Source organism: Salmo trutta, chromosome 23, assembly GCF_901001165.1.
Source record: "Salmo trutta chromosome 23, fSalTru1.1, whole genome shotgun sequence".
Lineage (NCBI taxonomy): Eukaryota > Metazoa > Chordata > Actinopteri > Salmoniformes > Salmonidae > Salmo > Salmo trutta.
The window spans coordinates 18558912-18703090 of NC_042979.1; the positions used below are offsets into that span (position 1 = coordinate 18558912).

At 43.0% G+C, this 144179-nt stretch overlaps 4 protein-coding genes across 9 annotated transcripts in view; 1 reads left to right on the plus strand and 3 right to left on the minus strand.

Moving 5' to 3' along the window:
• nup214 (nucleoporin 214) overlaps positions 1-23548 on the minus strand; it is a 78583-nt gene extending 55035 nt beyond the window's left edge. For both annotated transcript variants that reach the window (XM_029709342.1, XM_029709343.1), the window contains exons 1-15: positions 23374-23548; positions 18607-18802; positions 18326-18480; positions 17936-18134; positions 17762-17832; positions 17413-17476; positions 17178-17281; positions 16873-16979; positions 16617-16683; positions 16214-16340; positions 12892-13050; positions 12223-12715; positions 9221-9360; positions 4435-4514; positions 3317-3400 (exon numbers count right to left, since the gene is read on the minus strand). In XM_029709342.1, the coding sequence (XP_029565202.1) occupies positions 3317-3400; positions 4435-4514; positions 9221-9360; positions 12223-12715; positions 12892-13050; positions 16214-16340; positions 16617-16683; positions 16873-16979; positions 17178-17281; positions 17413-17476; positions 17762-17832; positions 17936-18134; positions 18326-18480; positions 18607-18802; positions 23374-23415 (2088 nt within the window). In that variant the 5' untranslated portion in view covers positions 23416-23548. The remainder of the gene's footprint in view (positions 1-3316; positions 3401-4434; positions 4515-9220; positions 9361-12222; positions 12716-12891; positions 13051-16213; positions 16341-16616; positions 16684-16872; positions 16980-17177; positions 17282-17412; positions 17477-17761; positions 17833-17935; positions 18135-18325; positions 18481-18606; positions 18803-23373) is intronic.
• Positions 23549-36208: 12660 nt separating this feature from the next.
• On the minus strand, positions 36209-77850 carry LOC115159534 (nucleus accumbens-associated protein 2). 4 transcript variants are annotated; one of them, XM_029709345.1, is made up of 8 exons: positions 77659-77850; positions 77247-77496; positions 59482-59531; positions 52271-53189; positions 48574-48750; positions 47730-47835; positions 47298-47395; positions 36209-45272 (listed from the first exon to the last, which is right to left on the minus strand). In XM_029709345.1, the coding sequence occupies exons 4-8, from the start codon at positions 53127-53129 to the stop codon at positions 44749-44751; spliced, it is 1764 nt and encodes a 587-aa protein (XP_029565205.1). In that variant the 5' UTR covers positions 53130-53189; positions 59482-59531; positions 77247-77496; positions 77659-77850; the 3' UTR covers positions 36209-44748. The 4 variants fall into 4 exon arrangements, with proteins under 4 accessions (XP_029565205.1, XP_029565204.1, XP_029565207.1 ...); XM_029709344.1 differs by lacking the exon at positions 59482-59531; XM_029709347.1 differs by lacking the exons at positions 59482-59531; positions 77247-77496; positions 77659-77850 and adding an exon at positions 54327-55790.
• Positions 77851-79086: 1236 nt separating this feature from the next.
• Positions 79087-84520, minus strand: LOC115159536 (transmembrane protein 250). 2 transcript variants are annotated; one of them, XR_003868901.1, is made up of 3 exons: positions 84172-84520; positions 83200-83957; positions 79087-79765 (listed from the first exon to the last, which is right to left on the minus strand). XR_003868901.1 is itself a non-coding variant. In XM_029709348.1 (2 exons), the coding sequence occupies exon 2, from the start codon at positions 83760-83762 to the stop codon at positions 83343-83345; it is 420 nt and encodes a 139-aa protein (XP_029565208.1). In that variant the 5' UTR covers positions 83763-83957; positions 84172-84520; the 3' UTR covers positions 83067-83342. The 2 variants fall into 2 exon arrangements, 1 of the variants encoding a protein (XP_029565208.1); XM_029709348.1 differs by lacking the exon at positions 79087-79765 and having other exon boundaries at positions 83067-83957.
• Positions 84521-123185: 38665 nt separating this feature from the next.
• LOC115160274 (piggyBac transposable element-derived protein 4-like) lies at positions 123186-124667 on the plus strand. The gene has a single exon (XM_029710640.1). The coding sequence runs from the start codon at positions 123186-123188 to the stop codon at positions 124665-124667; it is 1482 nt and encodes a 493-aa protein (XP_029566500.1).
• Positions 124668-144179: the final 19512 nt, after the last annotated feature.

Consider the following 144179-nt stretch of genomic DNA (forward strand, 5'->3'; position numbering starts at 1 on the left):
TGAAAATGTGCTGTTGTGTCACAACACAATGCCACAGATGTCTTAAGTTGAGGGAGCGTGCAATTGGCATGCTGACTGTAGGAATGTCCACCAGAGCTGTTGCCAGAGAATTTAATGTTCATTTCCCTACCATAAATCGCCTCCAACGTCATTTTAGGCAATTTGGCAGTACGTCCAACCGGCCTCACAACCACCGACCACGTTTAACCACACCAGACCAGGACCTCCACATCCGTCTAAGACCAGCCACCCAGACAACTGATGATACTGTGGGTTTGCATAACCAAGAATTTTTGCACAAACTGTCAGAAACAGTGTAAGGGAAGCTCATCTGCGTCCTCACCAAGGTCTTGACCTGACTGCAGTTCAGCGTCGTAACCGACTTCAGTGGGCAAATACTCACCTTCGATGGCCACTGTCACACTGAAGAAGTGCGCTCTTCACGGAGGAATCCCGGTTTCACTGGGCAGATGGCGTTGTGTGGGCGAGCGGTTTGCTGATGTCAACATTGTGAATAGAGTGCCACATGGTGGTGGTGGGGTTATGGTATGGGCTGGCATAAGCCACAGACAACGAACACAACTGCATTTTATCGATGGCAATTTGAATGCACAAAGATACTGAGATGAGATCCTGAGGCCCATTGTCGTGCCATTCATCTGCCGCCATCACCTCATGTTTCAGCATGATAATGCACGGCCCCATGTCGCAAAGATCTGTACACAATTCCTGGATACTGAAAATGTCCCAGTTCTTCCATGGCCTGCATACTCACCAGACATGTCACCCATTGAGCTCGTTTGGGATGCTCTGGATTGATGTGTATGACATTGTGTTCTAGTTCCCACCAATATCAAGCAACTTAGTACAGCCATTGAAGAGGAGTTGGACAACATTACACAGGGCACAATCAACTGCCTAATAAAGTATATTTGAAGAAGGGGTGTCGTGCTGCATGAGGCAAATGGTAGTCACACCTGATATTGACTGGTTTTCTGATCCACACCCATATGTTTATATTTAACGTTTTTATTTTTTAAAGGTTTCTGTGACCAACAGATTGATATCTACAGTGCATTTCCTTAGAGTATTCAGACCCCTTCCCATTTTCCACATTTTGTTACATTACAGCCTTATTCTAAAATGGATTAAATAAAAAGATGTCCTCAATCTACATATAATAGCCCATAATGAGAAAGCTAAAACCGTTTTTTAGAAATGTTTGCACATTTATGAAAAATAATAGAAATACCTTATATAAATAAGTATTCAGAACCTTTGCTATGAGATGTGAAATTGATCTCAGGTGCATCCTGTTTCCATTGATCATTCTTGAGATGTTTTCACAACTTTATTAGAGTCCACCTGTGGTAAATTCAATTGACTGGATATGATTTGGAAAGACACACACATCTATATAAGGACCCACAGTTGACAGTGCACGTCAGAGCAAAAACCAAGCCATGAGGTCAAAGGACTTGTCCGTAGAGCTCCAAGACAGAATTGTACCGAGGCAAAGATCTGGGGAAGGGTATCAAAACCTTTCTGCAGCATTGAAGATACCCAAGAACACAGTGGCCTCCATCATTGTTAAATGGAAGAAGTTTGGAATCACCAAGACTCTTCCTAGAGTTGGCCACCCAGCCAAACTGAGCAATCAGGGGAGAAGGGCCTTGGTCAGGGAGGTGACAAAGAACGTGATGGTCACTAACAGAGCTCCAGAGTTCCTCTGTGGAGATGGGAGAACCTTCCAGAAGGACAACCATCTCTGAGCACTCCACCAATCAGGCTTTTATAGTAGAGTGGCCAAACGGAGGCACAGCCTGACAGCCTGCTTGGAACTTGCCAAAAGGCACCTAAAGGACTCTGACCATGAGAAACAAGATTATCTGGTCTGATGAAACCAAAATTGAACTCTTTGGCCTGAATGCCAAGCATCACGTTTCCACGTCTAGAGGAAACCTGGCACCATCCATACTGTGAAGCATGGTGGTGACAGCATCATGCTGTGGGAAAGTTTTTTAGTGGCAGAGGCTGGGAGACAAGTCAGGATCGAGGGAAAAACAAATGGAGCAAAGTACAGAAAGATCCTTGCGCTCAGGACCTCAGACAGGAGGTCAGGACAATGACCCTAAACAGACAAGATAACGCAGTAGTGGCTTTGGGACAAGTCTCTGAATGTCCTTGAGTGGCCCAGCTAGAGCCTGGACTTGAACATGATTGAACATCTCTGGAGACCTGAAAATAGCTGTGCAGCGACACTCCCCATCCAACCTGACAGAGCTTGAGGGGATCTGCAGAAAAGAATGAGAGAAACTCCCCAAATACAGGTGTGCCAAGCGTGTATTGTCATACCCAAGAAGACTCAAGGCTGTAATCGCTGCCAATGGTGCTTCAACAAAGTACTGAGTAAAAGGTCTGAATACTTATGTAAATGTCATAAATTTGCTAATATATATATATATATTTTTTTTTTAAACTGTTTTTGCTTTATGGGGTGTTGTGTGTAAATTGATGAAAAAAAATATTTAATACATTTTATAATAAGGCTGTAATGTAACAAATGTGGAAAAAGTCAATGGTCTGAATACTTTCCAAATGCACTGTATATTCCCAGTCCATAGATTAGGGCCTAATTTATTTATTTCAATTTACTGATTTCCTTATATGAACTGTAACTCAGTAAAATCTAAGAAATTGTTGCATGTTGCTTTTATATATTTTCTTTCAGTGTATTTAGTGAAGTAGACATTATTTTCACATATTTTGTAATGTAATAATAATTTGAATATCAACACATTGGTAAGGCCTACTTTTTGCATGCCTTTTTTGGGGGGGGCGCATTCTACATTAGGCCCTATATGTACAATTATATACATTATACAATTGTATAACATTGAGGTCCTTGAAAATATAAATTAAGAGCTTGAAACAAAATCACTAAAAGTCCTTGTCTGTATGAACCCTGCTTAAAGGATGTGTAGTCCTAGGCCCATCTTATTGTAAAGGTGGAATTATGGGCCAACTTGCAAATATATTCCCCCAAGTACACAACTGTAACTGCATAAAAAAGTTTTTTTTTTTGTTATTTCAAAGCATTTTGAAATGTTTATACCAACGTCACACATTAGCCCCATTATTTATAGCAAGACCCATATAGTGTAAATTGGTTGGAGCATGGTGCTGGGTTCGATTCCTTTGTGGGTTAACTCCACTGAATGTGTGTGGTTATGATACTAAATAGGATTCATAATAAAATAAAAAAGTAATTAAGTAGCAGTAGTTTGAGAGAAAGACTATTGGATTAATCTGTTACCTCATCCAGTATTCCAGCCATGACTGGGTCTGAGTCCTTCCTCGGCTGCAGCTGCTTTTCCAGGGCATTCACACTTAGCGCAGCCTAGAGGACCACAAACAGACAGATGTCTCTAAACCAGTGGTTCTTAACCTTGTTGGAGGTACTGACCCCCACCAGTTTCATATGCGCATTCACCGAACCCTTCTTAATTGGAAAAATAAAATTCAAAACATAGGTATATATTTTACTGGTGCACAAAATGAACCGTGCATCAACATCAGTGTTCAAAGAACAAAACCATTAAAACATGATTTTCACACAAAAACAAAAACATAATAATGAATATTTACTGCAAATCAGTGTGACTTCTGCTGTTGCCTTTCAGAGACCAGTTCAGAAATGCGCGGCTTCACCTTGGCAAGTGCCACTCTCATGTCATTTTCGCAACAAAGTCTGTTCCTTTTCTTCGTTTTTATGTCCAGCATCCTCGAAAAGGATTGCTCGCAAAGATATGTTGTAACAAACGGTATGAAAATCTCCAGAGCTTTCTTAGCAATAACAGGGTACGTTACCATTTGTTGACACCAAAACGTTGAGAGCGTTGTTGTTCTGAAGAGTTGCTGTTGAACCTGGCTCTGCTGAATTTCAATGATTTCATCGAGGTATTCATCATTGACATCTGTTGTCTCAACACTAAACGTGAACGGCTGTCTCACCCATGCTGGATATGACTCTCTTGTAGGGAAGTATCCGTCGAGAGACTTTGCAAGCTCATCTAAGTGCGTGGCAATTGCTTGCTTCAGTTCCGCGGGTACAGAAATGTCTCCGATTCCAGATACATCTTCGATCTTACTTACACAGTCGTCCAGCAGGGGAAAGTTTGCGAAGTTATCGTTCTCTGTTCGTCGTGGCCAAGCGGGGCGTGTCATCACGAATCATATGAGTCGGGTGTGTGTCTTGACCTCCGCCGAACCCCTGAGACTGACTCACCGAACCCCTGGGGTTCGATCGAACCCAGGTTAAGAACCACTGCTCTAAACACTGCATTTGTCTCTACTATTATGACCTGTCCTACAACAAATTGATTGTTGGTCTAATATCTTATTTATTTGAATAGGCAGATGATGTTTTAGTACCTGTGGAGTAGGTGCACTTGTCTGGGTGGCTAGGGCAGATTTCTGTACAACCGTGGGGGGTGTACTGGTTTGGACTGGGCCTGAAACAGAAAGACAGAATGGATATCAACAATATGACAAACCAAAACAATAAAGATGCTAATGTTGAAAAAATAAGTACAGTGCCTTCAGAAATTGTTCATACCCCTTGACCCTTCACCACATTATGTTATGTTACAGCCTGAATTCAAAATAGATCAAAATGTATTTATTTAATCTCACCCACCACACACACACACTACCCCATAATGTCAAAGTGAAAACATGTCAATTTTTTGGGGTGCAAATGTACAGTTGAAGTTGGAAGTTTAAATACACCTTACCCAAATACATTTACACTCAGGTTCACAATTCCTGACATTTAATGTAAGTAAAAATTCCCTGTCTTAGGTCAGTTAGGATCACCACTGTATTTTACTAATGTGAAATGTCAGAATAATAGTAGAGAGAATTATTTCTTTCAGCTTTTATTTCTTTCATCACATTCCCAGTGGGTCAGAAGTTTACATAAACTCAATTAGTATTTGGTAGCATTGCTTTTAAATTGTAGCCTTCTACAAGCTTCCCACAGTAAGCTGGGTACATTTTGGCCCATTCCTCCTGACAAAGCTGGTGTAACTGAGTCAGATTTGTAGGCCCCCTTGCTCACACACGCTTTTTCAGTTCTGCCTACACATTTTCTATAGGATTGAGGTCAGGGCTTTGTGATGGCCCCTCCAATACCTTGACTTTGTTGTCCTTAAGCCATTTTGGCACAACTTTGGAAGTATGCTTGGGGTCATTGTCCATTTGGAAGACCCATTTGTGACCAAGCTTTAACTTCCTGACTGATGTCTTGAGATGCTGCTTCAATATATCCACATAAGTTTCCTGCCTCATGATGCCATCTATTTTGTGAAGTACACCAGTCCCTCCTGCAGCAAAGCACCCCCACAATATGATGCCGCCACCCCTGTGCTTCATGGTTGGGTGTTCTTCAGCTTGCAAGCCTCCCCCTTTTTCCTCCAAACATAATGATGGTCATTATGGCCAAACAGTTCTATTTTTGTTTCATCAGACCAGAGGACATTTCTCCAAAAAGTACGATCTTTGTCCCCATGTGCAGTTGCAAACTGTAGTCTGGCTTTTTTATGGCAGTTTTGGAGCAGTGGCTTCTTCCTTGCTTAGCGGCCTTTCAGGTTATGTCGATATGGGACTAATTTTACTGTGGATATAATTTTGTACCCATTTTCTCCATCGTCTTCACAAGGTCCTTTGCTGTTGTTCTGGGATTGATTTTCTCTTTTCGCACCAAAGTACGTTCATCTCTAGGAGACAGAACACGTCTCCTTCCTGAGCAGTATGACGGCTGCGTGGTCCCATGGTGTTTATACTTGCGTACTATTGTTTGTACAGATGAAAGTGGTACCTTCAGGAGTTTGGACATTGCTACCAAGGATGAACTTGGAGGTCTATAATTCTTGGCTGATTTCTTTTGATTTTCCCATGATGTCAAGCAACGAGGCACTGAGTTTGAAGGTAGGCCTTGAAATACATCCACAGGTAAACCTCCAATTGACTCAAATGATGTCAATTAGCCCATCAGAAGCTTCTGAAGCCATGACATTTTCTGGAATTTTCCAAGCTGTTTAACCTCTAGGGTAGGGGGCAGTATTTTCACGGCCGGATGAAAAACGTACCCAAATTAAAAACGGCCTACTTCTCGGGCCCAGGAACTAGAATATGCATATTATTAGTAGATTTGGATAGAAAACACTCTGAAGTTTCTAAAACTGTTTGAATGATGTCTGTGAGTATAACAGAACTCATATGGCAGGCAAAAACCTGAGAAAAATCTAACCAGGAAGTGAGAGTTCTGGTGCTTGTAGTCCTTTCAAGTCATTGCCAATCGAACACACAGTGACTTAGGGTTCATTTTTGCACTTTCTAAGGCTTCCACTAGATGTCAACAGTCTTTAGAAAGTTGTTTGAGGTGTCTATGATGAACAGAGAGCGAACAGAGGAAGTTGGAAGTTGTTGACTCAGGAAGGTACTGGCGTTCATTGGCGCGCGTTCACATGAGAGTTAGCTGTGTTCCAAAACGTTTTTCAAGACACTGGAATCGTCCGGTTGGAATATTATTGAAGTTCTAAGTGATAAAGGCCCTAAAGATTGATGCTATACAACGTTTGACATGTTTGAACGAACGTAAATCAAACTTTTTTTACTTTTCGTCGTGACATTTTCCACGTGCTTCCTACACTTGGGAGTAGCTAACTGAACGCGCTAACAACAAGGAGCTATTTGGACATAAATTATGGACTTTATCGAACAAAGCAACATTTATTGTGGACCTGGTATTCCTGGAAATGCCTTCTGATGAAGATTATCAAAGGTAAGTGAATATTTCTAATGCTATTATGATTTTAGATGACTCCAAAATGGAGGGTATCTGTATTGCCTAGTGTATTTTTCTGAGCACAGTACTCAGATTATTGCAAAGTGTGCTTTCCTCGTGAAGCTTTTTTGAAATCTGTCACAGCGTTTGCATAAAGGAGATGTTCATCTATAATTCTTTGAATAACAGTTTAATATTTTATCAACGTTTATGGTGAGTATTTTTGTAAATTGTTGTGCTGATTCACCGACAGTATTGGCGGCGAAATATTTTCTGAACATCACGCTCCAATGTAAAATGGGGTTTATGGATATAAATATGAACTTTATCGAACAAAAAATGCATGTATTGTGTAACATGATGTTCTATGAGTGTCATCTGATGAAGATCGTCAAAGGTTAGTGCATCATTTTAGCTGGTTTTCTGGTTTTTGTGACGCCTGTCCTTGCTAAGAAAATGGCTGTGTGCTTTTTCTTGTGTTGGAACTGTCCTAACCTAATCTAACTTTATGCTTTCGCCATAAAGCCTTTTTGAAATTGGACAATGTGGTTACATTAAGGAGACGTGTACCTTTAAAATGGTGTAAAAATAGTCCTTTGTTTGAGAACTTTGAATTATGACATTTTGTGGTTTTAAATTTGGCGCTCTGATTTTTCACTGGCTGTTGAATAGTGTGAACCGTGGGTGGGACGCTAGGTTAAAGGCACAGTAACTTAGTGTATGTAAACTTCTGACCCACTGGAATTGTGATACAGTGAATTATAAGTGAAATAATCTGTCTAAAAAATTGTTGGAAAAATTACTTGTATCATGCACAAAGTAGATGTCCTAACCAACTTGCCAAAACTATAGTTTGTTAACAAGAAATATGTGGAGTGGTTGAAAAACGAGTTAATGACTCCAACCTAAGCGTATGTAAAATTCTGACTTCAACCGTATCACACTCCAAATTGAGCACAGGTGCATGCAATTTCATTTGATCAGCCTTGAGATGTTTCTACAACTTGATTGGAGTCCACCTGTGGCCAATTCAATTAACTGGACATGATTTGGAAAGGTACACACCAGTCTATATAAGGTCCCACAGTTGACAGTGCATGTCAGAGCAAAAACCAAGCCATGAGGTCGGGGGAATTATGCATAGATCATCAAGGTAGAATTGCAATGAGGCATATCTGGGGAAGGATATGAAACAATTTCTTGAGTGTTGAAAGTTTCCAAGAGCACAGTGTTCTTTAGCATTGGGAAATTGAAAATATGGAACTACCCAGACTCTGCCTAGAGATGGCCATCCGACCAAACTGAGCAACCAGGCAAGAACGACCTTGGTCAGGGAGGTGACCAAAAACCCAAGACCACTCGGACAGAACTACAGCTATCCTTGGCAGAGATGGGAGAACCTGCCAGAAGGACAAGTCTCTACAGCACTTCACCCTTTTGGGCTTTATGGGAGAGTGGCCGGACAGAAGCCACTCCTGAGAAAAAGCCACATGACAGCATGCCTGGAGTTTGCAAAAAGGCATGTGAAAGACAGAGCATAAGGCCAAAGATTCTGTGGTCTGATGAGATTTTATCTTAACTCTTCGGTCTGAATGCAAAGCACTATTTCTGGAGAAAACCTGTCACAGCTCATCACCTGTCTAACACCATCCCTATCGTGAATCATGGCGGTGGCAGCATCGTGCTATGGGATGCTTTTCAGCGGCATGCACTGGGAGACTGGTAAGGATAGAGGGAACAATGACTGGAGCCAAATCCTTGATGAGAACCTGCTTCAGAGTGCAAATGACCGGGGGCGTAGATCTACGTTCCAACTGGACAATGACCTCAAGCATACAGCCGAAGCAAAACTGGAATGGCTTCAGAACAAGAATGTGAAAGTTCTTGAGTGACCCAGACAAAGCCCGGACTTGAATCCCATTGAAAATCTACGGAAAGAATTGAAGATTGCTGTTCACTGCCGCTCCCTATTGAACTTGAACTTAACAGAGCTTGAGGAAATCTGCAAGGGAAAAAAATGGGAGAAATTCCCCAAATCCTGATGTGCAAAGCTGATAGACATACCCAAGACAACTCAAAGTTGCAATCACAGCCAAAAGGTGCTCATACAAAGTATTGACTCAGGGGTGTGAATACTTATGTAAATTACATTTATTCTCAATAAATTTGCTAACATTTCTAAAAACATGTTTTCACTTTGTCATTATGGGGTATCGTGTGTTTTTGGGTGAAAACATGTTTATATTTAATCCATTTTGAATTCAGGCTGTAACAAAATGTGGAATAAGTCAAGGGGTATGAATACTTTCTGAAGGCACTGTACATCTGTATAAATTATGCTGTATAAACAAAGCTTATTATTCTCCTTACCTGGCATGGCTGCAGACTTGGTAACTATGGGCAGAGGAGCGGGATGGCTGCTAGGCTCAGAGAAGGCAGCTTTGGGTGTAGAGTTGAAGGAGAAGGGCTGGGAGGCTGGAGCTGCAGCAGGGGTTTCTACTGCCAGGAATCTGAGGGACAGAAACATAAGCATATCTAGCTAAGCCAGCCAACAAACATCTAAGTCAGGGATGGGCAACTTTGATGGGGGTAGGGGCCATAAAACACAGAACTCATCATGAGGGGCTGGCAGTGGATCATGGGTCTGCGTACCCACATCCAGACACTGCACTTGATGAATTTATGAAATTGCTTCTTCCAATTATTGATAAACATGCACCTGTTAAGAAACTGACTGTTAGAACGCTTAAGGCTCCATGGATTGATCAGGAATTGAAAGAGATGGGGCAAAAGGAGCAGATAATAAGTCTGGCTGCACATATGACTGGGTGACTTACTGCAAATTGAGAAATTACGTGACTAAACTCAACAAAAAGAAGAAGAAACTGTATTATGAAGCCAAGATCAATGATATAAAGCTTGAGTACTTAAAATGAAATGATGGGCAGAAAGACAAATTTAACTCCATCTTTCATCGAATCAGGCCCGTACAAAAAAACATTTGATGTTGCCAATTAATTTAATGATTATTTCACTGGCAAAGTGGGCAAACGAACAGTGAGCTATCGTATGCATAAAAAAAAACAAGCATTGCAAGTTTGAATTTTGTAAAGTTAGTGTGGGAAGTGCGAAAATTATTGATATCGATCAATAATGACAAACCTAATGGCATTGACAACTTAGATGGAAAGCTACTGAGGATGGTGGCCAACTCTATATCCACTCCTATCTGTCATATCTTTAATCTGAGCCTAGAGGAAAGTCTTCGGCCTCAGGCCTGGAGGGAAGCCAAAGTAATTCCGCTAAACAAAAGTGGTAAAGGGGCCTTTACTGGTTCTAACAGCAGCCCTATACGTTTGCTGCCAGCTCTTAGCAAACTCTTGGAAAAAATGGTGTTTGACCAAATACAATGCTATTTCTCTGTAAACAAATGAAGAACAGATGTTCAGCATGCTTATAAAGAAGGGCACTCAACATGTACACTGACACAAATGGCAGATGATTTGTTGAAAGAAATTGATAATAAGATTGTGGGAGCTGTACTGTTAGATTTCAGTGCAGCCTTTGATATTATTGACCATTACTTGTTGTTGAAAAAAACTTGTGTTATGGCTTTTCAACCTCAGCTCTGAATCCAGGATATGGAAATCTACAAAATATAACTCATAAGGGTTTTCTTTAATGGAACCTTCTCTAATGTCATACATGTAAAGTGTGGCGTACCGCAGGGCAGCTTTCTAGGCCCTCTACTCTTTTCTATTTTTACCAATGACCTGCCACTGGCATTAAAACAACATGTGTGTCCATGTATGCTGATGTTCAACCATATACACATCAGAAATCACAGCTAATGAAGTCATTGAAACCCTTAAAGTGCTGCAGTCTGTTTTGGAATGGGTGGCCAGTAATGAACATCTCTAAAACTAAGAGCATTGTATTTGGTACAAATCATTCCCTAAGTTCTAGACCTGGTAATGAATGGCATGGCTGTTGAACAAGTTGAGACTAAATGACTTGCCATTACCTTAGATTGTAAACTGTCATGGTCAAAACATATAGATTCAATGGTTGTAAAAATGGGGAGAGGTCTGTCCGTAATAAAAAGAGATGCTCTGCTTTGTTGACACCATACTTCAAAAAGCAAGTTCTGCAGACTCTAGTTTTGTCTTTTCTTGATTATTGTCCAGTCATGTCGTCAAATGCTGCAAGGAAAGGCGTAGTTAAGCTCCAGCTGGCCCAGAACAGAGTGGCACGTCTTGCTCTTCATTGTAATCAGAGGGCTGATATAAATACTATGCATGCCAGTCTATCTTGGCTAAGAGTTGAGGAAAGACTGACTGCAACACTTCTTTTAATAAGAAACATTAAATGTGTTGAAAATCCCAAATTGTTTGTATAGTCTACTTACAAACAGCTCTGACACACACACTTACCCCACCAGACATGCCACCAGGGGTCTTTTCACAGTCCCCAAATCCAGAACAAATTCAAGAAAACGTACATATTATAGAGAGTCATTATTGCACGGAACACCATTCCATCTCATACTGCTCAAATAAACAGCAAACCTTGTTTCAAAAACAGATAAAGCAACACCTCACAACGCCTATCCCCTATTTGACCTAGATAGTTTGTGTATGTAGTGATATGTAGGCTGTGTGTGCCTTTATACTTTTTTTATGTAGTTCTGTCCTTGAGCTGCACTTGTGTACTAATGTATTGTATTATGTCATGTTTCATGTTTTGTATGGACCCCAGGAAGAGTAGCTGCTCCTTTTGCAACAGCTAATGTGGATCCTAAAAAAATATCAAATACAGCCCCCCCACCACCTAGCGAACAAAACATTTCAGTGACACTCCTCATGACATCAAAGAGGAAAAAAATGTATATTTTTAAGATTTTTTGCGATGGGGCGGAGAGAAGGTTTAGCAATTTGATAACTAATTTCATGCAATTCTACACATTTTGCCATAGGGTGGAGGCAAATGTTTGCACTTTTTAAAATGATAACTGATGATCAATGGGCCCTACCCCAGTCGGTAATTCATCCATGCTTACTACAAGTTTTAGATAGTGGGCCGCTAGACTAACTTAACAATATATATATATTTTTTTTTTTTAAATATGTAATTTAATTTTTTTTGCTGACATGGGCTAATTAAGTCACTGCTGATGCACAAACGAATTTCAAAACTGCACCTTGTGTATTCTATTACTCGAACTCTCAACAGTAAGTTGAGACCCTAACGGAGTCGTTTTTAATTGAAATTGGTCCGCAGGCCTACAAAAGGGGGGCCGTGAGTTGCCCATAACTGATCTAAGTGAAATGTAAACAGTCAAAGTTATTCAGGTATGTATATCAACCTCTCACCTGTCATTGAGGTTCATCTTCACAGCAGGAGTGGTTGGCTCGGGGGTGCCTCGGAGCACCGTGATGGGGGAGACGGTGGCCAGGCGCTGGGGGGTGGGCTTTGGAGTGGGGGCCGGAACTGGAGCCATTTCCATCACTGGAAGTTTGGGGGCACTGACGGAGAAGGCCGAAGCTGCGGCTGGGGTCTCTGTCAGGGGCTTGGAGGAGAAGGAGAAGCTACCAGAGGTGGCCAAGGCTGGGCTCGCGCTGAAGGCAGTAGAGCCCCCCAGAAAGAAGGCGGGGGGAGCAGTGGAAGAGGAGGGGGGCATGGAGAACGAGAAGCCGGATGAGGAGGCTGGAGCTGGGGCTGCGGTGAACAGTGAAACAGAGGCAGGGGAGGAGGCAGGGGGAGGAGGGTTTGGTGTGGTGGCCAAGGGGAGGCGGAGCGGAGGGAATGCCGCCGGGGCTGATGGGAGAGAGGAGGTTGGATAAGGGGGCAGGGGAGCTGCAGATCCTGCAATGCAGAGAGGAGAGCTGCTTTTAGTGGATCCTATCACAACACTATTATAAATACTTTACAGTATGATAGTAGTATAGGTATTGCAAGTATCATAAGACAAATGTATTCAGTGAGATAGAAAAAAAATACACGATTTGTAAATATGAAAAAGCTGAAGAGGTCCTCCAGACCTGCAGGGGGCAGTCTCTCTCCGTCCAGGGCCAGGCTGGTGGGGGCAGCGACCAGTTGCTTGACCCCAGGGTTGAAGTTGAGCAGTGAAAAGGGGCACAGAACTCCGTCTGTAGACAGCAGCAGCAGAGTGGGCGCCGGGGGCAAAGTCTTCTCATCGGCTGTAGTGACATAGCGGGGAAAAGTGACATCAAGTACAGTATAACTAACTAGGTCTAACTATTGGTAGCCAGAGAGACACACACACAGGCATACACACACTTTAACTGAAACAACAACGCAAACACCCAGCCAGACAGATACACACACACACTTAAGCTCATGGAAGATGCACGCCCACACACAGCTCCCCAGGACATTAACAAAAGCCGAGACAAGTACAGAGCATAAGAATTGCTATATTGCTGTGTGACGTAAGAGACCTTGAGTTCTTAGTAAGAAATAAAGCCCCGAGCACTTGGAGGAAAAACCAGCACTAAAGCCAGTGTGATGAGACAAATAATGAGTCTGCTTGCCTGAGACTGCTCTCCAGAGAGAGAACAACAGTTTGGAAAGCTCAGGGTAAACCTCATCAGCATTCTCAGACATGCTTGTCTGGTTCTGTTGATGTTCTCTCATTCGTCCGAGTCATTGTAATGAACGTGGGCCTCCCCCTCTCTCTTTCTATCCAATACAGCCTAGGTCTCTCGAGACAGGATTTGATCAGAATACAATCATTTAAAAATGCTGCTCAAATTGATAGTTTGGTTTGCTAGTGGAGTCTTTTAAGCGGGGAGCCCAGACAGGAACATCAGCGGTACTACGTGACTGTTTGACTGACTGTAGATACCAGTAGATACTGAGACAGTAGCATATCACTATTCATCTGACAGTTGCCAAAAAGAACGTGCCAACCAGTGTCGCATACCAAATGCTACTGACTGACACTGAGGAGCGGAACATTGCAGTGCATTAAAAAAACTTTACAGACGAGAGTAGTGTTTTCTTTCGACCAATCGATTGGTAGAAATGTTTAAATGTGTATTTTTCCATATATAGACAAACCCTATGTGTTTTAATAAAATCAAGTGCATTCAGAAAGCATTCAGACACCTTGACTTTTTCCACATTTTGTTACGTTACGGCCTTATTCTAAAATTGATTTAAAAAAAAGATTCTCAATCTACACACAATACCCCATAATGACAAAGCGTAAACAGGTTTTTAGAAATGAAATTTATAAAAAATAAAAACAGAAATAACTTATTTTCATAAGTATTCAGACCCTTTGCTATGAGACTCGAAATTGAGCTCAGGTGCGTCCTGTTTCCTTTGATCATCCTTGAGATGTTAACTTGATTGGAGTCCACCTGTGGTAAATTCAATTGACTGGACATGATTTGGAAAGGCACACACCTGTCTATAAGGTCCCCCTTTTTGCACGTCAGAGCAAAAACCAAGCCATGAGGTCGAGGGAATTGTCCGTAGAGCTCCGAGACAGGATTGTGTCGAGGTACAGATCTGGGGAAGGGTACCAAAAAATGTCTCCAACATTGAAGGTCCCCAAGAACACAGTGGCCTCCATTATTCTTAAAATGGAAGACTCTTCCTAGAGCTAGCCACCCGGCCAAACTGAACAATCGGGGGAGAAGGGCCTTGGTCAGGGAAGTGACCAAGAACCCGATGGTCACTGACAGAGCTCCAAAGTTCCTCTGTGGAGATGGGAGAACCGTCCAGAAGGACAACCATCACTGCAGCATTGCACCAATCAGGCCTTTATGGTAGAGTGGCCAGACGGAAGCCACTCCTCAATAAAAGGCACATGACACGGTAGTGTATACGGATGCCGGTGTGTGAACGGTAGTGCATACGGATGCCGGTGTGTGAACGGTAGTGCATACGGATGCCGGTGTGTGAACGGTAGTGCATACGGATGACGGTGTGTGAACGGTAGTGCATACGGATGACGGTGTGTGAACGGTAGTGCATACGGATGACGGTGTGTGAACGGTAGTGCATACGGATGACGGTGTGTGAACGGTAGTGCATACGGATGACGGTGTGTGAACGGTAGTGTATACGGATGACGGTGTGTGAACGGTAGTGTATACGGATGACGGTGTGTGAACGGTAGTGTATACGGATGACGGTGTGTGAACGGTAGTGTATACGGATGACGGTGTGTGAACGGTAGTGTATACGGATGACGGTGTGTGAACGGTAGTGTATACGGATGACGGTGTGTGAACGGTAGTGTATACGGATGACGATGTGTGAACGGTAGTGTATACGGATAACGATGTGTGAACGGTAGTGTATACGGATGACGATGTGTGAACGGTAGTGTATACGGATGACGATGTGTGAACGGTAGTGTATATGGATGATGATATATGACCGGTAGTGTATATGGATGATGATATATGACCGGTAGTGTATATGGATGATGATATATGAACGGTAGTGTATATGGATGATGATATATGAACGGTAGTGTATATGGATGATGATATATGAACGGTAGTGTATATGGATGATGATATATGAACGGTAGTGAATATGGATGACGATGATATAAATCCAGGCACATTTAACAGTTAAGGCGATTCATTATAGACCTAATTAAAAGTTGGTGTTTCCTCTCTCCTCACTTTTCTTACGACAATTAAGACAAGGGCTGTTTTCTCATCTCCTAACTCTGCTGTTGCCTCCGCCGCATTGTTCTCAACACCAATATGCTGGTTAAATGTGCTATTATGCACACTGCAACATGGTCTAGGAAAAGGTGCCAATTCAACAGCACACCTGTGTTTCAGAACCGCAGACAGCGACCACTATCCAACGCAGGAGAAAGCACATCTGTTCTTAAATAATATTATTTGTATTTGTGTTGCACCATTGTTCTTACATAATATAACAATATACAATTTCAGTAGCACGTCTTAGACTGATGGACTGGGCCATCCCCAAGACCTCCACATTGGATCAGTCCACTCAGACAGGTGTCTTGCACATCATGTTATTTTTTGTTGCTACTGCTCGAGTAAAAAAATCTTGGTCGACCATCAGCCTATCGACCAAACAATCGACCAGTTGACGAAATGGGGTCAGCTCTACATTGTTGACAAACATATCAGCTGATTCCAAATGGTTCACCAGCTTCTTTTGCTTGACCCTTCCTGCCTACTTCACACTCGTAGATCTGAATGAACTGGTAACGACATGGCAAAGTCCTTTCATTCAGCAAGGGGAGAATTACAAATCCATCAAGGAGAAAGTGACCAGTTTGGAATGGGGTCAGAAGAATCTGGAAAGCTGGAAGGGGAGAGAGCAGCAACCACTCACTGATGTGGATCTCCTGCTGGCTGGTGTAGTCGATGGCCAGCCCCAGAGGCAGCGTGTCGTCGTTATTCTGAGAGACAGGCAGCTCTCCCCTGCTGGCGTCCTCCAGCAGCCACAGCTCCCAGTTGGTCTGAACAACACAAAAACGCACATTGCACAAAGAGGTTACATGACAACATAGACACTCAGGGGCTCAATTGATCAATATCAGTTGGCCTTTGATTAGGGCTTTACTACTCCATAATCATTTATCAGAAGATGCTGAGGTGATGTCTTTTTGTCCAATGGATGAGACTATGTTCTGCACAAAGATATCTGAAGTTGAGCAATCCAGATCAACCTTGAACTGCTAAAGTTTCTAAGGCCCAGAGTGAGAATCAAGCCAATGCTGATTGACAAATATTACCTTATCTTCTTGCTTGGCGATGACACTGACTTCAATGGAGGCTGCTGATGCGGCAAGAACAACATCCCTGAAAGAAGAAAAAATAACAATGAGCATAAGTGATTCACCAACCTCACAGCTGTTCCTCGAACATTGAAGTTGAGAGCCAGAGGGAAACGGAACTGAGTTTGCATACAAAAGCCACTTTCTACAAACAAGAAAAGAAAAAAATATCTGCAGACAGGCAGGGCAGAATACAGAGTGAGGAGCGTCTCACCAGTCCTCTATGTGGCTGAGGAAGTAGTGATGCTGTCTCTCTGTGCAGGTGCCGTACACCGGGTCGTTGAAGTTCAGGTACCTCTCCTCCCTCTTCTCTGTCTTTGTCTGACATATCAACATGTTAATTGTCAAAATGGTTTCAGTAATAATGAAAAAGGCAAACCCATAAACTATCATTTAGGAGAGAAAACATTTCAGTCACGGAGTGAAATAACCCTATTAGTATTAGAACAATGAAAAATGAACACTGCAAAATGATCTCATCATCATTCAGATGCATGACAGACCATTGGTACTACTCACAGGGAGGGAGATCACCACCAGTTCAGGAGGTGTTTCCGGACAGCCGTCGGCTGCTGCATATGCCACAGCAAACACAAACGTACTCAGCCACTGGACATCCAGCACTGACAGAGAAAGGACAACACAAAGAAAACATATAATTGAGATTAACGTTATCAGGCAGGAAAATTAAGGCACTAAAATGTTCAATTTCAGGTTTATTGCTTCAGGCCAGCCTGATCTGTGTCTAGTTTACCTTTGACAGGGTTGTCAGAGCTGTAGAAGCTTGGGCAGGGGATCACTTTCTTCTCCTGAAGCCCCTGTTCAGGAGAGCAGAGTCAGAGTCAGACCAGGGCATAATCATTAGAAATCGCCGGGACGGAGCAAATGGAATGGCATCAAACACCTGGAAACCATGCGTTTGATGTATTTAATACCATTCCACTAATTCAGCTCCAGTCATTGCCCTGAGCCTGTCCTCCCCAATTAAGGTGCCACCAACCTCCTGTGAGCAAAATACATCATACACACCACACTTCACAGGAATAATAAGTGTGTCTAACGTTGTTAATGTATTATACTGAGAGTTGTTGGTACAGACTTACTGGGGTATACTGACTGACTGTTGCATTCATTTTTCCTGCGGCTACTTGCTTTCCTTTGGGACTCCAGCATACTGTATTAAGGGAGAAGATGACAGAAAGCGAAAACAAATTGTATAAAATTCCAATTACATGAAAAATGTATTCCTCAAAGTGATTACACACTGTCACACTTACCACAGGTGATGCCCTCTGTGGCAGGTAGCTGGGCCTGCACTGCGACGCTGTCTGTGACCTCCAGCACCATCATGCTGCCGTCAGACAGACAGGTGGCCAGCATGGACACCTGCACCGGGTTCCATTTGAGGTCCTGCACAATAATGCCCAGGCCGGCTCTCGGTTGCAGAGTCGCAAATGGCAACTTCTGCGGTCGGGCCTGGAGAGAGGGGGCAGCCATGGAAGTGAGGGGATTAGGTGTGTGGGAAAAATATGGAACTGAAGAAGTTGGGGTGACTAGTCTTGGTGTGCTTTCAATTGATATCAAAGCATGGGCTCTGAACTCTGTTTCACCATGACGAAACCGTACCACTCCATTAGCAGTGGGGGGTTGTTATGAGAGTTAATCACCTTGTTGATGAAGGTGCGGACGTCGTAGAAGGCCAGTGACAGGCCTGATGCTTCGGACATGCCACTGACTGACAGGGTGAGCTCATCACTGCTGAGTCCCAGGTTGTGCACAGGCAACTCCACATGAACATCAGCTAAGGCTGCTATCCCCTCAACTGAGAAAGAGGAGTAAGATTGAGAGAAAAAGGTAAAGTCAAGTTACATTGGCCAAGGCACACCATAACTGTCATTGCTTAGGAAAACCGTACCAGACAGAATGACCAATGTACAGAAAATCTTACCTATTTCATTGGAGTTTCCATCAACTTTGTCTGAAGCTAGGATGTCCCCCGTGAGGTACACCTTGATCTTTCGGTCTAGTCCGACAAATGTCAGTCCAAATTTGTTGGAGATGGCGAGCAGACTTGATCTATCCTTCGGCAGGTCATCAGGTGAATCAAAGACACGGGTTTTCTTCATTTGCCGGAACTGAAAATCCTGCATAAAATAATAGAATACGTCATGACTGTGATGGCACTGAATTTAGTCTCATGTAGGCTACTCGTTTAACCCTTGTGTAATCTAAACATTCTGTATACTCCCCTTGTCCTAAGGGTAAAAAAATTACCCGCCTTCACTAAACCCCTAAAATAAAAGCAGCTTAACTGAATTTTAAACCCCAAATCTATTTTGCATGAAGAAACAACCTGTCATTCATCACAAACTTTGTGAATATCTGGGTTCTCTCTCTTCACAATGCAGAAAGACTGCATTTAAATCAGTGGACACCACTCGATTTTATTACAATACACCTGTCATAATTTTTTCTTTACTAAAGTAGAATATTATTATTATTGCTAAAGGTACTGCATAGGTGTAAACCTACATTTAAGCAAGAAATAGCACTACTATGGCCTAAGAAAGTAGCAGAAATGTGCAGAAAGTAGTTTTGAATGGATTTTATTGAAGGGAAACAATAACAGTCTTGGGCAAAACAGTAATATATTCTTATATACTGTACAATGAAGACTTCAACTACAAAATAATAGTCTTCTCCCATTTTTTAACCATTGCCCCCAGCCAAAGTGCATAAACAACAACAATAAATAAGATAGACACAAAACAATCAACTAATTAGCACATATAGGACAGTATGCGAGTGTGTATGCATGGACTTTGCTGATGTATTTCTCACATGTGCAGCACATAGTATTTATTTTACAGTCCTTCTTTGGGGGGCAGAATTGGCATCTCATCCTCTTGCCTGCCCCAGCCTCAGGTGGATCAGGACAAGATTCAGTCCCCTGAAGAGCTTTCACAAGTGCTGCAGAGGCTGCTGTGCGGAGGAGGTGCTCCCTTCTTTGAATGTATGGGGTTACAAGTGCCTTTCCCAGCTGCTCCAGGAACACCCTCCTCTTGTTCCGCTTATCAGGCATTCAGGTAGGGTTGATCTTGCTCCATAATACAAAGGCATTGTATGAGGACACATCAATGCTGTTATGGAAGATGACCAGGGGCCAGCGGGCAGTTATTCTGCTGCAGCTGTAAGTTCAATCACCTGTCCATGTTGTCCATTCTCCTTTGTTGTGGTTGTAGTCCAGGATGATGGCTGGCTTCCTGTCTTCACGATCACTGATCTCAGCCATTTTGTGCAGTGTGCTCAGGAGGACCACATTCCTGTTCCTCTTTGGGAGGTAAGAAACTAGAGTGGTGGTGGGGTGAAGGCAAACTTTGATGAGATGGCCTCTCTCCCCCTTGTTGCGAGGAGTGTAGGGGGGAGCTCAGGCTTGTTCTTTCTAACTGTGCCAACCATGGTGATCTTCCTCTTCAGGAGCTGCTGGCTGAGTTCATAAGAGTTGAAGAAATTGTCACACGTGACAATGTGACCCCTCAGTCCATCGGTCACATCAAGCACAACCCGCATCCCCTGGTTCTTCTCCAAGCCTCCACTGGTCAGCTTCCCTGTGTAGACTTGCATCTTCCAAGCGTAGATGGATTGTGCGTCACAGGCCACCCATATCTTGATGTGATACTTTGCTTGCATGCTGTGCATATACTGCCAGAAAGGACAGTGACCTTTTGACAAAAGAGATTACTATCAGTAATTAGTATCAATGTCACAAAAAACAATCACATAAATCAATGATATTACAGCAATACATAATAAAATGAACTGTGAAAATTACTTGCATTACAGATTATGAAAATAAAAATGTACCTCTGAATGGAACCAGTTGCTCATCCACTGTTACTTCAGGCCCAGGGTTGTAGAGGTATGGCAGACGCTCCACCCACTTCTCCCAGACCTCTCTTTTGGCCGCCAGTTTGTCTCACACGTCTTGCAGGTCTTGACTCACGGTTATCAAATCGCAGCACTCTTGAGAAAGTGTGAGACTTTCAGTGGCATTGTGGCACGAAAAATCGCCCTTCCACTCTGCATTCCAGAGACTACATGTAGCCTCGCCTCGGGACGTATACACACCCGCTAAGACTAGCAGCCCTATGTAGGCAAGCAGGTCAATCTCATCCATCCTTTTCCAGTTGTCTCCATATTTACGGAAACCCTCCAAATTTGTAATCTCCAGGATGATTTTTTCGATGGCTTGTGTGATGAACATGTAGAGGTGATGTCCTGGGCATAGGCAACTACATGTCTTGTGGGCCCTGGGGTCATCCTTATGACATTTTGTGCTGCCATCCTGCCCTGGTTGTCATATGGTGACAAGGACCATGTTATTCTGCTTTTCTTTGACAGAAACGTCCCTCTTTCAGCTTGGGGGATTTCTTCATCTGAAGATGATGCATCGTGCTCTGGGTTGTATTCTTCCCCATCTTCTTCTTCAGATACCACCTGCTCTTCTAAATCATTGTTCTCTTGTTCCTCCTGGACATCTGAAAAAATCAGATCTACGACTTGTTGGGCACTGAATTGTGCACTCATTGCTTCAGCAAAGAGAGAACTGGGGGGACCGTCATCAGAAGCACCTTTATAGCCTCTGACAGCATTCCCCATTAGTAAACAATGCTTAAGTAAAAATACTTTCAAGTACTACTTAATTTGTTGATGTTGGTATCTGTACTTTACTACATTCCAAAGAAAATACTGTACCTTTTACTACATACATTTTTACTGACACCTAATAGTACTCGTTACATTTTGAATGCTTAGCAGGACAGGAAAATGGTCCAATTCACACACTTGTCAAGAGAACATCCCTGGTCATCTACTGCCTCTGATCTGGAAGACTCACTAAACACAAATGCTTCATTTATAAATTATGTCTGAGTGCTGAAGTGTGCCCCTGGCTATCCGTAAATAAAAAAAAACAAGACAATGGTGCCAGCCTCCTGGGTGGCGCAGTGGTCTAAGGCTGTGCCACCAGAGATTCTGGGTTCGAGCCCAGGCTCTGTCGCAGCCGGCCGCGACCGGGAGGCCTATAGGGCGACGCACAATTGGCCAGGCGTCATCCGGGTTAGGGAGGGTTTGGCCGGCAGGGATATCCTTGTCTCATCGCGCACTCGCGACTCCTGTGGCGGGCCGGGCGCAGTGCACGCTGACCAGGTCGCCAGGTGTACGTGTGTTTCCTCTGACACATGGGTGCGACTGGCTTCCGGGTTGGATGTGCATTGTGTCAAGAAGCAGTGCAGCTAGGTTGGGTTGTGTTTCGGAGGACGCATGGCTCTCGACCTTCGCCTCTCCCGAGTCCGTACGGGAGTTGCAGCGATGAGACAAGACTGTAACTACAACCAATTGGATACCACGAAATTGTGGAGAAAAAAGGGGGGTGAACATATATATTGCTGAATAAGGAATTTGAAATTATTTAAACTTTTACTTCTGATACTTAAGTACATTTTATCAATTACATTTACTTTTGATACTTAAGTATATTTAAAACCAAATACTTTTCAACTTTTACTCAAGTAGTATTTCACTGGGTGACTTTCACTTTTACTTGAGTAAAAGTAAAGATATGTTAATAGAAAATTACTCAAGTATGACAATTGGGTACTTTTTCCATCACTGCAATAGAGTGCAGGAAATGCAGAAATGCTGAAATTTGTTTTGGTTGAAGTTGAATTGAACAGTATAAAACAATCAGAATGGAGAAAGACTCATTGAAATCACTTAGAATGTATGTGTTGCCACACTAGGATCACTCACTACTCATAAAGCAAATGTACAACTTGTATTATTCAAAAACTAAAAATACCGTCATACCATTCTTTTTTTTTTTTAATACCGTGATATAATATTTTTGGCCATATCGCCCAGCCCTACCCTGGTGGTGTACAGCTTTCATGGAAATATGAACAAAGGCGACGTTTCACTTTTTCTAATGTCGGGGTCACTCTAGGAAAAGTTGAAAAAAATATAATTTAGGGGGTTTTCTCTGCTGTTAAACATAGTGGCGGTCATTTTTTACCCTTAAGACAACAAGGGTTAAGATCTGTAAAGCCCATTTTGACTATGTTAACAACAATATATTGTTGACAGGACGAGGTGGATTTGGAAATAAATGACGTTGGGATAGCTAGCAGCTGAATGAATGCCTACTAGAATAAATGTTACTAATAGCAAAAACAAGATTCATTTACGTAGAGCACAACAGCATTCGTAAATGGATGTAACTAACTAGCTAGCTTGTAGGTAGCTAATTAGATGACATAGCTAGTTACTGTTGAAGAAAGTCAGTGTTAGACACCCAAATGTATACAGCTAGCTAGCTATACACTGTTAATCCATACATAATTTAGTTGTTTGATGTTCATGACTTTGTTGTTAGCTAGTTGAGTCTGGCTTAGCTAGCCATCTTTGACTAAAATATAGGATAGCTACTAGCTAGTAACATTATGGGAATTGGGCAGTAAGAAACAGACAATAACGTACTTCAGTTGGAAGGTTATCCCCAGATCGCTATCTAGCGAACTAACTAACTAACTAACTAGCATAAACACTAGCTGGTTGACAGGCAGACAAACTACCTGCTGCGCAAATACGCTAGCTAGCAAGCTAATGCTACAAGCTAGTTAACTTGCTAGCTACGTAGCTACAATAGTTTGCCTACCTTCATTTCCCTTTCGGGAGGAGAGTCAGGGTCTTCACTCATTTTGAAATTAACAGCAGATATAATTACTTCAGCTACAACAGAACTTTACGAAATATACACGGGCTGGTTCTAGCCTTTCTTTTCCACATGAAACGAAATCATACCGCGCTGAAATTTTGTGAAATACAATAAGGAAGTGACGCACAAACTTCATCTGCAAGGCAGAATAATCCATCCCAGAGCGATTGGCTTGCTAGTTCAATTCAGACGAGAGGAATCGGCCTAAGACTCACATGTGACGTGACGTCAATGATTTCAAATTTGGAAGTGTAAATCAATGATCCAACATTAAATGATTTCAAAAGGCCTTGGCAGTCAGTTACCTGGGGACAGGTGACTAGAAGTGCTACATACACCATGAGCGGGACAGCATAACATTACTGTCGATCATAAACCCTAGAGCCGATGGAAAGATGGCGGAATCGGATGATGAAGTGGATTCTGAATACAATGGCTGTAGAATCAAGGAGAATTGGAGTATTATCCAAAAGAATGGAAAACGAAGCAAAGTAGTGTACAGTGATGAGAATGGTCCTTCTTATCGAGTACGGTTTCTTAATGATGAGCAGCTGAGCAGAGTACCAATCTTAAAGAAACCATTTGAGTTATCCAAACTGGTGGAGAGAGTGCTGGGTAAAGTGAAGGCTGTGAGGATCACAAGAGGTGGGCTTGTTTTGATTTTTTGTGCTTCTGCGGATCAGAAGGAACGTGCATTGTGTCTTAACCGATTTGACAAGTTTGAAGTGTCGTGTGTGTCAGGCTACCCGCCAAGGGGGTTATATCTGACGTCTCGTGGGAAGTCAATTTTGAAGAGATGAAAAATATTCCTGGAGTGATTGAAGCTTGTTGGATGAATTTTGTGGTGAATGGTGAAAAAGTGAAGTATCTATCTGTTCTTTTGTTTTTTGATATGGAGTCTCTCCCGAGTGGCGCAGCGGTCTAAGGCATTGCATCTCAGTACTAAAGGCGTCACTACAGACCCTGGTTTGATTCCAGGCTGTATCACAACCGGCCGTGATTGGGAGTCCCATAGGGCGCCGCACAATTGGCCCAGCGTCGTCTGGGTTAGGGTTTGGCTGGGTTAGACTGTCATTGTAAATAAGAATTTGTTCTTAACTGACTTGCCTAGTTTAATATAGGTTATAAAACGACCACCCCTCATCACTGTCATAAAACGACCAAACGACCACCCCTCATCACTGTCAAACGCTCCCTAAAACACTTCTGTGAGCAGGCCTTTCTAATCGACCTGGCCGGGGTATCCTGGAATGACATTGACCTCATCCCATCAGTAGAGGATGCCTGGTTATTCTTTAAAAGTGCCTTCCTCACCATCTTAAATAAGCATGCCCCATTCCAAAAAAATTCAACTAGGAATAGATATAGTCCTTGATTAACTCCAGACCTGTCTGCCCTTGACCAGCACAAAAACATCCAGTGGCATTATGCATTAGCATCGAATAGCCCCCGTGATATGCAACTTTTCAGGGAAGTTAGGAACAAATATACACAGGCAATTAGGAAAGCTAAGGCTAGCTTTTTCAAACAGAAATTTGCATCCTGCAGTACAAACTCAAAAAAGTTCTGGGACACTGTAAAATCCATGGAGAATAAGAGCACCTCCTCCCAGCTGCCCACTGCTCTGAGGCTACGAAACACTGTTACCACCGATAAATCCACTATAATTGAGAATTTCAATAAGCATTTCTCTACGGCTGGCCATGCTTTCCACCTGGCTACCCCTACCCCGGTCAACTGCCTGGCACCCTCCACAGCAACCCGCCAAAGCCCCCACCATTTCTCCTTCACCCAAATTCAGATAGCTGATGTTCTGAAAGAGCTGCAAAATACAATTCGAATCCCAAATTGGAGGGCCTGTTGTCCGGACCTCTGGCAGTCTCTATGGGGGTGCCACAGGGTTCAATTCTCGGGCCGACTCTTTTCTCTGTATACATCAATGATGTCGCTCTTGCTGCTGGTGATTCTCTGATCCACCTCTACGTAGAGGATACCATTCTGTATACTTCTGGCCCCTCTTTGGACACTGTGTTAACTAACCTCCAGATGAGCTTCAATGCCATACAACTCTCCTTTCGTGGCCTCCAACTGCTCTTAAATGCAAGTAAACTAAATGCATGCTATTCAATCGATCACTGCCCGCACCTGCCTGCCCGTCCAGCATCACTACTCTGGACGGCTCTGACTTAGAATACGTGGACAACTACAAATACCTAGGTGTCTGGTTAGACTGTAAACTCTCCTTCCAGACTCACACTAAGCATCTCCAATCCAAAATTAAATCTAGAATCGGCTTCCTATATTGCAACAAAGCATCCTTCACTCATGCTGCCAAACATACCCTCGTAAAACTGACCATCCTACCGATCCTCGACTTCGGCGACGTCATCTATAAAATAGCCTCCAACACTACTCAACAAATTGGATGCAGTCTATCACAGTGCCATCCGTTTTGTCACCAAAGCCCCATACACTACCCACCACTGCAACTTGTACGCTCTCGTTGGTTTGCCCTCGCTTCATACTCGTCGCCAAACCCATTGGCTACAGGATATCTACAAGTCTTTGCTAGGTAAAGCCCCGCCTTATCTCAGCTCACTGGTCACCATAGCAGCACCCACTCGTAGCACGCGCTCCAGCAGGTATATCTCACTGGTCACCCCCAAAGCCAATTCCTCCTTTTGTCGCCTTTCCTTCCAGTTCTCTGCTGCCAATGACTGGAACGAACTGCAAAAATCACTGAAGCTGGAGACTCATATCTCCCTCACTAGCTTTAAGCACCAGCTGTCAGAGCAGCTCATAGATCACTGCACCTGTACTTAGCCCATCTGTTAACAGCACATCTATCTACCTCATCCCCATACTGTATTTATTTTATTTATCTTGCTCCTTTGCACTCCAGTATCTCTACTTGCACATTCATCTTCTGCACATCTACCATTCCAGTGTTTAATTGCTATATTATAATTCGCCACCATGGCCTATTTATGGCCTTAAGATAAGGGAGTTAACTCATTTGCACTCACTATATATGTACCCTTTGTTTTCTTTTTTCTACTGTATTATTGACTGTATGTTTTGTTTATTCCATGTGTAACTCTGTGTTGTTTTATGTGTCGAATTGCTATGCTTTATCTTGGCCAGATCGCAGTTGCAAATGAGAACTTGTTCTCAACTAGCCTACCTGGTTAAATAAAGGTGAAATAAAATAAAAAATTAAATAAAAATACATTTTAAAGGTTTAAGACAGTGGACTTTGTGGGCTTTATAGCTATGGTAATTAATGGCACTGCCAAGGTGGAGAGAAGGTCCAGGAAGATAGAAATCATAGTGGATGCGGCGGAGCGCTTTCTGGGGCTGAAAGATTTCTCAGCATAGGAGTTACATGGAATATTGGAACAAGCCATACCACCCTCTCAGGTCCTAGAGCCTGAGAAGGGAGATATGGAGAATTAAAAGAAGGAAGAAGTGGGAGTTTTGTTTGTTTTGGTAATGTTGGTGGCGGCAATACACCTTTTTGGGTTGTGGTCCGCCATAAAACTCACAGAAGAAGAAGAAGAAGAAATGATCTCAAGCCAAGATGGCGTCGCTGTGAGAGGGACAGTTTTCTTGTTTGTCCATGCAACTTTGAGGGTTAGGTGGTTAGCAGTCTAATATTGGCTGTCAATGTAGCAAGAAACTAACTATAACTTTTTAGCTACAAAAGAAAATCTAATGGCACTCAAAATTAATGATGTATTATGCAAGGATCCCATTACAATATCAACATTGGCCAATTCCTTTTATGAAGGTTTTACAACTCACAATTTCAGGAAGATGGTTGTGAAAGCTACATTTGCCACATTCAGAATTATGTCCCTGTAATTGAGGATGATTTCCACTCAGGTCGCGATTCACCTGTGTCAATCGAAGAAACCCAAGAATATATTTAATAATTGGCTACAAAGGGATATTTCTATACTTGGGAGAGTGCTTCTGTCCAAGGCAGAGGGACTGTATCGCTTTGTATACCTCTCATGATCTTTATTTGTAAATCCCTCTACCTGTCAAGAGTTCAACAAGACGGTTCTTGACTTCATCTGGAAAAATAAGTCTCACAAACTAAAAAAGTCAGTCCTCTCAAATAAAAGATCTGAAGGAGGTCTGGAAGTGTTGGATTTTGTTCACATAAATAACACTTTCAACATCAATTGGTTGAAAATATGTTTGAATCAATTTGTTATTTCATTCCAAACAATGTGTTTAATAAATTGGGAGGTCTTCAATTTTTACTGATAAGTAATTATATTCCTGAAAGATTACCCGCTAAATTGGCTAGGTTTCACCAACAAGCTTTAATGTCCTGGAAAATGTGTTTCCTGCACAATTTGTCCCCACATTTTGTGTAATAATTCAGACATACCATAACTGTAAGGAATACGTCATTGTTCTACCCTAGCTGGTAAAGACTTATCCAGAGAGAATAGCAAAAATAATAACATATTCCTGAATCATTATAATTCGTTTTTTTCTGAGTGAATACAATTGCACTGGAATTATCATATATATATATATATATATATAAAAAGTTTTAATACACTGCTCAAAAAAATAAAGGGAACACTTAAACAACACAATTTAACTCCAAGTCAATCACACTTCTGTGAAATCAAACTGTCCACTTAGGAAGAAACACTGATTGACAATAAATTTCACATGCTGTTGTGCAAATGGAATAGACAACAGGTGGAAATTATAGGCAATTAGCAAGACACCCCCAATAAAGGAGTGGTTCTGCAGGTGGTGACCACAGACCACTTCTCAGTTCCTATGCTTCCTGGCTGATGTTTTGGTCACTTTTTAATGCTGGCGGTGCTTTCACTCTAGTGGTAACATGAAACGGAGTCTACAACCCACACAAGTGGCTCAGGTAGTGCAGCTCATCCAGGATGGCACATCAATGCGAGCTGTGGCAAGAAGGTTTGCTGTGTCTGTCAGCGTAGTGTCCAGAGCATGGAGGCGCTACCAGGAGACAGGCCAGTACATCAGGAGACGTGGAGGAGGCCGTAGGAGGGCAACAACCCAGCAGCAGGACCGCTACCTCCGCCTTTGTGCAAGGAGGAGCAGGAGGAGCACTGCCAGAGCCCTGCAAAAATTTTCCATTTCAGTCATTTAGCAGACACTCTTATCCAGAGCGACTTACAGTAGTGAATGCATACATTTCTTTCTCCGTACTGGTCCCCCGTGGGAAAATTACCTCCAGCAGGCCACAAATGTGCATGTGTCTGCTCAAACGGTCAGAAACAGACTCCATGAGGGTGGTATGAGGGCCCGACGTCCACAGGTGGGGGTTGTGCTTACAGCCCAACACCGTGCAGGACGTTTGGCATTTGCCAGAGAACACCAAGATTGGCAAATTCGCCACTGGCGCCCTGTGCTCTTCACAGATGAAAGCAGGTTTACACTGAGCACATGTGACAGATGTGACAGAGTCTGGAGACGCCGTGGAGAACGTTCTGCTGCCTGCAACATCCTCCAGCATGACCGGTTTGGCGGTGGGTCAGTCATGGTGTGGGGTGGCATTTCTTTGGGGGGCCGCACAGCCCTCCATGTGCTCGCCAGAGGTAGCCTGACTGCCAATAGGTACCGAGATGAGATCCTCAGACCCCTTGTGAGACCATATGCTGGTGCGGTTGGCCCTGGGGTTCTTCCTAATGCAAGACAATGCTAGACCTCATGTGTCTGGAGTGTGTCAGCAGTTCCTGCAAGAGGAAGGCATTGATGCTATGGACTGGCCCGCCCGTTCCCCAGACCTGAATCCAATTGAGCACATCTGGGACATCATGTCTCGCTCCATCCACCAACGCCACGTTGCACCACAGACTGTCCAAGAGTTGGCGGATGCTTTAGTCCAGGTCTGGGAGGAGATCCCTCAGGAGACCATCCGCCACCTCATCAGGAGCATGCCCAGGCGTTGTAGGGAGGTCATACAGGCACACTACTGAGCCTCATTTTGACTTGTTTTAAGGACATTACATCAAAGTTGGATCAGCCTGTAGTGTGGTTTTCCACTTTAATTTAGAGTGTGACTCCAAATCCAGACCTCCATGGGTTGATAAATTGGATTTCCATTGATTATTTTTGTGTGATTTTGTTGTCAGCACATTCAACTATGTAAAGAAAAAAGTATTTAATACGATTATTTCATTCATTCTGATCTAGGATGTGTTATTTTAGTGTTCCCTTTATTTTTTTGAGCAGTGTATATATTTATATACAGGTATGTATTTAGTATATTGTTTGATGTAGGGATGTAAGTTGTTGATAATTTTGTATAATGAATAAAAAGGAATCTGTGGTCCAAACCAGACAGGAGCTTCTGATGGAGCAAACCAACCTTGAGCCTATAAGAGCAAGAAAAACAATCCACAAATATTGGTAGAATGATGGAAGTTACAGATAAAATGCTGTTAGTGTCACACCCTGATTTGTTTTACCTGTCCTTGTGATTGTCTCCACTCCCTCCAGGTGTCGCTTGTTTTCCCCAGCGTATTTATCCCTGTGTTTCCTGTCTCTCTGTGCCAGTTCGTTTTGTATGTCAACCAGCGTGGTTTTCCTGTGCGCCTGCCTTTTCTATTCTCTTTTTGCTTGTCCTCCCAGTTTTGACCCTTGCCTGTTTCTGGACTCTGTACCCGCCTGCCTGACTATTCTGCCTGCCTTGACCTCGAGCCTGCCTGCCACTCTGTACCTCCTGGACTCTGTACTGCTTTTGACCTTTTGCCTGTCCACGACCATTCTCTTGCCTACCCCTTTTTGGATCAATAAACATCTAAGATTCCAACCATCTGCCTCCTGTCTCTGCATCTGGTTCTGGCCTTGTGCCCTGATAGTTAGACATTTTATTTAACAACAGAATCATCAAAATGTTTGGAAACCCAGTTAGCTACTGTAGCTCAAATCAAATTTATTTATATAGCCCTTCTTACATCAGCTGATATATCAAAGTGCTGTACAGAAACCCAGCCTAAAACCCCAAACAGCAATCAATGCAGGTGTAGAAGCACGGTGGCTAGGAAAAACTCCCTAGAGAAGGCCAAAACATAGAGAGGAACTAGGCTATGAGGGGTGGCCAGTCCGCTTCTGGCTGTGCCGGGTGGAAATTATAACAGAACATGGCCAAGATGTTCAAATGTTCATAAATGATCAGCATGGTCAAATAATAGTAATCACAGTGAAAAGGTCAGGGTTCTATAGCCGCAGACAGAACAGTTGAAACTGGAGCAGCAGCACGGCCAGGTGGACTGGGGACAACAAGGAGTCATCATGCCAGGTAGTCCTGAGGCATGGTCCTAGGGCTCAGGTCCTCAGAAAGAAAGAGAATTAGAGAGAGCATATTTAAATTCACACAGGACACCGGATAAGACAGGAGAAATACTCCAGATATAACAGACTGACCCTAGCCCCCCGACACATAAACTACTGCAGCATAAATACTGGAGGCTGAGACAGGAGGGGTCAGGAAACCGATGATACCCCCGGACAGGGCCAAACAGGCAGGATATAACCCCACCCACTTTGCCAAAGCACAGCCCCCACACCAGTAGAGGGAAATCTTCAACCACCAACTTACCATCCTGAGACAAAGTCGAGTATAGCCCACAAAGATCTCCGCCACGGCACAACCCAAGGGGGGGCACCAACCCAGACAGGAAGACCACGTCAGTGACTCAACCCACTCAAGTGACGCACCCCTCCTAGGGACGGCATGGAAGAGCACCAGTAAGCCAGTGACTCAGCCCTTGTATTAGGGTTAGAGGCAGAGAATCCCAGTGGAAAGAGGGGAACCGGCCAGGCAGAGACAGCAAGGGCGGTTCGTTGCTCCAGTGCCTTTCCGTTCACCTTCACACTCCTGGGCCAGACTACACTCAATCATAGGACCTACTGAAGATATGAGTCTTCAATAAAGACTTATAGGTTGAGACCAAGTCTGCGTCTCTCACATGGGTAGGCAGACCATTCCATAAAAATGGAGCTCTATAGGAGAAAGCCCTGCCTCCAGCTGTTTGCTTAGAAATTCTAGGGACAATTAGGAGGCCTGCGTCTTGTGACCATAATGTACGTGTAGGTATGTACGGCAGGACCAAATCAGAAAGATAGGTAGGAGCAAGCCCATGTAATGCTTTGTAGGTTAGCAGTAAAACCTTGAATACAGCCCTTGCCTTAACAGGAAGCCAGTGTAGGGAGGCTAGCACTGGAGTAATATGATCACATTTGTTTGTAGCTAGCTAAGTCATGCCAGTCTACAGTAATCACACATTGAACTGAATGGAGTAACGCACTCGTGAAGAAGGCACAAAAATGCCTATTTTCAGGAGACTGAAAAGATTTGTCATGGGTCCTCAGATCCTCAAAGTTCTACAGCTGCACTATGGAGGGCATCCTGACTGGTTGCATCACCGCCTTGGATGACAACTGCTCGGCATCTGACCGCAAGGCACTACAGAGGGTAGTGCATACAGCCCAGTACATCACTGGGGCCAAGCTTCCTGCCATCCAGGACCTCAAAGGAAGGCCCTAAAAATTGCCAAAGACTCCAACTACACAGCTCCCTCCACAGATTTTCTATGGGATTAAGGTCTGGAGACTGGCTAGGCCACTCCAGGACCTTAATGTGCTTCTTCTTGAGCCACTCCTTTGTTGCCTTGGCCATGTGTTTTGGGTCATTGTCATGCTGGAATACCCATCCACGACCCATGTTCAATGCCCTGGCTGAGGGAAGGAGGTTCTCACCCAAGATTTGACGGTACATGGCCCCGTCCATCGTCCCTTTGATGCAGTGAAGTTGTCATGTCCCCTTAGCAGAAAACCACCCCCAAAGCATAATGTTTCCACCTCCATGTTTGACGGTGGGGATGGTGTACTTGGGATCATAGGCAGCATTCCTCCTCCTCCAAACACAGCGAGTGGAGTTGTTGTCAAAGAGCTCCATTTTGGTCTCATCTGACCACAACACTTTCCCCAGTTGTTCTCTGTGTCATTCAGATGTTCATTGGCAAACATCAGACGGGCATGTATATGTATTCTTGAGCAGGGGGACCTTGCGGGCGCTGCAGGATTTCAGTCCTTCACGGCGTAGTGTGTTACCAATTGTTTTCTTGGTGACTATGGTCCCAGCTGCCTTGAGATCATTGACAAGATCCTCCCGTGTAGTTCTGGGCTGATTCCTCACCATTCTCATGATCATTGCAACTCCACGAGGTGAGATCTTGCATGGAGCCCCAGGCCGAGGGATATTGACAGTTCTTTTGTGTTTCTTCCATTTGCGAATAATCGCACCAAATATTGTCACCTTCTCACCAAGCTGCTTGGCGATGGTCTTGAGCCCATTCCAGCCTTGTGTAGGTCTACAATCTTGTCCCTGACATCCTTGGAGAGCTCTTTGGTCTTGTCCATGGTGGAGTGTTTGGAATCTGATTGATTGATTGCTTCTGTGGACAGGTGTCTTTTTTACAGGTAACAAGCTGCGGTTAGGAGCACTCCCTTTAAGAGTGTGCTCCTAATCTCAGCTCGTTACCTGTATAAAAGACACCTGGGAGCCAGAAATCTTTTTGATTGAGAGGGGGTCAAATACTTATTTCCCTCATTAAAATGCAATTCAATTTATAACATTTCTGACATGCGTTTTTCTGGATATTTTTGTTGTTATTTTGTCTCTCACTGTTCAAATAAACCTACCATTAAAATTATAGACTGATCCTTTCTTTGTCAGTGGGCAAACGTACAAAATCAGCAGGGGATCAAATACTTTTTTCCCCCACTGTATTACCTTGAATAACCTGTACCCCCGCACATTGACTCGGTACCGGTACCCCCTGTGTATAGCCTCACTATAGTTATTTTATTGCGTAACTTTTTTAAAACTTTAGTTTATTTAGTAAATATAAAACATTTTTTGCATTGTTAGTTAAGGGCTTGCAAGTAAGCATTTCACGGTATTCGGCACATGTGACAAATACCATTTTATTTTATTTGAGGCTGAAAAGATTTGTTATGGGCCCTCAGATCCTCAAAGTTATTCAACTGCACCGCTTGGTATGGCAACTGCTTGGCATCCGACCGCAAGGCGCTACAGAGGGTAATGCGTACGGCCCAGTATATCACTGCTGCTACTGTCTATTATCTATCATGTTGTTTAGTCACTTTACCCCTACCTACTGTATTTGTACAGTTCATAGTTATCTTAATTACCTCGTACCACTGCACATCGACTCGGTACTAGTACTCCCTGTATATAGCCATGTTTTTCCACTCCCTATATACAGTACCTTCAGAAAGTATTCATACCCCATGACTTATTTCACATATTGTTATATTAAGACCTGAAATCAAAATGGATTCAATTTATATTTTTCTCCCCCATCTACACACAATACCGCATACTGAAAAATTTAAAACAACTGTCTTCTTGGTAAGTAGCGTCAGTGTAGATTTGGCCTTGTGTTTTAGGTTATTGTCTTGCTGAAAGGTGAATTCATCTCCCAGTGTCTGGCGGAAAGCAGACTGAATCAAGTGTTCCTCTAGTGTTCTGCCTGTGCTTAGCTCCATTCCGTTACTTTTTTATCCTTAAACTCCCCTAGTCCTTAACGATTACAAGCATACTCATAACATGATGCAGCCACCACTATGCTTGAAAATATGGAGATATGTTTGTGGCAAATCCAATAAAACATAACACTGTCACGCTCGTCGTAAGAAGGAGACCAAGGTGCAGCGTGGTAGGCGAACATTTTTCCTTTATTAAAAATGAACACCATCAAAACAACAAAATACAAAAAAAACGAATGTAAAGTTCTGCAGGCTACACAGTACCTAACAAAAACAAGATCCCACAAAACCCCAGTGGGAAAAGGCTGCCTAAATATGATCCCCAATCAGAGAGAACAAAAGACAGCTACCTCTGATTGGGAACCATATCAGGCCAACATAGAAATACATAATCTAGAATGCCCACCCAAATCACTCCCTGACCTAACCAAATAGAGAAATAAAAAGGCTCTCTACGGTCAGGGCGTGACAAACACTTTGTATTCAGGACAAAAAGTGAATTGCTTTGCCAAGTCTTTTGTAATATTACTTTAGTGCCTTGTTGCAAACAGGATGCATGTTTTGGAATATTTTTATTCTGTACAAGCTTCCTTATTTTCACTCTATCAATTAGGTTAGCATTATGGAGTAATTACAATGTTGTTGATTTACCCTCAGTTTTCTCCTATCACAGCCATTAAACTCTGTAACTGTTTTAACATCACCATTGGCCTCATGGTAAAATCACTGAGCGGTTTCCTTCCTCTCCGGCAACCCTCCCCTAACCCGGACGATGCTGGGTCAATGTGTGCCACCCTATGGGACTCCCGATCACGGCCGGTTGTGACACAGCCTGGGAATGAACCAGTGTCTGTAGTGACGCCTTAAACCGCTGCGCCACTCGGGAGGCCAGGACGCCTGTATCTTTGCAGTGACTGAGTCTATTGATACACCATCAAAAGTGTAATTAATAACGTCACTATGCTCAAAGGGTTATTTGATGTCTGCTTTTATTTTTTTAATACATCTACCAATAGTTGCAGCATTGGAAAACCACCTTGGTCTTTGTGGTTGAACCTGTGTTTGAAATTCACTGCTCGACTAAGGGACCTTCCAGATAATTGTATGTGTGGTACAGAGATGAGGTAGTCATCTCGTGCTTTTACTCCTGAACTTATTTAGGCTTGCCATAATAAAGTGGTTGAATAATTATTGACTCAAGACATTCCAGCTTTTCATTTTTAATTATTTTGTTTAAAAAATGTAAACTATTCCACTTTGACATTGTGGGGTATTGTGTGTAGGCCAGTGACCAACAAATCTCAATTGAATCCATTTTAAATTCAGGCTGTAACACAACAAAATGTGGAGAAAGTCAAGGGTTGTGAATACTTTCTGAAAGCACTGTATAGCCATGTTATTTTTACTTGTTATTTTTATTCACTATTCACTTTGGATTTATTCCTATTTATATATATATATATCTTATCTTTAACTCTGCATTGTTGGAAAAGGACACCTAAGTAAACATTTCACTGTTAGTCTTTACCTGTTGTCTACGAAGCCTGTGACAATGTTCATTTTTTTATTTGATTTATTCCACGTTGTTTCAATGTCATAACAACATTGAATCAACAAGTGTATGCCCAGTGGGGAATTTTGCTGTTTTAGACCACATTGCTTGTAATTTTACCAATATTGCCATGGGGCAATCTTATCTTATTTTTTGGTTTGGGTGATCGAACCTATCATGTCCCCCATTGGCCTTGGTTTTGTCCCAATTGCGTTTTATTTTCCATACTGTTGTGTGACTAAAGGTGATACACCTGAGCAGGGGTATTCCTATCTTACCCTATGATCGAGGTGGGGAGTACTGCTGGTTCTGTTCTACCTGATAATGAATTGCAACTTCCTGGTGTCCCAGGTCTAAATCAGACCTTGATTAGAGGGAAGGAATAAGAATAATAAAAGAAGCAGTGAAACCGCTTCGAAGTCTAGATTATAACTTGAGGGACCTAGAGTAACTACTAATCATTTTGAGAAACCTTTTGTATTTGTTTCCAGAGTTTTCTGAACACTGTATTGGACTACCATGCCAATTGCTCTATTCATGTTGATACCAGTTCAACAAGGACTGGTACATGTTGAAGTGGCCAGTTTAAAGAATAATAATAATGACAAACAGGGAATATAAAACAAGAAGACTGGAATATATGTTGAAGTAAGGAGTTTTATTAGAAGGCAGACTTCAAAGTATTGCATTTGAAAGAAATCAATTTACTCGTGAACTACACAATGTCAACCTCAACTAAAACTGGCGGTGGAAGGAAAAAACATATTTGGAATGGAGATTTGTTTATTCTTTATGCAACATCAAAAGTAGCATCTTGTGTTTCTCTTGTATATATTATTGATGCTTGAGTCAGAAGGCGCATATACATTTTAATCATTATCTTTTCAAATATAAAGCAGTCACAGAGTTCCACCCCCATTAAAACCACCCCCATACTCCTGTCCCATTTTGCCAGGTTCCAGCTTAATGGAACTCAATCTCTCAGACATCGACAAATGTGAAAAGTCACTTCCCACTGGGGACAAGCATCAATTTAACGTCTATTCCACATTGGTTCAATGTAATTTCATTGGCACTGTGGCACTGCCTGTGGCACTGCCACAGGCCTCCGTTCTGGAGTAGGTAGCTCACATGGACCAATAGCAAAGCTGGAAGCAACAAGGCAGGAATTAGCAGGAGCCCAGCTATTGATGACACATCTCCCATAGTGCAGGTGGGTCTTCCCTGTTCTGATTGTCAGTGCTCTACGAACATGGCTTTAAAGGTTGCTCCCAGAGACTTAAGACTGTCCTCCAACCTTCACTCTTACATTTTGAAAGATTTTTTTTCTTTTATTATTTCTAAAGTGCTGGCATTATGTTCAAAGAGAAACAAACAAACTTAGTGCAGTTATTTTCCGAGTCTGTCTATAGGTTCACATGCACATCCATTACAGTAGTCAGTCTTACGATACCTCAAGCCTTACTGTAGTTATTACAATTTCTGTAAACTGGGTGGGTTTATGCAAACGTTCAATAGGAGGTTTTGTATCGGTAGACAAAATGCACTCAAATATGGTCGTCTTCTTTGTCCTAGGCTCAGAGCCGACCATAGCAAAGAGCCTGATATACCTTTGAAATGAATTGCATGGTGTGTCTGTATCATAGACTTCAGTTACGTAGGCCTAATTTAATGGGCGTCTCAATGTTTCAGCATGCATTCTATTACAGTCATTGAATAAAGACCTGTTGTTATTTCGTCACTGATCCTAAGAAGAAACACACAGGGATTTCCTGATGGATTTCGTCATATCGGCAATCCATATGAAAGGACCTGTAGTTAGTGTAGAACCTCTCCTTCCAGGACCGCCACACTAGAGGAATGAGCACTGTATAAGTGGGTACTGTAGGAATTGGGTAACCAAATGGCACACAAAGCAGTTGGTACGGGGAACACTTAACAGCTCAGTGTAGGCTACTGCGTGCAGACCTTCCATAGCGCGTTGTCAAATTGGTGGACCTCAGCACCCACTCGCTACAATCCCACAATCTTTCCTGCTCATTGTGTTCATACAGTTTTGTTGGGCAAGTTGAACTAAAATGCAGTTTCAGATTAGGCCTCTATTTGAAGAAATAGCAAAGTGCTACACTAAGTAAACATTGTAAACTAGAACATTATATTATGTTACATACATATGGGACAGCATTCTTTTCAGCCACCACAAACAGAGCTCACTCTCTTTAGGTTAGCCACAACATTCTCTGAGTATCACTCAGTTTTCTAGCGCAGCATCATTTCATTTCTAACTTCGACCTCACAAAAAGTGGGGTTAAGTTATTTTTTGTTGTGTGGCTTGGAAAGATTTAGGTACAACAGATGCAGTAAGGCAGGCAGGAAGTGAATCAGATATAAACAGGTTGAAGCATTAAACAAAGACAATGTATAAAAACAAGGGTTCCTATGGGTAAAGTTTGTACTACTGTAGCCTACTCCACGGCTCATTCGAAGCCTTTCCAGTCTGTAGTCATTCATGGTGATAACTGTTGAGTGTGTGATATATATTTCAGATTGATCAAGTCTACATGTTATTCAGGTGGTTTTGAAATAACAAAGTGACACCAATAACTAAATATTCTGCTACTCAGGCAGTATAGATCACTACTGACAAGAAGTGGAGTAAACTTGGTTGTTATTTGATCAAGTAGCATGAATCTAACAAAGGTTTCTAATCTACTGTGTATGTGATAATATGCCACTATTCTAGCCTGTCAGAATCGCTAGACCTATCGCATGCCCATGCAAAACGTCACAGTATAGTGTTTCTCGTGTTGACACACATATTGTCCAGAATATGGAGCGATTTCAGTGTCAACAGAAATTGTGTGTGAATTCCATAGTTTTGTATTTGTATTAGGATATTTAATTTAAATGTAATATTTTTGAATGTGTAATGTACAAATTGAATTATTGAATTCATAAATTGAACTTGTATTTCAAGATTTGAAACTGAATTGAATGAATATTGCATTCCGTTTTAAATTCTATTTCAATTGAATTGAATATTTAAATTCAATATTTATACATTCAGTTTCAATATGGTAGATATTGCATTAATTGTATGTGTATCAATTTGACAAAGTAGCATTTCAAGGGTATCAAAGTTTCATACATTCAAATGATCAGATGCATTCAGATTTAGTTTTCAAATTCCGTTGTTTTATTTTATTTTACCTTTATTTAACAAGGCTCTCAGTTAAGAACAAATTCTTATTTTCAATGATGACCGAGGAACAGTGGGTTAACTGCCTTGTTCAGGGGCAGAAGTTCTCTAAATTCAGATTCAAAACCAGAGACAACATGCTGGTACTTTCCCAGCCAGGAAAGGTAGAGGAGAACAGATAGAATCAAACACTATCTGTGGTAAACGGAAGCTTCTAGAGCCAATGTGAATTGAATTGATTTTCTTTCTATGAATTTGGCTCTAGCATTTGAATAATTTTTGGTTATAAGCTATTATGACTCGGTTCTTGAAAGCTAAGATTGTCTGGAACATGGACGTGCCTTCTGTTCACCTCTAAAATGATCACAGGCCGCGCAGGTCACGTAAGGGAGTGTCACAAAAAACACAATTTGGCCCGCATAAGAATATAGTTGAATAGCCCCGGTCATAGCCTTCCACTCTCTATTTAATATTGCTCTTGTGAGTGAAAGGGTTCGAACCAGATCTCCTGCATGTCACAAGACTGTGTTAGCCCATTTAGCTAAAGCCTAGAAATTTGAATAGATTTTGATTTGATTCTAGGTATAAATTCAAGAATTTCATGTAAAGGATGACTCGCTGCTTGCTTAAAGGAAAACTCTACCCAAAATATTTAGGATTTTTTTTATTAGTCCACTGTTCATACAATCCCAAAATGTTTTGCATGTCAGCAGTCAGGTTTACAAGATATAGGATTTTCAAAAAGCAAAGTGTCACTTGCCACGTCTTTTGCGTCATATGATGCATTTGGCATCATCACGATGATGTGGCAATTGACACTTTACTTCTTGAAAGTCCAATATCTTGAAAACTTAACAGCTGACATGCAAAATATTTTGGGACTGTATTAATGAAAAAAATACTAAAATATTGTTTTTAGGTGGATTTTTCCTTTAACGTTACTGCTTCCCAATGATTCAGCTCATACTGAAACTCGAACTCAGCTTACTCATGAAAAGAGCGTGTTTGGTGGTTCATGCTCATTTGATGAGCCACCTTGCCTGAGACCTAAAGATTTGTTAGTTTGACATGTCTGAGTTTGTGTTAGACGTGTTAGTTTCAAGTCTCTGGCAAGGATAGTCATTACAAGAGTAACATGTGATTGACTGGGTTGACTGTGTTAGCCTGCTGAGTAAAGCCTAGACATTGGTTCTGTGACTTAGAAGGGTCTCTTCAAGGAGGAAGTCAAAGGGGGGTGAAGTGTAAGACAGGTGGTTTGGTGACCACGCTCGCATAATGAGTAACTTGTCTGAGACCTGAAAAGTTGCATTGTCTGGTGCATAGGAGCCCTGGGTTAGAACCCCATCAAACAAACAAACACGTCTTCAGGTCTCAGGCAAGGTCTCATCACATGTATGGATCACCAAACCAACTCTGCTGCACTCTCATTAAATGGGGTGGACAGATCCTTCTGCTTCTGTTTGCCACAGAATGTGTTGTGCAGTAGGCCTGATTTCGAAACCAGTTAGCTATATTGGTGCCGTGATCTCTGAGTATGAGGTCAAAGGGGGGTGAAATGTAACGGAGGTGGTTCGATAAACCACGCTCTTTTGATGAGTAACCTTGCTGAACACATTAAGACTTGTGTTAGCTTCCTGAACTCATCCCTTTGAGCTTTAGCTTAGAGGGCTAACACAGTCTTGTGACATGCAAGAGGCCTGGTTCTAACCCAGTCAGTCACAAGAACAATAAGAAATAGGGAGTGGAAAGGCTATCCTTAGAAGGGCTATGACAGGGCTATTCTACTATATTCTTATGGGGACCAAATAGCATTTATTTGTGACACTCCCTTCTAACGTGTCCTGTGCACCTGTGATCATCATAGACGGGAACAGAAGGCATGCCCATGTTCCAGAGAGTCTTAGCTTCCAGGAATGGGGTTATAGTAGCTTATAGCCAAAACGGCTGAGACAAATTCATAGGAAGAAAATTGGCTTTAGAAACCGCCAGAAGCTTTGGTTTACCACAGAGAGCATCTGTTCTCCTCTACCTCTCCTGGCTGGCAAAGTACAAGGATGTTGTCTGTAGTTTTGAATCTACATTTAGAGAACTTAATTTGAAAACTAAATCTGAATTCATCTGAGAAATTGAATATATGAAACTTTGATGAACTTAAAATTATAGTTTGTAAACTTGATAAACAGACAATGAATGCAATATCTACCATATTGAAACTGAATGAATTGAAATATAATTTTAAAACTGAATGCAATATTCATTCAATTCAGTTTCAAATCATGAAATACAAGTTCAATTTATACATTTGTGCATTACAAATTAAAAAATATTAAATTCAAATGTAATATCCTAATACGAATAAAAAATTATGGAATTCAAATACTATTTCTGTTGACACTGAAATCGCTCCATACCAGAGTCTTAATATTTGTATTATTTGCTTACAGGAGCACACAGTAAAGGGGTAATTTTCTAAGAAAAAGAAAGTCCCCTCCCACATTCTAACCTCACCTGCCAATGTATTCTGTGAAAACAAAGCCTATTTAACGCCAGCACTTATTTTACCTTAGCATTCAGAACTGTACATAAAAAACAATACCTGGCTCTCCATTCTGTCATCATGACTCTAATAAAGCTAGTTTAATTATTTGTCGAAGTCCCAAAACAAACAGATGATTAAGCACAATACACTCTTCCCCTGCAGTCTCGATTAAGGCACTGATCCCCGCCCCTTCTTCAGAACAGGAAACGCATCAACACTTCCCATCACAGGGAAACCCCTACCTGATGACAGTATTGCACTGGAAAGCCATTTCACTTCCCCTTAGAGCCAGTAGTGGTTGCACATGCAAATCGACCAAAGGAGAAAGCAGTTATTACCTATATTACAGGCTTGGTATTCAGACCGTCTATCCTATTAATGAGTTGCAACAAGCAGGTTTAATTATGGATTAGATAAAGAACAAGGAACATAATTGGTTTCTTGTTGGGGATGTAGATAGAATAAGTGAACAACCTATCAATAGGCCAACAAACATGGCAAGTTTGACTGTATATTTGGGTATTCACCGACATCGGCAAACATCTTCACAATCCTTCTTTATTGAAATCACACAGCAGCTCCAGTGCCCTTAAGACGGAAAGTCAGTCACCTTTCTTTCAAATAATTGTTAATGTTATTCCATTCTCCGGCCCACTTTATATGAGCAGATACAACAGTGTACAAGCTGCTAGAAAATAACTGTATCTTGTGGCACCAAGATTCTGTACTTGAATGTACAGTACTGTTCCTATGCTCTACCAGGGCTAGAAACCAGCTGAAGCAGTGCTACAGTTTACATTCACCCACAGTCTCAAACAACCATTCACTCATCCCCCTTCCCTGCAGGTCACATCTCTCCAAAAATACTCTTGTAAACGTATTTGTTTTCTCATTTCCTAGCTAGTGCAATTATAAATCTGGGCTCCTTATTACAGAAACAGGACCATGCTAAAGCTTACCCAAAAGAACCATACGACAGGACATTATATATATTAAACACAACACAACTGGCCTAATCTTGAAAATGGCACATATAATAAAGCATTGGAAAGAGGAAATGTGATCTTGTTTGTTCTCTCTTGTTTCTTTGTTATGTTATCCCAAGCATGCCAGCGTTTTGAAAGTTGGCCCAGTGTAAGCTGTAGTCGAATGACATTGGGGACAAAAATAGATTTGTTTCTGAAACCAGATTAATCTTGTTTTTTAGTAAATATAGAATAGATGTTTCCAGAACAATAATATCTAACAAACATGATGTGCTTTCCCATCATGCAATTATAAAACAACAAAAAAAGGCTTTCCATTCAAATTACTGTTTTGGGAGTTGATTAAACCTCATGTTTTTAACCAGGTGTTAGATTAAAGTACACATTCATAAACTATAACATACATACAGTGTGGGTGTCTGATAGGCCTATCAATATGTTACCCCAAGCAACCCTTCCATTTAGACTCCTTACTTGTGGCAAAAATTAACAGCTAGAACAGACTAAATATATAAAAAGAAAAAGTGCGACAAAACTAGTAAATGCCGCTGTGCAACATTTTGTCTCTCATCTCCCTAACTGTCGTCGTCAGCATGATCAACCGTCCAAGTCCACTAACCTCAAACCTTCCAAGATGAGGGGGCAAATGTCAGTTACTTCTTTAGAACAGTAATATCTCAGCAGCTCCATAAGTTTACCATCAATCCCTCTCTATAACCTCTTCAAAGAAGCCAGCAGAAATGTCTCATATTAGTTTCATTCAATAATTTACAACAATTAAAATTGTCGGAGGATGAAAGGAAGCTGTAGGCTGGGTGCTGTAGTCTTAGTGCCAATCCTTTCTTCTCAGCATGCCTCCACCCCAGGCCAAGGCCAAACCCAGGTTACACAAATCTGGGCCAAACGTAGGCCAAACGTAGGCCAAACGCATGACTCCGAAGAGAAACACGTATACTAGTCTCTCCTCCTCGGAGTATTAATGATATATCTTCAGGCAACTGCTGATTGTTTTCTGTATGCAGATTCATAAATGGCTCTGTTTTTTTGTTGTTGTTGATTCTCTGTATTCATTTTGCATGGAAGCTTTGTGTTAGTGCATGTTTGTGTCTCTGGCATTGTGATACTGTTTGTTTTTTTGTAAATGTATGCTAAATGATGCAAACACTGTTAAGCTGGTTGGTCAGTGTCTCAGATGCATCTGTACTGTATCAGATGTTAAAATCACAAGGTGTGTGGGAACAGTGTGTGTATATACGTGAGTCTATCCGCCAAAAGACACAGGCAATGCATTGACTGGCTAATAGAAGAAATCATCTTGTATAAGGATGATCCATAGACAAAAAAGCCCTTCATATTTCCAGATCACTTGTTCAATCAGTTGGAAAACCACAACCCTTAAGCAACAGGATGAGAGGTTAAAAGTTTCTCCTCTCTGTCACAAAATCACATGCTTGGTTTTTCCCCACATGCAATTGTTCAACTGATTTGTTGCTCTGTATGTTGAGATGAGATCATATGATTTCTTCCAAGAATTTGTGTTTCACTTAAAGAAGGAATATGGTCATTTGTATTGAATACACTGATCCATGTTGTTCCTGTAGAGAACTGTACGTTCAGTCTCTCACACAGCCAGTGCAGTGTAAGCTGCTTCAACGTTACTGAGGTTATTTTCAGACCCCATTCTGCTTTCCTTTGAAAAGCGCAATACAGGTTAAATAATAACGTATTAATTATTATTATATCTGTAACCCAAGTATGCCTAGTAGTTTAGGTCTACTGTGTACCCTAGGATTACTGTGTTTATGTTTGTTCATTTATTTAAGAGGATCACAATGGAGATATGTTTTCAAACTTTTTTGTGTCAAACTTGATGATTTTAAATGCATGTTTTAAATGATCAAATACATCTATCTATCTATTCCAAGAAAGAGGGCTATCATTTTACAGTCTTATCTGATCCATCCCATAGATGTACAGTAAACTGTTGTGTAGCAAGTTCTACTACTATGCAGGAATGACAACAGCGTTACTTTGTTCAGTTTTCTACAATGGGGTCTTGAAGATGAACCAGAACACAAAAAATGATCTGGAGAAATAGTAAAGTAATGTTTTCCATGTTTAAATGAGAGATTTCTTATATTCGCTAAGTCATTCTGCTTGTTCCCCAGCAATGCCTGTGTCAATTCAGCATAAAAATCTTGTACTTCTTGTACTCTCTGCCCTGCTAAAGAATACACTGCAGTGTGTGTGTTTTTGTGTGTGTGTTTGTTCATTGCACAGTACTGTAAGTTCTGCAAGCGTGGCTTCTCGTGCTGAGAGGTTCCCTTTGGAGAGCATGGAGGAGGACAAGAGATGGAGGAGAAAAGAAATAGCAAGCGATAGACAAAGTGTGGCGGTGGATGGATCGGAGACAGTAGTCAGGGGATGTTCACTGCCCGTTCACTATCAGGCCCTCTCAAAACTCCTCCCCTTCCTGTCCCGGGGCCATGACACCCCGCTCTCCGGCCTCGCCTCCCGGCATCATCGTTCCCTCCACACCATCCAATCCCATCTCCTCCTCCTCCTCCTCCTGCTGTTCATCCCCCTCTGCCTGGGAACCAACGATCTCCGCGTCCACGTCCTCCCCTACAGCCACCCCCGATCCCGGGCTGCCCATGTCCAACAGGGCGTGAGTCCTGAGCGGGTCCTTGAGTTCCGGGTACAGCCTCTGGTCCAAGGAAAGGCTAGAGGGGTTCAGGGATTTGAAGTCGGTTTCGAAGGGGAGCACCACACCGGGTCCGGCGGCTCCCAGGGCCAGGCCCAGGCCAACGCCAGCGGCCACCCCTACACCGGCCCGGTAGACCTCCATGCCGTCGGGTAGCATGGACTTGATCTTGGGCAGCCAGCGTTTGCGGACGCGCCGCGCGTTGGTGCACATGTCGGCAGCAATCACGTTCATCTCACTCTCCTTGAAGTTGGGCGCAAAGTTCTGACAGTAGACTAGAGAGAGAGAGAGAGAGAAAGAGAGAGAGAGAGAGAGAGAGAGAGAGAAAGAGAGACAGGGAGAGAGAGAGAGACAGGGAGAGAGAGAGAGAGAGCGAGAGAGAGAGAGGGACAGGGAGAGAGAGCGAGAGAGAGAGAGAGAGACAGGGAGACAGGGAGAGAGAGAGAGAGAGAGAGAGAGAGGGAGAGAAAGAGAGAGAGAGAGAGAGAGAGAGAGAGAGGGAGAGAAAGAGAGAGAGAGAGAGAGAGAGAGAAAGAGACAGGGACAGGGAGATAGAGAGAAAGAGAGAGAGAGAGAGAGAGAGAGAGGGGGAGTTGGAAGACATTCAGCTTTGAAAATCAGTAGACGTTTTGCCTGTGGCTCAGTCTACAGTACCAGTCAAAAGTTTGGACACACCTACTCATTCAAGGGTTTTTCTTTATGTTTTATATTTTCTACATTGTAGAATAGTAGTGGACATCAAAACTATGAAATAACACATATGGAATCATGTAGTAACCAAAAAAAGTTTTAAACAAATCAAAATATATGCTATATTTTAGATTCTTCAAAGTAACCACCCTTTGCCTTGATGACAGCTTTGCACACTCTTGGCATTCTCTCAGCCAGCTTCATGAGGAATGCTTTTCCAAAAGTCTTGAAGGAGTTCCCACATATGCTGAGCACTTGTTAGCTGTTTTTCCTTCACTCTGCAGTCCAACTCATTCCAAACCATCTCAATTGGGTTGAGGTCGGGTGATTGTTGATGCCAGGTCATCTGATGCAGCACTCCATCACTCTCCTTGGTCAAATAGCCCTTACACAGCCTGGAGGTGTGTTTTGGGTCATTGTCCTGTTGAAAAACTAATGATAGTCCCACTAAGCGCAAACCAGGTGGGATGGCGTATTGCTGCAGAATGCTGTGGTAGCCATGCTGTTTAAGTGTGCCTTGAATTCTAAATAAATCACAGACAGTGTCACCAGCAAAGAACCCCACACCATCACACCTCCTCCTCCATGCTTCACAATGGGAACCACACATGCGGAGATTATCCGTTCACTTACTCTGCATCTCACAAAGACACGGCGGTTGGAACTAAAAATGTCACATTTGGACTCATCAGACCGAAAGACAGATTGCCACCGGTCTAATGTCCATTGCTCGTGTTTCTTGGCCCAAGCAAGTCTCATCTTCTCATTGGTGTCCTTTAGTAGTGGTTTCTTTGCAGCAATTCGCCCATGAAGGCTTGATTCACACAGTCTCCTCTGAACAGTTGATGTTGAGATGTGTCTCAAGTCAATTTCTGAGGTGCAGTTAACTCTAATGAACTTAACCTCTGCAGCAGAGGTAACTCTAGGTCTTCCTTTCCTGTGGTGGACCTTATGAAAGCCAGTTTCATCATAGCGCTTGATGGTTTTTGCGACTGCACTTGAAGAAACTTTCAAAGTTCTTGAAATGTCCTAAACGCATTAAGAAGGAACAAAATTCCACAAATTAACTTTTAACAAGGCACACCTGTTAATTTAATTGCATTCCAGGTGACTACCTCATGAAGCTGGTTGAGAGAATGCCAACAGTGTGCAAAGATGTCATCAAGGCAAAGGGTGGCTACTTTGAATAATCTCAAATAGAAAATATATTTTGATTTGTTTAACCTTTTTTTGGTGACTACATGATTCCATGTGTTATTTCATAGTTTTTATGTCTTCACTATTATTCTACAATGTAGAAAACAGTTACAAAAAAAACTTCAATGAGCAGTTGTGCCCAAACTTTTGACTGGAACTGTATTTGCATAGTTGACTGTTGTTTTATTATAATAAAACAAATATTACACTTAAACAAGTGATGTTAAAATGTACTTGAACTTCCATAAATTCATACCTCTTCAGTCATAATCTCATAAACCATCTACAATAGTTTGACTCTTAAACAAGAATCATTCAACAGAGGCTGCCACCCCCATGAACCATTATCCTCCATTCTAAACAAACAGATATTTCACAATGTAAGATCAAAGTTTGACCAGCGCCAGACTCACGTTTGACAGCATTGAGCACACGGCTGTCCAGAGGTTTCCTACTGGGGTCACTGGTAGAGGAACGGATGCCAGTTCCACAGCTGTTAGCCAGGGTGTTCCTGCAGACACACAGAGCCAACACCAGAGGGCAGCGGTAACACCAAACCCATAGGATTACATGTCTCAACACGACTGACTGTGCTGCACTCCAAAGCATAGATTTATGCTGACTTGAGAATATACATTCATACATATATATTACACTTTGAAAGCAAGAAATATAAATGTAAGTTGGATATGTGGATGGATTTTGAGTATGAATATGACCCCACATGAAACAGATCATTATAAAAACTATACTGATAAGGTTAACATCATCTGAATCTGAGTCACACCTAAAACATGTAAATAATGTCATTATTAATCAATACCTTTAGACTAGCTTTGACTTACCTGTCGAAGAACGTGGCGAGCAGGCGACGCAGTAGGACTTTGTGTTTGATGCCAGCACACAGGTGACAGTTCATCAGCTGGCCCCGTGTCATGAACACAGATGTACCTTGGGTGGTATGATAGAGAGCTCCCTGAGTGAAATAGGTTTCCCTATCACTAATTCATTACCCTGTGTTTCTATCACTACTCCATTACCCTGTGTTTCTATCACTACTCCATTACCCTGTGTTTCCATCGCTACTCCATTACCCTGTGTTTCTATCACTTCTCCACTACCATGTTTCTATCACTACTCCATTACCCTGTGTTTCTATCACTACTCCATTACCCTGTGTTTCTATCACTACTCCATTACTCTGTGTTTCTATCACTACTCCATTACCCTGTGTTTCCATCGCTACTCCATTACCCTGTGTTTCTATCACTACTCCATTACCCTGTGTTTCTATCACTACTCCATTACCCTGTGCTTCTATCACTACTCCATTACCCTGTGTTTCTATCACTACTCCATTACCCTGTGTTTCTATCGCTACTTTAAACATTTATGCTGTAAAAGTACTCTATCACCCTGACAGTGCTATTTCACTCCATCACTTATTTTGTATCCCTTTATTCCCATCACTTATGTGACAACTCTTATGAATAAGATTTCCAAAGTATTTATAGCAAATGGCAAATCAACTTGAACTTGAACATTTCATACAGCATTTGATCTAATCTCTACCTGACTAGGCATCCCCCTTTCCATTCCTTTTCCCTCAACCCTTTTACCAAAGACCAACAGAGACGTTGCACATTTAACCACTATTCATCAATCTCCCTCTCCCCTCTTGCAGCCTACCTCCCACCAGCTCCAGTTTCTCCCCCGGGTCTCCCTCGGTGTAGAGCTTGGGGTGGCAGCGGTATCCGATCTGGCTGATGAGGCTGGCGGGCAGGGCCACCAGGTCCCTACGGACCAGCACACAGGAGCGGTTCTCCAGAGACAGGGGCATGGCTGCCATCTCTGGCTTGTCCTGGACTGGAGAGGGACAGGTGAGGAGAGGGGGAGGGTTAACTCTGTAGTGTAGGAATTCATAGGGAAGAGTTATGGATAGAACTATAAACCCTTTCTATAGAGAGGGAGGCGTTTGCCCTATGTGAAATAAAGAGAGACAGAATGACAAAGAGAGTGAGAGTCACACACATACACACACTACTATCTCGTCAAGAGGGTGTTTAATCAATTCTAAGTTCCAGATAAGCAATGTGCTGTATCATCATCTTGAGGGACACAGGAGAGAGAGTTACTGATTTCAGACTGGATTCTCTCCCAAAAACGTCCCATTAACCTCAAGATACTGTACATACAAACACTTACACCAGACACGTCCACACACACCAGATGTGCTCTCTCACACACACACCTGTTTCTTCTTCTATCCTTGTGGGGACCAAACAATTGAGTCCAGTTCAAAATCATATTTTCCCTAACCCCTAACCCTAACCTTAACCCCAACCCTAATTCTAACCTTAACCCTATTTGTAACTTGAACCCTAAACCTAAGCCTAAAATAGCAATTTTCCTTGTGGGGGACAGCAAAATGTCCCCACTTGTCTGAATTGTACTTCTGGTCCCCACAAGGATAGTAAAAACACGCACACGCGCACACACACACACACACACACACACACACACACACACCACTCTCAAATATCCCACAATGTCACCCTGGGGTGCTCTGACTGATTGCAGATAGAATGCTGAAACTCTAGACTTTGACAAACCTGTCCAATAGCAATGCCTTGAACAGCGAAAAATATGAAGCACTGCAGGGTAGGGACAGTGAAGTGTGTGTGCATTAGAGTTGTGATAAAGGAGCTGTTGTTGGTCACGATGTACAGTAAAATGTATAACTTCATACAGCGTTCCCAAATGCCTATATAAAATCCCATGTACTATAAGCAGTGGCGACCTGTCATTCAGTGCCTGTTTTGAGCCCCACATTTTTAGCAACAACATTTTTCCATTAATACGTGTCACATATCAGTTTGCAAACAATGTAAAAAAAAAAAAAAACATTTCATTGAGTTAATAAACCCTCCATACAAACATGGTCTTTTTTATGCTTTCTTGAGTAAGGCAGCTCCAAAGTGCAGGGGTTTCAGCCTAGCTCAGTGATTTCTGTGGTGGTGGGGCAGCCAGCGGAAAATACGGAGCGTAGGGGTTGGTAATGTTCTCTAGTTGCGCCGTGATTGGCTCAGTGTTCTGTCACTCAAGGTGACACTGCGTCACTGCCAAATCTAAGGGTAGAGCTCGAAAATTAAAGTCCCTTGGGTGCTGCCATAGAGTTACATTATAAGTGCCCATCCAAGTAGGCTCAAGATCATTGGCCACAGATAAAATCACGTTATATCTACAGTAGCTTTGTTCGGACTGATCATGTCAACATCATACTTTCAAATTCTTAGCTAGCAGTCATCATCATGAATCAAGTTAAATCTACTGGCAAATCCTTTTTAATCCTTGTCATATGAAGAAAAATAATGGAGAGAAATTCTAGATAAAACAATGCTCTTCGGCCATTGGGCATAAACATTACACAACCAGTTCTAAACCGCAAATTCAACTATAAGTGGTTTGGAAGGAATCAGTGGCTAACTGTAAGCATCGCAAAGCAATCACTGGCCTGCAATTCAGTGGAGTGGGTGTGTGGTCCCAATTCTGGGTTTAAGGGTCTCTTTTCCAAGCTTAAAATGATAAACATTCAACATTAGCCATACTGTCAATCCAGCATGATTTCTGCCTCTCTCAAAACAACTGTTTACTCAGAACTGGGAAATCAGACTTAAGTGAGTTCAAGACAACTGGGAACTCGGGGAAAAAACGAGCACCGACTGGGGAAATAAGTTTTGAACGGTCATCCAACTCGGAATTGTAAGTCGGGAACTCAGGCCTCTTTCTAGAGCTACGACCTGAAGATCACTGACGTCATCATGATTCTACCTTGTTTACCCCCCCCCCCCCAGAGTTCCCAGTTGTCTTGAAAGCACCATAAATTCAGAGAATGCCAAACTTTGATGACAAAGTTTGATGACAAAATTAGTCCACGAAGGACCGCCACGCCATCTTCCTGTTCCAAGTGAGCACAGCACCACAAGGTAAGTCAAAAAATGTATTGTATGCTGCTGCATAAATGATGTAATATGCCAGGGAGATATGTATACTGTAGATAAGAAAGTAATACCAAGTGTATGTTGTGTAGTAAGCTGTCAGTAGTCCATGTGCCTCACCCTAATAATTTGGTCTATTTTCCTCTCTTAATTTTGCCTACTGTTCTGACTTGGTGGTGCACATGTAGCCTATAACCTGTTTTAGAGAAATGCAATCATTGAATACTGTAAGAGCTTGCATTGTCTGCTTATATGCCCCCTTTATTTATTCTACGGTTCTGATTTGGTGTAAAGGGAGAACACTGTAAGAACGGCCCATGTTCTGAATTCTGTCGCTGTACATTTCAAAAGTGCTGAACAAATAGTTATATTGACTACGTTCGTCCTAACTCGCTCATTAATGTCTGAATCGAAATTACAGATTGCCTCTTATCTGCTTGTTGTCCCCTTATGCCATAGTTTGTACACCTCGATTGTCAGTAGAAACCACATTTATTTAAGCAAGTCAGCCATATCATCTATGTTTTTTTTAAAGGCAGTAAATGTGGCTGAACTGTTTCGCTGCCAAACAAGGCTCAGCTGATAGCCAGGTGAAACAGTGGTAAGGTGTTGGGACTGCTGTTGGAACAGCTTTATGTAGGCCCTAACAGTTTGTGGGCACCGTTTGTCACCGTTATAGTGCAATTAATCTATTGTTTAGTGTTGTGTAGTGGCTTTGCTGGCATGCATCCCCCAACATTGTTTTGGGTTTTCCCCACCAAGATTTACATGCTAAAATCACCACTGACTATAAGCATGACATGATGCAATGCTAATGTTTAGTAGGCCTAAATGATGTATATCATTCATGACATGCTATGAGATAGATGCATTATATGAAATCCATTTTATGAAGCCAACGTGACATTATTTATGACACATCCATTCATGATTTTGTAAGAACAATGTATAGGACAGCCTACAAAACTGGCACGCTTGGCTATCAAATGTGTTACCTGATACAAGAATACTAACCTGATGCATTCTCCAGCTCACATGCAACATTTAGTAATACATTTCTTAAATACTGCCCGCTAAAACCATTTTTCTACATGGCTGTTTTTGTCTGTATAATATGCAACATATTCTTTGATTCTTACATTTCAAAATGAAAGGAATATTGCTTCATTTGACTCATGAAGTGAGATATTGCAAGGGAACCTTTGCTTTGACATCAAAGGATATTCTCATGCTAAGCGGTTATCAGAGAATTGGGCAGCACTTTATGTGAGTCCTGGAAAGTATTTTCTTGAGAACTACAATTGTTAGCATGTAGTTCTAAGGTAAATACCAGGTAAAAGATATATAGTAACAGAAAACTGCATTATCAAGCAACAGTTGATACTTACTTCCGTATGGGTTGGCTGAGCGCCCATAGATCTGACTGTAGGCCTCTTCCGTGATCCCGTCGTACGGCTCTTCCTCAAACTCCTCATCCTCGTTCTGGTAGGAGGTGGGGCTGTCTGTGGTGGGCAGGCTGGAGGCCCCAGGACTGGACCTCTCTCCCCCGGCCACTGGGTAGGGCTGCATCCCTGGGAAGATGGTGGTCCCCACCGACCCTGTGTAAAACAATGAGCTCCCCCTGGAGAGCCGTCCCCCCAGCTCAGATGAAGAGGACCCTCTCTTATGATGACTCAGGCTGGGCAACCCCAGTGGGGTCGGATCGCATCCCTCCAGTTTGATCTTCCGTGTGGGCAGCACCAGGGAGGGGGACCAGCCCTGCGGCCCCAGGATGGAGGTCCCTGCCCCAGCCAGGGTGTTGTTGCTGGGACTCTGGGGCTCTGAGCCTGGTTGCTGCTCCTCCATAGCGGCCGTTTGGGAGTCGCAGTGGGGCGAGTTGGCCTTGAACATCAGGTCCATGCCCCGCTCCACAATATGCTGGATCTGAAGATACCCGGCGGTGTACATCACCACCAGCTGCTCGCTGGCTGCCATGGTCAGCTTGCCCGTGTAGCAGAAGGATAATATAAGCTGGAAGCAGGCGGGAGTCACCGATGAGGGCAGCTCGAACTGGCTCTTGGATGAGCCGCTGAACAGGTCTCGGAAGTAGAGACTGCTGGCGGCTAGTACAGCCCGGTGGGCCTTAAAGGGCTGGCCTTTAACCAGGATGGAGACATCACAATACTGGCCCAGCAGGCGCTGCTCGTTGAGGGAGACCAGCACGGTGCTGCCGAAGCTGGGGATCTCCACGTGGAGCAGCTGGGACATGGTGGTGGAGGAAGAGGGGCTTTAAAGAGTCACCACAGACAAGATCAGTGAGAGGTACATCTGTAGAAGGAAAGGGATGGATTAGACAAATTGGGAAAGTTGAGAAGAAAGGAGGATACAGTTCAGTGTGTGAGAGACCGAGAGCAAAAAGAGAGGTGAGACAGACAAGTGAAAGTGATGTGTGAAAGAGAGGCTAGAGTGGGCTAGGGTGAGAGAAAGAAAGAGTGAAGTGTGAGAGAGATCAGAAAAAGAAAGGTGAGAGAAGAGTGTGTGAACAAAGAGAGAGAGAGAAAAGAGGGTGGGAAATAGACAGAAAGAGAAAAAGGCAGAGGAAGCTATTTAAACACATGAACATCGATTCATTTGAATGAGGGCATTGTAAAATGCCAATTTTGGTTAAGATGGCTTGATTTCACAGAACTATAAAAAGCTGAAATTCTTAAAATAATACAAAAACAAATCACATTTTCTGTGAAGTATGAAATAATTAAATGATGTCATCACTTTGGCAGACCTCACTGAAAACATAGAAACTGCAGAAATATGGTATAAAAACATGAATGAATAAATAATGTTCCGTTAATATGTAAAGTAAGAATTCAAAGTAGTAGAATTCAGTGATAAAAGGAAGTCAATATAACCAGTGTAATGATATAATTGACACATATTATTCACACTCGTAGGTATGATCCCTTCACTTTGACTGTATAAACTAAAATGTAGCCAGCAAGGAAACACATGCATAATTCCTGGAAACACATAACTTCGTAGACACAAATAAATATAACATTGATAGCTCCCTTTACAATAACAACCAGTTACAGGAAGACAAGCTCCCTGGATGTATTTACATATGCTCCTTCATTCCATGAACCTTATCTTTGTGTTTTGCTTCCCCACTCACTTGCCAGTTTCATTATTGAGCAATGCTACAGAAAGGTTTCCAGGAATACAAACTGAAAAGTGTCATCCCTCTCTCCCACCTCCACAGACACACACACATCCCTCTCTTCTCTTCTCCTCTTTCTCGCACACACATGGATGGACACACACACACACACACACACACACACACACACACACACACACACACACACACACACACACACACACACACACACACACACACACACACCATCCATCGCAGACAGCTCTGACCTGTATAACCCAATCCTCAGGAAAGGAGAGTGGACACACCATGAAGCTTTCACCGCCAGCACCAGAAAAGAAAGCAGGAGGAGGAGAGAGAAAAAAGCACTCTGTTGCTCTCTCTTATTCTCAAAGCCTCACTCTCTGACTCTATCTTGCTCTCTGTCTCACTTAGAGCTCGGAGCTTTTCTCCCTCCCTCTGTTTTCATTCTCTCTCTCTCAAAGCTTTTCTCCGTCCCTCCGTTTTCTCTCCCTGTCAAAGCTTTTCTCCCTCGCTCTTTTCTCTCTCACTCTCCTTTTACTCTCCCTCACCCTCTCCCAGGGCTGAATTCAACAAGTGCTGCTGCAGCTGGAGAGAGCGCATCAATGATGAAAGGAGTGGGAGGCTCTCTGTGTGCAATCAATGCAGCATCTATACGTATGTCACAGGGAGAGGGAGGGATGGAGCGAGAAAAAAAACAGGGTAGAGTTACAGACAAACAGAGACGGAGACTGGGTGGAGGGGGGAGTTGAGACATAGGGAACGTAGCAAAGAAAGGCAATTGCGTTGTAGCAACTTCAGCTCCTACCTGAACCTAAGCAATGGCCAAAAAATAGAAAACGTCATAAAAATTGCAAGTTAATAAAATGAGAGTTGAATGAGAAAAAAAGGAAGGAGAGAAAAGGAGTTAATTATACTGTCTGAAATGTGCAGTTGAAAGTAGCCATGTCATTCACCCTGAAATTTCCAGTTTGATGCAAGAACATATTGAGAATGTGACTCATACTTAAACAGCTCATACCATTACCACTACTGATTCTGAATGATGGAAAAGATTAAACTTACTAGCGTTTGTGCAAGTATCACATTGGGAGTGTCTGTTAAAACGCTGTGACTGTCTCTTGGGGGATTTTAAACATGAGTGAGTGAGTTCTCCAAGTGAGATGTCACTGAGTTCACTGTTAGCTTGTTCAGGTAGACAGCTCCCTCTGTTGTCTGGTTGCATTTTTGGACAGGCACTGAGCAGGTCTCCCGGACTGCTGTTTGTCAGTGGATTAGAGCGGGAAAAAGGACCCCAGACTTCATTGAGTTTGACAGAGGAAAGCCCAGGAAAACATTAGACAGCAGCTTACTGAACAGAGAGTGTCTCTGCTAAGGACTGTGAAGGAAGCTGTGAACATAAAACAACCATGACACAGATTGACACACGTAAGAGAGAGAGAGACTGAGAGAGGGAGAGATGAAAGGGAACAACTGAGTGAGAGGGATAGAGAGAGAGAAAGAGGGAGAGTGTAGTGTGTGGGCAACATAAAGTGTGTGTGTGTGTGCCAATCCTTTTTTCCCTCTTAACATTTGGCATATTATGAAAACTTTTAGATTCACTGGTAATTTACTCACTGCTTAGCAATGTAAACAACACCAGCTAGAATACACACTGTAGGCGCAATGACGGCACAAATACATGAAATTACAGATAATCGGAAATTAGATAAAAGTATCTTGTTATTCTTGTCATGTGGTATTTCCGCTCTCTCCCTCCCTCCCTCCCTCCCTCCCTCCCTCCCTCCCTCCCTCCCTCCCTCCCTCCCTCCCTCCCTCCCTCCCTCCCTCCAGCCAGACAACAACCCAGCCTGCCAAATGTAATGCAAATAGAGATATCCAAACTGGGCAAACTTCTCACTTCACATCCCCACAGGGAAAGACATCACCCCCTTTCTCTTCCCCCCTTCCTCTCTTCATATCACGGCACTTTCCCTCTGAGCTGCTGTCTTTCTGCCAATTAATGCACACAGGGCTGCAATGCAGTGAGTCCCACGCGCGCCACAGCACAGAGAGAAGTGAAGCATGCTGGGTATAGAGTCTACAGACATGCATGTACGTGCCAGCCTGGGCAGAGAGGGGGAGGGGGATCCAGAAATATGTTGAGTCAGGCAGACGGGAGGACACAGCACTGCGCACAGCACACCAGCTCTGAAACAGCCCACTACATTTAGACTTTGTACATCTCTGATAACAAATATAAAGAAATTAACTCCATCAACCGGCTGTCTATGTCCGGCCAATCTTAGTTAACCCAGAACTAAAATCTCATGTAATTTAGTCCGTTTTATGTTTACGTGGTCTGTCCACGAGAGATTAATGTTTGGCTGTCGTGTGCTCTGTGTGTGTCTGTTTGTGTCTGTGAAGTTGAGAGAGGGAGCGGGATAGAGAGAAATATAGATATATATATTTTAATATATTTGAGAGCGAGAGAGCGAGAGAGAAACAAATAGAGTACTTGTGTCAGAGTGAGTGTGTGTTTGTGTGTGTGTGAGCAAGTGTGTGTGTGTCCACGCCCGCACACTGCTGTACGTCAAAGCCTCATTGACAGCTCCCTCTCTTTTTTTTTTTTTACTAGGTGTGTTTTTATAATCATGTCTTTATGTGTCACTGTGAGTTATGAGTGTGTAGGTGTAGTTTATGGAACGGGAGATTTGAATGCTGTTACTGCTCCTACCAACTGTGTTGGAATGTGTTAATCAGGGCTGCACTCTGGTTGCTGCTGCTGATTATTTGTAATAGCAGGCTGGAGCATCTGAATATGCAATGCAGGCTTATAGACCAGGTGGTATAGGTCAACCCTACTTCCTACTCTCCACACACACAACACTGAAATTATACAAGTTTAGAGAATATACACAAAGTGACAATATAACACAAAACATGTTTAAAAGCACAGAAGCACTTTTCAATGTTTGTAATGGGAGCTATTGTTTAAACCTGTGATGATTCTATGTCCCTTTGATGAGTCCTTTCAAAGTCTATACAATATTAAACTGAGGCAATATATGCTAAAAGCTTTCCAGTGCAAAGTCTATAGCCACTGCTATAACGGTGAGGCTATACAATCTCAATAAGAACAATCCATCTATAAATATTCAGATACTGCAGTTGTTCTCATGTCAAAGTGTAACAGACAACAGATTCCATCCACGTTGTTGAGACGGCCGACTCCCTGGCAACAGTTCCACCAATCGGGACGGACTGACGGAGCGTCTGCCACGGCTCTCGTTGATGCATTGAGAGAAGAGAGAGATTGAGGAGGGAGAGAAACAGAAAAAGACAGACACAGACAGAGACAGAGACAGAGACAGAGACAGAGAGAGAGAGAGAGAGAGAGAGAGAGAGAGAGAGAGAGAGAGAGAGAGAGAGAGAGAGAGAGAGAGAGAGAGGTGTCTGAGTGCTTATAGCTGCTTATAACACAACATCAGACTTTGCTTGACTTCTCCCCTGGGATAAGTTGTCTATACAAAGTCAACGTCAGATCATTTTTGTTTGTCGTTGGAATCGGCTTATGAATCACCGGCTTATGTAATATGGATATAGTGATTTATTTGTTGGTGATATGATATTGTCTATATATTTTTTCTGACATTGGATGGAAACAGCCAAGTTCCAAGTTTTTCAGCTGTCTCCAAGCTCTCGTGGTCATCACAACGGGTACATATATAACACAACGTACAGTGTAAAAGTATAGTGCATAATACAACGCATCATCCACATATTTCGTACCTAGTCTGGTGCATATGCTTATTGCAGTAACTAACTACCTTCAATTCCCTCAACCTGAACACTAACATTTCAACCACCCTCCACTTGAGTCCCTCTACACAGGTTTCTGACAGCGTAATCCTGTAGTGGTACCTGTCTCTATCCCTCAGTAGCAGAGATGAGGGGGTAGACTCAGAAGAGGGACTGCCAGTGAGTTCTAGGCAGGCAGACTGGTGTTAGACTAATGGACTCCAAGTGGGCGTAGGAGGTAAACAAACAAACAGTCACAGCAGCTGCGTCAGTCCCACTGACAATGACAGCAGGACATCAGGGCTTTTAGAAATACAGCATGAGAAAGAGGGGGGAGAGAGAGAGAGAGAGAGAGAGAGAGAGTGAGAGAGAGCGAGAGAGGCACAGTGAGGAATGAGAATGATAGAGATACAAACTGTAGTAGGCTATACGCATATCGAAATTGGAAAGTGAGCGAGAGAGTGAGAAAAATGTATTGTATAATAAACACATACAAATTACAATTGGCTACACTTAAACTATTTTAACACCATCCTTAGCTCTGGCATCTTCCCCTATATTTGGAACCAAGGACTGATCACCCCAATCCATAAAAATGGAGACAAATTTGACCCCAATAACTACTGTGGGATCTGCTTCAACAGCAACCTCAAGTAAATCATCTGCATTATCATTAACAGCAGACTCCTATATTTCCTCAGTGAAAACAACATCCTGAGCAAAAGACAAATTGTCTTTTTACCAAATTACCGTATGACAGACCACGTATTCACCCTGTACACCATACCTGACAAACAAACAAACAAAACCCAAAATTATTCTCATGCTTTGTTGATTTCAAAAAAGCTTTTGACTCAATTTGGCATGAGGGACTGCTAAATAAATTGATGGAACGTGGAGTTGGGGGCAAAACATACGACATTATACAATCCATGTACACAAACAACAAGTGTTTCTGTTAAAATTGGTAAAAAAACACACATATTTCATTCCTCAGGGGTGAGACAGGGATGCAGCTTGAGCCCCACCCTCTTCAACATATATATCAATGAATTGGCGAGGGCACTAGAACAGTCTGGTGCTTCTGTCCCCAACCAAGAATGGTATACAGCAGCACCTAGCTCTTCTGCACAGATTCTGTCAGACTGGGCCCTGACAGTGAATCTTATTAAGACAAAAAAATGGTGTTCCAAAAAAAGATCCAGTTGCCAGGACCACAAATACAAATTCCATCTAGATACCGTTGCCCTAGAGCACACAAAAAACGATACCTACCTCTGCCTAAACATCAGCACCACAGGTCATTTTCACAAAGCTGTGAACGATCTGAGTGACAAGGTCAGAAGGGTCAACATCTCATTTAGGTTCTGGCTAAAAATACTTGAATCAGTTATAGAACCCATTGCCCTCTACGGTTCTGAGGTCTGGGGTCCACTCACCAACTAAGAATTCACAAAATGGAACAAACACCAAATTGAGACTCTGCATGCAGAATTCTGCAAAAACACCCACCATGTACAACATTAAACACCAAATAATGTAAGCAGAGCAGAAATAGGACAATACCCACAAATTATCAAAATGCAGAAAAGAGCTGTTACATGCTACAACCTCCTAAAAGGAAGCGATTCCCAAACCTTCAATAAAAAAGCCATCACCTACAGAGAGATTAACCCACAGAAAAGTCGGCTCAGCAATCTGGTCCTGGAGCTCTGTTGACAAACACAAACAGGACAGCAACACAATTAGACCCAACCAAATCCTGAGAAAACAGAAAAATTATTACTTGACACATAGGAAAGAAATAACCAAAAAACAAAGCAAACTGGAATACTATTTGGCCCTTAACAGAGAGTAACCAGTGGCAGAATACCTGACCACTCTGACTGACCCAAATTAAAGGAAAGCTTTGACTATGTGCAGACTCAGTGAGCATAACCTTACTATTGAATGAGGCCACCGTAGGCAGACCTGGCTCTCGAGAGAAGACAGGCTGTGTGCCCACTGCCCACAAAATGAGGTGGAAACTGAGCTGCATCTCCTAACCTCCTGCCAAATGTATGAGCATATTAGAGACACACAGACCCACAAACAATTTGAAAACCAATCCAGTTCTGATAAACTCCCATATCTATTAGGTGAAATACAACAGTGTGCCATCACAGCCGCAAGATGTGTGACCTGTTGCCACAAGGGCAACCAGTGAAGCACAAACACCATTGTAAATACAAACTATATTTATCTGTCTATTTATTTTCCCTTTTGTACTTCAACTATTTGCACATTTTTACAACACTGTACATAGCCAGTAATATAACATTTGAAATGTCTCTATTCTTTTGAAACTTTTACTGTTGTGTATGATGTTCACAGTTCATTTCTGATTAATTAATTAATTTAACTTTTGTTAATTATCTATTCCACTTGCTTTGGCAATGTAAACATGTTCCCATGCCAATAAATCCCTTTGAATAAAGCCCTTTTAGCGAGTGAGAGCGAGAGCGAGAGAAAAGGCATTAGAGTGTGGGCTATGCCACTGCTTATAACTAACTATAAGTTAAGTATAACTATAAGAAATCTGAGACGTGTCAAATAAATTATATCCTGCTATGCATTTTGTTTGCTAACTTACTAGCTAAGTGGCTAGATGTCAAGATCAAGCTTCTTGGTTACAGCACAGACATTAAATCCCATTCCGGTAATACTGTATACCTCGGTATGAAATGGTATGACGGTATGAAAATCTGGATACCTCCCAACCCTAGTGTGTGTGCGTGTGTGCATGTGTGTGTCGTGTGTGTGCATGTGTGTGTTGTGTGTGTGCATGTGTGTGTTGTGTAGAGTCACTGTGATGTAAGTGTGCACTTAATACTTGCGTGTGTGTTAGAGAAAGATGCAAGTCAGCATTTCACGGTACCGTTTACACCCTGTATTCTGTGTATGTGACCAATAAACTACCATCTAGAAGGCGGAGACAGTAGAGATGCATCAAATCTGGGACCGAGAGACTGAAAAACAGCTTCTATCTCCAGGCCATCAGACTGTTAAATAATCGCCACTAGCCGTCCTCCTGTACCCTGCCCTGAACTTAGTCACTGTTACTAGCTGGCTACCACTGGTACTCTACCCTGCACCTTAGAGACTGCTGTCCTATGTACATAGTAATTGAACATTGGTCACTTTAATAATGTTTACATACTGTTTTATTCACTTTATATGTATGTACTGTATTCTAGTCATGGCTCATCCTATATAACTACTGCTATACACACCTTTTCTATTAACATACTATCTATACACACCATTATATACTTATTCACTGGCCAGTTTATTAGGTACACCCATCTATACTAAACAAAAATATAAACGCAACACGTAAAGTGTAAGTCCCATGTTTCATGAACTTAAATAAAAGATCCCAGAAATTTTCCAGATGCACAAAATGCTTATTTCTCTCAGATTTTGTGCACACATTTGTTTACATCCCTGTTCGTGAGCATTTCTCCTTTGCTAAGATAATCCATCCACCTGACAGGTGTGGCATATCAAGAAGATGATCAAATAGCATGATCATTACACAGGTGCACCTTGTGCTGGGGACAAAAAAAAGGCCCCTCTAAAATATGCAGTTGTGTCATACAACAAAATGCCACAGATGTCTCAAGTTTTGAGGGAGGGCGCAATTGGCATGCTGACTGCAGAAATGTCCCCCAAAGCTGTTGCCAGAGAATTTAATGTTAATTTCTCTACCATAAGCCGCCTCCAATGTCGTTTTAAAGAATTTGGCAGTACGTTCAAATAATTTCTGCACAAACTGTCAGAAACCGTCTCAGGGAAGCTCATCTGTGTGCTTGTCATCCTCACCAGGGTCTTGACCTGACCGCAGTTCGGCGTCGTAACAAACTTCAGTGGGCAAATGCTCACCTTCGATGGCCACTGGCACACTGGAGAAGTGTGCTCTTCATGGATGAATCCCGGTTTCAACTGTACCGGGCAGATAGCAGGCGTTGTGTGGGCGAGCAGGTTTGCTGATGTCAACGTTGTGAACAGAGTGCCCCATGGTGGCGGTGGAGTTATGGTATGAGCAGGCATAAGCTATGGACAACAAACACAATTGTATTTTATCGATGGCAATTTGAATGCACAGAGATACTGTGACGAGATCTGCCTGTTAGCTTGCACGATTCTTGCCATTCTCCTTCCACCTCTCTCATCAAGAAGCAGTTTTCACGCACAGGACTGCCACTGACTGATGTTTTTTGTTTGTTGGAAAATGTTTGGTAAATCCCAGGAGGCCGGCCGTTCCTGAGATACTGGAACCGGCGTGCCTAGCAGTGACAATCATACCATGCTCAAAATAGCTTAGGTCACTTGTTTTTCCCATTCTAACGTTCAATCAAACAGTATCTGAATGTCTTGATGCCTGTCTGCCTGATTTATATAGCAAGCCATGGCGACCTGACTCACTGTCTGTTGTAGTGATCAATTTTCATAAATGGGGTGGTGTACCTAATAAAATAACCACTGAGTGTATATATATATTTACATTCTGGACACTGACATTGCTTGTTCTGATTATTTCTAAATATATTCATTTAATTTCTTAATGCGATAACATCAGCAAAATATGTGCAAACGACCAATAAAAATGAATGGAATTAGTCAATCTTAATAACAGCTACAGTAAGATGACAGTCACATAGAGTATATGTCATAGACCTTGTGCGAATCCGGTGTAACAATCAACACAACAGATATGTACATGACTCCATGACCAAATACATAGGGCATTCATTGAGACCTTCAAAGGAAGTATCTGTATAATAAGATCCATATTCATACATCATCAAAGATGGCTTATGTATTCTTAGAGTTCAATTCAATCCGTATCGCGGAATATCCGTGTTCTAGCTTGATTTAAATTTAAAGGCAAAGTTCCCGCGTTCGAGGAGACTGCATTCATGGTAAACGCTGCATACAGTATGTCGGCTCAATTGTAAATGACCATTAAAATGTAATGCAGAACTTCTGCGATATGGATTGTATCCAGCCCTTAGTGATCATAAAACTGCAGTAACAATACGATGTAGCAACAGTATCCCCTAACAGCAATCTAGCCAGGGACACAAAGTTTGCTGTAAGCATTGGACCAATCACAGCAATCAAAGGAGTAGTGCTGTAACATGGCTCCCTTCACTGCTTGCTCTCCTGGCTCGTCCTCTAGACATATTCCATGCAAATGTGTCATTATCATTTACATGTATACTGCCAATGGTGTGACCTTGTGATTCAGGACAGCAGGGTCATCAACAGACTCGGGCAGGCAGAATGTCACTGTCTCATACAGGGATGTAGTTTACGCTCAGTCTGAGGTAATGGGAGGTATGTGCGTATGCATGTGTGTGTGTGTGTGCGTGAGTGTGTGTATGTGTGAGAGAGGTGGTGAGAAAGTGTAGCATGTGCATGAGAGTGAGTGTGTGTGAGTTTGAAAGAGAGAGGGAGAGAGAGTGTTGGCTTGTGCTTGAGAGTGAGTGTGTGTGAGTTTGAAAGAGAGAGACTGTTGGCTTGTGCTTGAGAGTGAGTGTGTGTGAGTTTGAAAGAGAGAGGGGGAGAGAGAGTGTTGGCTTGTGTGTGTAATATATGACACACAGAGAGCGGCAAGTGTAGACGTGTGTGTGTGCGCGTGTGTGCGCGTGTGTGTGTGTGTGTGTGTGCGTGCGTGCGTGCGTGCGTGTGTGTGTGTGTGTGTGTGCATCTGTGTGTGGAGGACAGAGCTCGGGTACACTATCCTCTGCAGTGTTTTTGTGCCATTGAGTCACCTGTTTTTAAGAGCGGACCTACCTGATTCTATATGAGTCAGCAGAATTGAGGGGAGAGAGAAAGGGAAAGAGTGAGAAACGAGATTTGAAACAGAGCTACAGTACATAGTATGTGCAGGGAAAGTGAGTGTGCCAGAGAGAGAGGGGGGGAGAGAGAGAGAGAGAGAGAGAGAGAGGCACAGTGAGGAATGTGAAAGTCAGAGAAACTGTAGTAGGCTATATGCATATCAAGATTGGAAAATAAAGGTGTAAAAAAAAATGGTAGTCAGTGAATTATATCATGTGACACATGTCTGACATCAGTGGGGCAACATGGCTGCTGAAGCAACGAGTGAAAGGAGGACATATCATTCAGCATCAACGGTCACTGTCAGTGCACTCCCGTCACGCCAAAACTTACACAACACCCTCAGTATACTTCTGAACTGGGGCACAGAGAAACGGTCACAGGGAAACGACTATATTGAATTCCACATCCAGCAAGGTCTATCATATAACCTACAGAACTTTCATGATAAGGACTTGGTACACTTCTGCTGTACTCTGCTGTGGGTCTGTCCATCTAAAAATAGTTTTATTGCTTCCACTTGCTTTCCATGGACACACACATACACACACAGGCACGCCGCTTTCCACGAGCACATAGATCGATATGTAGGCACTATTGCGTATTTTCCAGAACATGTGTGGCCATTATACATTTCAGAGGAGCCAGCAAGAATAGTGCACTCTACATGTGCTCTGGGTCATTAGACACCATTAGACATGCACCTGTCTGGGGAGTGGACATGACTGTTTATTTCTGTACTAGTGCTATAGCCTAATATTTACTGTTGCTGTGGTTACGCCTATTGGAACTTTTCCAGAACATGTGTGTTCATTTCTGAGGAGTTAGCAGGATGACATGTCTGTTTATTTTTGTACCATTGCTATGGCCTAATGTTTACGGTTGCTATGGTTACATCTATGACCTACATTCATGCACCTGTCTTAGGAGAGAACATGGCTCTAATGTTTCCATGCCCTAATATGAAACCAAACTAAAATTAGTGCAAGGCAAAAAGGATAACGGTGGCCAAATGCCAGAGAGGATGAATCATAAAGAGGAGTTACTATGTGTGTGATGTAAGGATATAACCTGTATAAAGAGTGTGTGCCAAGACTGGAATGGGAGTTGTTTTCATGAAACAGCTCGGCTTTTATTATATTGTAATAAAAGTCTATTTGAACTCACAGGCTCCGGTATTTGAGAAATATGATTGACTGAATATTTCCACGACAGCACACAAGCGCATGCACGCACGCACACACGTACACATACACACAGAATTTCACGTCAGCGGACTACCAGACTTGGCTAGGTACTGTAGCAGTTCCACCCCTCCATACTCCACATATACGAGTACTCAAATTACATGTCCCCTTAAATAACCTGTATACACCCCTGGTGTCCAATCATAGGAGCTGCCTTTTCCTTTAGACTTGGAGAAGGTTGCCTAAACAAAATGCAAATAAACAGCATAGACAAACAATGAACTGGACATGTTTTTACATTAGATTTCCTTATATTTACATGGGATCGACCTCGAGTGAGCTTAGTTAAGGTAAGGAGGGAGATTCACGGGTTTTGCGTAATTTGGCCAGATGCTTGATGCTTATGCAGTCTGTCCAGAGATTAGTCTCCATGTTACATGGTAGGATTCATATTAGAGAATTGATTGTGGCAGCACTTTTAAATCTCTGAAAAAGTGTAGAATCACTGTTATAACTCAAATACAATGTAGCAGTAGCATATTGTAGTAATAAATACACTGAACAAACATATAAACGCAACATGCAACAATTTTGAAGATTGACTTCAATGAACTCAGTACAGTCAATTTAAATAAATTAATTAGGCCCTAATCTATGGATTTCACATGACTGGGAATACAGATATGCATCTATTGGTCACAGATACTTTCAAATAAAAGGTAGGGGCATGGATCAGAAAACTAGTCAGTGTCTGGTGTGACCACCATTTGCCTCATGCAGCACGACACATCTCCTTCTCATAGATTTCATTAGGCTGTTGATTGTGGGCTGTGGAATGTTGTCCCACTCCTCTTCAATGGCTGTGCGAAGTTGCAGGATATTGGCGGGAACTGGAAAATGATTTTGTACACATCGATCCAGAGTATCCAAAACATGCTCAATGGGTCTGGTGAGTATGCAGGCCATGGAAGAACTGGGACATTTTCAGTATCCAGGAATTGTGTACAGATCCTTGCGACATGGGGCCGTGCATTATCATGCTGAAATGTGAGGTGATGGCAGCGGATGAATGGCACAACAATGGGCCTCAGGATCTCATCACAGTATCTCTGTGCATTGAAATTGCCATCAATAAAATGCAATTGTGTTTGTTGTCCGTAGCTTATGCCTGCCTATACCATAACTCCATGACCACCATGGGGCATTCCGTTCACAACGTTGACATTAGCAAACCGTTCGCACACACAATGCCATACACGCTGTCTGCCATCTGCCCTGTACAACTGAAACCGGGATTCATCCATGAAGAGCACACTTTCCAGCATGCCAGTGACAATCGAATGTGAGCATTTGCCCACTGACGTCTGTTACGATGCTGAACTGCAGTCAGGTCAAAGTTGAGGACGACAAGCACGCAGATGAGCTTCACTGAGATGGTTTCTGACAGTTTGTGCAGAAATTATTCAGTTGCTCAAACCTACAGTCTCATCAGCTGTCTGGGTGGCTGGTCTCAGGTGAAGAAGCCGAATGTGGAGGTCCTGGGCTGGCTTGGATACACGTGGTCTGCGATTGTGAGGCCGGTTGGACGTAATGCCAAATTCTCTAAAATGACTTTGGAGGCGGCTTATGGTAGAGAAATTAACATTCAATTCTCTGGCAACAGCTCAGGTGGACATTCCTGCAGTCAGCATGCCAATTGCGCCCTCTCTCAAAACTTGAGACATCTGTGGCATTGTTTTGTGTGACAAAACTAAACATTTTAGAGTGGCCTTTTATTGTCCCCAGCACAAGGTGCACCTGTGTAATGATCATGCTGTTTAATCAGCTTTTTGATATGCCATATCTGTCAGGTGGATGGATTATGTAAGCAAAGGAGAAACGCTCACTAACAGGGATGTAAACAAAATTGTGCACCAAATTTTAGCAAAGCAAGTTTTTTGTGCAGCTGGAAAATTATCTTTTATATAATCTCATGAAACATGGGACCAACACTTTACATGTTGCGTTTATATTTTTGTTCAGTGTATACTACTTCTAAAGTGTTACTGCACATTTCATTTATATTTCTATAACATGTTTCCTATCCTAATGACGCTACACACAAACTGTAAAAAGCCAACCAATTGCTTAATCAGCGTTATTCTGTGAGTTGACTGGACTTATGAATTTGAACTAATGTGTTAAAGTTTGTTTACTCAACAAACTCTGCTCGAAGTGAGCTGAATTTGAACAAGCTTGTTGAGTAAAATTACAAATTCATTCTGAAAACCACTGAAAACCACACCCATCCTTATCATATTTCCCAGCATGCTCTATTACAGGTTGATTTTCAGAAGTGTTTATTTCAATACTTGTGTTTTTGCATGTATATTCATTAGTTGATTAATCTTATGCTACACAAAAATAAATAATAATCATTTTTCGAAACTAATCCAGCACAGTTAACAGTCAAGACATCATTTAAAAAAATCCAGCAACACAATGACCATGACAGGATCATTCGGAGCATCAGATAATGCTATGCTAATTTGCAGTGGTATAAGGGGGCTGTGTAGCAGAGACTGTGGCCGAGTCAGATTCCAGGCTTTTCCACTGCCCTGCACTGGCAGTCCACCAAGCTCTCTGGCACAGACTGAACATACAGAGTACATACAGGGCAGGACTCCAGAGAGAGGGTTACTGGTGCTAACTCCTGCTGAGGTCTGACTTCTCACAAAGGTTTGATTTAGGTTAAGCATTCGCTCTTCAGAGAAATGTGTTTGTTACAATGTCATAATAATATCATGACTGTGAGGGTCCAACTGCAAAAATAACTTCTACATATAAAGGCTTTATACACCGTATCATACTTGAAGTCTTCATAAGAACGACATAGATGCTTCACAAATCATCTATAAGGTTATATCATACTTTACAAAGGGTGTATGACGGGTGACAAAACAGTTCCCTATGTAGGGTGCATTGCCTAATGTGACATAACCCACTATATCAATTCCCCCCAAAAGCTGTGCTTTAAAATAAATGCTAATTAAGCAAGGCTCAAAACTGCGACCAAAACACTCGCATTTGTGACCCTTTGACTTGGCAGCGCGACACTAATTTGTTATCGTGAGGGTGCCAGTGAAAAGAATGTAGTTGGTCACATTATTTTTTTGTTCACAATTAGATTTTTTTATTATCATGAATTAACAGTAATGTGAAATTGACCAAAAATAAACCATATGAAAGTATCTGCCTGCCCCTATTTCGCTGTCAGACTACTGTGCGCATGGAGAAGAGAGAAATGCATCCTAAGAAGCACAAGCTTATGACTGTTGCTCAAAATGCAATTGCGGGAAAAATTCCAAGCAACTACGGTTGTCCTAGTTACAGAAGGTTACAGCTTTCTGTGAGTATATCATTTATTTTGCACCTGTATTGACAAATAAATATTGAGTTCATGGCTTTATGACCAGAGTAGGCTATGGATATGGTTTTGTTGCACCTGCGGAGCGGAGCGCGCCATTTGCGGTGAATAGTCCTACATCAAGTAGCCTGTATAGGCCTAGGCTTGGAAAGGTTTTGTAGGATATTACATTTACTGAAAGATTCATCAATTAGCCTACTTGGCTATCTAGCAACATGATCATATTTAGAGTTAACAATCTAGTGTTTTGAGTTCCCACTTCCTAAGGTGGTGAATAATATAGCCTAGTGCACTAGGTCAATATGCAAAGATATAAAGAGAAAGCATGCATGACTCCAATGCATTTACAAACTGCCAGTGAGAAAAAAAGTTAACGTTGAACCCTTTGTAAATCTATCCAAATCGATGTAAGAACAAAAGGGCATTCTAATTTAAAAGATGACTAGTCATTATTTGCCTGGTTCTGTAAAGAATGCAGGTACATTACGGGACCCAGGTCAGCCATTATCGTTGCGCAGTGGCGAATAATTTGTGCGACCAAATCACTGAAAACGTTAGTCTAGAGCCCTGTTAAGATGCAATTGCTGATATTACATGTGAGATTACACATGACATTATGTGCCCTATAAACTTGGTGCTTACCTCGTGCTCTGGCCTGGAGCAGGGCAGGTGTAACAGTCATGTGAGGCCTACAGTGTGCTTTATGCTAAACTAAGGCTATAACAGCTAACAGTAAACTGGCCAAGTAAAATAAAGGCCTAGACCAGGGGTCCCCAATTACATTCAGCCGTGGGCCGATTACTCCTTGAGCGAACGGTCGGGGGGCCGGAACATAGTTCTAAATCATTTGTGCACCGCAAAATGACTGCAAGAATCCCAAACAGATAATAGTTTTTGACAAAAACAGAATCATTTCAAACCTTGATTACATTGGGATACGATCACATATGCCTCTCTATTTATGCGTGGGATTACTTGGGAACAGATTGGGACATCCCTACCCTAACCCTAACCCCTACCCTAACCCTTACTTAAACTTAACCCTTACCTTAACCATTTTAAATGTCAATTTCAATGGGGTAAGGACATCCCATGGTTTCCAGATAGCAAGGACCATACAGTCATTGGCCTAGACATGTCACTACTGAGAGAGCAAGAGCAAAGAATCAGTGGCAATAGCGAGCAGTAGTTCCCCCATGCTAGTAACGTTAGATAGCTTGTGCTGTAGTACTGTGACAATGGCGAAGGCGGCTGCAGCAGTTGTTAGATATCACCTGAAAGGTGGACGTTGTTGCTCATTTGTTAGCCTCACCCTTTTCTAGATACATAAATGATCATCATCTGGTGAGTGGCACTGTTTTTTATTGCAGCTCACTTGCTAACAAGCCATCTCTTTGAAAATAATGACTGTGAAACATTGTTGCATTTAAACTTTAGATCACCAGTTAGTGTGATGAACGTGATAAAATATATTTGCTATGTGAAGTAATAGCTGGTTTGTTAATTTCATTTTCAAAATTAAATTGTTAACTTTTTGTATTGTTATGATTGCATGGGGACTACTGGAGTGAATGGGCTGCTTATTCTTTAACATTATTTGATGCTGTGTGTGACTGCTGTCGCCTGTCCGTCAGCCGTGTCTATGTGTTTGACCAAAACTGTCTCTTCTTCAGCGCCATGGAGTGGACAGGTATTATGATCGCTGTCCGTTCAGCCCCACGAACCTGACACCTTTGATGTGTCACTTGTTGTCCGTATTGGTGACAGTGGTGTTAGGCTACCATAGGTTGTTTAAAAAGTCTGGTTTCTGTTTTTCTGGTCGCATTATTTTATGCTGTGTGTCAAATGTTTTGTCAGTGCCAGTTCTGTCTCTGTGTGATTCATTCATAATGTAATCAAACAGCATTGCTCTTCCTTCATTAGGAATAGAATGGTCCAACGACAGTAGATGAAATGTTGGGCGCATTAACTGACTTTATGTTTTCTGTTCTTTTCTAGATTTCTTTGTTTGACACAACATATTGGAAAATGTTTGGTCCCTCTGAAGTGGGTCCTACAGTTCCCCACTGGCGTATACTATATAAAGCGTTATAAGTTGTACTTCGTTTTAAGGGGGACTAAGATACTGTGCGGAGTGAATAACATGGTAATTGAGATATCTTAGCACACAATTGAGCCATCAGAAAAAGATGAGGTAAATTAAAATGCTGTCAAGACCACACAACCTCAAGACCCATTTAGTGATCGCTGGAGAGATGACTCCCATTTTATTGTGTTCCGCCTTAGAACAAATGAATTTACATTTCACCTCAAGGTCTATGGACAGATAGGCTACACAAAAGGAATACCATTGACAGAGTGCTTCTGTATAGCCAAGTCTTATAGGTACTGAAGGGAACACTTCATTTCAAAGGTCTGCTATACGTTTTATACATATTACTATAGTTTGTTCAAAACCTATGTAAATTAATTTACTATTATGATGACAAGTCCTCATAATAAATTATTCATATGTCGTGTATTGTATGTATTCACAAATGCTAATGATACTGTACATGAACAATGATTTAATGATTACACAACTAGTCATGGTCTACAAACTATTTACTGATGGTTTTATAAGTGGTTTACAAGTAAACCTTCAGGGAAAGTGCAAATAGATTCTACTGATTTCTTTTCAGCCACGCCAAAACAAATCTACTCTTGAGTTTTAGTATACATTGTAAAGGGAAACTGGACTTGTGATGCTATCAAAATGTCATTGGAATTCCATAATCATCCCACCCCTCAGTGATTCTCTTCATTTGCTGTAATGTCTATGTGCTGTCATTCATAGTGAAACACTTGGAACAGTAAAAGGCACACATGCTCTCTGCCGCTCTCTCATTCTCCTCCTCTAACGCACACGCACACAGACGCACACACAAACTGCCGCGACATCCATGCCATGTGATCTTGCCAGGCGTTGTGCCAAAGGCCAACCATGTCACTTACCAGAAAACTCACACAGAGAGAAAGAGAGAGAGAGAGTAAGATTGAGAGAGTGTGTAAGAGTGAAAGAGAGAGGGAGAGAGAGAAAGGGAGGGAGGGAGAGAAAATGGCTTTTAGTTTTGCAAGAGCTACTTGTCATACCTCTCCACATGAAACACTGAAAAAGCATATGAAGCATTATGACATTTCTCTGTTATCGTCAATGTTCTTGAGGCAGTAGGTTCCAAGTAAAAAGGAGCACATTAGTTAGTTCTTAAGTTAAATTAATATGGAGAGCATGTTTACTGCCCATTGTCTCAGTTCTTGGAAGACTTCCTCTAAAGCACAGAATGAGCCAAAGCAATCAAATCAGTTACATTTCAAGAATCTTAATAGCTCTCTCTCTCTCTCTCTCTCGCTTTCAGTGAATGTAATGTGTAGGTTAATAGTTTGTCAGTTTGTATGTGTGTGTGAGAGGGTTGTGTGTGTGTTTGTGTGTGTGCATGAGTTTATGTATATTGTACAGTAGGTGAACAGTTAAGACAACACACTTATCTTCTCTACTTTTCTTTTAAACTTTCCTGGTACAAGGAGTTACACTGCTAGGGACTTCTGAGGAAAACTGATTTTAAAAAAAAATAAATATTAAGCACACCTTCCTAATATTGAGATGTACACCCTTTTGCCTTCAGAATAGCTTTGATTTGTCGAGGCATGGACTCTACAAGGTGTTGAAAGCGTTCCACAGGGATGCTGGCCCGTGTTGACTCCAATGCTTCTCACAGTTGTGTCAAGTTGGCTGGATCTCCTTCGGGTGGTGGACCATTGTTGTTACACATGGGAAATTGTTGAGCATCGAAAACCTACCAGTGTTGCAGTTCTTGACAAAAATTGGTGCGCCTGGCACCTACTACCATACCCCGTTCAAAGGCACCTAAGTCTTTAGTCTTGCCCTTTCACCATCTGAATGGCACACAATCCATGTCTCAGTTGTCTCAAGGCTTAAAAATCCTTATTTAACCTGTCTCCTCACCTTCATCTACACTGATTGAAGTGGATTTAACATGTGACATCAATAAGGGATCACTTCTTTCACCTGGATTCACCTGGTCAGTCTATGTCATAGAAGGACAACGTGTTCCTAATGTTTTAAACACTCGAAACTGATTGGCTCATTAAGAAGGAAAGAAATTCCACAAATGTACTTTTTACAAGTCACACCTGTTAATTGAAATTCATTCCAGGTGACTACCTCGTGAAGCTGGTTGAGAGAATGCTAAGAGTGTGCAAAGCTTATTTTTTACTATTTTCTATACTGTAGAATAATAGTGAAGACATCAAAACTATGAAATATGACAGCTTTGCACATTCTTGGCATTCTCTCAACAAGCTTCATGGTGTGCCTTGTTAAAAGTTCATTTGTGGAATTTCTTTCCTTCTTAATATGTTTGAGTCAATCAGTTGCATTGTGACAAGGTAGGGGTGGTAAACAGAAGATAGCCCTATTTGGTAAAAGGCTAAGTCCATATTATGGCAAGAACAGCTCAAACAAGCAAATAGAAACAACAGTCCATCATTACTTTAAGACATGAAGGTCAGTCAATCTGGAACATTTCAAGAACTTTGAAAGTTTCAACAAGTGCAGTCACAAAAACCATCAAGCGCTATGATGAAACTGGCTCTCATGAAGACCGCCACAGGAAAGAAATACCCAGAGTTACCTCTGCTGCAGTGGATAAGTTCATTAGAGTTAACTGCACCTCAGAAGTTGCATCCCAAATAAATGCTTTACAGAGCTCAAGTAACAGACACATCTCAACATCAACTGTTCAGAGGAGATTGTGTGAATCAGGCTTTCATGGTTGAATTGCTGCAAAGAAACCACTACTAAAGGACACCAATAAGAAGAAAAAACGTAGTTCTTGGGGAAAGAAACACGAGCAATGGATATTAGACCGGTGGAAATCTTTCCTTTGGTCTGATGAGGCCAAATTTTGACCGCGGTGTCTTTGTGAGATGCAGAGTAGGTGAATGGATTATCTCCGCATGTCTGGTTCCCACCGTGAAGCATGGAGGAGGTGTGATGGTGCTTTGCTGGTGACACTGTCTGTGATTTATTTAGAATTCAAGGTACACTTAACCAGCATGGCTACCTCAGTATTCTGCAGCGATACACCATCCCATCTGGTTTGCACTTAGTTGGACCGTCATTTGTTTTTCTTCAAGACAATGACCCAAAACACACCTCCAGGCTGTGTAAGGGCTATTTGACCAACAAGGAGAGTGATGGAGTGCTGTATCAGATGACCTGGCCTCCACAATCAGCTGACCTCAACCCAATTGAGATGGTTTGGGATGAGTTGGACCACAGAGTGAAGGAAAAGCAGCCAACAAGTGCTCAGCATGTGTGGGAACTCCTTCAAGACTGTTGGAAAAGCATTCCAGGTGAAGCTGGTTGAGGGAATGCCAAGTGTGCAAAGCTGTCATCAAGGCAAAGGGTGGCTAATTTGAATACTTTTTGTAAACACTTTTTTGGTTACTACATGATTCCATATGTATTATTTCATAGTTTTGATGTCTTCACTATTATTCTACAATGTAGAAAATAGTAAAAATAAAGAAAAACCTTGAATGAGTAGGTGTGTCCAAACTTTTGACTGGTACTGTATATATCTGACCAACAATCCACTGTTGACCAAACAAGAACCAATGCCATGCTACACCATCTACAGTTTCATTTAATCTTCCATCCAATATGCCAACATTAGTTCATATAAGGCAACATACAACTTCGCTAGTTAGGCTCTGTTGGTAGGACAACCCATACTATAGCTAAGGCCAGACACAATCTGAGAAGGCAGAATTTCCTTAAGCCCTCAGAAATTATTTGAAATTAACAATATAATCAACATATCAAATCAAACACTGCTACTACAAATGTACTGTAATGGTAACAGTATAACTACTAATTAATTGACTAGATATTCTCAGAATTCTTGGAAGATGGTGAAAAACATCTCTACAGATTCTGTCTCACCATACCAGATAAACATCTATCAAACATTATTTTCAGTCCATTTTACACAATAATCCCAAAACACATATTATACGGGGAAAAAGTGGGGAAAATGGAAATAAAAAAGTTTTTGAAAACATACCAATAACTAAACAAACAGACGTCAAACAGAATCAGGCAGCACAGTATGACAGAACCCACTTCACATCTAAATTACAGGAACTGTGTACTGGACTCAGTTGACCTCATGATGGGATCTGTGACAACACTGCTGGCCCAAAGCAACCGTACATACATACAGTAAAGATGATGAGGAAATAATGTATGTCTGCCCTGTATCACGTACCATGCACACTGCCATCCCATTGCCTCATCATCATCTCTAGATGGCCTCACAGAAAGAAGCCAGATGAACACTGTGAAGGGCCTTTTTACATAGAGCATTTGTAGTGTGGTCCCTCCCTCCCTCCCCCTCGTCAAGTGCACTAGTTAAACCAAGGAGCCAAAGAGACAGAAACCAAGGCGTTATTTTTCAGCTAGCACTGTAAACAAAGAATTAGAATCTCATCTCAAATATTGGCTGTCAAATTAATAACATTTACTCCCACATACTATAAGTGAAATATTTTCTTGCACTCCAAGCACCAAAACATAACTATAAGGTTGAATATTCACAGTACAGTAGTTACAGTAGTACAGTAGTATAAAAATATGTACTGGTAGAGCAACATAGTGGGTGGGTCCTACAATGCTGGATAATAAACACAGAGGTGGAAGGTGACAGTAAATCTAAACATTTCCTTTACAGTTAATCACCCCTATGATAAAGAGTCCATACTGTTCAGCCAAGCGTCTGACGAAGGGTGAAGCCAGTTGAGCGAACCCTACAACCTCTCTCTCTCCCTCTTTCTCTACCCTTTCTCCCCATGTACGTGTCTCTAACTGTGTGCCTCTCTCTCTCTCTCTTCTCACCGCCCCCCTTTGCCCCCTGTGGAATGTTTCGTAGTGTGGAGCCTATGGAGGAAGGGCATCCCAGGACACAGCATACACAAATACAGCTGTTGGGCGCCATCACAGCGTTTGGCAGCCATCCAACTCAAAGATGGGCGACGGTAAAGGCCTCGGGTGGAGAAAAAAAAGAACACTCTTTCCATGTATGTTGTTGTTAAACATTAAAGATAAGAACTTAGCAGTACACCTCGTGGCCCTCACTGACTTCCCAGCAATAAAGCAAAGAACTATGAAAGAGGTGTCATCGTGTGGAGTCTATAGACAGGCGGGCATGTACAGACCTACACACACATACACTGAGCCTTTAGGTTTAGATTGAGATCATAAGCAGAGTGTTGGGAGTCTCTCTGTCTGTATATCTTTCTCTTGTTTGGTATGACAGCTGAGATGGATTTCACAGTGTTGAGAGCTGTTTGTGAAAGGCAAACCTGTAGGCTTGGAGTGCTGGATGTCAGCCATGTTAGTTAAAGCTACACACACACACAAGAAGCAAATGAGGCCAACCTCTAACCCGACACCGCCCATTCCACCTCATATTGATGAAAACAACTGCCGAGACCCTAACATCTTGGAAAGATAAAATAGAGGGGCCATCTTGCAATGTACTGGTCTAAGAGTTATGAATAATCTCTAAACAAGAAACACTAAACAACAGAAAGTGTGTGTGTGTGTGTGCCTGCGTGCGTATGTGTGTGTGTGAGAGAGAGACAAAAGTAGAGAAAGACTGCAAGAGAGAGAGAGAGAGAGAGAGAAAGCAAGAGAGCGAGCAGGAAATGAAGAAATTGCCACGAGCTACATGCAAGGCCCAAACAGTACAGTAGGCATTGTGTGTAGTCACATGTCAGGGGTTTCATGGGATGCAGACAGTAACACAGAAGTCAGACCCCAGGTCATGGAGAAGCACTGATCCAGTATGTTACTGTCAGAGTAAATGGTTGTAAATCTGGGACTCTGTCAAAATTCTGTCATTTTTAGCCAACAAACAGCAAGGATGTAGCCTATTGATTCCATCGAATCAATAATGGACTATATAAACTGTACTATGCATTTATTCACAAACAACATCATTTATAAGTATCCTATGGAGACACGCGAATAAGGCATGCACATTCAAACGAGTACAGACCCATAATACAGTATCAGACAGAATTACAAGAAACTATCTTGGATACATTTATAAGCACTTCTCTAAACTGAAACCTTTATAGTCTACTCCTAAGGCTTTGACAGGTATAGACTGATTTTCTGTACACTATGACTTAACATGTTAAGTTAGCACTGAGGACATAAAAGTACTAATATAGATAAGGTGGTTGAAGCCTATATTAATAGCACACAATATGCCGGTCTGATTGCAGTGAGTTACTGTAGCCTCTCTCATTTGGTTACCATAACTTTAAGATCCACAGCTATGAATAGGCTACATGGTATGCAACATATGTGTGGGTCTATGGTTTGGCGGCTACATGTGTGGTATAATTCCTATAGCCTACAGGGGTGCGTTTTTGATTGAACTTGATAATGACGCAATGACCGATATCATTCCACTTTCGCCACTCATCCTGTTTGAAACATTGCAGGATATCTTGTTGACTAATAAAAAGTCATACAGTTAATTGGCAAAGTATCATAACATTTCAAAACATCTGCACAAATTCCTGTAGTCTAGTTGCGGGTTATATTTTTCGGGAAATTCAGATGCATTAAATCAACATCATGCTCCTAACAAAACCTCAAAATCTACGAAATTGTTATTCTACAAAACTATTTAAGTGAAATATCTGTTTAGCCTATGTCAATGTCCTCTCGATAATTTATGTAGGCTATCATGCGATATGAAAGATGGGTAGATTAACTCTACACTACGAGGAAATAAAACATGGCAAAAACATATGCGTTAAATAAACACTATAGGCGTGTATATCAAACCAAGATGAAGGCGAATGTTTACCCGGTATGTCGGTCCTCCATAAAAGGGTACAGTCAGTAGTCGGCACTCCGCACAGCGTTATTTCTTCAGATGTAAAGTTTGCAGGGTCCGTGGCCGTCTGTTAGCACAGGCAGGCCCCGAGTTCACCTCGTTTGCTAGCTCCAAGGACTGTATCGCTCGCTCTCCTATCTTGAACGATCGCCCCCCATCTCTCTCCTTCTTTGCGTGCCTCTAGTCCTTGTGCAGGGTGTGAATTCCGATCACATGGACGCTATATGAATTGTGCGCAGACTGACATCATTATACATGCGATATACTTTCATTAAAGACAGCCTAGGCGTCTAGATGCTACTGTATAGTCTCAGATGTTACTGTACTTTATTGTAAATACAATAAACAGTTGCCATACTGGGCATGTGGTAGGCTTACTAACCTTTTAGTTGACACCTTTACATGAACTCGATACACTCTGATGAGTCTTAAATGCGTATTTCCAAACCAAATGGTATTCATATGACAGAATTCAGGACAACGGAAGCAGCTATACCAAGTGAATTGTTTTACTCTATGAAGGGTGCGCTGTGGAGTAAATTTACATGCACGGTTAACTCACGTGGCCTATGCGACGACTGTTGCATGAAGTGCATGTGTGTAGCTCATAACTTTGGGGACCGACTGCGGGCTACATAACATAACATGACCTCAAGTCAACTGTCCCCTAACTACTGTATCTGTTTTACTGTAGTGAATCCATATACCACCCCATAATGTCAGAAAACAAAATGTATTTACATTCACTGACATGCCTCAGTCTATCCATGACTACAGTATATACTGTATTTCCATAAAATCTGATATATTTAATGTTTGTAAGCCATGCCCTTAAGCCTTAACTAACTGTGCTTTTCAAAACCAAAAGCAGTTGATCTTAACTATGTCTGATTGATAATTAAAACGAGGCAGAAAATAGTCCCACAAATCATTAAACATATTTTAATGTGTGCATATCAACACTGAGGGTGTAGTGTATACTATGCCCACTGGTTATATAGTCTTTGGTAATGGTTAAAATGTCCCCGTCATTATTACTGTATACATTTTAGAATGTATCCTAATACAAGTCAATATTGTAAAAGAACTATCACAAAACAATAGGGAAATGTATATATACAGTACCAGTCAAAAGTTTGGACACACCTACTCATTCAAGGGTTTTCTTTATTTTTACTATTTTCTACATTGTAGAATAATAGTGAATACATCAATGCTATGAAATAACACATATGGAATCAAAGTGGCCACCCTTTGCCAAGAGTATGCAAAGCTGTCATGAACTTATCCTCTGCAGCAGAGGTAACTCTGGGTATTCCTTTCCTGTGGTAGTCCTCACGAGAGCCAGTTTCATCATAGTGCTTGATGGTTTTTGCAACTGCACTTGAAGAAACTTCAAAAGTTCTTGAAATTTTCTGGATTGACTGACCTTCATGTCTTAAAGTAATGATGGACTGTTGTTTCTCTTTGCTTATTTGAGCTGTTCCTGCCATAAAATGGGCTTGGTCTTTTGCCAAATAGGGCTATCTTCTGTATACCAACCCTATCTTGTCACAACATAACTGATTGGCTCAAATGCATTATGAAGGAAAGAAATTCCACGAATGAACTTAACAAGGCACACCTGTTAATTGAAATGCATTCCAGGTGACCACCTCATGAAGCTGGTTGAGAGAATGCCAAGAGTGTGCAAAGCTGTCGTCAAGGCAAAGGGTTTCTACTTTGAAGAATCTCAAATATAAAATATATTTAGATTTGTTTTAGAACTTTTCTTTTATTCCATGTGTTATTTCATAGTTTTGATGTCTTCACTATTATTCTACAATGTAGAAAAGAGTAAAAATAAAGAAAAACCCTTGAATGAGTTGGTGTGGAGCTGGGTTCATCCAAAGTCTTGGGCATGTCCCAAATCATTCAAATGGTTTTCTTAACTCCTTTCCTTAATATTAAGAGCTGATCTGAAACAGACTAGAGAAAGCAGTATGGTGGAAACGTAGCTCTCTTACCGTTTAAGTACTGAAACAGAAGCTGTAACTATAACTAGTGCTCCGTTTGTAACCAAGTGGGAAGTGGGAATTTACCACATACTACTGGAGAAATATCCACTTGAATGGCCTCTAACTGGTAATTACTAGTGGGAAACTCGTCCATCATCCTAAGCTCCCACATGCTGACCTCTGATGTCATTTACCTCAGAAATGACCTGGATAACAGAATTTTCTGCAGTTAAATGCAACAAAAACATTGCTTTTTATAAATGATCTATTAATATGGTTTTTGAACACTATCATTTCTTTACAAGCATGATAACTGCACTTTTAGTTTATGGTTTACATTGTTTGTTGGCCATTAGCCAATCGGCGTTTCTGAACAAGTTCAAAGCATGTGAATGCATCCAACTGGTATTTACGACTTCACAACTGGTTGATTCACACCTCCCACTTGGTTACGAATGCAGCATTTGGCACAGACCTTCTCCTGGACAGGCCCTAGGGTTGCAGGAAAGGGAACAAGGAAAGGACAATATTTAAGGAAAAATTAAGCAGGATCTTGGTACTTAAAATGAACAATGAGACACAGTTATGATCACTGATAGATAAACGTTATGAATAGGTTTTCATTCGATAATTTCAGCCTGTCCATATCAGATCAGTCCTAGTGTAGGAAAGAAGATGAGGAAAGGAGGCTATATAAGGCCATTGGGACACAGCCACGGCCATTGTTATGGTTGGCAGAGACCGAAGGTGTCTGGCTGTGATTGGCTACTGTGTTCTCAGGGAGGCAAAACAGAGCTCTGTCTCTGTGAGAGGGATTCTGGGACCATGTGAGGAACTATATTTTGATATTATGAGCACTTCACCCAAAGCCACTCACAATAACTAACTTGCATTGTTACAGACTCGATGACACAGCCCCTGCAACAGGCCATGTCCATGGCAGATATTATTGGCATCAATAAGACAATATGTACACAGACTTCTCCATATATTTTACAGCACGATACATTTGCTTTTTTTTTCTCAACAGAGGATGTATAAAATAATAATGTTAGCTACAAAACTAATGTCTGTCACCTGGGGAGTCAATTTAAACACCCATACTGAATATATCCTTTATTTTTAGAATTCAACATTGTCACTTGTTTTCCTCCAGTCATACAAGACAGCATGTTTTTTTCCTTCTATGGTGTTAAGGGGCATACTATCCCTCATGCGCCTAACTAAAGTAAGGCTTATTATTACAGAAGTCTTAGTGATATGGTATGTAAGCATCCACTTTTTGCAAGCAAATAGCACCAAAGCGTGTCACTCAGGGATTCTTGAAAGTCAGAACAATCCTTGCTGGCAGGGAAACTTAATTTTTTATCGTTTTATACTTTATAAAGGGGAATTTAAAATAATTTATTTTCAATATTACACATTTCCAACTGGAAAGTCCCTTGTCCAGAGCAAAGGATCCCAATTTGAAACTCTCAAAAAAAAAACTGCCAATAATTAATGTTAACTGAAAAACGGTAATTCCTAAAAAATGTGTCCGGCGATGTTGTGAACTCCGTCACATGTTTAAAATCCTAAATGAATCAGGAATGAGCATGATCAGCTCCACCATAAGGACTCTATATTCATGTCCACATTACATGTAGTGCAACAAGACCACTCATGGTCTGTCATTTTTTTTCAACTTTTGATAGATTTAAACAAACATTGAAATCACCATGGTGTCAAGTTCACAACCATAAACTGAAAACTCCATCTGCCTGATATATATTTGTTCCAAAATTAATATCCTATCTTTTTATTTTACTTAACTAGGCAAGTCAGTTAAGAACAAATTCTGCTTTACAATGAAAACCTACACCGGCCAAACTTGGACGACGCTGGGCCAATTGTGCGCCGCCCAATACGATCCCAATCACGTCCGGTTGTGATACAGCCTGGATATGTTAGATTAAATTAGATTTTAGTCATAAAGCAACTCCGGAAGAACAAATTTGCTACTTTGTATAGCACTTTAATGAAGACGAAAAAATCGTAAAACATCAACTGTGTCAGATTTTTGTCTAACATCAACTCCGTCAGAGTGCTAAAAGATCTGATAGAATGGTTATATTACTATTGGAGTTTTCAAATAAAACATTTTTGTACATTTTACAAATGTTTGTATTGACGCCAAAATGTCTGTATTGAGTATTTGTTGTCAACTCCGTCAATGATGGCCAGCCCAATTAAAATCGATTTCTGTTAATATTCTGAAAAAATATTTGACATCACTGTTCTGCAACACATGCTTCAACTGTTGACACATTTGCTGTGCTAGACCTAAGAGATAATGTTTGCTTTATGAACGTTGTTTTATGTTTTAAATCAGGAAAAGCATGCCACAATGCTAACGAAATTAGCCCTGAAGCATTATATAGCGCTATAAAACAAAACAAAAAGAAGTTTGGAGATTAGATTATTCAAATATGTAATAATACCAGTGTTAGAATTAAACAATCAAGGCCTTTAAACACTTGTTGGACAATACATGTAAAAATGAAATGCCTTTTATGGTGTCTGACGGAGTTGACATAAATCCAGTTAGTTGCATTTTTTTATTATAAAAATACAGAATTAGGTTGTTCCTTTACATGGTTTGATAGCTCATACTAATATACACTACATGACCAAAAGTATGTGGATACCTGCTCAATGAAAATCTCATTCCAAAATCATGGGCATTCATATGGAGTGGTTTCCCCTTTGCTGCTAGAACAGCCTCCACTCTTCTGGGAAGGCATTCCACTAGATGTTGGAACATTGCTGTGGGGACTTGCTTTCAGTCAGACACAAGAACATTATGAGGCCGGGCACTGATGTTGGGCGATTGGGCATGGCTCGCAGTCGGCGTTCCAATTCATCCCAAACGTGTTTTATAGGGTTGAGGTCAGGGCTCTGTGCAGGCCAGTCAAGTTCTTTCACACCAATCTCAACAAACCATTTTTGTATGGACCTCGCCTTGTGCATGGGGGTACTGTCATGCTGAAACAGGAAAGGGCCTTCCCCAAACTGTTGCCACAAAGTTGGAAGCACAGAATAGTCTAGAATGTCATTGTATGCTGTAGTGTTAAGATTTCCCTTAACTGGAACTAAGGGGTCTAGCCCAACTGATAAAAAACAGCCCCAGACCATTATTCCTCCTCCAACAAACTTTACAGTTGGCACTATTGGGGCAGGTAGCGTTCTCCTGGCATCCACCAAACCCAGATTTGTCCGTTTGACTACCAGATGGCGAAGCAGGATTCATCACTCCAGAGAACGCATTTCCATTGCTCCAGAGTCCAATGGTGGCGAGCTTTACACCACTCCAGTCGACGCTTGTCATTGCACATGGTGGTCTTAGGCTTGTGTGTGGCTGCTCGGCAATGGAAACCCATTTCATGAAGCTCCCAACAGTTTTGTGATGAAGTTGCTTCCAGAGGCAGTTTGGAACTCGGTAGCGAGTGTTGCAACAGAATACAGACGATTTTTACGCGCTTCAGCAATCCCATTCTGTGAGCTTGTGTGGCCTACCATTTCGTGGCTAAGTCCTAGATGTTTCCACTTCACAATAACAGCACTTACAGTTGACCGGGGCAATTCTAGCACGGCAGAAATTTTCCGAATTGACTTGTTGGAAATGTGGCATCCTATGATGGTGTCACATTGAAAGTAACTGAGCTCTTCAGTAAGGCCATTCTACTGTCAATGTTTGTCTATGGAGATTGCATGGCTGTGTGCTTGATTTTATACAACTGTCAGCAAAGGGTGATCCTGAAATAGCCAAATCCACTCATTTGAAGGGGTGTCCACATACTTTTCTCTGTGTGTGTGTGTGTTTGTTTGTGAAATAAAGTATGATTGTCTGGTCTTTCAAGAATCCCTGCACTATATAATCTGTCCACCTTTTATTCCTGGTCATCCTCACGCCTTCATCACGACTGCTGCTGTGTGTAGTGTTTTGGTACAAAATGGCTGCCGTGCATCACTCAGGTGGCTGTCTGACATTGGCATAAAACAGTGATCCATGGTCTGTTGTCACCAGACGCTACATGTCCACAAACACCAAGAAGCACCAGCCCAGGCCTCCCACCAGGAACATTGTGACCTGCATACTGTAGATGAACAGGTTGTTGAGCACCCCAAAGTCAAAGCGCCGGTGTCCTAGCAACAGCAGGATCACGGACAGCTTGTACTGCAGCCGCAGGAAAACGCGGGCGCTCACGTACTGCAGGCAGAAGAGAGCAGACAGCGACACCCAGAGGAGGGAGGTCAGAAGGCTGCAGCCGAAGTAGAGCAGGAAGCGCAGGAAGCCGTACATGCAGCGCGAGCGCAGGTACAGGTCAAAGTTGTTGTACTTGGTGCGCACAAGCTGGGTGGTGCGCGCCGGCCCGCAGGCCGAGTGCATGCAGGTGGTGTGGGGGCCATGGAAGCTGCGCACTCGCCGAGGGATAGGGATCACAGGCATGAGTGGGTGAATTGAGGTCTAGGCTTCTGCGGGGAGTCCCAGCAACAGGCCTTGTCCTCTGCTTCAGGGGTGGTGAAGGTTAGCATCATTGGCTGGCTTTTAGCGCTTAGCACGGGACCACAGGCATGGAATGTAGGTCTCTGATTAGGCCTGTTTGGTGTATGTTGCTACGTGCATCCAAAAGACAACACGGCTCTGTAAAGAGGGAACAACATATTTACAAATACACATGGACAAGGAGCTCTCCATCTCCCCCTCTCACACACACACACACACACACACACACACACACACACACACACACACACACACACACACACACACACACACACACACACACACACACACCTCTATTATGGATGTAACCTAGACTTGGTCACTAGGCCTAATGTGCTCAAATTGTACACACCGTTCGTTTAGAAAATGGACATTGAGTTTTCTTGAAAGATGTCGTGAACACTGAATTCTCAGCATTCGATTCGATGCTGCATGACTTTCTCAAACGTCTTCCTATTCACCACGATGGTAGTGGTGCGCTCTGAAACGACTGATGCAAGTCAACATGTTATAACTCGTTGCACAAAGATATACACAAAGTAACAAACTGAGTAGTTGCAGCAATTCCCTCGGATACATCGTTCCATTGATATAATGGCTATACTTGCTAATGTAACTCAACAGCGGCGGTAGGGTGTTGCTCTGACAACCGGCGAATACGTCCTGTCGTAAAATATTTGTCATTCTTCTCATGACAAAATCTGAAATTTAAAGGAGAAGAGCTGTAATTATTTGGGATTTTACTGTAGCCAATAGAGTACCACAGTATGAGTCATAATACCTAGCAGTCAAATAGGGAAATGGTTCCAATCGTTTTTCCCATTAATTTTTTCCATAGGGAATTTAGGAAACACTTAAAATATGGTCTGTGTTTCGTGTAGGCTTACCCCGGTGTGACTTTTTGATAACCGTGTAAATCTCTCTAGGACAAGGTGACTTTTATCAATATATTTACCTGCACAAAATGAAATGCTAATTAGCTGCTAATGGGGCTATCATAAAGAACGGCAAATAACATGGTGATCTGGACAAGACTGCCAAATCGAGGCAATGGTAAATATCTCTGGATTAACTATCTAATGTTAGCTAAATGTAGTAATGAATAACTTGGCAAAATGTCTTTCAATTGACAAATTAGTTAGCAACAGCTAGCTAAATTGCCATAAATGTTTAATGCTTTTCGACCTGTCCCCAAATTAATATAGTTGGTTCAGAGTTTGTTTTGATATTTCAACCTACGTGTCCTGATTGCGTCTGGTCTGGGTGGACAAAATCAACATGCGTGTGATGGCACGCACGCAAGCGGTCTGGTCAGCATGCAAGCCTACACGAAACACAGCACTTATTTTACGTGTTTCTAAAATCCGCTATGGGAAAAAATGTATGGTGTAAAAAACGGTTGGAACCATTTCTCTGTTTGACCGCTATGTTTTATGGGTATTATGACACCTCCACTGTGGGCCTCTATTAAAAATGTTCTTGGTTCTCTTACCTGTATTTGCAACGAATTCAACAACACCAAACAACTGTAAATTATGAACAGGGGAAAAAAACATTTTGATGAATAAACATGTTATTGTGAGAAATGGGCATGCCAGGCTACCTCCCCAAAGTTCAATTTGCTTTAAACTTGATAGGCTAATACTTTTCATGAATGTGTGAAAACTAAAGAAATCAAGCCAAACTGTAATATGATTTTGAAATTAGTATTTGAGAGAGATTGGAGGTAAAATACATGGCCACCTCATGTGATAGCCTCACAGACAAAGATTACCCCCAATCTGTCATTGGAATAGTGGGAGACAGCGAACTGATAGTGTCACCCAAACATAAAAGGCCTAAACTCTAGGTTTATTCATAGCCAGCCCATTGCAGTCATTCCTAAAACATGTAGGCCTAGTATGTGTGTTTGAAACCTTAAAATGTATCAAATTGATATCTAAATATGTTTCATAAATGATAGCCTACTTCAAGGGTGTCAAACACATTCCATGTAGGGCCTAGTGTATGCTGGTTTTTCCTTTCAATTAAGACCTAGACCACCAGGTGAGGAGAGTTTCTTACTAATTAGTGACCTTAATTCTTCAATCAAGTAGAATGGAGGAGCTAAAACCTGCAGACACTCGGCCCTCCATGGAATGAATTTGACACATATGGCCTACTTTAAAGTTTATCTAAAAAATAACTTATGGCTTACGATCAGTAACCATAAGTTCTACATAGCCATAAGATTCTCAAAGACAATACAGTATTTCAATGCACTGAGACACATTTAGGAAGCAATGCAGCTTCTGACGTCACTAGGTCCTGGAGGGGGGTACGTGTCACCCCGGTAAACTTGCTCTAACCTCTCTATAACTTTTCCAGCAGATCAAGCAACCTTCATTGGGCAGATTTATGAGGTGGTCGAATGATTACATCCTGGCCATTTGTCAACCGGCCAGACGGCCAGGGGAGAGACAAGGCAGCTGCAGATAAATCATAAACAGAAGCGTTTTTAAAGAGTTTATTACAGTCGTTAATGGTGCGCCGGATCACTTTGTGCAGGATTTAAAGGTATATTATGCAAAATCAGAAACACTAACCTTATAATACTTGATCAAACATGCATAAAGCTGTCGCCAGGGCTGAATAAATTCTTCCAATTAACTTGCTTCCAGATTGTGATTGCTTTTACTAATTAGATCAACAGTGTAATAATTTTAGTGTGGCTGATCTGATGTCAGATTTGGGAAAACAGAGATAAGGACTTCTGCTGAGACCTCTGGTGAGGATGATTAAAAACAGGAGGGCATCTTTTCCATCCATAACAAAATGCTTTATTTCTCTACATGTCCCATTGTCGCCCAACTGAGCTGCTTTGTAGGGAGGTCTCTACTAATCATATTAGGTTATCACCACATTGTCACGTGGTCACATCACAACCAACCTTCTCACAGCTTATTTGCAACGTTGTGACAATGTCATGCAGCCTATTACCGGTAGTAACAAAGCCATGTCAACTGTACAAATGAAGAGATGTGCCATGAAAGATTGTAAGAAAGAGACCTAGAGCCTCAGATTTGTAGGTTAGGCCTAATGGATGGCACTGGCGACTAGAGGGTGTCTGTAGCCCAGCTCAGTTGGTAGAGCATAATGCTTGCAACGTCAATATAGTGTGGGTTCAATTCCTGGGACCACCCATATGTACACACATGACTGTAAGTCACTTTGGATAAAGCGGCTGCTTTTATATAATATATTCTAATATATTATATTGTTGGTGGAGTGGAAGGAGGGAGTCGCGGCACCAGGAATGCAAGTTTAGTTTTTTTTTTCTTGTAGGACTCCAAAGAGAAAAAGGAAAAAGTCTTGCAGGAACTTTAGTAAATTAATAAAGTATTTGCACATAAAGCAAATCTAAGTAAACGGCTGGTTTAAATAATGACAATTATAACCTTGCAGTAGGCCTACAATAAGCCTGCATTCAATTGGACACATTCACATGCTTTGAACTCGTTCAGAAATGCTGATTGGCTAATGGCAAACAAGCTGCATCAGCCATAAACTAAAAGTACAGCTATCATGCTCGCAAACAAATTATAGTGTTCAAAAACCATATTAATAAATAGCTTTTTATAAATAATGTTTTGTTGTTGCATTTAACTGCCGAAAATGCTGTTATCCTTTAGTAGGTGACGTAAGAGGTCAGCATGTGGAAGAAATCAGAGCTCAGGGATGATAGACAAGTTGCCCACTAGTTCGAGGGGTGTTCAAGTGGATTTTTCCCAGTTGTATGTGGTAAATACCCCCTTCTCACTTGGTTATGAACACAGGGAAACACTGGCCTGTTGGCTCCGTAGTCAAACTACTTCAACAATAATCAGATTCTGAATCTGTCTTCTTCTATGGTATTATGGCGGTCCGCAAGCAAGTGTTAATAATCATTTCTAACATTTCTATAGCGTTTTTCCTAGAATCTCAAAGTGTTTCAAGGGCAAAAAAACGAACAAACAAGCAATATATCATGACAGGTCAACCAATAGATGCCAAATCTTTTAAAGCTGCATCCTCAGAAGATAGAGAGGGTCATTGCTTGAGTTTGTCATCTTCACTAGGAACACTCTGTCTCAGCACTCCTCTCACGCGTCAGGCAACTCCTCAAATTATGTTCTTAGAAGATTAGGAATTGGCAGACAGGTGAAACAAAAAAGCTGCTACTGTGTCCAGATTAATTTTTCAAACAAAAACATTAGCCAGCTAGCTAGCTAGCCAATCCAAAATGTGTTAACCTGTCAGTCAATCTGTTAGAGGTGCATGCCACCACCTATTGTACGGGTGGTAAACGCAAGAAAAAAATATCCATTGTAGGAAAAAAGGGGGAAAGACCAACATAATACAAAATACAAAAATAGACACGTAAAAAAATGAATCCCACTCCTTCAGTCACATTCCAATGTAAGTCACATCCCTACACAGGCTCAGGGGCCTGTGAGGCCAGAACATCCTTTGACAGGATTTCTTGCAATGCCTTGGCTGTAAACTCACTGAGTCCCAAAAAGCGTTCTGCTGCACTCACAATAATTAACATTTCCTCAGAGTTCTTCTTTGTTTGTGCTGTGCAGTTTATGATCATTGCAATTAATGCTACAAAGTCCATATTTTTAACATGTAACATATCAGGTTCCCTTGATTGCCGAGCAACATTCCCTGGTGCAGTCTTATTTACCAGTGCGTCTTCAACGCCACTCGCTCCTTCCACTCTTCTCAGGTAGGAAACACGTTGGACATCCCTTATTTTTGCTACCTCGGCCTTCTTCATCCTAACAGGGCAATCCAGGTGCTCAGGCGCATGTTCGCCACCACAGTTGCAGCATATAACTTCAGCTGGCATACAATATTCTTCCCGTCTGCATACACTTGATACATGCCCAAATCCTTTGCATTTATAACACTGGAGGGGCTCGTGCACAAAAGCTCTTACAAGGTACAGTATCTCATAAAGCCTATCTTTACATGAGAAAGGAGAGACTCAAAAAACAACAATATGGATGAAGTGGATTTCCTTGCTCAATCCACCATACAGGTCAGTTGACTTGCACCAATCACTTTACCTACTTCCTCAGGTATATAATCTGCATCCACATCATGCGCAATCCCAGAAATAACCCCCTTGACAGGCACCCTGCTTCGGAAATCCATACACAACATTACATCAAATATTATTGGGCTCCCGAGTGGCGCAGTGGTCTAAGGCACTGCATCTCAGTGCTAGAGGTGTCACTATAGACCCTGGTTTGATTCCAGGCTGTATCACAACCGGCCGTGATTGGGAGTCCCATAGGGCGGCGCACAATTGGCCCAGCGTCGTCCGTGTTAGGGTTTGGCCGGGGTAGGCCGTCATTGTAAATAAGAATTTGTTCTTAACTGACTTGCCTAGTTAAATAAAATAAAATAAATAAAAAGCATGCTTCTTCTGTTCCGCGGACACATCAAAAGATCTGAATACGACCAGCTCTTGTGACTCTCACTGACGCCACCTCACTCCTCGTGACTTCAAACGGAACCCCCGGGTAACATTGATCCAAAACCCTTACTCCAACTATAAACTAATCTAGGGATTTCTTAGTTTCATCACAACTTTACTTATTTTGTTTCCTTTCTTTTTCATGACTGTAGCTGGCTCGTTCTCACTCTCTGTACTCTCATCTTCACCCGACCCAGCAGCAGTTTCAAACAGAACATCCGTTTTCCGCCATCTTCCCTCCACTTCTCATCTACTTCCGCCACAATGAATCTGTGTCCATGCCAGATAGTTGCTTAAGTATCCCCGCCGATACCTGGAAGTTACCAAAGCAGTGGTGGAAAAAGTACCTAATTGTTATACTTGAATAAAAATAAAGATACCTTAATAGAAAATGACTGAAGTAAAAGTGTAAGTCATCCAGTAAAATACTACTTGAGTAAAAGTGTAAAAGTATTTGGTTTCAAATATGCTTAAATATCAAAAGTAAAAGTATAAATCATTTCACATTTCTTATATTAAGTAAATCATTATTTTATTTAGGAATGTAGTGAAGTAAAAGTAAAAATTGTCAAAAATATAAATAGTAAACTAAAGTACAGATACCCAAAAAGATACCATTCCGTCTCCAAGGACAGAGTAGCAGCTGCGCAGAAAAAATATGCTCAATTAGCTACGCCCCACGCCTGAGTACCCCAACAGTTCCCTTTATTCACCAATCACCACTCTGTCCTGGAAAGAAAAACTTAGACGACAAAGACAAGATGCAAGTTAATGGTAGCCTAATGTTCGAAAATATAAATGAATGTATTACAAACAGGAATAAATATCAAGAGTTGCTAACTGTTTAATGAACTAAACTTCTCCAAATAAGCAAACAAAACAATGCCTCAGGCGCTAACCCGTTACTGCAGCTACCGATAATTTGGACAGCTATGGGTTTCTCCATAAAGTATGAGAGTAAAGAAGAGAACAACTATTTTGTAGGCCTACATTTCTAGTAGGCTACTTCTATCTGATGCATCAGGGGTGTATTCACTAAGAACCAAACAAACCAAACAGAAGCCAATTTGTCCAATAAAAACACTTGTAGCGTTGCAAAATATTTGCAAATGTTTGCAACTATTTGCTATGGTCTTGATCTAAACGAATACACCCCAGATTTAGGCCTAAGAGAGCGACAAAGGCATGCTGTAAAATCAATATGGCTGCTCTTCTACTAAAACTATATGTAAGCAACATTGGGTCTGGACATTTATAGTCCTAAGAGCTAGGCATTGCCTCATCGAAAAGCTATGGCCAACTAGGTTCATACAGATAATTTAGCAAGTGTTGTGGTTACATGTTGGCATTTACACAGGCTATGAAGATAATCTTATGTGGAGAGTTTAGATAGAGGAATGGAATAGTTCACCCCCACACACCACCTACAAACCTCATAGCCTGTAGGCCTGTTGCATTTGCTTAGTCTGACATTGCCCTGTAGCTGTACCTACAGTATACCAGTTTAGCCTTCCTGAATGCCCTTAACATGTTCATTCTAAGGCCTTGTGTGATACATCTACACCGTGGGTTGTGTTTCGTGCAGTATGGGTTGTTGATTTTCTGCTCTTTTCCCCATAGGAGGAGCACACACCTGGAAAAAGAGAAATAACACCCTGTCTGTGTGTACTTTCACCACTAGAGAGAGCTATTTGTCCAGGTTTTTTGTCCACAGATCTCTTTTAGTGAGTAGAATGTGACGTTGACGTGCAGTCAGAGACTTATGGTGAGCTCCACTTTCTTATTTTAATACGAATGGACATTATAACTCACAGCTTCTATGTGTAGCATATTTCACATTTTGCTTTCTGGTCTGTTTTTGGAATAACATAACTTATTTAATTAGCCTACAATTAAAACGTTCCCATCCATGCACACACTAACTTACGCACACACACTCATTCACGTACAAATGAATGCACCAACACATACTTGGGTCAATGGTAAAGAGTTCTTCTAAGGTCATGGCAGCAAACTTCCTTCGTTCATGTTAGAGGGCAAATTTGAACAATGTTCAGTTTATACAGTAGTAACAACATCTCCTTTGATAATTGAGCAGATTCAGCAACCACTCGAGTTTCTACCTCTTTAAGGCAAACAGTACTAAAATGGTGCCAAGAGTTGATGTCCTCTCATTCTACAGCATCTTCTTAATAACTGCATTTAGCTGTGGAAGTCCAGTGCCCACACTGTTATCAAGAAAAACGACTTCCATAAACCAGTGTTGGTGATTTGGGTTTCCCAAGCCCCTCATAAAGGAGGTATTCTGGTCCTAGACATTAATTATGGAAATATTAGAGCGTCACTTTTTGTTCCCTGTTCTCTGCTGGCTACTGCCTCTTTCCAAAGTTATAGGGCTACAAATACTGTATGCGTTTTTCTTTGGGATTGAAGTTGTTCACATTCACAACATTCACATCGCTGTTCACAACACTCCGATTTCAACCCCGAATCACATACAAATACGTTTATATTTCTATTGCTGATATCTTTACTTTTCCTGATGCGAAGTTTGCAGTTGTGTGAAAGGCCTGAGAATATGGCCTTGTACGTTGAGCACTGTTGGCCTAAATCTACAGCAAAATCCCAGCGGCATTTCCCAATACATCGCTGTCCAGCCCCAGAGTGACCACATGCACAAGATTAAAGGGTTAAGATGTCAGAATCCTCTTAGAAAGCCCAAATACACTTGGGGTAAATCAATTAATTAATTAACTAAGTAGAGGTCAAAGCCAATAGTTGAGAAAAGACAAATTAAATCAATTAGGATGGCCTAATAAGAAGAGAGACTTTAATTAGAGGAAGTTTAATTAAAAGTGTGTTTGGGGATGTGGTGCTATGAGCTAGTTCAATGCATCTCCCTCTAAAGAACCATGAGGCCATCTACTGTTCTGTGTATAGGTATATTGGCTGTCTCCTTAGAAACCTGGGTGTGGTCTTATTAAGTGGAATTTGTATTTGAGTTTTCAGTTTTTGTCAAATTGTTTTGAGTTTTGTGTTGAGTTTGCTTTGTTAGTTTGTTATAGTGTAAAGATGTGAAGTGTGTGTGTGTGTATCAGGGGTTGGAACTGAAATAAGTTTTTCTAAACAGAACCACTATTTGTTTAGAAAATAAAGTTCTGACCAGTTCGAACAAAAAAAAAGTACTGATTTATATCGTTCCTTTCTGTTCCTTTTTGAAACTGTGAAATCAGCAATTTTTTCCATTAAGCTCATTCAATGACTTCACCAATCAGTGTGGATAGAACAAGCTACACTACACAAAAATAAAAAAACATTTCTAACATTTTACTGAGTTACAGTTCATATAAGCAAATCAGTCAATTTAAATAAATAAATTCTTTAGGCCCTAATCTATGGATTTCACATGACTGGGAATAAAAATATATATCTGGTGGTCACAGATACCTTTAAAAAAAGGTAGGGACGTGGATCAGAAAACCAGTCAGTATCTGGTGTGACCACCTCATGCAGCACGACACATCTAATTTGCATAGAGTTGATCAGGCTGTTGATTGTGGCCTGTGGAATGATGTCCCACTCCTCTTCCATGGCTGTGCGAAGTTGCTGGATATTGGAGGGAACTGGAACATGCTATTGTACATGTTGATCCAGAGCATCCCAAACATGCTCAACGGGTGACGTCTGGTGAGTATGTAGGCCGTGGAAGAACTGGGACATTTTCAGCTTCCAGGAATTGTGTACAGATCCTTGCGAAATGGGGCCGTGCATTATCATGCTGAAACATGAGGTGATGGCGGTGGATGAATGGCATGACAATGGGCCTCAGGATCTCGTCACGGTATCATTGTGCATTCAAATTGACATCGATAAAATGCAATTGTGTTTGTTATTCGTAACTTATGCCTGTCCATACCATAATCCCACTGCCACTATGGGGCGCTCTGTTCACAATGTTGCCATCAGCAAACCTCTCGCCCACATGACGCCCTACATGCTGTCTGCCATCTGCCCGGTACAGTTGAAACCGGGATTCATCCGGGAAGAGCACACTTCTCCAGCATGCCAGTGGCCATCGAAGGTGAGCATTTGCCCACTGAAGTTGGTTATGATGACGAACTGCAGTCAGGTCAATGGTGAGGAAATCGAGCACGCAGATGAGCTTCCCTGTGATGGTTTCTGACAGTTTGTGCAAAGATTCTTTGGTTGGTTGTACAAACCCACAGTTTCATCAGCTGTCCGGGTGGCTGGTCTCAGTTGATCCCGCAGGTGAAGACGCCAGATGTGGAGGTCCTTGGTTGACTTGGTTACACGTGGTCTGCGGTTGTGAGGCCGATTGGACGGACCGACAAATTCTCTAAAACGAGAATTGAGGCGGCTTATGGTAGAAATATGGACATTAAATTCTCTGGCAATAGCTCTGGTGGACATTCCTACAGTCAGGATGCCAATTGCACGCTCCATCAAAACTTAAGACATTTGTGGCATTGTGTTGTGTGACAAAACTGCACATTTTAGAGTGGCCTTTTGTCTCCAGCACAAAGTGCACCTGTGTAATGATCATGCCGTGTAATCTGCTTCTTGACATGCTACACCTGTCAGGTTGATGGAATATCTTGGCAAAGGAGAAATTCTCACTAACATGGTTGTAAACAAAACATTTTGAGAAATAAGCTTTTTGTGCGTATGGAACATTTCTGGGATCTTTTATTTCAGCTCATGAAACATTGGACCAACACATTAGATGTAGCGTTTATATTTTTGTTCAGTATAGTTGTTCACATGTGTGATGGACAGACAAGTATAGCCTATGGCGCAAGATGTGACCGAAATGGTGTATTTGGGGAGAGAGCAAAAGAGGGTTGGAGAGGAGGCTTGAAGCACTGGGCATCTTGTTATGAAATGCATTATCAGAATTAGACCCACAGAATTATACTTTGGAGGAGTGGCTTCTATGGAGGAACTTTGAATGTCCTTTGAGCTAGCTAGCTAACAAGCTTGTGTGTGCAGAGTGGCACCAGAATAAAAAACACGTTTTACCGTTATGTAGTTAATAAATCCATAGTGAGGGCTTTGCAGAGGGATGGTCAAAGTGTGTGTGTGTGTGTGTGTGTGTGTGTGTGTGTGTGTGTGTGTGTGTGTGTGTGTGTGTGTGTGTGTGTGTGTTTGTCTGGGGAACAATTAGTTTGGGCAAAAAAACAAATGAATTTACAATTTTGTTTAACAAGAAAACGTAATTTCCCTTTGAAAGATTGAATGTCTCCTCCTTTCCTCTACTATCCCACAATCTTGGCTGGTGGTTGTCCATGGAATTAGGAGCTGGGAATAGGTTAAAAACACACTGATCTTTTTTTGTTGCAGGAATTTGAATTGTTTTTCCGTGTGTAGCTCTGCCTACCCATGACATATTGGATTTTTTAGGGACACAATCAGGAATATCTTGATATTATAGAGCACTGAGTCCTAAATCCAGCATGCCTGTCCCTCACCAATTATTACTCTCTCTCTCACTCACTCACTCAATCACTCACACACTCACAACACCATCTGTTGTCATTAAAACCTGCATGGCACTACTGGAAATAAGAATCTGTTCTCATCTCCAGATGTTATTCATTGCTATTATATCAGCCAATCTTTTTAAATGCTGCATGTTTTTTTTAGCATATAATGGAGCTGTGTAGCTTAAATGAAAAATGTACACTATGTGAAATTGTTTTCATGTCTGATCAAATTCAAATTTTGGCAATTTTCAGAACAGTGTTATAGCACCAAAAACGTTATGCAATAAGTAATATGTGTTTAGGGGTAAATACATTATTCATGATTGAATTAATTGCAAAGTCCTTTTTCCTGCAAATATCCTGTGTAATTGATTAATGAGAAATAATACATTGAAGGCCTACTTGCTTTATTTTTCTAACCACTTTTCATTTGAGTAGAAAACAAGATAGATGTCAAGATGTTAAAAGAAAATCTATATTTTCTTTGTTTTTTTTGGACAAGAACAGCCTTGGTTTGGGGCGAACGGGTGCAGAGACACAACCCCTCCCTCCTCTCCTCTCTGACTCCTCTCTCCATTTCTGTCCCCTTGGATCAACCAGATTGGGCCTGGTGTTAATCCCTGGCATAAGGGGGCTTGGCTGGATTAGAAGCTGATGTGGTAACATCTGTATGGCGGCTGGATTAACAGGGAGAGGGCCTGGGGTAGGAGTAGGAGTAGGGGTGTGTCTGTGTGGATGTTGGGGCTATGATGTGACAGGAAGGGGGGGCTTGAGCCCAAGATATCCTGGATTTCCTAGGATGTCAATTATATTGGGGATGTCTATATGGTCAGGAATTACAGCCTGGATCTATTTCTGTATTCAATCAACAACCTGCTTGGCAGTTCACATGGTCAAAGTGTGTGTGTGTGTGTGTGTGTGTGTGTGTGTGTGTGTGTGTGTGTGTGTGTGTGTGTGTGTAATAGTGTATGATTGTTCTTGTATTTGTGTGTGTCTGTGTAGATAGGGGGTGGGGGGCAGCTGGATACTTTGACATTTGACCCTGTTGAGCTTGACATGTCAATATTTGTTATAATAGCTTCAGTATTGTAATGCAATAATCAATAAATATATTTATGAATATTTAAAATGGGAGTGCAGTGTATTGTATTTTGCAGGTTTGGTTTTTGTATGAAAATAGTAATGAAAGTGGTATGAAAGTGACACAGTAAATGACTGTCCTTGCATGCTACATTTTTTTTATTCATAAATCTTTATTTGGGCTTTTAAATAATCATAGTTTTACTATATTGAATCTAAAGAAAAACAAAATGATACAAAACATATTTCTAAGCTATGATGGATCCCTGTGAGTCTTTGTTTATTAAGAGAAAGATCTCTGTACAGTCTATAGATTGTTATTGAGGTGTACCTTCAGAATGTTATTGCTAATTATTTTTTTAAACTTTTTTACCTTAATTTCACCTGGTATGGTAACCTGTATTCACCTACATTAGTAGGTAACGGAGAACACCAAAAAATATTGTCCTTCAAAATATTAGTTCAAAAGATGATCAATGTGTACCACATCCTGTCATGCTCTGACCTAGGAGAGCTGTGTTTTCTCTGTTTAGTTAGGTCAGGGTGTGATAGGTGGGTGGGCATTCTATGTTTTGTTTTCTATGTTTTGGCCGGGTATGGTTTCCAATCAGAGGCAGCTGTCTATCGTTGTCTCTGATTGGAAGCCATACTTAGGCAGCCTGTTTTTCCCTTTGTTTTTGTGGGATCTTGTTTTTGTGCAGCTGTGTGTGAGCAGCCCCAGAACGTCACGTTTGTTTCAGTTTCACCTGTTTATTGTTTTGTTCAAGTTCACAAATAAAATATGTGGAACTACAGGCCCGCTGCGCCTTGGCTAATTTATGACAGGGAACACGAAGATAGCACTCGTGACACATCCAGACTTTTTGTTTGCTTAATCCAGTCCCACAATAATAGTCTGGACATAATCACTAGCCCCCACTCTCAGAACACAATCCAGTTTACATACAAAATACACCATTTGAAATAGGACCATTTGCTAAGAACACAATATCCACAATTGATTCATTAGAAACTGCTACTTTATACTGAGACCACACACGCTAGTGCAGCATTTAGCATATATTCATATTTTCTAGATAATATACAGAGCCATTCATATCTCAGGATGATTTAGAAGCCAGGGGGGACATGGGGATTAGACTTTTGGCTGCCGTTGTAGGTTTGCATCCAAAGGAGTAGGTTTGCATCCACAAGACCTGATTTACGTTGCGGAGCAGATGGCGGAGAAATTGCTCTGTTTGGAAAAGATGTGCAATTTATTCCCGTTGACATAGTCTGTATAGCCGGAGAAGGCTCTCTTGGCATGCAGCAACACAGAAACACAGTTGGTGGAGAGAGAGAAAGGTTTTTTGTTTTGGTGCGTGTGATGATGAGTAAAGCCAGCTTTGGGACCATTAGGTGGATGTCAGGGAAGAAGGATGGGGGGGACGAGGGAAGAGACATTCGTGAGAGAGTGGTGAGGAGGCTGTGGGTGGGTGGTGCGTTGCAGTTGTGTGTGAGTGTCTGCAGTGGGGCTGATGCACCACACACGCGTATTCACATACATGTGGGAACACACCCGCACACACACACACACATACACACACACACACACACACACACACACACACACACACACACACACACACACACACACACACACACACACACACACACACACACACACACACACACACACACACACACACACACACACACACACACACAACCTGCGCAGCTGTCCCACACTGGACAGCTTAAGTCCCTCTGACACGTCGCCTGCCAGGCTGGAGGGCTCAGGAAGAGAAGACAGATCAGTAAACTTAGTGTGCAGCTTACAGTGGCTAATCCTCCTCCCAAGCCTCCAGCCTGCAGCCACACAGCTCCTCCTCCACCACCACCTCCCCTAACCCAAATCACTGGGATTTACAGTACACCCTACCAGCCTTATTCCACCACTCGCCAACTCGTGCTCCTTCCACATCCCGCAGGCAGGAGATGACCTGTGGAGTGGAGGCCTTTCAAGTCCTGGTGTCAACTTGATGCTGGTCCTGTGGGTCCTTGTTTTCCTCATATAAAGGGCTGGAATCCAACCAAACCTGCACTGCAGATATATGATTGTTTTTGCATTGTGAAAGTGATGCTATTGTGTTGTTCGTTTTTTAGACAATGCTCAGTATCTGTGCCCAACATGAAACTGCACAGTTTCCATATAGGGCTCTATGTTCGGCTGCCGCTATGGAGGCACAATTGTCCAACGCACGTTAGTTTGCAACTTTGTCATGTAAAAACTGTCACACTGGCATTTTCCCAGCCCTAACGCCAGATTCTGCAATTTACCTGTCAAAATCATCTCGCATGCGCTGAGGTGGGAGGGATGGCTATATTTGAGGTGTGTCCGTTTTGCACTTGCTTTTAAGGACAATTTCATGCAGCACTAATAGGAGATTTTAAGACTCACAAAATGACATGGATTTTCAGAGCGGAAGCGCAGCCTAACCATCCATGACACACAGTGCCCATGGAGGTTTTTGCCCTCATGCTTTTTTGTTAGTCACAATTCACATACCTGCATTTAGCTTGTTCAAGCAAGCTATCCATCCCCATTTTCAAACAGTGCCCTTCATCTGATTACCAAAGACTTGCTCATCCAAACTATAATAAATATAAACTACAGTCCTCTTATAATGCTGCATCAATATCAGATTATTTTCAGAATCTACCTCGCATATAGGCAACAATACAATTGACAGGAGCCTAGTATTTTGTATAGATGCGCGAATGTTATGTATAAAGACATTTAGGCCATGGAACGAGATGATTTATGATATCATGCTTTTAACCCGATCCTATTTAGAAATATTGTTGTTAGTTTAAAAAACAGTAACTGTTTTTCATTTAATTTGATTAAAAAAGCCAACGTATTAAACAGATTCACCATCTATGGTAAGAACGTACATGGCTCGAATGCAATTATATTTTTTCTGTTATTTCTGGAGAAGGGAAAATATGATCTATAAGATGGTTCCATAATGTTTATGAAACATTATATTTGCGAGCTGTATAATGATGAGTGGACAATCCCCCTTTTTCTTTATATTGGATCTTTTTGCAGTTCCTGTGAGAAGTTTGGACGTACGTAAAACCCTCCATAGTCTACAGTTGAAGTCGGAAGTTTACATACACCTTAGCCGAATACATTTAAACTCAGTTTTTCACAATTCCTGACATTTCATCCTAGTAAAAATGCCCTGTCTTAGGTCAGTTAGGATCACCACTTTATTTTAAGAATGTGAAATGTCAGAATAATAGTGAATGATTTATTTCAGCTTTTATTTCTTTCATCACATTCCCAGTGGGTCAGAAGTTTACATACACTCAATCAGTATTTGGTAGCATTGCCTTTAAATTGTTTAACTTGGGTCAAACATTTCGGGTAGCCTTCCACAAGCTTCCCACAATAAGTTGGGTGAATTTTGGCCCATTCCTCCTGACAGAGCTGGTGTGACTGAGTCAGGTTTGTAGGCCTCCTTGCGCACACACACACTTTTTCAGTTCTGCCCACAAATGTTCTATGGGATTGAGCTCAGGGCTTTGTGATGGCCACTCCAATACCTTGACTTTGTTGTCCTTAAGCCATTTTGCCACAACTTTGGAAGTATGCTTGGGGTCATTGTCCATTTGGAAGACCCATTTGTGACCAAGCTTTAACTTCCTGACTGATGTCTTGAGATGTTGCTTCAATATATCCACATCATTTTCGTCCCTCATGATGCCATCTATTTTGTGAAGTGCACCAGTCCCTCCTGCAGCAAAGCACCCCCACAGTATGATGCTGCCATCCCCGTGCTTCACGGTTGGGATGGTGTTCTTCGGCTTGCAAGCCTCCCCCTTTTTCCTCCAAACATAACAATGGTCATTATGGCCAAACAGTTCTATTTTAGTTTCATCAGGTCAGAGGACATTTCTCCAAAAAGTACGACCTTTGTCCCCATGTGCAGTTGCAAACCGTAGTCTGGCTTTTTTATGGCGGTTTTGGAGCAGTGGCTTCTTCCTTGCTGAGCGGCCTTTCAGGTTATGTCAATAACTCGTTTTACTGTGGATATAGATACTTTTATACCTGTTTCCTCCAGCATCTTCACAGGGTCCTTTGCTGTTGTTCTGGGATTGATTTGGACTTTTCGCACCAATGTACAATCATCTCTAGGAGTCGGAATGCGTCTCCTTCCTGAGCGGTATGGCGTCTGCGAAGTCCCATGGTGTTTATGCATGTGTACTATTGTTTGTACAGATGAACGTGCTACCTTCAGGCGTTTGGAAATTGCTACCAAGGATGAACCAGACTTGTGGAGGTCTACAATTCTTTTTCTGAGGTCTTGGCTGATTGCTTTTGATTTTCCCATGATGTCAAGCAAAGAGGCACTGAGTTTGAAGGTAGGCCTTGAAATACATCTACAGGTACACCTCCAATTGACTCAAATGATGTCAATTAGCCTATCAGAAGCTTCTAAAGTCATGATATCATTTTCTGGAATTTTCCAATCTGTTTAAAGGCACAGTCAACTTAGTGTACGTAAACTTCTGACCCACTGGAATTGTGATACAGTGAATTGTAAGTGAAATAATCTGTCTGTAAACAATTGTGCATGACACAAATTACTTGTGTCATGCACAAAGTAGATGTCCTAACCGACTTGCCAAAACTATAGTTTGTTAACAAGAAATTTGTGGAGTGGTTGAAAAACAAGTTTTAATGAGTCCAACCTAAGTGTATTTTGTCTTCCGACTTCAACTGTATGTTGCCCTATCTGTATTATATGCCCACTGGGAGCAATAATGGTGTCTGTCTGTAACTGTATTTAGACATAGCCTATTTAAATCAAGTTGTTGTTTTGAACTAGGCTATAACGGACTAACAATCAAAATGGAGTTCATGACAACGGTATACACATGGTCTGTCCTTGGTATGCGGATGACACTCAACTACTTTTCTCCTTCCCCCCCTTCTGACACCCAAATGGTGACACGCATCTCTGCATGCCTGACAGATATCTCAGCTTGGATTTCGGCCCACTACCTCAAGCTCAACTTTGACAAGACAGAGCTGCTCTTCCTCTAGGGAATGGCCTGCACGCTCAAAGACCTCTCCATCACGGTTGACAACTCCACAGTGTTGCCCTCCCAGAGTGCAAATGAATTTTGGGGTGACCCTGTCATTCTCGCAAACATCAAAGCAGTGACTAGCTCCTGCAGGTGCAGATCTTAATCCAGGCACTTGTCATCTCCCGTCTGGACTACTGCAGCTTGCTGTTGGCTGGGCTCCTTCCTTGTGCCATCAAACCCCTGTAACTTATCCAGAATGCTGCAGCCTGCCTTGTTTCAACCTTCCCAAGTTCTCCCATGTCACCCTGCTCCTCTGCACACTCCACTGGCTTCGGGTCGAAGCTTGCATCCACTACAAGACCATGGTGCTGTTTCATTATGCACCCCCCCCCCACACCTTCAGGCTATGCTCTAACCCTACACCTCAACCTGAGCACTCCGCTCTGTCACTTCTGGTCTTTTGTCCCTCCCACCCCTATGGGGGGGCAGCTCCCGGTCAGCCCAGTCCAAGCTCTTCTTTGTCCTGGTACTTCAATGGTGGAACCAGCTTCCCCCTGAAGCTAGGACAGCAGAGTCCCGGCCCGTCTTCCGAAAGCACCTGAAACCCTACCTCTTGAAAGAGTATCTTAAAATTTAAATCAATAAATAAACATAAAGGGATGGAACAGGGCTGCAACCACCAAAAACTAGCTCTGTTACCCTACCTGCACTCACCTGCACTGTCTACCCTACCTGTACTCACCTGCACTGTCTACACTACCTGTACTCACCTGCACTGTCTACCCTACCTGTACTCACCTGCACTGTCAACCCTACCTGCACTCACCTGCACTGTCTACCCTACCTGTACTCACCTGCACTGTCAACCCTACCTGTACTCACCTGCACTGTCAACCCTACCTGCACTCAACTGCACTGTCTACCCTACCTGTACTCACCTGCTCTGTCTACCCTACCTGTACTCACCTGCACTGTCCACCCTACCTGTACTCACCTGCACTGTCTACACTACCTGTACTCACCTGCTCTGTGTACCCTACCTGTACTCACCTGCACTGTCTACCCTTCCTGCACTCACCTGCTCTGTCTACCCTACCTGTACTCACCTGCACTGTCTACTCTACCTGCACTCACCTGCACTGTCTACCCTACCTGTACTCACCTGCACTGTCTACTCTACCTGCACTCACCTGCACTGTCTACCCTACCTGTACTCACCTGCACTGTCAACCCTACCTGTACTCACCTGCACTGTCAACCCTACCTGCACTCACCTGCACTGTCAACCCTACCTGCACTCACCTGCACTGTCTACCCTACCTGTACTCACCTGCTCTGTCTACCCTACCTGTACTCACCTGCACTGTCCACCCTACCTGTACTCACCTGCACTGTCTACACTACCTGTACTCACCTGCTCTGTGTACCCTACCTGTACTCACCTGCACTGTCTACCCTTCCTGCACTCACCTGCACTGTCTACCCCACCTGTACTCACCTGCTCTGTGTACCCTACCTGTACTCACCTGCACTGTCTACCCTACCTGTACTCACCTGCACTGTCTCCTCTACCTGTACTCACCTGCACTGTCTACCCTACCTGTACTCACCTGCTCTGTCTACACTACCTGCACTCACCTGCACTGTCTACCCTACCTGTACTCACCTGCTCTGTTTACCCTACCTGTACTCACCTGCACTGTCTACCCTACCTTACTCACCTGCTCTGTGTACCCTACCTGTACTCACCTGCACTGTCTCGTCTACCTGTACTCACCTGCACTGTGCACCCTACCTGTACTCACCTGCTCTGTCTACACTACCTGCACTCACCTGCACTGTCTACCCTACCTGTACTCACCTGCTCTGTTTACCCTACCTGTACTCACCTGCACTGTCTACCCTACCTGTACTCACCTGCTCTGTCTACACTACCTGCACTCACCTGCACTGTCTACCCTACCTGTACTCACCTGCTCTGTTTACCCTACCTGTACTCACCTGCACTGTCTACCCTACCTGTACTGATCTACTCTGTCTACCCTACCTCTGCTCACCTGCACTGTCCACCCTACCCGTACTCACCTGCACTGTCTGCACTACCTGTACTCACCTGCTCTGTGTACCCTACCTGTACTCACCTGCACTGTCTACCCTACCTATACTCACCTGCACGCTTTACCCTACCTGTAGGAGCGACCTGTCAGGTAGGACGCAATCCAAGAGTGAGCCGCGCCGGAGATGCCCAACTCGGAGAGGGTGGAGAGGAGGATCTGATGGTTCACAGTATCAAAGGCAGCAGATAGATCTAGAAGGATGAGAGCAGAGGAGAGAGAGTTAGCTTTAGCAGTGCGGAGAGCCTCCGTGACACAGAGAAGAGCAGTCTCAGTTGAATGACAAGTCTTGAAACCTGACTGATTTGGATCAAGAAGGTCATTCTGAGAGAGATAGCAAGAGAGTTGGCCAAGGACGGCACGCTCAAGAGTTTTGGAGAGAAAAGAAAGAAGGGATACTGGTCTGTAGTTGTTGACATCGGAGGGATCGAGTGTAGGTTTTTTGAGAAGGGGTGCAACTCTCGCTCTCTTGAAGACGGAAGGGACGTAGCCAGCGGTCAAGGATGAGTTGATGAGCGAGGTGAGGTAAGGGAGAAGGTCTCCGGAAATGGTCTGGAGAAGAGAGGAGGGGATAGGATCAAGCGGGCAGGTTGTTGGGCGGCCGGCCGTCACAAGTCGCAAGATTTCATCTGGAGAGAGAGGGGAGAAAGAGGTCAAAGCATAGGGTAGGGCAATGTGAGCAGGACCAGCGGTGTCGTTTGACTTAACAAACGAGGATCGGATGTCATCAACCTTCTTTTCAAAATGGTTGATGAAGTCATCCGCAGAGAGGGAGGGGGGAGGAGGATTCAGGAGGGAGGAGAAGGTGGTAAAGAGCTTCCTAGGGTTAGAGGCAGATGCTTGGAATTTAGAGTTGTAGAAAGTGGCTTTAGCAGCAGAGACAGAGGAAGAAAATGTAGAGAGGAGGGAGTGAAAAGATGCCAGGTCCGCAGGGAGGCTAGTTTTCCTCCATTTCCGCTCGGCTGCCCGGAGCCCTGTTCTGTGAGCTCGCAATGAGTCTTCAAGCCACGGAGCAGGAGGGAAGGACCGAGCCGGTCGGGAGGATAGGGGACATAGAGAGTCAAAGGATGCAGAAAGGGAGGAGAGGAGGGTTGAGGATGCAGAAAGGGAGGAGATTGGTTGGAGAAGGTTTGAGCAGAGGGAAGAGATGATAGGATGGAAGAGGAGAGAGTAGCAGGAGAGAGAGAGCGAAGGTTGTGACGGCGCAATACCATCTGAGTAGGGACACTCTGTCTACCCTACCTGTACTCACCTGCACTGTCTACCCTTCCTGTACTCACCTACTCTGTCTACCCTACCTGTACTCACCTGCTCTGTCTACCCTACCTGTACTCACCTGCTCTGTCTACACTACCTGTACTCACCTGCTCTGTGTACCCTACCTGTACTCAACTGCTCTGTCTACCCTACCTGTACTCACCTGCTCTGTCTACCCTACCTGTACTCACCTGCTCTGTCTACACTACCTGTACTCACCTGCACTGTCTACTCACCTGCACTGTCTACCCTACCTGTACTCACCTGCACTGTCAACCCTACCTGTACTCACCTGCTCTGTCAACACTACCTGTACTCAACTGCACTGTCTAACCTTCCTGTACTCACCTGCACTGTCTACCCTACCTGTACTCACCTGCACTGTTTCCCCTACCTGTACTCACCTGCTCTGTCTACACTACCTGCACTCACCTGCACTGTCTACCCTACCTGTACTCACCTGCACTGTCTTCCCTACCTGTACTCACCTGCTCTGTCTACACTACCTGTACTCACCTGCACTGTTTACCCTACCTGTACTCACCTGCTCTGTCTACACTACCTGTACTCACCTGCACTGTCTACCCTACCTGTACTCACCTGCACTCTCTACCCTACCTGTACTCACCTGCTCTGTCTACACTACCTGTACTCACCTGCACTGTCTACACTACCTGCACTCACCTGCACTGTCTACCCTACCTGTACTCACCTGCTCTGTTTACCCTACCTGTACTCACCTGCACTGTCTATCCTACCTGTACTCACCTGCACTGTCTACCCTACCTGTACTCACCTGCTCTGTCTACACTACCTGTACTCACCTGCACTGTCTACCCTACCTGTACTCACCTGCTCTGTCTACCCTAACTGCACTCACCTTCTCTGTCTACCCTACCTATACTCACCTGCACGCTTTACCCTACCTGTACTCACCTACACTGTCTACCCTACCTGTACTCACCTGCACTGTCTACCCTACCTGTACTCACCTGCACTGTCTACCCTACTTGTACTCACCTGCTCTGTCTACACTACCTGTACTCACCTGCACTGTCAACCCTACCTGTACTCACCTGCACTGTCTACCCTACCTGTACTCACCTGCTCTGTCTACACTACCTGTACTCACCTGCACTGTCTACCCTACCTGTACTCACCTGCTCTGTCTACCCTAACTGCACTCACCTTCTCTGTCTACCCTACCTATACTCACCTGCACGCTTGAGCCTACCTATACTCACCTACACTGTCTACCCTACCTGTACTCACCTGCACTGTCTACCCTACCTGTACTCACCTGCACTGTCTACCCTACCTGTACTCACCTGCTCTGTCTACACTACCTGTACTCACCTGCACTGTCTAGACTGACTCATTAATTACTGTTGTTGTCATGTTCTGTTGCATAATTCAACAACTGTGTCAATAGCAGTATACCCCCGGATAAAAAATCAACAGGTTTATCTACAGTAGATTCCTCCTATCTAAACATACTTTACATTGTTTGCGAGATCAGACATAATATCACTATAATCTGAATGTTAAGTTTCGGGAAGTTGCTTTTAGTCAGTACATCTAATTTGTAAACATTTCAAACTGTATTCAATTTCAACTGTATGAAAGACCATGTATTCCACTGAGCCCATTTCAGCCATTACCGGGGTGTGTTTGACAGGTCATAACAAACATTTCCACGGTCGTAACGTCAACCCGGAAAAAACAACAGCCACAAGCAAGAGTATGAAAGAGTCACAGGTAAAATGAAAGCAATCAATCCAGCGAGATCTAAACAGAGGAAGAGGAAGAGAGAGGCCTAACTCTGGAACATCTGTCTCCCTCAAGCAGGTGACATTTCTTTTCTGTTTCACCCACCAAGCAGGGAGTTTTTGTATGGAGGTCAATGAGTGTCAAATTTGTCAAATAAAAACATTTATGGCATATTTGCTACGTGAGGTTTATTTGATCGAATATACGTTTCGTAATGCTTAAGTTGTTACGAGTGTACTGATATAAGTAGGACGTGACATCTCGGCAACTTTGAGAAAAAACACTATATATCGGAGTTGACTCAAGATGGCTATGCATATTCATGGAATGAGGCTAGCAGCATAGCATCTCCCTCCATTGAATACAGGTGGTTGATGTCAACAACCCTCATCGAATATTCTGAAAAGGATTACAATAATGAGATGTGTCCACCAATCCAAAGAAAGGATACGAGGGAGCTAGACAGCCCGCCGTGCCGCTTTGTGGACAACGACTCCCATTGTTAGGGCGAAGAAACATATATCTTGTCAGTATAGCCATAATATTTTATTTAACTGACCAGTGGATTTTGCACCCCTTAAACACAGTAAATAGATGGCTGAAAAAGTCAGATCCTCATGTGGGCGGGGCATGCACCTTGCTAGTGACAATAACGAACTGCTGCCACTGTTCTACTATCTGTCCATTTATCCTATCTATATGTACATATCTACCTCAATTACCTCGTAACCCTGCACATTGACTCGGTACTGGTACCCCTTGTATATATAAGTTATCATTACTCATTGTGTGTCTACTATTACTTTTGTTATTATGCGTTTTACTTTTCTATTATTTCTCTATTTTCTTTCTCTCTGCATTGTTGGGAAGGGCCTCTAAGTAAGCATTTCACTGTTAATCCACACCTGTTGTTTATGAAGCATGTGACAAATACAATTTGATTTGATTTGAATAGCAAAAATATTTCTGACACCCCCCCGAACCTATAATGATACCGACAGCACTAAGATTTACCATTGCGTTAGGTTTGTTCAAATTAGAGCCTATAGTCTCTAATCAATGTGCTGTAATACTGGCTGCCTTGCCACAGTCCCAAGTCCTCATATGTCCATTCTCCAGTCCATTCCCTTAGTTTTATGGTAATTTATTTATGCAGAAATCTATTGATCCGTATGAGATGGTCTGGATGGAATATGGTTATTTCAAGGTTTTATGGCACACCTTACGATACACAAGTGGTTATTGGGATTCACCCTCAAATCTCACTGTCTTGGCCTAGAAGTTTGCTTTGAACTGACACTTCTCCTTCCTTTGTAGTGTAGACACTAGTGAAAGCCCATATGGTTTAACTAGTCTTTGGCTGCATTATTATACAGTGATCGACGGCAGGGGCTGTTAATTTTAACTGCCATGCATAGAGGGAGAGAGGTCAGCACTAATGAGACTGCCTCAATGAAGCAAAGCGCCAATACAGGCAGTTAAAGTGGAGACGGGTTAGAGACCCAGGATGTGAGATCACAGGGTAGGGTGAGAGGTGTGTGTGTGTGTGTGTGTGTGTGTGTGTGTGTGTGTGTGTGTGTGTGTGTGTGTGTGTGTGTGTGTGTGTGTGTGTGTGTGTGTGTGTGTGTGTGTGTGTGTGTGAGTGTATGTATGGTAAGGGAGGGTCACTGAGGTCTAGCCCGGACCTTCACACCACCATTAGCCTGATTGGCCAAAGAGGTCAACAGAGGTCAATCAAGGGGTCAAACACATTGTTGATTGGGTGATCCGCCCCATTGCAGTAGTGCACGGAAGGTCGGTCCTTTAGTTCCTTTAGCTCCCTTAGCCTGAGTTATTTGCCAAGACCGGGCTACATTAACACAGAAAAATCTATCAGGTCACTTATTGTGATATACGCCTGGGCTACTGAGCCCCACAAGCCTCTTGACCAGCTCAAGTGAACATTTTAAATGCATGCAGATTTATGTCTTAGTTACTTGACTGTAGTTAGACTTGGGGGAGTGTTTTGATATCTGAACAATGTATGTTTTTGATGATAGTTGACTGCCTCTAAAAAGAAGACAATGAAATAGTTGTTTGTCAAAAAATGGTAAGTGGCAAGTAACAAATTATAACCTCAAGCTTTGCCAAATCTGTCATTAGTTTTCTAAAATAGGCATAATGTTAGATTCTAATAGAATAAACCCAGTGAATGCTGTTGTGAATCTTCCTTACACCTTAACCAAGCTCAGAAGTTCACCCATGAATAATAAACTAATCAAACCCACATGAGATATGAACCAAAACATGACCTGGCTAGATATAGAAAGCCTTGGTTTTCGAACAGAGCAACGAAATCCATCGGCCATGCTATGGGATCTATTTTCATCAGACTCCATTAAAGTTACAGCAGGTACAAAAGTATCGCGGCTCGGATACCACTCTTCCTTTAACCCGTTCAAACCGGATCTCCTACAGCCACTGAAGAAAAAAATGATCTCCACACTCCGCTCTGACCAAGGGACATGAGGTCAGAGGTCAGCAGGTTAAGGGTGGGGAAACGGCCTAACGGGTGACCTAACCCTGTGGTTACATCATCCTGAATGGAAGGATGAAGGGATGAGGGGACAAATGAGTGGAAGATGAGGGGAATGGGGACTGGTCTTTCTCTCTCTTCCTTTTTTTTCTCATTCTGTCTCATTCTCATTTCATGCTTTACTCATCTCTCTTTCTCCTTCACTCCTTATAACACTTATCCCTCTGCCTACAGTATAACTCATTTCCCTCCCTCTTCTCCCTTCCTCCCTTACTATCTTACTCCCTTTCCAGCAGCACCTGACTGAGATTTTACCACCTCTCCCACCTCCTCCTCTCCTCCCCCCCCCCTCGTTTCAGACGTCAGCGCGGGGCTCTAAGTATCTGATTGATCACTCTCTGTGGTCATATTTCTCCACTCCGTGGCAGGAGATTACCGACGGCAATTTGTGTTTATGGGATTCCCGAAATTCGCTTAACAACTGGCCTCTTATTAAAAGGTCAGGCTGCGAGGTGGGAGGGAGATGTTTTCCCCTCCTGTTTTCTCTCTGTTTCTCTATGTCTCTGTCTGTCATTCCAGTCTGCAGATAGATATGGCTCATAAATGGTTGGATTGGTTCTGTCTGACCTCCAGAGTTAGGGCAGGGAAGATACCAACCACAGGGGCAGTCTGTGAGGATTGGTCCTTCTGCAGGTGAACCACCTGTGAGTGTGTCTCATCACTGGCTTATTGGAGACATTTTCTCAAGTCATAAATTCTTTAGGACTTTGACAGGGGCTAGCTGAAAAACTATAACCTCCAGAACCTGCAAATTGTATGCTGAAGCAATGCATGCTTCATGTTAATGTACAGTAGCATCTGGAACACCTGTCTTGTGGTATAGTAATGCCACTCTGTATTAATACAGTAATCTAATCCCAGTAATTGGAGGAAAGATTTCTAATGCATTCAGGTATATGAGAAAACAAATATTGTAAGTGTATACAAATAAAACCAAAATCAGGTTAAAGATATTATTCCTGTTTTTCGCTGTGTTTAAAATGGCTGCAGGTCTGGTTTCAGGCTTCACACGTGGTGCCCCCAGGTTGGCAGGTTTGCGGTTACCTCAGCTCCTCTAATATTAATCACCCTCCTTATTATCTCCTTCTGGGCTCCCTTTACACAGGCAGGGGCGAGGTGCTCTTTAACACACACACACACACACACACACACACACACACACACACACACACACACACACACACACACACACACACACACACACACACACACACACACACACACACACACACACACACACACACACACACACACACATACCCCCTGTCCAGCCCCACAAGTGTGTGTGAACCAAGGAAGATGGACAGGCCGAGGATGAAATATTTATAAAAGCACAGCACAGATAAAGAAGAGTGAGTGGAGTTATACCCTGACATGCACAGTGAAACCCCTTGATGGTGTGTGTGCTCAGTGTCAGTGTTGCTGATGCATAGCTGTACAGTGTTCAAATAAGAATTTCCTTGGTTTCTCCAATGTACAGTAGAGCTAAAACAGCATCTCCACGGTATGGCTGTGGGCTTGCAGCTGAGCTCTTGTGGCTTAGTGGGCCTGCAGCTAGTTTTGTCCCAGTCAGCTTGATACAAAGAGTGTTTAGCCGTTCCTGAATAATCCAGACGGCCAGAGTGAGCCACCGGCCGGCAGATGGGGATCTGGGATTGGTTGAAACAGGAGAGCAGAAGGACACCTGAGGAGGGACACAGGAGAGATCCGGGGACTGGCTGGTCCTTGGGTGTGGTTGCCCAGCGTGTCACCTGATCTCATGCATCCCCCTTCTGCTTCCCCTGCCTTCCTCTCTTCCTCTCCCAGGACCACTGTAAGGAAGAGAGACAGAGGATCATGACTGGGTTAAATGCACCCATCCACCTGGCTATGTGAACAGTGTCTGGTTGCAGTTGGTCGTCTTGGGATGCTTGTTGTGCCAACTGTGTGGTGGTCGTCTTTTACATGTATATGTGTTGAAGGCTTGGTGGTGTTTTTGGTGTTATTAAAGTACCAAAAGTGTACTCAACATGTCTCAGGTATATTGTGTATTATGGTTTGTAATTTATTCTGAGGTGCATTACTTCCCATTTTTGGATGAAATCTATTTTTGAGGACTATTGATGACAATGCAAGGTTGTTCTCTGCATCTTTTACGTGTGTTTCCCACCAAACGGACCATGTGTTCTAAGCTGTCAAGCCATCACATTTACTGTGTCCGCTATAGCCTGACTGCAACGACCCACCCGCGCTGAAGGCACAGCCCAGCTCAGTAACTTATCCCCATGTCCCTAACCTTTCTGTGCAGGAGGGGTATCCATCATCTTAAAGTGCGATCCATTCGAGCCCAACTTCAGCCGGTGGAAAGGCCTTAGCCAGCGTGTGTGTGGGTACAACTTATGAGCTGTCACTGCAAAGTGCAGAGCCTTGCTGGAAAATGACGACCAGCGAATGACTGACACTGACATTGCAGCTAGAATAAGTGTGTGCGTTTGTGAGTGCATGTGTGAAGGCCATGTGCTCGCTTTTCTCTCTTTCTCCTCTTTTACATTTCCCCCCTCTTCCCCCTCCCCTCCTCTCTCATCCCTCCTTGCGATGCTGTGCACAAAAGTCCCACTTATCACAGAGACTGCTTAATCAGTGTCACCTCCTGAACTCCCACTGAACTGGGGCTAGGGAGGGCAGCAATACACCCACTGAACTGGGGCTAGGGAGGGCAGCAACACACCCACTGAACTGGGGCTAGGGAGGGCAGCAACACACCCACTGAACTGGGGCTAGGGAGGGCAGCAACACACCCACTGAACTGGGGCTAGGGAGGGCAGCAACACACCCACTGAACTGGGGCTAGGGAGGGCAGCAACACACCCACTGAACTGGGGCTAGGGAGGACAGCAACACACCCACTGCTACCAGCTCTCACAGTCTCACGTCAGAATAAAACTTTCATCCATGTTTCTCAAACGTCAAATTTCTAAGTTGTTCCAAATGTCAAGTGTTTTAAGGTTAAGTTTAGACATTAACTCAAAATTCTTAAGGTTAGGCATAACAGCTCTCACTGTTGCCGCTAGTGGCTGTTTTCCACGTCTTCTCCCGAAGTCCTCAGACATGGATGGACGTTGAATACTGACTTGTATCACGGGTGACCCGGCTGCCCACTGAACTGGGGCTAGGAAGGGCAGCAACGTTCACACTGAACTGGGGCTAGGAAGGGCAGCAACGTTCACACTGAACTGGGGCTAGGAAGGGCAGCAACGTTCACACTGAACTGGGGCTAGGAAGGGCAGCAACGTTCACACTGAACTGGGGCTAGGAAGGGCAGCAACGTTCACACTGAACTGGGGCTAGTGAGGGTAGCAACGTTCACACTGAACTGGGGCTAGGAAGGGCAGCAACGTTCACACTGAACTGGGGCTAGTGAGGGTAGCAACGTTCACACTGAACTGGGGCTAGGAAGGGCAGCAACGTTCACACTGAACTAGGGCTAGGAAGGGCAGCAACGTTCACACTGAACTGGGGCTAGGAAGGGCAGCAACGTTCACACTGAACTGGGGCTAGGAAGGGCAGCAACGTTCACACTGAACTGGGGCTAGGAAGGGCAGCAACGTTCACACTGAACTGGGGCTAGGAAGGGCAGCAACGTTCACACTGAACTGGGGCTAGGAAGGGCAGCAACGTTCACACTGAACTAGGGCTAGGGCTCAAAATCCTCAACATTCATGTATCAGATCCTGGGTGCGCTCCAAGGAACTATGTTGTTACCTTTCTTTTGTTTAGTTTTAGATAAATTAAGAAATATACAGTTGAAGTCGGAAGTTTACATACACTTGTTGGAGTCATTAAAACTCGGTTTTCAACCACTCCACAAATTTCTTGTTAACAAACTATAGTTTTGGCAAGTCGGTGAGGACATCTACTTTGTGCATGACCAAAGTAATTTTTCCAACAATTGTTTACAGACAGATTATTTCACTTATAATTCACTGTATCACAATTCCAATGGGTCAGAAGTTTACATACACTAAGTTGACTGTACCTTTAAACAGCTTGGAAAATTCCATAAAATGATGTCATGGCTTTAGAAGCTTCTGATAGGCTAATTGACATCATTTGAGTCAATTGGAGGTGTACCTGTGGATGTATTTCAAGGCCTACCTTCAAACTCAGTGCCTCTTTGCTTGACATCATGGGAAAATCAAAACAAATCAGCCAAGACCTCAGAAAAAAAGATTGTAGACCGCCACAAGTCTGGTTCATCCTTGGGAGCAATTTCCAATTGCCTGAAGGTACCACGTTCATCTGTACAAACAACAGTACGCAAGTTTAAACACCATGGGACCACGCAGATGTCATACCGCTCAGGAAGGAGACGCTTTCTGTCTCCTAGAGATGAACGTACTTTGGTGCGAAAAGTGCAAATCAATCCCAGAACAACAGCAAAGGACTGTGTGAAGATGCTGGTGGAAACAGGTATAAAAGTATATATATCCACAGTAAAACGAGTCCTATATCGACATAACATGAAAGGCCGCTCAGCAAGGAAGAAGCCACTGCTCCAAAACAGCCATAAAAAAGCCAGACTACAGTTTGCAACTGCACATGGGGACAAAGATCATACTTTTTGGATAAATGTCCTCTGGTCTGATGAAACAAAAATATAACTGTTTGGCCATGATGACCATTGTTATGTTTGGAGGAAAAAGGGGGAGGCTTGCAAGCCGAAGAACACCATCCCAACCGTGAAGCACTGGGGTGGCAGCATCATGTTGTGGAGGTGCTTTGCTGCAGGAGGGACTGGTGCACTTCACAAAATAGATGGCATCATGAGGAACGAAAATGATCTGGATATATTGAAGCAACATCTCAAGACATCAGTCAGGAAGTTAAAGCTTGGTCGCAAATGGGTCTTTCAAATTGACAATGACCCCAAGCATGCTTCCAAAGTTGTGGCAAAATGGCTGAAGGACAACAAAGTCAAGGTATTGGAGTGGTCATCACAAAGCCCTGACCTCAATCATATAGATTGGGCAGAACTGAAAAAGCGTGTGGGCAGAACTGAAAAAGCGTGTGCGAGCAAGGAGGCCTGCAAACCTGATTCAGTTACACCAGCTCTGTCAGGAGGAATGGGCCACAATTCACCCAACTTATTGTGGGAAGCTTGTGGAAGGCTACCCGAAACGTTTGACCCAAGTTAATTAAACAATTTAAAGGCAATGCTACCAAATACCAATTGAGTGTATGTAAACTTGTCACTCAATGGGAATGTGATGAAAGATTTCTGCTGAAATAAATCATTCTCTCTACTATTACTCTGAGATTTCACATTCTTAAAATAAACTGCTGATCCCAACTGACCTAAAACAGGGAATTTTTACTAGGATTAAATGTCAGGGATTGTGAAAAACTGAGTTTAAATGTAGTTGGCTAAGGTGTATGTAAACTTCCGACTTCAACTGTAATTCCTATCTTGACTAACGTTTATCCTGCCATCCCCTGTGGAAAGAGAGGAGAACCTATTTTAAGCTACTGACGCGTCGATCTCTGCTTCTTAGTGCCTTCTTGTTCCGCCCTTTTCCTTTCTGCTTTTCTCTATTTTCTGCCTTTTCCCTGTTATTCCCCTGTCCATGATTCCGCCCAACTCAGCCCCCACAGAATCACCCCCCAAATCACGTGATCCCCACGCCTCCTCTCCCCCCTTCACCCCCTCCCCTTCACCCATCCCTCTTCCCATCAGCACCAGGGGCTGATGAATGCATGGCCTCCTATTGATCGCGATGGGTGATGGATGATGGGCCTGAGATGAGTGATGGGGTGCAGTGGAAGGTGCCGATAAGGGAGCTGTGAGGGGGCGGGGCATCCCCCGCCGAGCTTAATGCCACGAGACTGGGGGCCACGACCGCTGTGGAAACCGCTCTGCCCCGCCCCTTAACCCCCCACCCTCACACACATGCACACTCATCCGTTTGCGTTTCTTCCCACACATCATCCTCATTTCTTCCTCCACTTTTTCTCTTTCAGCTCTGTGCTATCTGGATCTATTGGGGAGGGAAGGGTGCGAGGGGGAGGTGGGTAGAGGTGGAACATGGTGTGGGTGAGGGGGGGATGAAGAGTAGGGGGAGGGAGGGGGTAGTGGAGTGGTGGGCTCACGAAAAGATGATGGATGATGGGGCAGGGGGGGAAGACTGCTTCTCCGCTCCAAATTGATATCCAAGCAAATGTTTTTGTCTGCTGTGAAAAATGGTGCCGCAACTCTCATCTCTACTACCCCTCCTCCTCCCTCTCTTCTCTCCTCTTACTTCTCTCTCTTCCCCCTCTCCTCTCCTTGCCTGCTCCCCCTTCCCTCTTTAGCCTTCCCTGACTGCAGTGAATCAAATGCAGCAATCCATTCCCGGCCCTTGCTTCTCCCTCTTGCGTTCCGATAGTGCCAGATCATTGCGCTGGCTTCCCGACTTTCTGCGGCCATTCCTCACCTGCTTTTATTTCCTTGTTGTCATGGAAACCTACCCGGATTACTGTCCAGCGCTCTTTGTTCCTCATCCTCTCCCCATGTAGTCGTCTTGATGTATCATTTACAGACAAATACCTTGCAAAGCATGCTATCAATTGCGGGCAGAGAGGTGGCTATTGAGGGCCAGACCAGAGTAATGCTAAAAGGCCACTTGGGGATAGAGTTGTTAATTTGCTGTCACAAAATCCTTCGTGCTGTTGAAAGGAGGACCAAGGCGCAGCGGGAATATGGATACTCATATTTTAATTTTCAAAAAAGGAGTAGAGCATCCACTGAAAAAAATAAACACAACAGTGACAGTCTTACAGGCATACAAAACGCAGTGTAAAAACAACCACCCACAAACCCCAGTGACAAACAACTCCTACATATATGACTCCCAATCAGGAACAACGATTCCCAGCTGTTCCTGATCAGGAGTCACAAGACACACACAAGACTGCCACGTCCTGACCCCCAAACTACTACAACAGTTCCATCTGCTGGTCAGGACGTGACAGTACCCCCCCCTCAAGGTGCAGACCCCGGAATGCACCTAACCACAAAAAAACCCACCAACAAACAAAATCCCCAACAAAACCCATAAACACTAACCCTAAACAATAAGGGAGGGAAGGGAGGGTGGCTGCCGTCACCGACGGCACTGTGCTACACCCTCCCTCCCCAACCCACCTATCCTGGAGGTGGCTCAGGTGCAGGCCGTTCCTGGCTGTCGGGGCAGTCTGGCAGCTCGGGGCGGTCTGGCAGCTCGGGGCAGTCTGGGCAGTCTGGCAGCTCGGGACAGTCTGGGCAGTCTGGCAGCTCGGGACAGTCTGGGCAGTCTGGCAGCTCGGGACAGTCTGGGCAGTCTGGCAGCTCGGGACAGTCTGGGCAGTCTGGCAGCTCGGGACAGTCTGGGCAGTCTGGCAGCTCGGGACAGTCTGGGCAGTCTGGCAGCTCCGGCAGTTCAGGGCAGTGTAGCACCCGGCAGTTCAGGGCAGTCTGGCCACTCCGGCAGTTCAGGGCAGTCTGGCCACTCCGGCAGTTCAGGGCAGTCTGGCCAGTCTGGCCACTCCGGCAGTTCAGGGCAGTCTGGCCACTCCGGCAGTTCAGGGCAGTCTGGCCATTCCGGCAGTTCAGGGCAGTCTGGCCACTCCTGCAGTTCAGGGCAGTCTGGCCACTCCGGCAGTTCAGGGCAGTCTGGCCACTCCGGCAGTTCAGGGCAGTCTGGCCACTCCGGCAGTTCAGGGCAGTCTGGCCACTCCGGCAGTTCAGGGCAGTCTGGCCTCTCTGGCGACTGTTGACTGGCGGGCAGCTCTGACGACTGTTGACTGGCGGGCAGCTCTGACGACTGTTGACTGGCGGGCAGCTCTGACGACCGTTGACTGGCGGGCAGCTATGACGACTGTTGACTGGCGGGCAGCTCTGACGACTGTTGACTGGTGGGCAGCTCTGGCGACTGTTGACTGGCGGGCAGCTCCTGCCCCGTCACACAGCCCTTGTGCCCCCCCCTAAAAAATTCTTGGGGGTGCCTCTCGGTCTCCCTTACCCGTCGTGTCTCCCAGTCCTCGCCAGCCTTCTTCCGCTGCTTGGTCCTGTGTAGGTGGGTGGTTCTGTCACAAAATCCTTCATGCTGTTGAAAGGAGGACCAAGGCGCAGCGGGAATATGGATACTCATATTTTAATTTTCAAAAAAGGAGTAGAGCATCCACTGAAAAAAACAATAAACACAACAGTGACAGTCTTACAGGCATACAAAACGCCGTGTAAAAACAACCACCCACAAACCCCAGTGACAAACAACTCCTACATATATGACTCCCAATCAGGAACAACGATTCCCAGCTGTTCCTGATCAGGAGTCACAAGACACACACAAGACTGCCACGTCCTGACCCCCAAACTACTACAACAGCTCCATCTGCTGGTCAGAACGTGACATTTGCAATGTTTTCTATTTCCCTACTAATAGTGGTAGATGAACAGAAAGTTTGGTTAAACTTTTCAAAGCTTTATCAGGGTACATATTTAGAATACAGCCTTTTAGGTGATCGACATTTCTTGTGGTTTGAAGGTTGCTTCATTAAAATCATGTAGTCTGTCAGTTGTTTGACTGTAGGTAGGTTTTGGGCTAGATTGGCATTGAGGCCTGATGCTTCCACCTCTTGACATCAGGGATCAGGGAAGAGAGGGTGAGGGAGAGAGAAAGCAAAAGAGGATAAAAATACAGTGAGCTCCAAATGTATTGGGATATTGACACATTTTTTGTTGTTTTGGCTCTGTACTCTAGCACTTTGAATTTGAAATGATACAAATGAATGGTAAATAATGTATTGTGTCCTTTTGGAGAAACTTTTATTGTAAGTAAGAATATGTTTCTAAACACTTCTACATTAATATGGATGCTACCATGATTATGGATAGTCCTGTAAAAATGTAATGAATCGTCCAATTCACATACCGCCCCAACAGATCCACAGATGATGCAATCTCAATCGCACTGCACACTGCCCTTTAACCTGGACAAAATGAACACCTATGTGAGAATGCTGTTCATTGACACGTTTAACACCATAGTGCGTTTAACACCATAGTGCCCACGAAGCTCATCACTAAGCTAAGGACCCTGGGACTAAACACCTCCCTCTGCAACTGGATCCTGGACTTCCTGACGGGCTGCCCCCAGGTGGTAAGTGTAGGCAACAACACGTCTCCCACGCTGATCCTCAACGCTGGGGCCCCTCAGGGGTGTGTACATAGTCCCCTCCTGTACTCCCTGTTCACCCACGACTGCGTGGCCAAACACGACTCCAACATCATCATTACGTTTGCTGATGACACAACAGTGGTTGGCCTGATTATCGACAATGATAAGACAGCCTATAGGGAGAAGGTCAGAGAACTGGCAGTGTGGTGCCAGGACAACAACCTCTCCCTCAATGTGAGCAAGACAAAAGAGATAATTGTGGACTACAGGAAAAGGTGGGCCGAACAGGCCCCCATTTACATCGACGGGGCTGTAGTGGAGCGGGTCGAGAGTTTCACGTTCCTTGGTGCCCACATCACTAACGAACTATCATGGTCCAAACACACCAAGACAGTCGTGAAGAGGGCATGATAAAACCTTTTCCCTCTCAGGAGACTGAAAAGATTTGGCATGAGTCCCCAGGTCCTCAAAAAGTTCAGCCCAGTACATCACTGGGGCCAAGCTTCCTGTCATCCAGGACCTATATAATAGGCAGTGTCATAGGAAAGCCCACAAAATTGTCAGAGACTCCAGTCACCCAAGTTTTCTATACTACTGCACGGCAAGCGGTACCGGAGCGCCAAGTCTTGGACCAAAAGGGTCCTTAGCTGCTTCTACCCCCAAGCCATAAGACTGCTGAACAATTAATCAAATGGCCACTGGACAATTTACAAATGACCTCAACTAACCTGTACACCCGCACACTGACTCGGTACCGGTATCCCCTGTATATAGCCTCGTTATTATTATTTTATTGTGTAACTTTTTATTATTTTTTACTTTAGTTTATTTGGTAAATATTTTCTTAACCCTTCTTGAACTGCACTGTTGGTTAAGGGCTTGTAAGTAAGCATTTCACAGTAAGGTCTACACTTGTTGTATTCGGCGCATGTGACAAATAAAGTTTGAAACACAACCAAAACAAACAGCAAATGCATCCAACAAATTTGTAGAGTCACAAGCTTGATGTATTCATTGCATGCTATGAATATGAGACCAAATACAAAACTTTTGACTACTTTAATACTCATATAACTGAATTTGTCCCAATAACTTTGGTCCCCTAAAATGGGGGGACTTTGTACAAAAAGTGCTGTCATTTCTAAACGGTTCACCCGATATGGATGAAAATACCCTAAAATTAAAGGTTACAGTCTGCACGTTAATCTCATAGTCATTGTATAATTTCAAATGAAAACATTTTTCACTGTCCCAACACTTTTGGAGCTCACTGTAGAGCGAGAGAGAGAGAGATGAGCTCAGTGCAGTGCTTCAGGAGGGAACCATCTGCAGGAGAGATTCAGGGTTAGATTAGGAGAAGCTCCAGCACCAGGATTACGGGTGCGAGACAGCAACAACACGATTAGGAGACAATCCAGCTGCCTGGAACAAGCTCTGCCACCCATCCACCCTGGAACACACACACACACGCACACACACACTCTCACACACACACACATACACACACACACACAGCCGGACATCAATGGATTTGGCCAGCGGTGTGTGTGTCTGTGGCATCAGCAGCAGTGTGGCCATGGTCCAGGGTTCACATCTGGGTGATAAATATTTATTAATAAGCAGAGACGTCATAAAACAACCTCATAATGCCTTACCTTCATTATTATAACATTGAGATGACGTGCTAATTGTTATTTATATCTTGGACTTTGTCCTTATAATCGGATTATCGAACGTTCATTGTTCTACATTATATATTAGTGTAAAGACTATCAGAAACAGGGTCAAATGAATGAACGCAGTAACATCCACATTTATAATAATGTTAAACAACTTGCAAATACAAATTGGTCACCTTGTGAAATATGTCAAGTGTAAACAGTATAGTTTTATGCATCTTAATGCATGATCAGATATGGAAGCAGGGCACCAGTTGTGCCAGGGCACCAGATGTACTGTAACCATAATCCCAGTTCACCCACTGGGCAGCCCACTGAAGTAAGGGACCAGACAGGAACAGGATGCCACCATGCTGCTCCCATAAAACAAATCTTCCTGACATCTGGGCCTCAGCCTTTCTCCTGACTTCAGACAGATGTTAGCCTCTGATGCTGCATCTTTTTTAAGCTCAGCCTCTTAGGGTGCATAAAGACTTTACTGTTCTTTACTAAGGTTTACCATGAGGTTTACCATGCTTTATACTCCAGCAACCTATAGGGTCAAGGTCAAAAGGGTACAGGAGGGATTTAAAATAAACGGTGACATTTGGTGTCAGCGGTTGATCCCTTTTTACTGCTTCCAGAAGGTTCCTTAAAGACATGGGTGGATGCAAAGTACAGTAGGTGGATGTGTTCTAGGTCTTTGTGTTTTCTCTGCTGTGGTTTAGTGTTTATATGCTGTGTGTATTATGTACAGGTATTATAGAGAATTAGGGCTGCTGTTGCAGAGGTCAGATAGTCGTAGCTAGCGTAGCTTGGTGCAGTGACGTCACCGTCCCTAAGTAATGTTTGCCCCGAAATGAATAGTTTTCACGGTTTAAACTTTAGGGGTACTGTTGATTGACTTTGGAATATGCAGTGCTTGTATTGAATATAAGAAGGTTTGGTACATACATAGTACACAAAGTTGATTGTTTTAACCTATCATGTATAAAATACCATAATGAAAACAAAATGACCTTCCCCAAAATCAAACATTTTAACATTGGTAAAAAAAAGTATGAGATCCGTATCCCTCCCTTCAGCAACTTTTTCAGCCCCGACCAGATTTACTCTTGGGGGTCAAATCCCTTGTTATACCCAGTCTCAGTGGATTTATAGAGTTTTGTCCAGTCTGTTTGGTTGGCCACCACAGTAAAAATTAAAGGGATGATTTGTTGAGCTGAACATAGGGGTCAATTATCACCATAAATCTTGCTTATGTAATTAATAATGAATGCAACCATCCAACACACACACACACACACATTCAGATGCAGTTTTTATCCGTTTTGGCCATGTTGTGGTGCTCATTGCTATGAATTGCGGCAATGTGGGTGGAACAATCAATATATTTTTTTTGTGTGTGAAATAAAGGGATACTTCAGGATACTTCGGGATTTTGGCAATCTACTTCCCCAAAGTCCGATGAACTCATGGATTCCATTTTTATGTCTCTGCATTCAGTATGAAGGAAGTTAAGAGGTCGTTTCGGGAGCCAATGATAACTAGCGTTAGTGTAATGACTGGAAGTCTATGGTATATATTAGCATGCTAACAGTTACCATAGACTTCCAGTCATTGCGCTAACGCTAATTAGCAATTGAGCTAATGCTACTATAGTTAACAACTTCCTTAAAACTGCACACAGAGATATACAGCAGTGGAGGCTCCTCAGAGGAGGAAGGGAGGACCATCCTTCTCAGAGAATTTCATAAAAATATATATTTTTATACATTTCAAAAGTTATTTTTATATAAAACTATACTGAATATATTCACCACCAAATTATTTATTAAAACACTGTTTTGCAATGAAGTTATTCAGTAGCCTCAACAGCACTCTGTAGGGTAGCACAAAGGTGTATCTGGAGGACAGCAAGCTTCTGTCCTCCTCTGCGTACATTGACTTCAATATAAAACCCAGGAGGCTCATGGTTCTCATCCCTTCCATAGACTTACACAGTAATTAAGACAACTTCCGGAGGACGTCCTCCAACGTATCAGAGCTCTTGCAGCATGAACTGACATGTTGCCCACCCAATCAAAGGATCAGTTAACTTCTTACATCTACACGTTCCGCTAGCGGAACGTTAGGACAACAATGCAGAGTTTGAAGCACAAAATGAACTATTACAACTATTTTAACTTTCCTAAAATCACAAGTGCAATACTCCAAATTAAAGCTATACCTCTTGGTAATCTATCCCCAGTGTCATATTTAAAAAAAAAAATTCTGCGAAAGCAAACCATGCATTATCGCTCAGTTAGCAAACATTTAGTACAGTTACTAACGAGGAATTATTAGTCGCAAAAGTCACAAATACCAATGAAATTCGTGAATTACCTTTGAAAATCTTCTTCTTTGGCAATACAGAAGGTCATGACGAAACAATAAATGGTTGTTTTGTTCGATAAAATCTATTTTTATAAGCTAAAACGAAACATTTTGTAAACGGCTTCTGTCGTGAATTCGGTGTCCTTCAACTTTTGGAGGTAACTTCTCAGTCTAACGTTGTGTTTATGTAGTCATGGTTGGCTTCAGAGCAATACTATGTTTGTTAGTAGCACAGCCAAACTTGCTTGTTCTTTCCCGGGACCTATTGACCGATAGGTACTCATTTGAACACACCAACCTCCGACCTCATTGCGCACCAATGATATGGCCATTGCTTCATTGATTGACTGTATTTCGGCCCAATGACCACTGATCGTCTTGAAATCTAGCTTGGGAGATAGCCAATGAGCTGAGGTAAACGGCGATGTGGGACGATTCTAACCAGGTAGATGATCCTACGTCTAAAACTCACGCGTAAAGACAAGACCATTCGCCATTGAAATTTCAACTGGAGTAGCCACGCTATTTACGCACAGGACTTTCGCTTGTTAGTATTGCTTTTACCGGAGTTATGGCAGCCAAATCAGGGAAATCGAAGGCGAAATTGAATTATAGAGATGTTAGAGAGATTATTGAAGAAATAGATCGGGAAAGTGATAGTGAATTGTATAATTTTGATTCGGATAGTTCTCACTCTATAGATTCTAAAACTGAGGACATGTTTATTCATGGGGAAGACGCAATATTAGACGCGTAAGTACCGTTATATTATTATATAAGATATTATTTATTTGAGTTTTATAAAAAAAAAAAAAAAAAAAAAAAAAAAATTCTAATTGGAAATGCAATTGAGAGTTGTTCCCTGCTCCTATATAGAATCTGTGTCTGTGTGTCTGTATATGTTAGCAATTTTATTGTATACATTGTACATTGTATATTATCAAAACAATATTTTAGAAATGCTATTTTATTGAATGGTTCTGTGTGTGTTATTATTTCACAGTGATAGCGACTCTGACTGGGAGCCCCCGGTGCCAAGATGCCCATCCCCCACTGAAGCTGGTCCTTCCAGGAGGACCCCTGCTGTCTCTGGCACCACACCCGCCCGGCCATCTAGAGGTGTGAAGTCCGGGACAAAGAGGCGGAAGAGGGGAGGTGTGGAACCTGCTGGCAGAGAGGAGGAGGGGTGCTGGCACTCTGTGGAAGAGGGGGATGTGGCCCCACCTCCTCCATTGTTCAGACCAAAAAGGCCACCAGGACCTCAGCTAGACATGACCTCCAAGTACAGCCCCATGCAACTCTTCCAGCTTTTTTTTACCACCTCTGTTGTTGATTCCCTGATCTTCAATACTAACAAGTATGGTGCTAAGAAGCAGGATGGCAAGAAAGAGGCATGGAAGCCCATTTCCGTGGCACAGATGTTCAGCTATTTTTCCATAGTAATTTACATGGGTATTGTAAAGCTGAAGACCCTCAAAGACTACTGGAAAACTGCACCCCTTTATAACCTGCCTTTCCCCACCACTGTCATTTCCTGTAAAAGGTTCCTGAACATCTCACAGGCTCTTCACATCAGTGACCCTCAAGTTGATGAGGAGAACGAGAAGAAGCGAGGCACAGCAGGGTTTGATAGGCTCTGCAAGATCAAACCTCTCTACCACAGTGTGGTTGAGGCCTGCAAGACCTATTTTCAGCCCGCCCAGAACCTGTCCATCGACGAGAGGATGGTAGCCTCAAAGGCCAGAATTGGACTAAAACAGTACATGCGTAACAAGCCGACCAAGTGGGGTTACAAGCTGTTTGTTTTAGCCGATTCTGCGTGTGCATACACGTGCAATTTTTTTGTCTATGAGGGGAAGAGCACTTGTGCGACCGGTAAGGGGCTTAGCTACGACTCTGTCATGGAGTTGCTAGATTTTCAGCTCCTGGGGAAGGGCTACAAATTGTTTGTGGACAATTTTTATACAAGCCCTACCCTATTTGCTGACCTCAGGAAGCTGGAGGTGTGGGCCTGTGGCACCATCCGGTCCAATCGAGTGGGCTTCCCCAAGACAAAGGTAAATGACATGCCTAAGCGGGCTGATCGGGGTGCCATGAGATGGATTCGCCAGGATGGACTACTTTTTGTAAAGTGGATGGACACCAGAGAGGTGGTCATGTGCTCCAGTATCCACAAGGCCTTCAGTGGTGATCACGTCGTCCGTCGCGTGAAGGGCGCTACTGGGGCATGGACCACCAAGAATGTCCCCATTCCTGCAGCAATAAAAGACTATAACAAGAGCATGGGGGGTGTAGACCTATCAGACGCACTGATAGGCTACTACAATGTCCTCCATAAAACAAAAAAGTGGTATAAGACATTGTTCTACCATTTTATTGATATTGCTGTAGTGAACTCATTCATACTCCACAGGGAAATGGCAAAGAGCTGTGGGCAGTCCCTCATCTCACAGCTGGCTTTTAGAGAGCTGCTCATCAGCGAGCTTGCTAGCTACAGCAAGTCCACTGAAGCAGCTTCTGTCCCCTCTGGCTCTGTACCTCCTGCTCCTGCAACTGGTGGACTTCACATGCTGAAGTTTATAATTGCAGGCAGGGATGTGCCTCAGGGCAAGAAGGGCTCAGTAGGGAGGCTTCGTTGTGCTCTCTGCCATAAGAAGTCCCCTGTGACCTGTGTGACTTGCGCGGTGACCCTGTGTTTCACACCTGAAAGAGACTGCTATGGGCTTTGGCATCAGCAGCAGGGTATTGTGTAGAGGATTGAGGTCTGCACAACATAAGGCTGTATACTCAAACTGTAAATAGTTCATGTTATTTGTAATGTTTCTAAAATGTAAAAAAAAAAAAAAAAAAAAAAATTTTTTCCAATAAAATAAAAAAAAAAGGTTTCTGGTGTGTTAGAATTGATTTTTTGGTAATTTGAATATAGTCATTTGCAACAGTGTATCACTGTACCAATTCGGCCACTTGGGTACATTCGGGAAACTTGTGAGGGACACCTGGGTGACCTCATGCTCAAAGTCATGTTCCTCGCTCATTCCTGAAGGTATCCGTCTAAAACTTTGGAAATAATTTGTTGCCCACTTCTGTTATAATTTCAAATTATCTCCAGCATCATATCTCAATGTTTGTCTGATTGTTTGTTCATTTCAATGAACCCACAACTACAAAAGAACAGAAAACGTATGCTTATTTCCTTCTCTTTTCTTCTACCAAATCTATTGTGTTATATTCTCCTACATTAATTTTACATTTCCAAAAACGTCAGAGTGTTTCCTTTCAAATGATACCAAGAATATGCATAACCTTGCTTCTGGGCCGGAGCTACAGGCAGTTAGATTTGGATATGTCTTCAGGCGGAAATTAAGACAAGGGGGGGGGGTAGCCATAACAGGTTAATGGATCTAGTACTGAAAGCATAAGCTACAGATAGCTAGCACTGCAGTGCATAAAATGTGGTGAGTAGTTGACTCACAGAAAGACAATAGTTAAATAGTTTTGAACAAATTAATTCCCTCAAAAAGAGGGATGCTATGTTAGCTTGCTGGCTATGACTATCCAACACAACACTGGAGCTCTTCCAAGTCAAGGTAAGCATTTGGATTTACTAATTTATTGCCACCGGGGCCTGCCGGTAAGTGCTAAACTGCTTACTGACTGTACCGTTACTGACTGTACCGTTACTGCATGATTGTCGCGGGTTTACTAACGCAGTAGTTCTATTAGCTATGATGTTACTTTAGCTAATATGATGACAACGATGTAGGCTGTGTGTAGCGGTTATGATATGGTTTGGTTTGGAAAGGTTTAGCCTGGTCACATATAGCTGATGTGTTGTGCATTGAAGTCCACAAGCGAAGGGAAAATGTGAGAGGAGGAGAGCGCATAGATGCGAGAAGGAATACAACGTGGCTGTTTTTGCAGTACATGTGATCGGGGATGTATTCATTCCTTCAATTCTGTTTAAAAACGTTTCTTAAATGGAAGAAAATGAAACGAAACAGTGATAAACACCTGAATTTGTCCAATAGAAACTCTTGTTTGCAAGTGTTGGACTAATGATTACACACTAGATCAGCTAGATGGAGGCAAGAGTGCGCAAGGCAGTTTTGAAAGTGTCACTGTCTCGCCATCTGTCACTGCATGTCACTTCAAATCTTTCTCTCGACCTGTGCACACACGTTATAAACTTTAATTAATTTGCTAGGTTGTAGCAACCTCATGATGTGTATGAGGAAAATCTGAGTATCATGTAGTAGCCTAAACCTATCACTGTTACATTGAACTGGGCAAATGGAATATGAATGCCATTCATCTAATATGCTGTAATAAAGGCCACACTCATAAAAAAACAAAAAAACATCCTTCCTCATCTTAAACGGCACTGACCGCCACTGATATACAGTAAAAACGGTATCCACGAGTTCATCTGCCTCTGGGGAAGTAAATAAAGCGCTGAATTTCCACGTTATGAGGTTGAAATAATACTGTGAAATTGTGAAAATGATGATAATGCCCTTTCCACCAAGCTCTCACAGTCTCATGTCAGAATTAGATGTTCATCCATGTTTTTAAAACATCACATTTTAAAGTTGTTCCAAATGTCAAATTTCTAAGTGTTTAAGGTTAAGTTTTGGCATTAACTCCGAATTCTTAAGGTTAGGCATTAACCCTGAATGGTTAAGGTAAGGGTTAAGATTTGGGATAGGCTTAAAACTAAAATATCAAAAAACATCTTTCTATCGCTGGATTTGAACATACAACTTGACTCTTTGGCCCTTTGGAACCAGAGGCAGATGCTTACGCTCATCCATCATCCCCATCCACAATGCTTCAGCAAAATCTAAGCCTACTTGAAATTTCTGCCTGTTTTGGTGGGATGGAGTTCAAATCAAATCACATTTTATTGGTCACATACACATATCTAGTAAATGTTGTTGCGGGTGTAGCTCCATTATTAAAGTGGCCAGAGTTTTGGCCAAATTCATTAATTGGTGAATAGAGTTCCAAACCTCTCTGCCAGTAACAGCTAGTTTTCAGTTTCCCCCTCCACATTCAGACTACTCCCAGACAGTCTTATCAAAATTCTTGCTTGAGAAATTGCTGTTAACTAAGAAGCTATTTTTGTTTATTTTTGAACAGTTGAATTGAGAACGATCTTAATGGTTTCCAAGAAATTATTTGATATTGAGATTTTTTTTTAAAGGCTGCATTGGAACTTTAAAGCCAGACTCAGTAAGTCCCAAATAAAATATATATTTTTAAATTGTTTAATATATCTCAAAATGGATACATGAAAGCTTCATTTGCCATTTGGGTCACTTCAAAGTGATACAAAATAAGTTTTCGCGAGTTACAAGTACAGCAGCTTTATTTACAAACTGCAGGTCCGATTTCTCTAGATAATTATGACGCATTTTTGTCACGTTCTATCTGTTGCTCTGATGCATTCACTACTAAAGCAACACATCAACAATACAAACAGGGATTCCTCACTCACGACTAGTGCCAGTATCATGCTGCTGTGGACACTGCCAATAACAATCACGAAAGCCTGAGCTAGCTGGTAAGTGAAACTACAGTACAGTAGTTACACAGCAAACTAGCGAGATAATTTAGCTGGCTAGCAAACAGCTGTCGATATATTAAAGCATTGCTAAATGTGCAAATTGGTGGTGTAGCCTACTATAGTAAAACCAAACGTTTGTGCACTTACTTGCAAACTTTGCTGGAGTTGTTAGCTGGCTAATTGTTCTCCTCTTGGGTGTTTTGTTTACTATTGCAACCTTTTGATGGCTTATTTATTTTATAGTTGCTAAGGGTCGACTTTTCCAGACAAGGTTTTGCACTGCAAGACTGAGATTGAGCAGATAACGGCACTACTGCATTATATTGTTGTCTAGCAATGCACATTTGAATTTCATTTTACTGCTATTACGTTCGTGGCTGACTTGTTATTTTATAATACAGCAGCCTTATGCTTGTTGTAACTAGAAGAGGCACGGTTGATATGGATCAAAGGGTGGCTGGCCCAGCAGCTGCTTAAAAGAACTCTCAGGTAGCCTAGACTCTAGAGCATGTTATGACGTCTTGCCTGGGTTTGTTTTATTGACCCGACAAAACAAAATATAAAATGTAAACAAAATAAGGAAACTGATTTACCAATTCTGGCTTTAAGTGTTCCATACACACAGTAGACAAACACAGGTACATTTTAGATACCTCACATCACATCACATCATAACATTTTGTCACTGAATACAAAGAGTACCTAATTTCAGCACTGGACAGCTCCTGTTGATGTACAGCCTGATACAAAAACAGCATGCCTGGTGATGTCATATTATTATGTGGAGTGGGTCATGTTATGAGAGTGAGATAATGGAGGCTACTGTAGATGAAATGGAAATGGATAGGTGTTATGCAATAAGAAAGGAGACACCATCAACCGGTGGTGAAATAATAGCTGGAAGGGGTTCTGCTTATCGTTGCTTAAATCCTCCCTGACACACACTCCCGCTCCCAGTCTCTCTCACACACACATGCACACGCACACACACACACGCAGTGATCCACTCAATTCCCCTATTGTACATCTGAAATCTACCACCAGCCTGGCAGACATTGCCTGCAGGGCATATCTCTCTTCACAATGGCCAATCTCTGCCTGTAGCTAAAGAAAACCAGTTGATCTATCCATCCCCAGGGTCATCCAGGGTAGTCCCAACCTCAGACACAATCTCCAAATCATCCGCTGCTGAAATCTATGCTGCTGTAAAGTAAGGGATTACACTGGTACTGGTTATAGGAGATCCCTCAGTACTTACTCCCTGCTCTTATATTCAGAGATGGAACAGAAATCTTTGGGAGGAGAAGATTCTTCAAAACACATGTTCATAGATGGGATTATGTGGCTAAGTTCTGTCATGTGTAGTTCTTTAAGTTTTCTTCTTACACTGATCTGTGTATTGCTTTTCTGGACGTCATATCTTATCCTGGGCATATCTTCTTTGTAGACATAGGTACAATATATATATATATGCCATTTAGCAGATGTTTTTATCCAAATTGACTTACAGTCATTCGTGTATACATTTTACATATGGTGTTCCCAGGAATTGAACAACCTATTCTGCCGTTGCAAGCACAATGCTCTACAAACTGAGCCAAATAGGACTACATGAGTAATCAAAAGTCAACTTCTGACTTGTCACTCACAGGGACCTATTGTGCCAACCCTTCTACAAATAATACAGATGATACAGTTTGATTGGCGAATTAAATGACAACTCCTCCTTCAAGTCCGCCTCATCGATTCCCTCCCACCGCCTCCCTGAACCCCTTTTTAAAGGTGAGGTAGAAGCTCACTCTGATAAATGGCCTAGGATTGATTTGTATTTAATTAACAATTTGCCCGAGACGTTTGAAAACTCTCTCCCTCTCTCTCTGTGTTATTGGCCTGGTCTCTGAGGGTTGGCGAGGCACGCACGGGGAGGAGAGGGGATGCATGGGTAATTTATGGTGTGATCGATAAGTCCTGGTCTAACATCCAAGGGCTGGGATAAGAGGGCCGGGAGGACTGTCAGGGTCTACACACTGAAGGGAGTGTGAATGGAGAGATGAGAGGGAGAGGAAAAGGGATAGAGGGCATGTATATTTGAGATGAAGAAAGTGCACATTAAAATGGAACAAGAAGAGGGACACAGGAAGGTTCACTAGGGGAAAGAGGAGAGGTGGAAGAAAGAACGAATTGTGTGAATGGTGGATAGGGAGAGTTTGAGGAAGGTAAAGGGGGAGGGAGAAAGTGAGGAATGAAGAAAAGAGCCATTCTGATGGTGGGAGAGGCAGGGAGAGGGATGAGTGGGAGACAGAGAAAGATGGAATTTACATCAGAGGAAGCGGGAGAGACCAGATGAGGATGGTGGGAGAGGAAACGAGAAGAGAAGAATAAATTATGAATGGGACGGAGAAAAAGAGAGTTGAGAGAATAATAATGTTGTAATCTAGGAAACCATATGCTTACCAAATATCATGCTTATCAGCATACACAGCACAAGAGAGCCTACATTACGCCTACATTACTCACACTGCCATGGAAGACAAGTCAGGTGACTGCAAAGCATGTAGACCTGGCTAAAACATCTGATAACACTCTAAAATCAATGACTACTTGTGTATCTAGTCTAGCAAGTTAATCTCTGGGAGACTGAGAACCATTTGTGTTCAATCCAAATACAAAGATGTCAACAAGCTAGCGTAGTTGAAGTATGCATACATATTTATCTACTATATGATTTACCTGCCATCATCCTGTTATACAGTGTTATTCTGTGACGTCCCCAATAGGGGGCAATAGTGGGTTTGGGTACCAGTATCCCCATCCCAGTACTGCACTCCTCCAGAGAGCGTCCTCTGTGCAAAGATGTGATGGCACAACCGTCTCTCTCCAAATGGACAAACTAAACACCTTTAGGGGCCAACCTGTACAAACCTATATATCGCCTGCTGCGCGCTGTAAAATGAACGTCTCATTATGGTAAAATCTCCTTAAGAGAGAAGAGACGCCTGTAAAATTAATGCACTTCAAGACACAGACACAAAGTGACATATCCTCCATCGAAGAGGCCCATAACAGGTTTACGCACACGCCGAGTAATAAGGCGAACCGTTTATGCTGCAGAACTTGGGCCAAGGTGAGAACAAAAACATTAGTCATAGGCAGCACTCACCCCGTAGATCGCCGGTCGCTGGTTCCTGACCCATTTTGCGGATGCAGCCTTCAAATGGGGCCCTGAGCAGGCACGGTTTGGGACGACACCGCACCTTTTACTACCAGCCCATAAAAGTGTTTTATATCATATCTTGTAATGTAGCACATTAAGGTTGCTGTTGTTCTTGCAAGGTCATTTTTCCTCCCTCCCCCGAACAACCCCCCCTCTCGTCTTGCTGGATGGGACATACTTAGAATGCTGTGACACTGTGATGTTATTACTTATAAAGAGATGAACATGGAGAAAATATACACACGTATGAATAACTATGAGGACTATCTATAGTATCAGACGCAGATGTCCTGTGTTGAGCAGCCACATAGTAGCCATTGGTTAGTGGGCCTGTGTGTGTGTGTGCTTATGTCTTTTGTCTTACTTCTAGCTAACCTCCACCATTCGAGTTTAGCTAAGGATTAGCACTGTCCACAGTAGACCTAGTTCTCCTACCTTTTTTATTCATAGCTTTTCATAATTCATATTTCTGCTTTTCTCGTCTTCATACTTTTTATTATTCCTCTCTTCAATATTAAGTCCCAGGGTTTTTCTCCTAATCCCGTCAGTCAATCCACCCCCCCCCCCCCACCCCCCCCCCCCCCCCCCCCCCGTTCTGTCGAGCAGTAATAAAAGAAATACATAATCCAGTGTTGAAAAATATGAGATTTGCTTGTTGGAATGCAGCGGCGCACATTGGATTACGGGTGGCCTTGGCCTGGTCTGGCGTGTCTGGTGAGGCTGTGGGCAGGGGGTTTACCGTTATTTATGACTGCCCGGATCTGAGATGATGGGACTGGAAAACCCGACGTTTTTTTCTCCCTTTTTTCCCTCCTTTTTATTTTTACTGCGCCACACTCATTTCTTTAATACCTTCTAAAATGTAAATCCGTATCAGACACATACATCCCGGACAATGCGCCCGATATGAATTTTATGTAAAACGTACCCATAACTCTAGCCCATGATGGAACATATGACTCCTTGAAATTTCATTAAGTAAAAGGGTTGCGTGTTTGTGGGAGAGAGTGGGAGGGGGGTGGGGGTTGTTGGGAAGACAGAGGGAGGTCTTATTAGCAAAGGTTTGTGTATGCATGCGTGTTTGTGTGTGTGTGTGGGGCGGGGGGGGGGGGGGGATTGTGTCTGCATACGACTGTGCATGTGCGTGCATGCTGGTGTGTGTGTCTCTGTGTTTGTGTGTCTGTGTGTCAAGAATGAAGTAAGGAGGGGGATAGCATCAAGATCAGTGAAATACAAAGAGGACCATCATATTAACTAAAGGGGAGAGCCTTTAACCAACATTAGAATAATCCAAGCAAGGGTAGTAGCCTAGCATGGGGGGCTCGGCTTAGACTTAACATGCACTTATGCAGGTGACCAATCTGAATACAGGACTGAATAAATAAGGACAATCTCAATAATTATAATATTTTAAGAAAAGCAGAAAGGGGACTGAGTGACCTTGGTCTGATCCTCAATCAACCTTAATAATAAAACACACAGAGAGTGGATGGGGTGGAATGTATACTCCTGTGTGTAAGGCTGTGGTCTGTACTGTACCAACTGTATCTAATGTTAAATTGTGACAATCCATGCATCTACTATATCTGTTAATCTATACTGAAAATGTCCATGTCTGCAAACATTTGTTGTTCATGTTCAGTGTCTTATTGATACCTACTACTCAGTCATGTGAATTCCCCATGTAAGGTTGAAAGCCATAAGTTACGCCATGAAGGTGTGTGTGCATATGTGTGTCTATAGCACTGTGCGTGTGTGTATCAATGTGAGAGAGTGTATACTGTGTGTTTTATACAGTAAGTGTGTTACTGTGAGCATGTGAACATGTGTGTATGTCTCTGTGTGTGTCTGACACCATGTTGGGGTGGTTGCCTCTCATTCTATTAGTAGACGAGTGGGACTGTGCTTCTCTGTCTCCCCCTCTCCCTCCAAGGCCCTGCATGCATTTGACTTAAAGCTGCTGTTTGATGATGTCCACTGAGCCGTCCATTGGGCCATCTGCCCTTTTGAACTTGGAAGTGGCCCAGAAGAATTAGTCTTTGAAAGGCTGCTTGGATTGGAAGATCAAATAGCCTCTTCAGTCCAGTCACAGACAGGTCCACTGTCACCACACAGAGTAGAATAGGAACTCCTCTGGCCCACAAACACATATAAGTCCTGAAATAGTTTAGTTTGGTGTTCTGGCCAAGAATATTTATATGTAGATTTACAAACTGAGCTTGAAACTATTTGAATTACTTTTTGAAATGATCCCAATCCACTTTTGTAATTCAGATTTTTGCTACATGTTATATGAATATTACTAAGAGGTGTAAAACTGTGAAGATCATAAGACAATATGCAACATGTAGGATTCAAGAATTTGTAAATGTTGGAATGTGTACAGGATAATGGGCATAATTGAATGCAGAATATGAAGTAAAGATATGGGCAGACACACACACACACACACACTCACACACTCACACACACACACACACACACCCCTATTCTATTAATAAGGAGGCTGCCAATCCATAATGTGGAAATCATGCTCCAGCGGGCGAGGAGGTAGTGTGTATGTGTGATGGTGGTGGGGGGGCGGCAAGGAGCCCAGACACTCCAGTCTATTGGATTGAGATTCATTCGCTATTTAAGGGTCAGAGATCGGGCCATGGGCGCTGTGGAGCCTCTCTGATCAATACCAACGCCACACATCCTGCATTTCGTCACCGTAAATCCACTGCTTGCTTTTTCTCCTCCTCCTCCGCCTGCTCTTTTTTTCTCTAAACTCAGTCATTTAAAAGAAGAGATGGAGTCAACCGGGACCATTTTGTAAGATCTCAATCCATCAAAAAATCGAATCAAATCAAATCAAATTGTATTAGTCACATGCGCCGAATACAACAGGTGTTGACCTTACAGTGAAATACTTACTTATGAGCCCCTAACCAACAATGCAGTTAAAAAATATACGGATAAGAATAGGAAATAAAAGTAACAAGTAATTAAAGAGCAGCAGTAAAATAACAATAGCGAGACTAAATACAGCGGAATACCGTTACAGGATCAATGTGCGGGGTCACCGGTTAGTTGAGGTAATATGTACATGTAGGTAGAGTTATTAAAGTAACTATGCATAGATGATAACAACAGAGAGTAGCAGCAGTGTAAAAGAGGGGAGGGGGGGGGCAATGCAAATAGTCTGGGTAGCCATTTGATTAGGTGTTCAGGAGTCTTATGGCTTGGGGGTTGAAGCTGTTGCTGTTTAGAAGCCTCTTGGACCTGGACTTGGCGCTCTGGTACCGCTTGCTGTGCGGCAGCAGAGAGAACAGTCTAAGACTAGGGTGGCTGGAGTTTTTTTTAACAATTTTTAGGGCCTTCCTCTGATACCGTCTTGTATAAAGGTCCTGGATGGCAGGGACCTTGGCCCCAGTGATGTACTGGGCCGTTCGCACTACCCTTTGTAGTGCCTTGCAGTCGGAGGCCGAGCAGTTGCCATACCAGGCGGTGATGCAACTGGTCAAGATGCTCTCGATGGTGCAGCTGTAGAACCTTTTGAGGATCTGAGGACCCATGCCAAATCTTTTCAGTCTCCTGAGGGGGAATAGGTTTTGTCGTGCCCTCTTCATGACTGTCTTGGTGTGCTTGGACCATGTTAGTTTATTGGTGATGTGGACACCAAGGAACTTGAAGCTCTCAACCTGCTCCACTGCAGCCCCATCAATGAGAATGGGGGCGTGCTTGGTCCTCTTTTTCCTGTAGTTCACAATCATCTTCTTTGTCTTGATCAGAGAGGTTGTTGTCCTGGCACCACACGGCCAGGTCTCTGACCTCCCTATAGGCTGTCTCGTCGTTGTTGGGGATCAGGCCCACTGTTGTGTCATCGGCAAATTTCATGATGGTGTTGGAGTCGTGCCTGGCCGTGCAGTCATGAGTGAACAGGGAGTACAGAAGCGGGCTGAGTGCGCACCCCTGAGGGCCCCCTGTGTTGAGGATCAGTGTGGCGGATGTGTTGTTACCTACCCTTACCAGCTGGGGGCGGCCAGTCAGGAAGTCCAGGATCCAGTTGCAGAGGGAGGTGTTTAGTCCCAGGGTCCTTAGCTTACCGATGAGCTTTGAGGGCACTATGGTGTTGAGCGCTGAGCTGTAGTCAATGAATAGCATTCTCACATAGGTGTTCCTTTTGTCCAGGTGGGAAAGGGCAGTGTGGAGTGCAATGGAGATTGCATCATCTGTGGATCTGTTGGGACGGCATGCAAATTGGAGTGGGTCTAGGGTTTCTGGGATAATGGTGTTGATGTGAGCCAGGACCAGCCTTTCAAAGCACTTCATGGCTACAGACGGTCGGTAGTCATTTAGGCAGGTTACCTTAGTGTTCTTGAGCACAGGCACAATGGTGGTCTGCTTGAAACATGTTGTTATTACAGACTCGGACAGAGAGAGGTTGAAAATGTCAGTGAAGACACTTGCCAGTTGGTCAGCGCATGCTCGCAGTACACGTCCTGGTAATCCGACTGTGAATGTTAACCTGTTTAAAGGTCTTACTCACATCGGCTGCGGAGAGCGTGATCACACGGTCTTATGGAACAGCTGGTGCTCTCATGCATGTTTCAGTGCCATTTCCCTCGAAGCGAGCATATAAGTAATTTTGCTCGTCTGGTAGGCTCATGTCACTGGGCAGCTCTTGGCTGTGCTTCCCTTTGTAGTCTGTAAGGGTTTGCAAGCTCTGCCACATCCGACGAGCGTCAGAGACGGTGTAGTACGATTCAATCTTAGTCCTGTATTGATGCTTTGCCTGTTTGATGGTTCGTTGGAGAGCATAGCGGGATTTCTTATAAACTCTCGGGTTAGAGTCCCGGTCCTTGAAAGCAGCAGCTCTAGCCTTTAGCTCAGTGTGGATGTTACCTGTAATCCATGGCTTCTGGTTGGGGTATGTACGTACGGTCACTGGACGACGTCATTGATGCACTTATTGATGAAGCCAATGACTGATGTGGTGTACTTCTCAATGCCATCGGAGGAATCACGGAACATTTTGTATGCGTCTCTGTGTGTGGAGTAAAGGTGGTCCAGAGTTTTTTTCCCTCTGGTTGCATATGCTTATAGAAATTTGGGAAAACGGATTTAAGTTTCCCTACATTAAAGTCCCCGGCTACTAGGAGCGCCGCCTCTGGGTGAGCGTTTTCTTGTTTGCTTATGGCGGAATACAGCTCATTCAATGCTGTCTTAGTGCCAGCCTCTGACTGTGGTGGTATGTAAAATGTTACGAAAAATACAGATGAAAACTCTCTAGGTAGATAATGTGGTCTACATCTTATCATGAGATACTCTACCTCAGGCGAGCAATAGCTCACGACTTCCTTAGATATCGTGCACTAGCTGTTATTTACGAAAATTCTTAGCCCGGCGCCCCTTGTCTTACCAGACGCCGTTGTTCTATCCTGCTGGTACAGCGTATAACCAACCAGCTGTATGTTGCATAAGATATTTCAGTTTTGAATGTTGTCCCGTTGGTAGTTTAATCTTGCGTCATCTATTTTATTCTCCAAAGATTGCATGTTTGCTAGAAGAATGGAAGGAAGTGGGGGTTTATTCGATCGCCTACGAATTCTCAGAAGGCAGCCCGTCCTTTGGCCCCTTTTTCTCTGCCTCCTCTTCATGTAAATCACGATGTTCTGGGCCTGTTCCCGAGAAAGCAGTATATCGTTCGCGTCGGGCTCGTCAGACTCGTTAAAGGAGAAAAAGTATTCTGCCAGTCCGTGGTGAGTAATCGCAGTCCTTATGTCCACAGGTTCTTTTCGGTCATAAGAGACGGTAACTGCAACATTATGTACAAAAATAAGTCGCAAAAAACGCAAATAAACAAACAAAAAAACACAATCCTTTGGGGACCCGTAAAACATCTGCCTTCTTCTCCGCCGTCATTTTTCACCCATTTAATATATCTGAGGACGGCTGTTGAATGTTGGATGGCCAGTGCTGAGCTTCTCTTGGAGCAACAAGATCTCATAGCTCCCTTCGAAATTCGAAGTATTATGGATGAACGTCTATTTTTTTGTGCATTCATTCTGCGTGGTTACAGGGTTAAAACAGAAACAACTCAAAGGTCAACAGTTTAAGCATTAATTCTGAGTGGTTAAAATTAGAGCTATGGTTTGGGGAAAGCTTTACAAAACTATTGACCTCATACCATCAAGTATCATCAAGAATTCTCACGGCTTGCTAGAGCATTGTGAACTGCCGCAGTGCAGTGTTCTGAGCAGCGTTTTTCTATTTTTGTATCGGCTCCGAGGAAGGCCTTCAGAAAGTATTCATACCCCTTGACTTATTCCAAATTTCATTAAGTTACAGCCTGAATAAAAAATTTATTAAATTGTTTTGTTTTTCTCTCACCAATCTCCACCCAATACCCCATAATGACAAAGTGAAAATATGTTTTAAAAAATCTTTCCAAATGTATTGAAAATGAAATACAGAAATACCTCATTTACTTAAGTATTCACACCCCTGAGTCAATACTTTGTAGAAGCACCTTTGGCAGCACTTACAGCTGTGAGTCTTTCTGGGTAAGTCTCTAAGAGCTTTCCACACCTGGATTGTGCAACATTTGCCCATTATTCTTTTAAAAATTCTTCAAGCTCTGTCAAATTGGTTGTTGATCATTGATAGACAACCATTTTCAGGTCTTGCCATAGATTTTCAAATAGATAGTATCTCATTTAAATCAAAACTCGGCCACTCAGAATTATTCACTGTCTTCTTGGTAAGGAACTCCTGTGTAGTTTTGGCATTGTGTTTTAGGTTATTGTCCTGCTGAAAGGTGAATTCATCTCCCAGTGTCTGGTGGAAAGCAGACAGAACCAGGTTTTCCTCTAGGATTTTGCCTGCAGCTCCATTCCATTTAATCTTTTATCCTGAAAAACTCTCCAGTCCTTTTTTACCCATCCACCAATAGGTGCCCTTCTTTGCGAGGCATTGGAAAACTTCCCTGGTCTTTGTAGTTGAATCTGTGTTTGAAATTCACTACTCGACTGAGGGAGCTCTCAGATAATTGTATGTGTAGAGTACAGAGATGAGGTAGTCATTAAAAAATCATTTAAAACCCTATTATTGCACACAGAGTGAGTCCCTGGAACTTAGGTGACTTGTTAAAGGGAAATGTCCAAAATGTTCGACTTCATATTCATCATCTCCAGAAACCACCCCAACATCAATATATGTGAAAATTGCACGTTTCTATGTTTTGTAGCAAGAAATATTGAGGAAGATGAGTGCTTCCAATGACGACATCGGATTGCATCGTGTAATTTTAACCAATTATGAGTAGGAATGCCTACTAATTGCCTACTAAATGATTGATGATGTCATTGGAAACACTTTTCTTACTCTATATTATTTACTACAAAACATAGCAACATGCCATTTTCGCATATATTGACGTTGGGGTGGTGCTGGAGATGATGGATAGGAAGTTGAACATTTGAAATGTCCTTTTAAGCAAGTTTTTACTCCTGAATTTATTTAGGCTTGCCGTAAAAAAGGGTTTGAATACTTATTGACTCGAGACATTTCAGTTTTTCATTTTTTATTAATTAGAAAAAATTAAGAAAAACATAATACCCCATAATGTCGAAGGGGAATTATGTGTGTAGGCCAGTGACAAAAAAATCAAAATGTAATTAGTTTAAAATTCAGCCTGTAACACAACAACATTTTGAAAAAGTCAACATGTGAGAATACTTTCTGAAGGCACTGTACTGTATAAAACTTAATTTGGACATTTTCAAACGTATGAAATCTAAGTCTATTTCTTGTGATCAGGCTGCTTGGAGACCTTGCCTTGGAACGTTTGAGCTCGAATGAAACCTGTCATTTTATTCCTATTACATTTATTTATTTTCATTCTTGACACCAGATTATCATTGTATATTTTTTGACATGTGGATACATATGGTATCCTCAAAAATATCTGACTGTGTGTTTTGAATTAGGAGATGTTGGTTGCTTCTCTCAAACCCTTCTCTTACTCTTAGGATCAGAGGTGTGTTTTTGTCCCCTTCACATGAATATATATCTCTATCTCTGTAGTGGCTTCCCCCTCACCCTTTCTTTGGCCACACACACGTACGCAGGCACACAGTCATGCACGCACGCTCACAGACATGCACACGCACACGCACACGCGTGCACACACACACACACACACACACACACACACACACACACACACACACACACACACCTCAGTGTCCTTCACACACCCTTCAACTCCTCCTCATTTCCATACGGAATGCAAACAAGGTGTCCCCGCCACCACGCCACCACGCTCCCCCCTACCTCTCCTCCTCTACATGCTCCCTCCTTCCCTCCCTCCTTCCTTCCCTTCATCCCCCCATCTCCAGGCTGACAGTGGCAGGCATCAGACAGCACAGGTTTCCTCTCAGACTGCTTGCCTGTCTGCCTGCCTGACCTGATATATTGCAGTAGGATGAGATTTCGATGAACACCAAGGTCTGGGACGATGCATTTATTCAATCCACTCACTTATTAGGGATATACATTATTTGGATTGGGACTGAACCTTGAACCTTGAAACCTTACCCTGAAAGAGAATGTATATGTTTTCAATTTTTTTCTCTACTACCCCTCTATCTTCATCCCTTGCTCCCTGGCCCGGCGTGCATGCTGCTGATCCATTAGGAGGATGAGATGGACACCGTCACTCTGCATATGCAATATTCACAGACACAATTTCAATATGGCGAGAAAATAAAATATTTTCTTCTCCACACACCGTTCCTGGACAAGTAGGTTAATATGGGACTATTTATGGTGCTGTGTTTATGGGGTGAATGACCTTTCTAGAAGTCCCAAATATAGGAGAAGAGGGGGTGGGGGGGAATTGAAGAAAAGTGACACCTCTAAGGGGAACATTTATGGTCTGTGACAAGATGAACACAAACAACGGTGTCCCACTGCTCCCTATGTGTTAAGTTTCAAAGTGTCAAGTGAGAAGTTTTACTTGGGACTTGGGGCTTTAAAGATCTTAATTTCACCAGGAGGATAACGGCCCGTTGAAATATGCATATGTCCTTAGAGATATAACATCCTATTGTTGTGAAAGGTCAGGCTCGTTTTTTACTTTCAGTATGTTGTATTATCAGAGAGGGGGGGATGATATTCATAGTTACACGTCATGTCCCGTACGGCCACATAAACCTCTCTCTGTACCTTTTCAGATATTAATTTTGTTCCCTAAAGCTGAAAATCTTCCTCTTTGCCCCCTGATCCTCTGTGGAACAAAATTATAAAATCATAGAGAGCATGATGAGATTGCTGCTCTGTTATTAATCTTCAATAAATACATCTTGACCCAGGGATTAACTCCGCCCCCTCCTCCTCCATCCTCCCCCCATTTCTCTACAGATAACGCAATCTGATCATGCTGACATGAATTATGAAAAAACTATGGGTTGGGGGAACAAATGTTCCAACCTGGGTTGAGTGTTGGGACTAGTGGTGTCTTTGAAGCCTTGGTGTGTCTGTAATACTTCTGCTCTGGGAAAAAATGTTATCAAGGGAATACTAGTACTTTGGCGTCTTTGACTTGTGTGGGTGTTGATACTGTATTAATAGCATTTTTATTGCATACATTTTTTTTCTGCCCAAACCCCAAATAGAAACAACAGTCAAGGATGCTAGTGAAATGGAATAAGACAACATTTTGCATGGCGTAATTACTCCAAGGTAAAAAAAGGAAAATGGTTTACCAGATATGTTGTAGATACTGGTAGTTACAAAATCTACCAAACGTTTATTCTGGTTTCTTACAATTCCCGAAAATGTATACATACAGTATTACTCCTCCAGAAACGATTCAAATCTCAATGAATTCAAATAGCATTCGGAAATGATCAGTCACCTCGCCATGTCGCCTATGTATCCATCTAGCATGTTAATGATGTCCCCCTGTCTCCTCTAGCCTAATGAGAGAAGACCTGGGCCCTGCCTGCTGCCGCTGGCCTCATCGATTACCTGTCCCCCCGCCACAACATGCTACTAATGAATATGCTGCAAGTTGGAAACACAGACAATGGCTTTGCTGAAAAACTGTTTGCTTATGTTCACTAGTCAAGCTCTGACGACTGTGATGGACTATACTGTAAATGGATTATGAACATGTATTTTGTTGCTTGGCTTGAGTATCTATACAAATGAAAGGACTTCCACAGTTTGGTTGGAGTGTTCAGTGGTATGGTATTCCACTTACATTCCACTCTAGCCAAGATATGTGGTTATAACTGCCAAAACTCATTTAATGGAAACTGGAAAATTAAATATTAAACATATATTCCTGTTTCTAGAACAAGCTGTTAGCTGTATAAACGAGATCTTCTGAATTTTTTAGCCACACATTAGGTGGTTAAACCAAGACAAATTTCAGGTTTGGAGTAAGGTTTTTTGTAATTTCATGGATAAAATTGATTGAATATGCTATTGAAATAAACTGTAAACTCATTGTAAAATGTACAGAAGGCCTGGTGATGTTATGCTCAGAAATATTTTTTGAACTATTTAACCTTAAATTAAATTACGAAAATTGGATCACACAAAAGAGGCCTGGGGGGGTAGAGACCTAATCCTTCATAATGCATAAGGGATGGACAATAACCATTCTCAGAAAAACAGATTCACATAATCTTGTTTTCATTTAAATGCTGGCACCTATCCTCACTGTCTTCCAGGATAACACTGTGATTATCCCCTTCAACAGCCTGCGGTCAACAAGAAACTGGCCTCTTAGGAGAGGGAGGGTCGGGTTATGGTGGAATGGGGGGCTGAAAAATAAGAGTCTTAAACTGCTTTAACACTCCCAAGCCCTGTAAAGCCATATTTGAATTAAATACTAACGAGCGTACACAGGGGTGTCAGCTGAGCCCATGCCCCTTGGGCCCCCCCCCCCGGCACCCCAACTCGCTTTCTCTGCCTCGGAGGACACATGCGTGGGCAATAGTGCTCAGACCTCCCCTCCCCTCCTCTTCTCTGGAGCAACAATCCCACTAAGTGATTTATCACCTCCTTCAGTCAGATATCAGGCTGATACTAGGCTTGGAAGGCCTCTTTTGTTCCTGGACTGAGACACTCTACCACCCACCAAAGACGTGCTGCTGCTCACTTATACCAAACAATGTGATTCCCCTGTTGTCAACATGTCACTGCTTCAGTCCCTCTGCTACAGGGGGAATGTGTAATCTATGCAGATCAATATACTGTCAGCTGTGTGCTGGGCGACGTGCTCTCTTTTTCTATTTCTCTCTTGTTCTCTCTTTTCTCCCTCACCTCCTTTTTTTCTGCATATACTGTATCTCCCTTTTTCCTGCCCCCATTTTCCTCTCTCGTCTCTCTTCAACCATTCCTCTCCCTCCCCTCTCCCTCCCTGTACTGTCACAGAGTGGTGGCTGGTGAGGAATGGCCTCTGCCGGGGGGTGGTAATTGAAAAGTGTGGTGGATGGAGGACGGCTGTTGGGCCCATCTGTGTCTGAGCTGTGGGGTCTGGGCCAGACAGGGCCCCCCTGGGAGCTGTTAACACCTCATAGATGCCAGGGGCCCCCAGGGACCCGAAGAGCAGCACTGGGGCCTTAATGAGAAAGCTGTTCCGGTGGCATGCATTGAAACACGTCCCCTTATCTTGGCTATCTTTTGAAAATTAGTATGGATTAACAGACTTAATTCCTAAAAATCTCTCAATACTAAATATCATATGAAGGTGCAGGACATTATTAATTGTGTGACAAGAAATAACTAACAGGTCTATTTTGCTTCAGTGGCTAGAATTTGTCCGTTCACAATTCAACTGTGGGAACATGGCGGCTCTCAACACTAGACAACAGAAAGAGCTGGCCAGTACTATACGAGCGGTTGTTTGTAAGACATTTTTTTTATACATTTTTGGGGGGCAAATTACCCCAAACATTGCACACCACACGGGTCAACTCCGCAACGGATCTCGCTGTATGATTGTAAGGATCCACAGCTTTGAAGTCAAGATTGCAGTGAAATCCGGGGGTCTGACCAATGCAGGGAAGAGGATCAGCATCTACCCAGACCTGCGTGCCGAACTGCTGAAGCAGGGAGATCTACAACGAGGTGAGACCCAGCTAGGCAAGGTAAACCTGAGATGCAGCTTCATCCACCTGGCAAAACTCATCTTGACCTTCCAGAATATAACACACACGTTTTCCACTACCAGGGAGGCTCAATAATTCCTGGAGAAGCACATCAAACCCAACACACAAGGGGACAAGCCGACTGATGGAACCCCATGACTAGCTCATTATTCAGGTATGCTATCCATGCACAATCAAACTGCCTATCCTATGGTTGTCACGTCCTGACCAGCAGAGGGAGTAGTTGTTTAGTATTGTGGTCAGGACGTGGCGGAAGTACTGGGTATGTGTTTGTCTAGTATTTCTGTTTCTATGTTGGTCTGTGTGGCTCCCGATCAGGGACAGCTGATTATCGTTGTTCCTGATTGGGAGTCATATATTAGGAGTGTGTTTGTCACCTGGTTTTTGTGGGTTGTTATATTTTGCACTGCTAAGCATTCTGGAGTTAGCCTGTAAAACTGTCATTCGTCGTTCTTGTTTTTTGTGTACGCTTCATTCTATATAATTAAAAGATGAGCATCCACATCCCAGCTGCGTTTTGGTCGATTCAACACGGCTACACCTGTGACAGAACAACCCACCTTAAAAGGACCAAGCAGCGGAGGAAATCTGGTGAGGACCGGGGAACACGGCTGGTAAGGGAGCCCGAGAGGCAGCCCCAATAAAAACATTTTGGGGGGGCACAAGGGTAGTTTGGCTGGGCGAGGATGGAGCCATACTGGACAGGTCCCGTGCTTTGGGGTGATGGGTGCTGTGGCAAGGCCGGGTGTTTTCAGGCCGGTACGCGCAGTACCAGCGCCCCGCATGTGCCAGGGGAAAATGGGCATCCAGCCAGTAGGGGTGATGCCAGTCCTGCGCTCGAGACCGCCAGTGCGCCTCTACGGTCCAGTGTTTCCCGCTACACACACTAGCATTGAGGTGCGTGTCTCCAGGCTGGCACGTCCAGTACCAGCCCCACGCATCAGGCTTCTAGTGCGTCAGCCCAGCCCCGCCAGTCTGGAGCCGCCAGAGCCGCCCGCCAGTCTGGAGCCGCCAGGGTCATCAGCCAGGTGAGCGCAGCAAGACGCAGCCAGGGACGCCCGCCAGTCGGGCGCAGCCAGGGTCGCCCGCCAGCCGGGCGCAGCAGGAATCACCCGCCAGCCGGGCGCAGTCAGGGTCGCCCACCAGTCCTCCGACGCGACCAGGGGCGCCACCTAAGTGGGCGACGCCGAGGGTGGAGCGGGGTCCACGTCCCGCACCTGAGCCGCCTCCAATATAGGTGGGTTGGGGAGGGGGGGTGTAGGGGCGGTGTCATACATACTGGGACTGGAGAGGGTGGAGAGGGTCTTCTAGGTGG

What these genes read in the sequence shown, in the direction of transcription:
- LOC115159534 (XM_029709344.1), bottom strand. Translation starts at nt 53,129, where the DNA reads ATGTCCCAGCTGCTCCACGTGGAGATCCCCAGCTTCGGCAGCACCGTG. An exon ending in CTCAGCCAACCCATACGGAA is followed by an intron (nt 48,751 to 52,270) that starts GTAAGTATCAAC and finishes GTCCCTCTCCAG; the next exon opens with TCCAGGACAAGCCAGAGATG. An exon ending in GAAACTGGAGCTGGTGGGAG is followed by an intron (nt 47,836 to 48,573) that starts GTAGGCTGCAAG and finishes ATACCACCCAAG; the next exon opens with GTACATCTGTGTTCATGACA.
- LOC115159536 (XM_029709348.1), bottom strand. Translation starts at nt 83,762, where the DNA reads ATGCCTGTGATCCCTATCCCTCGGCGAGTGCGCAGCTTCCATGGCCCC.
- LOC115160274 (XM_029710640.1), top strand. Translation starts at nt 123,186, where the DNA reads ATGACCTCCAAGTACAGCCCCATGCAACTCTTCCAGCTTTTTTTTACC.